Source organism: Dama dama, chromosome 22, assembly GCF_033118175.1.
Source record: "Dama dama isolate Ldn47 chromosome 22, ASM3311817v1, whole genome shotgun sequence".
Taxonomy (NCBI): domain Eukaryota; kingdom Metazoa; phylum Chordata; class Mammalia; order Artiodactyla; family Cervidae; genus Dama; species Dama dama.
In genome coordinates, this window is record NC_083702.1 from 59,373,053 (window position 1) to 59,483,075 (window position 110,023).

General features: G+C 36.8%; 5 protein-coding genes and 5 pseudogenes across 5 annotated transcripts; 5 read left to right on the forward strand and 5 right to left on the reverse strand.

The window, feature by feature from the left end:
* The window catches only part of LOC133043152 (olfactory receptor 6C1-like), a 9,123-nt pseudogene extending 5,564 nt beyond the window's left edge, over positions 1-3,559 (forward strand).
* A 6,597-nt stretch (positions 3,560-10,156) lies between these two features.
* On the reverse strand, positions 10,157-11,101 carry LOC133043153 (olfactory receptor 6C3-like). The gene has a single exon (XM_061123999.1). It carries the CDS (start codon positions 11,099-11,101, stop codon positions 10,157-10,159), a length of 945 nt encoding a protein of 314 aa, XP_060979982.1.
* Positions 11,102-14,253: 3,152 nt separating this feature from the next.
* On the reverse strand, positions 14,254-22,092 carry LOC133043155 (olfactory receptor 6C1-like; annotated as a pseudogene).
* Positions 22,093-31,314: 9,222 nt separating this feature from the next.
* LOC133043156 (olfactory receptor 6C3-like) lies at positions 31,315-32,963 on the forward strand (annotated as a pseudogene).
* Positions 32,964-44,389: 11,426 nt separating this feature from the next.
* Positions 44,390-45,328, forward strand: LOC133043383 (olfactory receptor 6C1-like). Its single transcript, XM_061124187.1, has one exon. It carries the CDS (start codon positions 44,390-44,392, stop codon positions 45,326-45,328), a length of 939 nt encoding a protein of 312 aa, XP_060980170.1.
* Positions 45,329-51,129: 5,801 nt separating this feature from the next.
* On the reverse strand, positions 51,130-52,074 carry LOC133043157 (olfactory receptor 6C3-like). Its single transcript, XM_061124000.1, has one exon. The coding sequence runs from the start codon at positions 52,072-52,074 to the stop codon at positions 51,130-51,132; it is 945 nt and encodes a 314-aa protein (XP_060979983.1).
* Positions 52,075-60,300: 8,226 nt separating this feature from the next.
* LOC133043158 (olfactory receptor 6C1-like) lies at positions 60,301-61,272 on the reverse strand (annotated as a pseudogene).
* A 10,145-nt stretch (positions 61,273-71,417) lies between these two features.
* Positions 71,418-72,380, reverse strand: LOC133043159 (olfactory receptor 6C3-like). The gene has a single exon (XM_061124002.1). It carries the CDS (start codon positions 72,378-72,380, stop codon positions 71,418-71,420), a length of 963 nt encoding a protein of 320 aa, XP_060979985.1.
* Positions 72,381-83,817: 11,437 nt separating this feature from the next.
* LOC133043384 (olfactory receptor 6C75) lies at positions 83,818-84,756 on the forward strand. The gene has a single exon (XM_061124188.1). It carries the CDS (start codon positions 83,818-83,820, stop codon positions 84,754-84,756), a length of 939 nt encoding a protein of 312 aa, XP_060980171.1.
* A 3,020-nt stretch (positions 84,757-87,776) lies between these two features.
* LOC133043160 (olfactory receptor 6C76-like) lies at positions 87,777-98,757 on the forward strand (annotated as a pseudogene).
* Positions 98,758-110,023: the final 11,266 nt, after the last annotated feature.

Genomic DNA, 110,023 nt, shown 5'->3' on the forward strand with positions numbered 1-110,023 from the left:
CTAGAGATACTATGTGAAAATAATTAGATTTATGAGTAATTTATAAAAATTACTCAACAATAGTGTATGGCTTCCCCAATGGCCCTATGGATAAAGAATCTGCCTGCAGTGCAGGAGACACAGATTCAATCCCTGGGTCAGGAATATTGCCTGGAGGAGGAAACGGCAACCCACTCTTGTATTTCTAGCCTGAAAAATCTCGTGGACAGAGGAGCCTAGCAGGCTACAGTCCAAAGGACCACAAAGAGTTGGATGCAACTGATATGAGCAATAATGAACAATGATCAACAGTGTATATATGCCAGTCCCAATCATCCCCCCTTCCTCTGGCAAGCATTAGTTTATTGGATAGGTTAATTTTCACTCTAAATGAACCACAAGCCTGATTCAACATGAGATATATAAGACATTAGAACTCTTAAGGGAGAGAAAGGAATATGAAACTTGTTATCCTAAATTTCATGGGAATAGCAGGAAAAGTGTAGATAAGTCCTAAGGAAGGATAAGTCTGAAATGAGGTCTTAAAGACTTGGGTATATTCTTCATGGCTTTACCAAAAACATCCCAGGAGTGGTTGACACTTCATATTTCGAAATGGTTTAAGGATCAGAGTCATGTATAGCTGTTATTTAGAGAAGATTGTTGTTAATTGAGAACAATGACTTTTACACTTGCATTAGTAAATATTTATCAAATACTTGAGTTGCCATGAATTTGTCTACAGACAATGTAAAGTTTGTTGTTTTTGTAAGTTTCAAGATATTGTTTTCCTCTGTTCTTTGAGGATTAGCAAAAGGATATGCTCATTTTCTCCTAAACATCACATGATTTCCCAGTAGAATTGGCCACCATTCATCTCAGTTGGAATTTTTCCTAAATTGACAGTAGCTATAGTTTTCTTATACAGTAAAGTGAATGAAAAGGCTCAGGCTTGTAGAAGAAAAAAACACTGAGAGTTTTCACAATATTATGATGCATTACATACTAAAAAAAGGCTTCCCTGGTGGCTCAATGGTAGAGCATCTGCTAGCAATGCCGGAGACCCAGTTAGATCCCTGGCCCAGGAAGATCCCCCTGGAGAAGGGAATGGCTACTTACTCCAGTATTCTTGCCTGGAGAATCTCATGAATGGAGGAGACTGATGGGTTACAGTCCATAGATTTGCAAAGAGCTGGACAGAACTGAGGAACTAAGCATGCACATACAACAAATCAATAAACCTATATTTTGAAATTAAATATTCTATTGCAGAAAGTTCTCTCCTGATCCTGAAATGTAAATTTTACCATTCAAGGAGAATTCACAGAATGAATGATCTTGAAAAGAACTCGGTCAATTTATTGACCTTTTAAAACAAATGCATTGTTATTACTGTTACTGTTAAATAGCAAGACAAAGTAAAAGTCTTTCATTGCTATTTAAGAATTATACCAATATACTGACAAAATAGAGATTTTACTAAGTGAATATCGATGTAGAAAAAAGGAAAATGTAAAAATACAACATAGAATAGAACACAGAATATACACATACATATAGAGAGAATAATAATATTTAGATGGCAGAGATTTTGAAGAAAAAAATGTTCTCTGAAAGATAATGTTTTATGTTTGATTTTAGATATTCATACAATTTTGTTCCCTTAGTCAATGACACAGATCCAGTCTATGAAAAATCCACTCTGCCTCCTCTGTACTCTGGGCTCTCTACAGAAGTTCCCCAACTTTTTGTATTACGGATCCGTTTAGTAGATGACAACTTTTCCAAGGACCTGAGTGGAGGCTAGTTACAGGATGGTTCAAGATCATTTTGTGTATCATGCACTTTATTTCTATTATTGTTACATCTTTGTCACATCAAATCATCAGGCAATAGATTCCAGAGTTCAGAAACCCTGGCTCCAATACTCGAGGTGGTCACAATAGTGAATCCATTAGAAGTGATTCAGATAAGGAGTCAGAAGTTAAGAAGGTGGATGTGAGTCAGAGTGAGAACTTCAAAGCCTTTCATACTGTTGAAGGTTTAAGTCCAATGACTTTCATTTGGGAGACGGGCCCATCTGAGTGACCTTTTCCCTGACATATTTGGATTTTCTAAACTAACTAGCAAAATAATAATATAAGAAATCAGGTAAAGGATTAAGAAATAATGCAATCTAACTGAATTTTAAGAAAAGATGAGGAATTTCTCATTGGGAAAGAAATAGTTTAGGAAAGGATTTAAAAGAATCAACAGATAGCATTTCTATTTCAGTATTTCAAACATATAGAAAAGCCTAGGTTACAATTCCTGCTCTTCACATTTACAGTATGTGATTTGGATACAAATTTTAAGCATATTTTTAACCCCATTTCAATCAGTGAAATAGTTATTTAAAAAAATATATTCTATGAAAAACACACACTGGCTTATGGCACACACACACACACACCAAAAAAAAAAAAAAAAACACCAAAAAACAAAAACAAAAAAGCCAAAAACTTTAAAGATGAGTTGTTTCAAAGATCTCCCGAGTTAAATTAGTATGGCATAGCTCTTCCAGAAATAAATTCTAGTGCTATCTGTGAATAATTTCCTTTTCTTTAAGTCTCTTTGTGTTTTACCCTGAAGGATACTCAAAAGAAGAAGAAAAGGAGAAACTACATAGAAATAAGAGAGTTTATCCTTCTGGGACTATCAGATGACCCACAACTTCACATTCTGAGCTGCGTCTTTCTACTCACCACCTACATGCTCAGCATCACTGGGAATCTGACCATTAGCACCCTAACCCTGCTGGATGCCCACCTCTAGAGCCTCATGTGTTTCTTCCTCAGAAATTTCCCCATATTAGAGGTGTCATCCACAACTGTCACTATACCCAAATTCCTTGCCACCATTATTGCAGGAGATAAAATCGTTTATTTTACTGATTGTATGGCTATTTTTTTTTTTTTTTCATTCTCTTGGGAGTCACTGAGGTTTGCCTACTGGCAGCCAAGTCCTATGACCATTACATTGTCATCTGCAAACAGCTGCATTACGTGACCATCATGAATCATAGAGTCTGCACACTACTTGCCTTGGTTTCTTGGCTGGCTTCATCCTTAATCATTTTCTCATCACTCATGCTGTTCAGACAACTTGATTATGCTATTGACCATTTCACTTGTGATTATTTCCCCTTTCACACATTTCTTGTACAAACACCAAATTGCTAGAGATGATGAGCTTTTCCACTGTTGTGTTTACCCTAATGTTCACTTTGGTATTAATAATTCTGTCCTATCCATATATCATCAGAACAATTTCAAGGATCTTTTCCACCACTCAGAGGACAAGGGCCTTTTTCCACGTGTTCTTCCCACAAATTGTCATCTCTATCTCTTATGGAAGCTACATTTTCATGTACATGAATCCATCAGCAAAAGACAGGGTGTCTTTCAGCAAGGGAGTGGCTATGCTAAACACCTCAGTAATCCCCATGCTGAACCCCTTTATTTATACCCTAAGGAATCTGAAAGTCAAGTGAGCCTTCACAGACATGGCCAGGAGGACTGTATTCTTCTCAAGGAAATGAAAAAATAAAAACCTTCTTTTATAAATTAGAGGCATAACAATGAGCAATCAAATAAAAACCAGGGTTTTCAAAGTCTATTAATTGTCACATAGTCTCCCTGGAAGTATTTTTCAGTGCTCATACTTTTATTGCCAGCATCTTACCAAATATGAGTGCAGTTGTACAGTAGTTTGAACATTCTTTGGAATTGCTCTTCTTTGGGATTGGAATGAAAACTGACATATTGAGTGCAGCATTTTAACAGCATCTTCTTTTAGGAATTGAAAGAATTCAACTGGATTTCCATCACCTCCACTAGTTTTGTTCATAGTGATGGTTCCTAAGGCTAACCTGGCTTCAGACTCCAGGATGTCTGGCTCTAGGTGAGTGATCACACCATCATGGTTATCTGGGTCATAAAGATCTTTTTTGTATAGTTCTTTTGTGTATTCTTGCCAGCTCTTCTTAATATCTTCTGCTTCTATTAGGTCCATACCATTTCTGTACTTTATTGTGCCCATCTTTGCATGAAATGTTCCCTTGGCATCTCTAATTTTTTTGAAGAGATATCTAGTTTTTCCCATTCTATCATTTTCCTCAATTTTCTTGCATTGTTCACTGAGGAAGGCTTTCTTACCTCTGCTTGCTATTCTTGGAAACTCTGCATTCAAATGGGTATATCTTTCCTTTTCTCCTTTGCCTTTCACTTCTCTACTTTTCTCAGCTATTTGTAAGACCTCCTCAGGCAACCATTTTGCCTTTTTGCCTTTCTTTTCCTTGAGGATGGTTTTGGTCACTGCCTCCTGTAGAATGTCATAGACCTCCATCCATAGTTCTTCAAGCACTCTATCAGATCTATTCCCTTGAATCTATTTGTCAGTTCCACTGCATAATCATAAAGGATTTGATTTAGGTCATACCTAAATGGCCTAGTGATTTCCCCTATTTTCTTCAATTTAAGTCTGAATTTGTCAGTAAGGAGTTCATGATCTGAGCCATAGTCAGCTCCCAGTCTTGTTTTTGCTGACTGCATAGAGCTTCCCCATCTTCAGCTGCAAAGAATATAATCAATCTGATTTCAGTATTGACCATCTGGAGATGTCCATGTGTAGAGTCTTCTCTTGTGTTGTGGGAAGAAGGTGTTTGCTATGACCAGTGTGTTCTCTTGGCAAAACTCTATTAGACTTTGCCCTGCTTCATTCGGTACTCCAAATTTGCCTGTTACTCCAGGTATTTCTTGACTTCCTACTTTTGCATTCCAGTCCCCTTGATGAAAAGGACATCTTTTTTTGCCTGTTATTTCTAGAAGGTCTTGTAGGTCTTCATAGAGACGTTCAACTTCAGCTTCTTCAGCATTACTGGTTGGGGCATAGACTTGGATTACAGTGATATTGAATGGATTGCCTTGGAAACAGAGTTCATTATGTCGTTTTTGAGATTGCACCCAAGTACTGCATTTCAGACTCCTTTGTTGACTATGAGGGATGCCTCATTTCTTCTACTACTTACCCACAGTAGTAGATATAAAAGTTCTCTGAGTTAAATTCCACCATTCCAGTCCATTTTAGTTCACTGATTCTAAAATGTTTATGTTCACTCTTGCCATCTCCTATTTGACCACTTCTGATTTACCTTTTCATGGGGTCACAAAGTGTTGGACACGACTGAGTGGCTGAACTGAACTGAACTGAACTGATTTACCTTAATTCATGGACCTAACATTCCAGGATCCTATGCAGTATTGTTCTTTACAGCATCAGACTTTACCTACATCACCAGTCACATCCAAACTGGGCATTGTTTTCACTTTGGCTCCATATCTTCATTCTTTCTTGAGTTATTTTTCAACTCTTGTCCAGTAGCATATTGAGCACCTACTGACCAGGGGAGCTCATCTTTCAGTGTCATATCTTTTTGCGTTTTCATACTGTTCCTGGGGTTCTCAAGGCAAGAGTACTGAAGTGGTTTCCATTCCCTTCTCCAGTGGACCACGTTTTGTCAGAACTCTCCACCATGAAGAATGTTCCACCTACTGCACAATTGCACTTATCTCTCACTCTAGCAAAGTAATGGTCAAATTCTCCGAGTGAGGCTTCAACAGTACATTAACCGAGAACTTCCAGATGTTAGAACTGGATTTAGAAAAGACAGAGGAACCAGAGACCAAATTGCCAACATCCGTTGGACCATAGAAAATTCAAGAAAGTTCCAGAAAAACATCTACTTATGCTTTATTGACTATGCCAAAGCCTTTGACTGTGTAGGATCACAACAAAGTGTGGAAAATTCTTAAAGAGATTGGAATACCAGATCACCTTACCTACATCCTGAGAAATCTGTATGCCGTTCCAGAAGCAGCAGTTAGAACCAGACATGGAACAATGGACTGGTACCAAATTGGGAAAGGAATACACTAAGGCTGTGTACTGTCACCCTGCTCATTTAACTTATATGCAGCGTACATCATGCGAAATGCCAGGCTGAATGAAGCACAAGATGGAATCAAGATTGCTGAGAGAAATATCAATAACCTAGATAAGCAGATGACACAATCCTTTGGGCAGAAAATCAAAAGGAACTAAAGAGTCTCTTGATGAAAGTGAAAGAAGAGAGTGAAAAAGCTGGCTTGAAACTCAGCATTCAAAAAACTAAGATCATGGCATCCGGTTCCATCACTTCATGGCAAATACATGGGGAAACAATGGAAACAGTGACAAACTTTAATTTCTTGGGCTCCAAAGTCATTGCAGATGGTAACTGCAGGCATGAAATTAAGACACTTGCAACTTGGAAGAAAAGCTATGACCAAACTAGACAGCATATTAAAAAGTAGACATTACTTTGTCAACAAAGATGCATCTAGTTAAAGCTATGGTTTTTTTCAGTAGTCATGTATGAATGTGAGAGTTGGACCATAAAGAATACTGAGTGTCAAAGAATTGATGCTCTTAAACTGTGGTGTTGGAGAAGACTCATGAGAGTCCCTTGGGCTGCAATGAGATTAAATCAGTCAATCCCAAAGAAAATCAATCCTGAATATTCATTGGAAGGGCTAATGCTGAAGCTCCAATACTTTGGCCACTTGATGCAAAGAATTGGCTAACTGGAAAAGCCCCTGATGCTGGGAAAGAGTGGAGGCAGGAGGAAAAGAGGATGACAGAGGATGAGATAATTGGATGGCATCACCGACTCAATGCACGTGAGTTTGAGCAAGCTCCAGGGGTTGGTTATAGACCAGGAAGCCTGGCATGTTGCAGTCCATGGGGTCGCAAAGAGTTGAGCAGGAATGAATGACTGAAATGAACTACCAAGTATAGTATATACATTTTTTGCCTTCAAATTCTCATCATTCTCTCATGTACTGCCCTTCCTTTGGGCTCATCATTCCACTCAACCCTGGAACTGACCTCATTTCCCTCTTTGAAATGTTTTTTAATTCCATGTTTTCACAATATTTCTTAGAAAATTAAGGACAGACAGAAAGAGGCCAAGCAGCAGCACCTGAGAGCGACTTGTGTTTTGATATTGACAGGAAACAGTCTTTCTAGAAATTCAGGAAATATTAAATGATGTTGAATACTATTTTTCAATGTCTTTTAATTGTTGGATAATTGCTTTACAATGTTGTGTTGGTTTCTGCCATATGTTAATGTGAGTCTGTCATAAGTATACACATGTCCCCTCCTTTTTGGACTTCACACCTTCTACCCCAGCACCCCTCTCCAGGTTGTCATAGAGGCCTGGGTTAAGCTCACAGTGCTGTACAGCAACTTCTCATTGGCTATCTGTCTTACATATACATATTTTAACATATGAGTTTCAATGCTAGTCTCTCAATTTGCCCCACCCTCTCCCAACCGCCACCCCGCTATGTTCACAGGTCTGTTCCCTATGTCTGTGTCTCTAATTGCTGCCCTGAAAGTAGGTTCATCTGTACCATTTTTCTAGATTTCATATATATGTGCTAATATACAATATTTGCTTTTCTCTTTCTGATTTACTTCACTCTGTATAACAGGCTCTAGGTTTATCTACCTCACTATATTTGATTCCAGTTTGTTCCTTTATGTGGATGCTTGGCTTGTTATGAACCAGTTTATAACCCAGTCTATGGTTGTGCATGTGTGCTCAGTCATGGCCAACTCTTTGTGACCCTGTGGACTACAGCCTGACAGTCTCCTCTGTCCACGTGCTTACCATAGCTTCTTTATCCATCCATCTGTCGATGGGCCTCAAGGTTGCTCCCGTGTCCTGGCTATTGTGAACAGTGCTGCAATGAACACTGGGGTACCTACGTCTTTTAGAATTGTGATTTTCTGAATATATGTCTGGTTGTGAGATTGCTGGGTCATATGGGAGTTTTATTCCTAATTTTTAAAGAAATCACCATACTATTCTTTATAGTGGCTCTATAAATTCACATTCCCACCAACTGTGCAAGAGGATTCCCATTTCTTCACATCCTTTCCAGCATTTGTTTGATGATGGTCATCTTGACTGATGTGTTTACCTCATTGTAGTATTGACAAGTGAAGTTGAGTATTTTTTTCTATTTTTTTGTGTGTTTATTAGCCATCTTTATCTCTTCTTTGGAGAAGTAGCCATCTATTTAGGTCTTCTGCCTATTGTGTCAATGACTTGTTCCTTTGTTATTGAACTACATGAGTTTCTTGTATATTTTAGAAATTAATCCTTTGTCAGTTGCTTCACTTGCAAATATTTTCTCCCATTCTGAGGGTTGTCTTGTCATCTTGTTTATGATTTCCTTTGCTGTGCAAAAGCTTTTAAGTTTAATTAGGTCCAACTTGTTTTTATTTCCAAAACATAAGGAGGTGGAGGTCTTTAATCCGTTTTGAGTTTATCTTTGTGAATGGTGTTAGGAAGTGTTCTAATTTTATTCTTTTACACATAGCTGTCCAGTTTTCCCTGCACCACTTATTGAAGAGGCTGTCTTTCCTCTGTTGGATATTCTTGCCTCCTTTGTCGAAGATAAGGTGCGCAAAAGTGCTTGGGTTTATCTCTGGGCTTTCTATTTTGTTACATTGATTCTTCCAATTCAAGAATTGGTATGTCTCTCCATCTGTTTATGTCATCATTGACTTCTTTCATCAATGTCTTATAGTTTTATTTATACAGCTCTATTGTGCATTTATTCCTAGTTTATTGTTATTGTTGCCTTGGTGAATGGAGTTGATTCTTTATTTTCTCTTTCAGATTTTTTTTTTGCTAGTGTATTGGAATTCAATGGATTTCTGTATATTGATTTTGTATCCTGCAACCTTACTAAATTAACTGATTAAACTAGTCACTTTCTGATAGTATTTTTAGGGCTTTCTTTGTACGTATCATGCTGTCTCTAATGAAAGTTTTACTTCTTCTTTTCCAATCTGGATCCCTTTTCTTTCTTGTTTTTCTCTATTGCCAATTAAAATTAACTCCAATTTTACCTTTTCATCATGGCTGTGAAATAAGAACAATCATATAAAACATTTCCAGAGGAAAAGATAAGGTAAAAATTTCTTCAAGAGAAAATTAATAACAGTTACCTCAGAAAGTTGTTTAAGAAAAGCTATGAAGAACCTAGACAGTGTATTAAAAAGCAGAAACATCACTTTGCCAGCAATGATTTGTATAGTCAAAGCTATAGGTTTTTCAGTAGTCATGTAGGGATGTGAGAGTTGGACAATAAAGAAGGCTGAGCACACAAGAATTGATGCTTTTAGACTGTGCTGCTAGAGAAGACTCTGGAGAGTCCTTCAGACTGCGAGATCACATCAGTCAATCCTACAGGAAAGCAACTCTGAATATTCGTTGGAAGGACTGATGCTGAAGCTGAAAAGACCCTGATGCTTGGAAAAATTGAGGGCAGGAAGGGAAGGGGGCAACAGATGATGAGATGGTTGGATGGCATCCCTAGATCATGGACATGAGTTTGAGCAAACTCGTTTGAACAGGGGAGCCTTGTGTGCTGCAGTCCAAGGAAGCACGAAGAGTTGGATATGAATGAGTGACTGAAAATGAAATAAACTTGTTCACAAGATTCCATGAGCCAATATGAAGAAAATAATTAGAACAGGTCTGGAATATAGTAATTGCTGAAAAAATATTATCTCTACCCTCCTCTTTCTTCTCTCTCCTCATTATTATAAAAGTATTATAATAGTATAAAGAGTTCAAATATACTTTAGTTTCTAAACTTTAAAAATATGTAAGTAGATATTTATATTTTATTTCCAGCCCTCTAGTGATTGTCATTGTTTGATTTCATGAAAATTCCAAATAGAATAAAAATTTCCTAATAAAGTCATTTCTATTACCTGGTAAAATGAAAATTTCAGAAATCCACATCAATTCTGACATTCTTTTTATCAAACTAAATGGCTTATAAAATTGTAACACCAACCTGTATTCTTTACTTCATCCAAATATATTTGAATAAAAAATTTATAGAAAATTCTGAAGCAATATTCAACTTTATCCAGTTAATTAGGTTCACTGTGGGGAATTTTTTAACATGGGGACAGATGAAAAGGACTCATACAGCTGTACTGAAAGAGTTTTGGCAGATTATGAGTAATAGAAAGCATTGACAAGAACTTTACTCTTTTAATGATATAATCACTTGCATTTACTGGAGAAAAAGATAACCTTTTGGATGGTATCCTTAAAGGCTTGCTTCACTTGCTGGTTCCTCAGTGTATATATAAATGGATTCATCATAGGAGGAACAGAAGCATTCAGAATAGATGCTCCTTTGCTCAAGGATGCCTTTTCTTTTGCTGAAGGGTTAGCATACATGAATATACAGCTTCCATAAGAGATGGAAATGACAATCATGTGAGAGGAGCATGTAGAAAATGCCTTTTTTCTCTGACTGGCAGAAGGCAGTCTCAGAATTGTCTTGATGATGAACATGTAGGATAGAATTATTAATGCCAAAGTAAAAAGCAGAATCTCTATTGCAGAGTAAAAACCAATCACTTCAAGGAGCCATGTGTCTGAGCAGGATATTTTCAAGAGGGGGAAATAGTCACAAGCAAAGTGATCAATGATGTTAGAACCGCAATAATCTAACTGGAGAAAAAGAATAACAGGTGGGAAGATGTTTAAGAACCCTGCCAGCCAAGCACAAAAGACAAGCAATACACAGACTCTGTTGTTCATGATGGTTGCGTAATGCAGGGGTTTGCAGATAGCTACATAGCGATCATAGGACATGGCAGTTAGAAGATAAAATTCAGTGATACCCAAGAAGATGAAGAAAAACAGCTGAGCTGTACAATCATTGTATGAAATTGTTTTGTCCCTGGTGATAATTGTGCCCAGAAATCTAGGAATACAGACTGTTATAAAGCAAATTTCTAACATAGAGAAGTTCCTGAGGAAAAAATACATAGGTGTCTGTAGATGGGAGTCCACCAAGGTGAGAATAATGATGGTCAAATTTCCAGTGACACTTAATATGTATGTGATGATTAAAAAGAGAAAAGTCACAATCTGAAGCTCTGGATCATCTGATAGCCCCAGAAGAATGAATTCTGTGGGTCTTGTGTGGTTTTTCATTGCTGATCCTTTGCCCCCATTCAAACAGAAAATGGATGTGTTTCCTATAAGAAATAAAAGATCAAAATACATTTGAGAATAGAATACTCTCCAATTCCCACTCAACTTTTCATTCTAGTAAGGAATATTATCTGAAGTTCAAAATCATTATTTCTTCTTCAAAAATACATTATCAAAGACTATGGATAAAATAAAACTCTTATGGTAACACTTAAATAGGGCTATTTTTTTTCTAATAATTTTTAATTGGTTCAAGGCAGTCTTTAAAATATTTAGCTTCCTTTGTAAAAAAATACAGAAATATTTTAATTGGTTCTCCTCCTTTCCTCAGTATTATAAAAACCAGTATATTTTGCAGATAATCTAAATAGAGTTTGAAAGCATACAGAGTTTTTGTATGCCTATTTCCACATTTTATATTTTGCATAACTGAGGCCCACTTTGTTTAGGTGATTTTCACTAGCTTAAATGACTAGTGAACATAATAAAACTGTGGGAAATTCTTAAAGAGATGGGAATACCAGACAGTCTAACCTACCTCCTGAGAAACCTATATGCAGGACAAGAAGCAGCAGTTAGGACTGGACACGGAACAATGGACAGTTTCAAAATTGGGAAAGGAGTACTTCCAGGCTGTATATCATCACCCTGTGTGTTTGTGTGTGTGTGTTAGTTGCTCAGTCGTGTCCGACTTTTTACGACCCCATGAACTGTAGCCACAGTCCATGTGAATCACAACAAACAAACTGTGGAAAATTATTAAAGAGAGGGAATACCAGACCACCTGACTTGCTTCCTGAGAAATCTGTATGCAGGTCAAGAAACAACAGTTAGAACTGTACATGGAACAAAATAATGGTTTTAAATCAGGAAAGGAGTACCTCAAGGCTGCATATTGTCACCCTGCTTATTCAAATTATATGCAGAGTACATCATGCAAAATGTTGGGCTGGATGAAGCACAAGCTGGAATCAAGATTGTGGGAAGAAATATCAATAACCTCAGATATGCAGATGACACCACCCTTATGGCAGAAAGAGAAGAAGAACTAAAGAGCTTTTTGACGAAAGTGAAAGAGGAGGAGAGTGAAAAAGTTGGCTGAAAACACAACATTCAGAAAACTAAGATCATGGCAACCAGTCCCATCACTCCATGGCAAATAGGTGGGGAAACAGTGGAAATAGTGACAGACTTTATTTTGGGGGGCTCTAAAATCACTACAGATGGTGACTGTAGCCATAAAATTAAAAGATGCTTGCTCCTTGGAAGAAAAGCTATGACCAACCGTGACAGCATTTTAAAAAGCAGAGACATTATTTTGCCAACAAAAGATCATCTAGTCAAAGCTTTGGTTTTTCTAGTAGTCATGTGTGGATGTGAGAGTTGGACTACAAAGAAAGTTGAACGCCGAAGAATTGATGCTTTTGAACTGTGGTGTGGGGTTCCTGAGAGCCCCTTGGGCTGCAAGAAGATCAAACCAGTCAATCCTAAATGAAATCAGTTCTGAATATTCATTGGAAGAGCTGACTCACTGGAAAAGACCCTGATGCTGGGAAACATTGAGGGCTGAGGTGAAGGGGACAAAGAAGATGAGATGCCTTCATGGCATCATAGATTTAGTGGACGTGTGTTTGAGCAAACTCCAGGAAATAGTGAGGGACAGGGAAGACTGGCATGCTGCAGTTCATGGGGTTGTTCAACCCCATGAGTCAGACACAATAACCCCCTGACCAACAACAACACAGCTCCGTAATATCTCACTTTAGAATATAGGTATTTACCCATGGGAATATTTTGGTGGCACTCTCTCCTAATTTACTTTCATAAAGGTTTGGTTGATGCAATGCCTTAATTTCTTCCTTTTCTGATGAGACAAAAAGCACAAGAAAGTGTAACTTCCGCTACCAAATTAAATAATTGCCTACACTCAGTTTAGTTCATACAATGCACACTTATTTTCTTTTGTTTTACTATTTTGCCTTAGCAAATTAATAAGTAGGTGGGCAAAACCTTTACTGGGAAGCAGATATTCCTTTAAATAAGGAATGTCATTTTTATGGTTTTATTTCTATAAACGAAAACCATTTAACTTAGGAAAAATTAATGAACAACTCAATACTTATTGCTACACTGCTTCTTTAGGACCCCATCAATAGTTTTCTTGTTAGTAAACCACTATTTACTCTTTAATATCAAAAACTTTTTAAATTTCACAAACCCATATGCAAATATTACTTTAAAACACATAAATGAGATGTAATAATATGCATTAACCTGAATAATAACAAATTTTACTTGCTTCCTGGTTTTTCTTGATGATTTAGTCTCAAATTTTATGGTCTGATCACTTCAATAATTATATAATTTCAGAGTTGTTGAGCTGAGGTAGCAATTTATTTGGTTTCAATTGTACTCTCAAAACAAATATGGTGACTTAACCGTGTCATTGCTCTCAAGGATTATATTCTCATTGTGGTTCAACTGGTAATATTTGACCCACAATATCCTTCATTCCTGATATTGCAAAATTGGTGCACATTTCATTATACTGTAACTCATAATTGATTCTTGTCTCTTATCTGAGTTCTGTGTACAATCTCAGTTGCACTTGGGGGGACTAGTCAAATATTTCTTATATTTACAACTTTCACATAATAAAGCATTACTTATTAAAACATTTTTTTAGATTAATGCACAGATTTTAAATGAAGACTTTGTAATTCTATGATTATTTATCCATGCAATTTAAGTAATATTTTCCTTAGGCTTCAGAGACTCTTATATTTTCCTATGAATGCTGCTTTGAGAAAAAGAGATTTTGAAATTTCTTCTCCATGTATGTCAAACACAGGGAATTGGATTTACCTTGTCTTTCCTGTTTTCTCAGGGTAATTTGTTAAGTAAACAGAGGGCTGATGAGGTATTATGAAAAGACACAGGTGAATCGGTTTTGAGAGTATTAATAAGAAAGTGCTTACACTTCCTTAGTAGCTCAGTGGTAGAGAATCCACTTGCCAGTGCTAGAGACGCGGCTGTGATCCCTGAAGTGGGAAGATTCCTCAAGCCATGGAGCAGCTAAGACCGTTTGCCACAAAATCTGAGCCTGTGCTCTAGAGCGCGGGGACCGCGATTACTGAGTCAGCCTGCTGCAGCTACTGAAGCCGTTCCCGCCTGCAGCCCTGCTCCACCTGAGGAGAAGCCGCCGCAGTGAGATGCTCACACATGGTGAGTAGACAGCAGCAGCCACCTGTCTCAGCTAGAGAAAGCCGGTGCAGCCAAAATAAACAAATACATACAATTATTAAGAAAAAAAAAAAAGAGTCAAAAACCACATGAAGTAACTTCATAAACATGTCACACTGAGTGTGCAAAAATTTGATTTAGATTTAGAAATTGAAAAACTTGACAAATCAGCCCCTCAACTTCACCTCTGAGAGGCCGTTGTTAAACATTTACTATTCTCTCATTTAGAACATCTGTCAGTCATGTGGTGGATACTCAATAAATATTTCTGAATGAATAAATATGTTGAAATAATTTTGGTGTATAATCAATCTCCAGTACTCAATAAAATCTTTAAAACTGATTGTTAAAGAATTTGAGAAACAAAATATGAAAAGAATCACTATTTGGATAAAAAAATGTTGGTTGCTCAGTCGTGTCCAACTCTTTGCGACCCCATTGACTGTAGCCCACCAGGCTCCTCTGTCCATGGAATTCTCCAGTCAAGAATCCTGGACTGGGTTGCCAGTCCCTTCAAATATTAAGGCAAAGTCTCTTACCGGGACAGATTTTAAGAACCTGTGCACAATTGGGTCCCATGATGTGATCCAGACAGGCTCCAGCACACCACTACTGGGAGTGAACCAGTTCATCTACAAAGTGGACAAATATCCCGGCTTTCATGGGGTGAGGGATGGGAGAGAATGTAGACAATAAGCATGAATGTAATAATAATAAGTTTTGAAGAGGAAGAAAAAACTGAAATGGCTTGGAAGTGGGGAGCTAGTATAATTTTAAATAGTGTCAATGGGGTAGATTTTATTGAGGTGATATTTGGACAGAGATCTGAAGGAGGGATGGGTGCTAACCATGTGATTATCTGGGAGAGGAAGACTTTCCAGTTTAAGAAACATTTAGTGTAAATATATTAAGGTCCTAGAAGGAAAATCATGTTAATTGCAAAGAATGATTTTTGTTTTTTAATTTTTCTCATTTCTGATATTTTTCAATTTTTGTTGAACTAGTTTCCTGGATAGAATCTCCAGCAGAGTATTGAATAAAGCAGTTATGGTGGTCCTCCACATCTTATAACTGATTTTACCAAGACTACAGCTATTATTTAAAACATTAAAAATGATATTTGCTGTAAACTTTAAATTTTGAATATTTTCAAGTATACACTAGGATAGAGAACTGGAGAAATAGTTTCAAGTGCAGGTCAAGCAGATTCAATAGATATGAAGGCTATTTTATATTGTTTTACCTGTTTTTTAAAAAACTTTTAAATATTTTGTTGTATTTTAAACTAGAACTTATACAGCAAACTTTTTCTTACCTGTATATTTTCAGTATGAACTCCTAAAATATATATTGCTTAATCCTGATGCAGTTTCCAAGTTAGCTAAATTAGCAACTTTGGTATCATTTATCACCTTGCACACACTTGCGCATGTTCATGCTCACTTGCTCAGTTGTGTCCGATTCTTTGTGACCCCATGGGCTCTAGCCCACCAGGCTCCTCTGCTTATGGGATTTTCCAGGCAAGAACACAGGAGGAGGTTGCTAGTTCCTCCTCTAGGAGATCTTCCTGACCCAGGGACTGAACCCATGTCTCCTGAGTCTTCTGCATTGGCAGGAGGATTCTTTACCACTGAGCCACTGGGAACATAATCCTAGATACCCAATTGTCTCAAAACATCACTTTTTTGTTGGCTTGTTCAAATTAGAGCCAGACAAGGAGCATGTAGCATATCCAATTGTGATGATCTAGTCAGGTTACTTATGCTATTGAAATAATGTTTTATTCTATTTTACTAAGAGACTTTAAAAAATCATGAATGGTCACTGCATTTTGTCATCACATATATGATTTTCATTTCAACTTTTGTTTTTCATTTTTAGTCTTTTGATGAGGCAAACTCCACATGTAAATCCTCTAAAGATAAATTATCTTTGGGATAGGGCCACATGTAACATGAAATACTAGTTTTGATCATTTCTTTTAGTGCTTTATCCCCTTACTTATGAGTCAAATTGCTGGTGACTTTCTCACTTAACCTTTTGATATCAAAAACAATGTAAATGTCCAAAAATGAGTTAGAAATGTTTGCCTCATCTTTTCTTCTATAAATATTTTATGGATGTCCTCATTCACCTTCTTAACAATAAATAAATGACATTTGCTGTTAAATTTGAAAATCTTACATCTTTTATTGAATTTTCAAATTTTAGTCAAATTAACTTATGTTAAATAAGAAATAATATACTAGCCAATGTTTATGGAAAAACTTGTCCATGGGTCACAGTTGGTCCACCACCTATTTGTGTTAAAAGTTTAATTGGGCACACCTGAGCCCTTTCATTCACATATGGTTTATAGCTGCATTTGTATGACAGAGGGGGAGAATTGAGTAATTTTATCAGGGATGCTATGGTCTGCAAATTCTAAATTATTAATATAGTGTCCTTTAGACACAAATTGTGTTGACTTCCAATACTGATAATTAAAATGTTTACACTGATTGAAACCTTTATAATAACCACTAAAGAGTTTGTGTAGAGTTAAAGAGCCACATTATTTGATATCAACATAAACTCCTTCATATCTTTTGTAATAAAATTTACAGTTCTTTTAATTCCTGGAACTATAACTCGCTAGTTTATGGTATATTTTTATTCAGGTATCAAGAACCCACATCATCAATCAGTTCTAAACTTCAGTATTTTCAAATATTTCCAGTTAACTGTAGAAATTATTGATTCAACAAGAAGGTAGGAGATAGTAGCTCCATGACTCTTTCCAAACTGGAAAATTCTTTAGTAATGTTTAAAGTTATTTTCTTTGTTTTTCAGCAAGTATGGATCTAAACTTTCAACTGAGTACAGTGTATGCATATCAGGAATAATTTGGCTCAATGAATTACAAATACAGTCTTTATAGAAAAAAGGTTAGAAAATGTAAGATGAGTTTGGATAACATTCAGTATTATTTAAAATTTTGGCTTCATGGAAAAGCAAAAAAAAAAAGTTTAGTGCCAGAATTGCATGATTGCATGATCTTGCATAATCATCTTCTAAATTCTAATCATTATAATGCTTAAAGCAGAGTGAACATACAAATTTTTAACAAAAGAAAATTTCAAATTTATATACAGTAAAATTTTGCCAATATCAGTGTCTTTATCCCTATTAATTAAGTTTTTCATCTAATTAATTAGTTGAATGTGTTATATGTGTATGATATCAACTCAAAATAACCACTAATAATAGAAAGTTGTAAAAACTGTCAGCTATTGATTAATTAAAAAAACAGCTCAACTTCAAGCATTAATTTAAATATAAAACTGATTATAGCAAATGTAGTCATATATGGTTTCCAATAATTTTTAATTCTTCAGGCTTTTATTAGAAATTGTTATGTGTTACTTAAAGTGTTCCCCAAAAGAGGGGCAATTTCACAGTTTTCTTGAAAGTATATATTCATAATTGTTCTCAAATTGATAAATTACATGGCAGAGAAAATTTTAAGTTGGGTAATAAAAGATTTTTGATTTCTCAAGAAACTATAATTTCATTAATTCTTTTTTTAATTTTTTAATTTTAATTTTTTAATTTTTAATTTTTTAGTTGTGCTGTTTTTCACATAATTACAAAGTAGGCCATTGTATGGAGAGAATAATATATGTAATACCCTAATAAGATGGTCAGATTATGCTCATGGTCTTGTATAGTAAATTAAAAATAGTGTTTAGCATGATTTACTGTTTCCTGAATTTCTAGAAAGAAATCTCTCTTGTGCATTCCTGTTCTGCTTCTTTCTGTTTGAATTCAATTTCCCAAAAAATACTGTGGAAGAAATGGGCTTTTAAAAGTTACAAAGAAGGAAATTGCAGTTTCATAGTTACAGTGTGGAACACACGTGCAGCTGCACAATCATGCCAGGTCTTTGTGACAGCATGGACCGTAGCCCATCAGGATCCTCTGTTCATAGCATTTTCCAGGCAAGAATACTGGAGAGTGCTGCCATTTCCTATTCCAGAGTGTCTTCCCCATCCAGGGATCAAACCTGTGTCTCTTGCATGTCCTGCATTGGCAGGCGGACTCTTTACCCCTGGCACCAATCAGGAAGCACAGAATGAAAAGCTGAGCCCAAAGGAAGGTAAGTGAATGAGAGAAAGATGGGAATTTGAATAGGAAAAAAAAAAAAATATCTACAGTATCCTAGTAAAGCTTATGTCAATGAAATTATGAGTGATGGAAAATAACTCTGGAGACAATATGAAAATTAATAGATTTTGAATAGTTCTGAGTTTTATTTAATTGCATTTCATTATGCCTCTTATTTATGAAAAACAGACTTTTATTTTTTCATTTCCTTGAGAAAAGTAAATTCTTCCTTGCCACATCCATGAAGGCTCTCTTGACTTGCTGAATCCTAGGGTATAGATGAATGGTTTTAGCATGGGGGCAACTGAAATATTTAGCACAGCTACTCCCTTGCTCAAAAGAGACCCTGTCCTTTGCTGATGGATTCATGTACATGAAAATGCAGCTGCCATAAGAGATGGAGATGGCAATCATGTGGGAAGAACATGTGGAAAGGCCTTTGTCCTCTGAGTGATAGAAGGGATCCTCAAAATTGTTCTCATGATATGTGTATCAGTTCAGTTCAGTTCAGTCACTCAGTCGTGTCCGGCTCTTTGTGACCCCATGAACCGCAGAACTCCAGGCTTCCCTGTCCATCACCAACTCCCAGAGTCCACCCAAACCCATGTCCATCAAGCCGATGATGCCATCCAGTCATCTCATCCTCTGTCGTCCCCTTCTCCTCCTGCCCTCAACCGGTCCCAGCATCAGGGTCTTTTCAAATGAGTCAGCTCTTTGCATCAGGTGGCCAAAGTATTGGAATTTCAGCTTCAACATCAGGTCTTCCAATGAACACCCAGGACTGATCTCCTTTAGGATGGACTGATTGGATCTCCTTGCAGTCCAAGGGACTCTTAAGAGTCTTCTCTAACACCACAGTTCAAAAGCATCAATTCCTTGGCACTCAGGTTTCTTTATGGTCCAACTCTCCCATCCATACATGACTATTGGAAAAACCAAAGGTCTACTACATGGACCTTTGTCGGCAAAGCAATATCTCTGCTTTTTAATATGCTGTCTAGGGTGGTCATAACTTTCCTTCCAAGGAGTAAGCGTCTTTTAATTTCATGGCTGCAATCACCATCTGCAGTGATTTTGGAGCCCCAAAAATAAAGTCAGCCACTGTTTCCACAGTCTCCCATCTTATTGCCATGAAGTGATGGAACTGGATGTCATGATCTTAGTTTTCTGAATATTGAGCTTTAAGTCAACTTTTTCGCTCCCCTCTTTCACTTTCATCAAGAGGCTCTTTAGTTCTTCTTCACTTTCTGCCATAAGGGTGGTGTTGTCTGCATATCTGAGGTTATTGATATTTCTCCTGGAAATCTTGATTCCAACTTGTGCTTTCTCAAGCCCAGCATTTCTCATGATGTACTCTGCATGCAAATTAAATAAGCAGGCTGACAGTATACAACCTTGACATACTACTTTTGCTATTTGGAACTCGTCTGTTGGTCCATGTACAGTTCTAACTGTTGCTTCCTGACCTGCATACAGATTTCTCAAGAGGCAGGTCAGGTCGTCTGGTATTCCCATCTCTTTCAGAATTTCCCACAGTTTATTGTGATGCACACCATCAAAGTCTTTGGCATTGTCAGTAAAGCAGAAATAGATGTTTTTCTGGAACTCTTTTGCTTTTTCAATGATCCAGCAGATGTTGGCAATTTGATCTCTGGTTCCTCTGCTTTTTCTAAAACCAGCTTGAACATCTGGATGTTCACGGTTCATGTATTGCTGAAGCCTGGCTTGGATAATTTTTTTTTTTCATTTATTTTTATTAGTTGGAAGCTAATTACTTTACAATATTGTAGTGGTTTTTGCCATATATTGACATGAATCAGCCATGGATTTACATGTGTTCCCCTTCCTGATCCCTCCTTTCTGCTCCCTCCCCATCCCATCCCTCTGGGTCTTCCCAGTGCACCAGCCCTGAGCTTGGGGAATTTTAAGCATTACTTTACTAATATGTGAGATGAGTTCAATTGTGCGGTAGTTTGAGCATTCTTTGGCATTGCCTTTCTTAGGGACTGGAATGAAAACTGACCGTTTCCAGTCCTGTGGCCACTGCTGAGTTTTCCAAAGTTGCTGGCATATTGAGTGCAGCACTTTCACAGTGTCATCTTTCAGGATTTGAAATAGCTCAACTGGTATTCCATCACCTCCACTAGCTTAGTTCGTAGTGATGCTTCTTAAGGCCCACTTGACTTCACATTCCAGGATGTCTGGCTCTAGTTGAGTGATCACACCATCATGATTATTTGGGTCATGAAGATCTTTTTTGTACAGTTCTTCTGTGTATTCTTGCCACCTCTTCTTAATATTTTCTGCTTCTGTTAGGTCCATACCATTTCTGTCCTTTATTGAGCCCATCTTTGCATGAAATGTTCCCTTGGTATCTCTAATTTTCTTGAAGAGATCTCTAGTCTTTCCCATTATATTGTTTTCCTCTATTTCTTTGCATTGATTGCTGAGGAAGGCTTTCTTACCTCTCCTTGCTATTTTTTTGGAACTCTGCATTCAAATGGGTATATCTTTCCTTTTCTCCTTTGCTTTTTGCTTCCCTTCTTGATATATGTATTAGTTCAGTTCAGTTGCGTCTGACTCTGTGCAACCACATGAATCACAGCACGCCTGGCCTCCCTGTCCATCACCAACTCCAGGAGTTTACTCAAATTCATGTCCATCAAGTCGATGATACCATCCAGCCATCTCATCCTCTGTCGTCCCCTTCTCCTCCTGCTCCCAATCCCTCCCAGCATCAGGGTCTTTTCCAATGAGTCAACTCTTTACATGAGGTGGCCAAAGTATTGGAGTTTCAGCTTTAGCATCAGTTCTTCCAATGAACACCCAGGACTGATCTCCTTTAGGATGGACTGGTTGGATCTCCTTGCAGTCCATGGGACTCTCAAGAGTCTTCTCCAACACCACAGTTCAAAAACATCAATTCTTTGGCACTCAGCTTTCTTCATAGTCCAACTCTCACATCCATACATGACCACTGGAAAACCATAGCCTTGCCTAGATGGACCTTTGTTGACAGAGTAATGTCTCTGCTTTTTAATATGCTATCTAGGTTAGAGGGGAGATAATCACAAGTAAAATGGTTGATAGTACTGGACTTACAGTAACTGAGCTGTATGAAGAACATGAGTAATGGGAATATAATTAGGAATGAAGCCAGCCAAGAGGCCAAGACAAGCAGTGTGAAGACTATGATTCGTGATGGCAATGTAATGCAGTGATTTGCAGATGGCAATGTAACAGTCATAGGACTCGGCAGCCAGAAGATAAAACTCAGTGACTCCGAAGAGAATGAAAAAAATAAAATAAAATAACTGAGCCATACAATAATTAAAAGAAATGGTTTTATCTCCTGTAATAAGGTCAGAAACTTAGGAATAGTGACAGTTGTGAATAACACTTCTAATATGGAGAAACTCCTGAGGAAGCAAGACACGGGGGTCTGGAGTTGGGCATCCTTCAGTGTCAAGGTGATAAAGGTCAGGTTCCCAGTGATGTTGAGCCTGTAGTTGATGAGCAGAAAGACAAAGATCACAACCTGAAGTTATGGGTCATCTGACAGTCCCAGGGATAAACTCTGTTGTTTCTGTGTAGTTTCTCATTTTTGTCCTTCTTCTTTTGTGTACATTTTGGGAGAAAAATAAAAAGAAGCCTCAAATAAAAGGGACTTATTCAAGAATAGCACTGGAATTTATTTCTTTAAGTGTTATGCCATATTTGATTTGACTTGGGAGATCTTTAAAACAACTTAATAAAAATGGATAACTTGCTTTAAAGTAATTTTTTTCACCATATGCTGGTCTGAATTTCTCATAGAATTTTTCTTTTTAAAATTCTAATTTACTGATTGAAGCCAGGCTAAAATTATTTTTAAAGAGCTAATCCAAATCATGGGCTTTCCTAGTGGGTCAGTAGTAAAGAATTTACCTGCAATGCAGGAGACTTAGGTCCATTCCTTGGTTGGGAAGGTCGGCTGGAGAAAGAAATGGCAATACACTCCAGAATTCATGCCTGGGAAATCCCACAGACAGAGAAGCCTGGCAGGCTACAGTTCATGAATTTGCACAAGAGTGGGACAGGACTTATCTGCTAAATGACAAAAATCCAAATCACGCACTGTGAATGGGAAGAGCAGGGATTTTAACATAGGCCTTTCGAAGCGTTTGAAATACCAAAATAGAAATTCTACCTATTGACTTTTTATTTATTTATTTTTTAAATTAATTAATTAATTAATTTTACTTTACAATACTGTATTGGTTTTGCCATACATTGACTTGAATCCTCCATGGGTGTACATGTGTTCCCCATCATGAAACCCCCTCCTACCTCCCTCCCTATTACATCCCTCTGGGTCATCCCAGTGCACCAGCCCTGAGCACCCTGTCTCATGTATCAAACCTGGACTGGCGATTCGTTTCACATATGATAATTTACATGTTTCAATGGATTCTCCCATATCATCCCGCCCTCACCCTCTCCCACAGAGTCCAAAACACTGTTCAATACATCTGTGTCTCTTTAGCTGTCTCGCATACAGGGTTACCATTACCATCTTTCTAAATTCCACATATATGCGTTAGTATACTGTATTGGTGTTTTTCTTTCTGGCTTACTTCACTCTGTATAATAGGCTCCAGTTTCACCCACCTCATTAGAACTGATTCAAATGTATTCTTTTTAATGGCTGAGTAATATTCCATTGTGTATATGTACCACAGCTTTATTATCCATTCGTCTGCTGATGGACATCTAGGTTGATTCCTTGTCCTGGCTATTATAAACAGTGCCACAATGAACACTGAGGTGCACGTGTCTCTTTCAATTCTGGTTTCCTCAGTGTGTATGCCTAGGAGTGGTATTGCTGGGTCATATGGCAGTTCTATTTCCAGTGTTTTAAGGAATCTCCACCCTGTTCTCCATAGTGGCTGTACTAGGTTGCATTCCCACCAACAGTGTAAGAAGGATCCCTTTTCTCCACACCCTCTCCAGCATTTATTGCTTGTAGACTTTGGATAGCAGCCATTCTGACTGGCATGAAGTGGTACCTCATTGTGGTTTTGATTTGCATTTCTCTGATAATGAGTGATGTTGACCATCTTTTCATGTGTTTGTTAGCCATCTGTATGTCTTCTTGGGAGAAATGTTTGTTTAGTTCTTTGGCCTACTTTTTGATTGGGTCTTTTATTTTTCTGGAATTGAGCTGCAGGAGTTGCTTGTATATTTTTGAGATTAATTCTTTGTCGGTTGCTTTGTTTGCTATTATTTTCTCCCTTTCTGAAGGCTGTCTTTTCAGCTTGCTTATAGTTTCTTTTGTAGTGCAAAAGCTTTTAAGTTTCATTAGGTGCCATTTGTTTATTTTTGCTTTTATTTCCAATATTCTGGGAGGTGGGTCATAGAGGATCCTGCTGTGGTTTATGTCGGAGAGTGTTTTGCCTATATTTTCTTCTAGGAGTTTAATCATTTCTGGTCTTATGTTTAGATCTTTAATCCATTTTGAGTTTATTTTTGTGTATGGTGCTAGAAAGTGTTCTAGTTTCATTCTTTTACAAGTGGTTGACCAGTTTTCCCAGCACCACTTGTTAAAGAGATTGTCTTTCCTCCATTATATATCCTTGCCTCCTTTGTGAAAGATAAGATGTCCATAGGTGTGTGGATTTATCTCTGGGCTTTCTATTCTGTTCCATTGATCTATATTTCTGTCTTTGTGCCCGTACCATACTGTCTTGATGACTGTGGCTTTGTAGTAGAGCCTGAAGTCAGGCAGGTTGATTCCTCCAGTTCCACTCTTCTTTCTCAAGATTGCCTTGGCTATTTGAGGTTTTTTGTATTTCCAAACAAATTGTGAAATTATTTGTTCTAGTTCTCTGAAAAATACCATCGGTAGCTTGATGGGGATTGCATTGAGTCTATAGATTGCTTTGGGTCGTATACTCATTTTGACAATATTGATTCCTCTGATCCATGAACATGGTATATTTCTCCATCTATTTGTGTCCTCTTTGATTTCTTTCACCAGTGTTTTATAGTTTTCTATATATAGGTCTTTTGTTTCTTTAGGTAGATATATTCCTAAGTATTTTTAAAAGCCTTTCCCACTGAGAAACTCCTCTTTTCTTCAAACCCAGTAAAATTGTATTATTTCCTAATCTTTCACCTAATTTCTTGTATTTTTATGTACTAGTTAATATAGTAAATCCAAGTATGTCAGAAAAAGATCACTCAGATGGGTCCGTCCAAGATGAAAGTCATTAGAGTAAAATCTTTCACAATGTGACAGATTTCTAAGTTTTCACTAAGAAAACTTTCACTTTCCCAACCTCCTACTCCTCATCTGAAGCCACAGGTAATGCATTCATTGTCGTGACCTCCTCAGGTATTAGAGGTGGGGTCCCTGAACTCCATGATTCAATGTCTGATGATCTGAGGTGGATCTGATGCAGTAGCAATAAAAATAAAGTTCACCATAAATGTCACACTACTTGAATAATCCTGAAACCACCTTCTATTCTGGTTCATGGAAAAAGAGTCGTCCAGGAAACTGGTCCCTGGTGCCAAAAGTGTTGGGGATATCTTTAAAGAGTCCAGAGTATAGAAGAGGCACATTGGATCTTTAGTAGACTGTGATTAATGATCTGTGTCATGGGCTAAGGAAACCAAATATTGCAGAGTTCCAAAGAATAGCCGGGAGAGATAAGAAAGCCTTCCTCAGTGATCAATGCAAAGAAATAGAGGAAAACAACAGAATGGGAAAGACTAGAGATCTCTTCAAGAAAATTAGAGATATCAAGGGAACATTTCAGGCAAAGATGGGTTCGATAAAGGACAGAAACGGTATGGACCTAACACAAGCAGAAGATATTAAGAAGAGGTGGCAGGAATACACAGAAGAACTGTACAAAAAAGATCTTCATGATCCAGATAATCACAATGGTGTGGTCACTGACCTAGAGCCAGACATCCTGGAATGTGAAGTCAAGTGGGCCTTAGAAAACATCACTATGAACAAAGCTAGTGAATGTGATGGAATTCCAGTTGAGCTATTTCAAATCCTGAAAGATGACACTGTGAAAGTGCTGCACTCAATATGCCAGCAAATTTGGAAAACTCAGCAGTGGCCACAGGACTGGAAAAGATCAGTTTTCATTCCAACCGCTAAGAAAGGCAATCCCAAAGAATGGTCAAACTACCGCACAATTGCACTCATCTCACACGCTAGTAAGGTAATGCTCAAAATTCTCCAAGCCAGGCTTCAGCAGTATGTGAACCGAGAACTTCCAGATGTTCAAGCTGGTTTTAGAAAAGGCAGAGGAACCAGAGATCAAATTGCCAACATCTGCTGGATCATCGAAAAAGCAAGAGAGTTCCAGAAAAACATCTATTTCTGCTTTATTGACTATGCCAAAGCCTTTGACTGTGTGGATCACAATAAACTGTGGAAAATTCTGAAAGAGATGGGAATACCAGACGACCTGACCTGCCTCTTGAGAAACCTGTATGCAGGTCAGGAAGCAACAGTTAGAACTGGACATGGAACAACAGACTGGTTCCAAATAGGAAAAGGAGTACGTCAAGGCTGTATATTGTCACCCTGCTTATTTAACTTTTATGAAGAATACATCATGAGAAATGCTGGGCTGGATGAAGCACAAGCTGGAATCAAGATTGCAGGGAGAAATAACAATAACCTCAGATATGCAGAGGACACCACCCTTATGGCAGAGAGTGAAGAGGAACTAAAAAAGCCTCTTGATGAAAGTGAAAGAGGAGAGTGAAAAAGTTGGCTTAAAGCTTAACATTTACAAAACTAAGATCATGGCATCTGGTCCCATTACCTCATGGGAAATAGATGGGGAGACAGTGGAAACAGTGTCAGACTTTATTTTTTTGGCCTCCAAAATCAGTGCAGATGGTGATTGCAGCCATGAAATTAAAAGACGTTTACTCCTTGGAAGGAAAGTTATGTCCAACCTAGATAGCATATTAAAAAGCAGAGACATTACTTTGCCAACAAAGGTCTGTCTGGTCAAGGCTATTGTTTTTCCAGTGATCATGTATGGATGTGAGTGTTGGACTGTGAAGAAAACTGAGTGCCGAAAAACTGATGCTTTTGAACTGTGGTGTTGGAGAAGACTCTTGAGAGTCCCTTGGACTGCAAGGAGATCCAACCAGTCCATCCTAAAGGAGATCAGTCCTGGGTGTTCATTGGAAGGACTGATGTTGAAGCTGAAACTCAATTACTTTGCCCACCTTATGTGAAGAGTTGACTCATTGGAAAAGACCGTGATGCTGGGTGGGATTGGGGGCAGGAGGAGGAGGGGACGATGAGGATGAGATGGCTGGATGGCATCACCGACTCGATGGGCATGAGTCTGAGTAAACTCTGGGAGTTGGTTGTGGACAGGGAGGCCTGGCGTGCTGCAATTCATGGGGTCACAAAGGGTCAGACACGACTGAGCGACTGAACTGAACTGAACTGAAAGTAAAACTTAAAGCATTATCTTCCAGAAAACATTTTTTTTTTCCTTCAAAATTTCTCCCATCTAAATGATATTAATGCTCTCTTTCTCTTTCCCTCTCCCTCTGTCTGTCTTTCTCTATATACATATGTATAGCTTTCTAACCTATATTATATTTTTTTATCTACATTAATATTTTGTTAATAGAAAGTCACTACTACCTTGGAATAATCCAAGAAATAGCAAAGAAGGTCTTTTATTTTGTCTTTCTAAATAACAGTTATGATAATAATAAGCATTAAATAATAATATTTAAAATAATGCATTTTAAAAAGAAGCAAAGAATTCCCTCCCTACATTAAACCAGTTCATTTTCATATCACTCATTCTGAGAATACTCATTAAATAGTGAAGTTTACATTCCAGTGTCAGAAATTTTGGCAATAGACTATTTAATATCAAGATATAGGTTTTCTGATTTGTAACATGTAAAGCATCATAATATTGTGCAAATTTTCAGTGTTTTTTTCACTTACTAGTCTGAGACTTCTTTCACTCACTTCATTGAACAGCAAAAAGTGTAGCTGCTGTTGATTTAAGGAAAATTCCTGCTGAGATGGATCATAGTCAGTGCTACAGAGAGAATATGTGACGTTCACAAGAAAATGAACTTATTTTTTCCCTAATCCTCAGGGACTAGAGGGAAAAGAAAGGTGAAGAACACTTGCAAGAAAAATAGACATTAAAATTTCATATTCTGTAGACAAATGTATAGCAATTCAATTATGTGATAGGTATTTATAAACACCAAAGCATTGTTCTCAATTAACAAACCTCTGTAATGAACAACTCTGTATTACTCTGAACTATAAACACTTTCTAAGGTGTGATCTGTCAACCATTCCTGGAATATCCTTGGTGAGGTAATGAAGAATATTTCTAAGTTTCTAAAACATAATTTCAGACTTGCCTTCCTAACAATCTATCCACATTTTCCCCTTAGTCCCATGGAGCTTAATTTAACAAGCTTCATATTCCTTTCTGTCCCTCTCTTTTTAATGAACTCTAATAATGGATACCCCACTGTCAAATCATGCTTGTAGCTCATTGAATGTGAAAATTAACCTATTATATAAATAAAGGCTTGCCATTGTGCTAAGTAAAATAACTAGAAATGACTTTCAGGACATCTCTGTCATTCTAAAGTAAATTTAAGGATGGCTTTTTTGACAAAAGAGTACTATCATTCCCCAAATTCTCCAATTTAAAGAAGCAACAATATTTAAACAACTATTAGAGACAGAGACATTGTTTTTCCTTATTTTATATAAATATGCATGTGAGAAGCTTCCTAAATTCTTCAATATAATTGAAAACATAAATTAGCCTCCTGTATTGTCTACATGTACTGAATTCGTTTTTATTATGTTCAGCCTCCTAAGAAGTCATAAGTGATGCTGCAAACATATTTATCCTTAAGGCATGTTGCACCCTCAAAATTACTGCTCAGCATTCCAATTGCTGATCTTTCCCTTTCCTTTGGCCATAATTTGTGTGTGTGTGTGTGTGTGTGTGTGTGTGTGTTTGGTGCAAAGTTAATTTGTCACAGAAGACAACAGAAGATTGGTTTAATTTTATACCTTGGGTAAATTTTTATTTTAAAACAACTTGATTTTTTTTTCTGGAATGATTTATTCCACTCCTGACTGTGTTTGCTGACTTCTAATATCATGTAAGAACTTCATCATAACTAAATGTAAACAAATCATAAGAGGAATCAATTTAGATTATTTTCAGATTATTGCTTTAAGACTGCCTTTGAATAATCTTACAATTAGTTCAAAATTCTGTTTCCCTGATTCTTTTGGGGAAAAAAAGTGATCTTACATTTTTCCTAATAAAAAAGGGGAGTTAAATTAAGTAGGTCAGTTCAAAGCACCAACCAGTAGGAATAGGAATAATGAGGAAAAACAGTAATCACCTAAAATCACTCTCAAAGTTTTTAGGTTTTCATAGAGATATTCTATTTCTCTCCTGATTGTCTCAGTTTGTTAACTAGCATCTATATTTGAAGATAATTTTAACTTTAAAAGGAAAAAAAAAAGTTTTATATTAAGGTGACATCAGGACTAATTTTAATTTATAATGTGTTTGATTATGTGGCTTTGCATTCTGAGAGAAATACATTAAAAATACAACTCTCTGAGTTTTAGGTTTGTTTGTTTTTCCACTATGAAAATGAGTATAATTTCATTAAATAATTCTGTTGTTGTGGATCAGTCCCTCGGTTGTGTCAGACTTATTGCAACCCCATGGACTGCAGTATGCCAGGCTTCTCTGTCCTTCACCATCTCCCGGAGCTTGCTCCAATTCATGTCCATCGAGTTAGTGATGCCATCAAACCATCGCATCCTCTGTTGTCTCCTCCTCCTCCTGTGTTCAATTTTTCTCAGCATCAAGGTCTTTTGTAATGATCGGCTCTTTGCATGAGGTGGCCAAAGTATTGGAGCTTCAGCTTCAGCATCAGTCCTTCCAATGAATATTCAGGATCGATTTCCTTTATGATTGACTGTTTTTTTTTTAAATTATTTTTTTTATTATTATTATTATTTTTTGGTCATACATTGATATGAATCAGCCATAGATTTACACGTATTCCCCATCCCGATCCCCCCTCCCACCTCCCTCTCCACCCAATTCCTCTGGGTCTTCCCAGTGCACCAGGTCCGAGCACTTGTCTCATGCATCCCACCTGGGCTGGTGATCTGTTTCACCATAAATAGTATACATGCTGTTCTTTTGAAATATCCCACCCTCACATTCTCCCACAGAGTTCAAAAGTCTGTTCTGTATTTCTGTGCCTCTTTTTCTGTTTTGCATATGGGGTTATCGTTACCATCTTTCTAAATTCCATATATATGTGTTAGTATGCTGTAATGTTCTTTATCTTTCTGGCTGACTTCACTCTGTATAAGGGGCTCCAGTTTCATCCATCTCATTAGGACTGGTTCAAATGAATTCTTTTTAACGGCTGAGTAATATTCCATGGTGTATATGTACCACAGTTTCCTTATCCATTCATCTGCTGATGGGCATCTAGGTTGCTTCCATGTTCTGGCTATTATAAACAGTGCTGCGATGAACATTGGGGTGCACGTGTCTCTTTCAGATCTGGTTTCCTCAGTGTGTATGCCCAGAAGTGGGATTGCTGGGTCATATGGCAGTTCTATTTCCAGTTTTTTAAGAAATCTCCACACTGTTTTCCATAGCGGCTGTACTAGTTTGCATTCCCACCAACAGTGTAAGAGGGTTCCCTTTTCTCCACACCCTCTCCAGCATTTATTGCTTGTAAACTTTTGGATAGCAGCCATCCTGACTGGTGTGTAATGGTACCTCATTGTGGTTTTGATTTGCATTTCTCTAATAATGAGAGAGGTTGAGCATCTTTTCATGTGTTTGTTAGCCATCTGTATGTCTTCTTTGGAGAAATGTCTGTTTAGTTCTTTGGCCCATTTTTTGATTGGGTCATTTATTTTTCTGGAATTGAGCTGCAGGAGTTGCTTGTTTTGATCTTGTAGTCCAAGGGACTCTCAAGAGTCTTCTTCAACATCACAGCTCAAAAGCATCAATTCTTGGGCTCTCAGCTTTCTTTGCGGTCCAACTCTCACATCCATAAAGGACTACTGGAAAAAACATAGCTTTTGACTGTACAGAATTTTGTTGGCAAAGTAATGTCTCTGCTTTTTAATACACTGCCTAAGTTTTTCATAGCTTTTCTTCCAAGGAGCAAGCGTCTTTTAATTTCATGGCTGCAGTCACCAAGTGCAGTGATTTTGAAGCCCAAGCAAATCAAGTCTGTTGCTGTTTCCATTGTTTCCCCATCTATTTGCCATGAAGTGATGGGACTGGATGCTATGATCTTTGTTTTTCAACAAAGTTTTAAGTCAACTTTTTCTCTCTCCTCTTCCACCTTCATCAAGTGATGGTTTATTTAAATTAAAAGTAAAGTATATGAAAACAAAGCTTTCATTGCCTTTTTCTTTACAACCTTATCTCTCCTTGTCATACAAATGCATCATATCAGTCAGTCAAATCATTAAAAAATATATTGGCCATCATTTCAGTTTTAGGTTAAGTGATCCAGCACTTCTAGAAGTCACCCTCACACGCTGAATACATTTGGAATTATTTTGTTTATAGATAATATTTAATACATCTCCCATTGTAGCCACGGTAGCAAAAATAATGAATGGGTGCAAGATATGGAATTACTTGGTCCTTTATGGACATGACTCTATACGGTTTTAATCAGTATGAGCCACATGTTGTTTTATCCACCACATATGCCCCAGGCTCATGGGAAATATGCCGGTGAATCCAAAGTGCCACCAAAGGCCAAGAGGAAAATACTTTAAGGGTTATAGACGTGTTATCAACACTCTTTGTGACCATGGACTGTTGCCTGCCAGGTTCCTCTGTCCATGATTTTCCAGGCAAGAATACTGGAGTGGTTTACCATTTCTTTTTCCAGAGGATCTTCTCGACCCAGATTTGAACCCACGTCTCCTGCTTGGCAGGTGGATTCTTTACCACTGAGCCATCTGGGAAACACTTTCAAGTTATGGTATCGTCTAATAAATACATCACAGAAAAATGTATTTAAATGAGTATTTCTTTTAAAAATGCAATTATTTGAATAAATTGGACAAAGCAAAAGGATTGGTTTAATTTATAGTCACTGAATAATACGACTTATTGTATGAAATTTTCCTAACATTTCCTGCTCGATTTAGAATGAGTGCTAGTAAATAAAGCAGGACTCAAACGTTTTAAGGTACAATGCAAAGAAAATAATCAAAAGAAAATAACATCAGCATGAATATAGAGAATGTTTTAGAATTGTATTCATGATAATGATATTGATCACAATGAATTAAATCTTTCATCTTTTCCCTTTAATACACTTTCCACCTAAATATATTTACAAGAAGGAAAAAGGAGAAAAAGAGACAGAGAAATGAACCAGACACGGTGATCACAGGGTTTGTCCTCCTAGGCCTTTCTGATGGTCCTGACCTTAAGATTGTGATTTTCCTCTTTTTATTTATCACACATGTATTGTTACTGGAAACCTATTATCACCCTAACCTGGGTGGACTCCCATCTCCAGACACCAATGTATTTCTTCCTCCGAAACTTCTCTTTCTTAGAAATCTCCTTTACTATGTGTGTATCCCTTGATTTCTGGGGGCAATCATCACCGGGGACAAGACTATTTCTTACAATTGTGCAGCCTAACTATTTTTCTCTATTTTCATGGGGGTGACTGAATTTCACATTCTAACCTTAATGTCCTATGACCACTACATTGCCATCTGCAAACCCCTGCATTACACAACCATTGTGAGCAGGAAATTCTGCAGCCTGCGTGTGCTCTGTGCTTGGGCTGGGCAGGTTTCTTACCATCTTCCAACGCCTTATGCTTTTCATCCAGCTGGATTACTGTGCTTTCAATTGAAGCACAGTAATCACTTTTTGATCACTTTTGGTGTGACTGTTTTCCCCTTTTACAATCGTCTTGTTCACATTGATCATCTTGTGTGTGACTGTTTCCCTCTTTTACAATTGTCTTGTTCAGATACATGACTTCCAGTGGTGATGGGATTTTTACTTTGCTTTTGTTAGTTTGCTGTTCACCTTGGCATTAGTGATTTTGTACTATATGCACATTATTAGGGCTATTTAGAGAATTCCATCTGCTAGTCAGAGAAAAAAGGCCTTCTCTACTTGTTCCACTCACATGATTGCCATTTCTATCTCCTCTGGAAGCTGTATATTCATGTATGCTAATCCGTTGACCAGAGAAATGGTGTAATTAATAAGAGGAGTAGCTATTCTTAGTACCTCTGTGGCCCCCATGTTGAACCCCTACATCTACACTCTTGAGAGACCAGCCAGTAAAAGAAGCCTTCAAAGACATGGTCTATAAAGCAATGTTTCCTGCCAATAAGTGAGATTTTGGTAAAAAATGAAGGCTACTTTAAATATAAATTAGATTAAACCCTGAAAATCCTAAATATCTGTATAGCTATGTTTGCTGTTTATAGTCTCTTAACAAGCTACATGATAGTTAATATAATAATTTCCCAATGTTTCTTTCACTTCAATGCCCAAGTTTCTCCAGTGCATTGTTATTTGTATTTAAAATTATAGCAAATGTTATTTCTCATTCAGAATTTTCTGGAAATGAAACGTATTTCTTTAAGACATAGCACGATGTGAATAGATAGTTTTAATTCTGTTAATCAGTCCCTGAAAAGATCCTATAATGCAACATCATACTTCAAATGTAGAGTTTCAAAATGAGTGTGTAATTTCCAGTGTATTTTCAGGCTGAATGTTGACAATTTCCTATAGTTTAAGAGTTTATATATTGACAATGATAAGGCACTAAAGAGATAAAAGTCCAAAGAGATAAAATGTACTTTAAATGTAGAGTTTTTTATTTTGTAAAGTTCAGTATCTATTTTCAAGGTAAACGTTTATCATATTATGTACTAGTCATAAAATTCACATATTCTCTATCACTTTTGAAAAATATTTATATTCAAATAATTCAGAGTAAATGCAATAAAACTAAATCACTGCCACTTTCCTGAACTTAGTGATCATATTTATGACAAATTTTTTTCATTCTTGGTGAAGGGTTCACAAACCTCCAATTTTTTAGGGTCTACTTTTTGAAATTTATTTTGTTTATTTGATTGGGTTATTTTCTCTTTTTTCATGTCCCTTATAAATTGGTTGCTATCTACACATTTGACAAAACAGTCACCTCTCCCTGAAGATGGATTTGTTTAGGGGAAACCATAATCATTCGGTCCATCTAGAGTTTCTGGGAGCTTCTCAGATCTTTTCTAAAGATGTGTCTCCTCAGGTTTGTGTTTGGAGATTCCTTAGTAAACTGAGTGAAGGTGGGAAACATTTCTACTTTGATTCCATTGTGTCCCTGTTTTTGTATAGTATCTAAAGATAGCGGGTCTGTAAAAAAATATTTATGGAACGAATAACAGAATGAATAACAGTGATTCAGTCAACAGATTATTTTTGTCACTTCTAATATTAGATTAAAAGGAATTTGAATTATTCCTTGTAAAGTTCCTAGATTTTATGCTTTCTTTAATTTCTGGGGCCCAGTTTACTAATTGGATAAAAAGGGACACTTGGACAATAGATCCTTCTCAACAACCTGTTCCATTATTTCTATCAAAAAATAATCTAAGAAGATTCTTGGAAAAGACTGACAATTTTAATGAACATTTTTTCAAAGTTTCTCATGTCTCTTTATGGGAATTCACTGAGCACCATCTTCTATCTCATTCTTCTTTTATTGTTCTCAATTTCATGTTTTTGAATAATTTATTTTATACTTAATAGATTTGAGAGCTACTTTATGGAGACATTTTATTATATAAGAAAGGAAACTGTAATGTTTACACATAAGATTCATTCATCTTAGTATGATGAATCCTATCCAGCTAGGAAAAAAATTGCTCTTCAGAGAAATACTGATTTAGGAAATTCAGGAAACCATTTCCATAGCTTTTGCACATTTAGATATCTTCACATAGATACTATGCAAAATATTGCATATACCTCTGGCCTATTTCTCATGTTTTTCTATCCCTATGGACATTGTCTGGCAAGTATTCTGTTTCAGTAGTGATACAAAAGTTGATAATATGTTTATAATCCTCAGTGTATTTTCCTCTTCACCCTGGTTGGTACATTTGATTCACCTGAGTATTTCCAATGAGCCTTGGGCATATGTGGTGGATAAAGCAACACTTGTCTCATGCAGGTTAAATTCCACATAGAAATAATACCCATAAAGGACCACATTAACTCCATATCTGCTTCCCTTCACTATTTTTGCTCTCATGGCTAAATGAAAAATGTATCCAAATATTTTCTATAATAACTATAGAAATAAAATAATTTCAAATGTATTGAGAAAGAATAACTTTCTAGAAGTGCTGGTTTGCTTAAACGAAAACAGAAACAGTTTCAAATATATTATTTGTAATTTCAACTGGCTGATGTGATGCACTGTAGGACAAAGAGAGGTAAGATTGCAAAGTAAAAGGCAATGAAGCTTTTCTAAGCTCTGATTTATTAGTTCTTAGCTCAGCTTTCTATCAGGTTCAGATGAATAATTGGTGTTGCCATTCCTTTCTGATGTATATCAAGGATTATGAAAAATGAACATGCTTACATTTCCTGTTTGTCATAGGAATATATTTTTTCACTAGTTTTCAGAAAATTATTCTGAGTTTGGTTTTCCTTACTGAATAAAGGTTTGCAAAGTAACACAAGCTTCTGTTTCAGACAAAAATAGTTTAGAATTCTAATTTGACCATTAACTAACTGTATGATTTTGTCCCTATTATTTAACCTCTCAGTGTCAGTTTCTCCAAACTTAACATAGTGTTATTATAATGAGTAAATGAGATAAGTACATCAACCGCAGCATTGTCCCTTAAATGAGACTCTTCATAAATAGTTACTATTGTTTTATAGTGAGACCATCTTTCTCGAATGTGATATCTGATATTATTTTTAGGAATAATGAAGAGGACAATATTTATGTGAGTAAAAGCTTTAAAAATTTATATAATTTAATTTTACTTTTAAAGTAAATGAGGCCTTACAATAACTCAATGAGGCATTGTCCTCATTTTCACAGTGGGGGAAGGGGGTAAGCACAGAATCCAAACCAAAAATTCAGAGATGGTTATATTTTTAACAAATTTCTCTCGGAATGCAAAGCCCCAATAATCCCACACATTATAAATTGACACCTGATCAGTTCATTTGTTCAATCATGTCCAATTCTTTGGGATCCCATAGACTACAGCATGCTAAGCTTCCTGTCTGTCACCAACTCATGGAGCTTGCTCAAACTCATGTCCATTGAATAGGTGATGCCATCCAACAATTTCATCCTTTGTTTTCCCCTTCTCCTCCTACCTTCAATCTTTCAAAGCATCAGGGTCTTTCCCAATGAGTCAGTTATTCATATGAGGTGGCCAAAGTACTGGAGCTTCAGCATCAGTATTGGTCCTTCCAATGAATATTCAGGACTGATTTCATTTAGGATGGACTGGCTGGATCTCCTTGCAATCCAAGACACTCAAAAGTCTTTCCCACATCATAGTTCAAAAGCATCAATTCTTTGGTGCTCAGCTTTCTTTATAGTCCAACTCTCACATCTGTACATGACTATGAAACACCATAACTTTGACTAGACTGATCTTTTTTGGGAAAGTAATGTCTCTGCTTTTTAATATGCCATCTAGGTTGGCCATAGCTTTTCTTCAAAGGAGTAAGCATCTTTTAATTTCATGGTTGCAGTCACCATATGCAGTGATTTTGGAGCCCCCCAAAATAAAGTCTGTCACTGTTTCCATTGTTTCCCTGTCTATTTCCCATGAAGTGATGGGACCAGATGCCTTGATCTTTGCTCTTTTGAGTGTTGAGTTTTAAGCCAGCTTTTCCACTCTCCTCTTTCACTTTCATCAAGAAGCTTGTTAGTTCTGCCATAAGGGTGGTGTCATCTGCATATCTGAGGTATTGATATTTCTCCTGGCAATCCTGATTCCAATTTGTGCTTCATCCAGCCCAGCATTTCGGATGATGCAATCTGCATATAAGTTAAATAAGTAGTGACAGTGTACAGCCTTGATGTACTCCTTTCCCTATTAGGGACCAGTCTGTTGTTCCATGTCTGGTTCTAACTGTTGCTACTTGACCTGTGCACATTTCTCAGGAGGCAGGTAAGGTGGTCTGGTATTCCCATCTCTCTCAGAACTTTCCACACTTTGTTGTGATCTACACAGTCACAGGCTTTGCCATAATCAATAAAGCAGAAGTAGATGTTTTTCCCATATTCTCTTGCATTTTCGATGACCCAAAGGATGTTCGCAATTTGATCTCTGGTTCCTCTGCCTTTTCTAATCCAGCTTGAACCTCTGGAAGTTCATGGTTCATGTGCTGTTGAAGCCTCGCTTGGAGGATTTTGCGTATTACTTTGCTAGCATGTGAGATAAGTGCAACTGTGTGGTAGTTTGAGCATTGTTTGGCATTGCCTTTCTTTGGAATTTAATGAAAACTGACCATTTCCAGTCCTGTGGCCACTGCTGAGTTTTCCAAAGTTGCTGACATATTGAGTGCAGCACTTTCACAGCGTCATCTTTTAGAATTTGAAAGAGCTCAACTGGAATTCCATCACCTCTACTAGCTTTGTTCATAGTGATGCTTGCTAAGGCCCACTTGACTTCACATTCCAGGATGTCTGGCTCTAGGTGAGTGATCACACCATCATGGTTATCTGGGTCATAAAGATCTTTTTTGTATAGTTCTTCTGTGTATTCTTGCCACCTCTTCTTAATATCTTCTGCTTCTGTTAGGTCCATACCACCTGTCCTTTATTGTGCCCATCTTTGCATGAAATGTTCCTTTGGTATCTCTTATTTTTTTTTGAAGAAATCTCTAATCTTTTCCATTCTATTATTTTTCTCAATTTATTGTATTTATCACTGAGGAAAGCTTTCTTATCTCTCCCTGCTATTCTTTGGAACTCTGCATTCAAATGGGTATATCTTTCCTTATCTCTTTTTCCTTTTGCTTCTCTTCTTTTCTCAGCTATTTGTATGCCTCCTCACACAACCATATTGCCTTTTTGTAGTTCTTTTTCTTGGAGATGGTCTTGATCACTGCCTCCTGTAGAATGTCGTGAACCTCCATCCATAATTTTTCAGGCATTCTGTCTATCAGATCTAATCCCTTTAATCTATCTGTCACTTCCACTGTATAATCGTAAGGAATTTGATTTAGGTCATAACTGAATGTTCTAGTGATATCCCCCACTTTCTTCAATTTAAGTCTGATTTTGGCAACAAGGAGTTCATGATCTGAGCCACATTCAGCTACTGGTTTTGCTTTTGATGACTGTGTAGCGCTTCTCCATCTTTGGCTGTAAAGAATATAATCAATCTGATTTCGGTATTAACCATCTGGTGATGTCCATGTGTAGAATATTCTCTTGTGTTGTTGGAAAAGTGTGCTTGCTATGACCATTGTGTTCTTTTGGCAAAACTCTGTTATTCTTTTCCTGCTTCATTTTGTACTCCAAGTCTAAACTCACCTGTTAGTCCAGGTATCTCTTGACTTCCTACTTTTCCATTCCAGTCCCCTATGATGAAAAGGACATCTTTTTTGGGTATTAGTTCTGGAAGGTCTTGTAGGTCTTCATAGAACTGTTCAACTTCAGCTTCTTCTGCTTTAGTGACTGGGGCATATGCTTGGATTACTGTGATGTTGAATGGCTACTTTGGAAAAGAACAGAGATCATTCTGTCATTTTTGCACCCAATACTCCATTTTGGATTCTTTTGTTGACTATAAGGGCTACTCCATTTTTCCTAAGGGATTCTTCCCACAATAGTAGATGCAATGGTCATCTGAATTAAATTTGCCCATTCCAGTACATTTTAGTTCACTGATTCCTAAAATGATATTCTCTCTTGCCATCTCCTGTTTGACAACTTCTAATTTACCTTGATTCAAGGACCTAATATTCCAGGTTCCTATGCAATATTGTTCTTTACAGCATCAGACTTTACTTCCATCACCAGTCACATCCACAACTGGGTGTTGTTTTGCTTTGGCTACATCTCTTCATTCTCTCTCTGATGTTATTTCTCCACGGCTCTCCAGTAGCATATTGCGCACCTATTGATCTGGTGAGTTCCTCTTTCAGTGGCCTATCTTTTTGCCTTTTCACTGTTCATGGGGTTCTCAAGGCAAGAGTACTGAAGTGGTTTGCTATTCCCTTCTCCAGTGGACGACAATTTGTCAGAATTCTCCATCTTGGTTGGCCCTGCTTGGCATGGTTCATATTTTCTTTGAGTTAGACAAGGCTGTGGTTGATGTGATCGCTTTGATTAATTTTCTGTGACTGTGGTTATCATTCAGTCTGCCCTCTGACAGATAAGGGTAAGGGTAATTCCTGATGCCATTTTATTATAAGTATTTATATTCCTTTTTAAGTTAAAATTTATCTTCAAGTATATAGTTTTCAAACTGAGATAATCAGGAGAGAAATAAAAACAGCTCTGAGTAATAATCTGAAAATAATCTTATTCTTCTCATGAGGTTTTTTTTTTTTTTTTTCCTTCATGCAATTGTGATGAAGGTCTTCCACAGTATTTGATGTCATGGTAAACACAGTCAGGAGAGGAATGAATCATTCCAAAAAAAAAGAGAGTTGTTATAAAACCAAACTATTTTCCAACATATCAAGTGAAGTGAAGTGAAAGTCCCTCAGTCCTGTCCGACTTTTTGAGATCCCATGGACTGTAGCCCACCAGGCTACTCTGTCCATGAAATTCTCAAAGCAAGAATATTGGAGTGGATTGCCATTTCCTTCTCCAGGGGATCTTCTAGACCCACGGATTGATCCCAGGTCTCCCGCATTGCAGGCAGATTTCTTACCATCTGAACCACCAGGGTCTGTTCTCTTCTATGACAAAATAGCCTAGTTTATAAACCTAACACCCCCCCTCCAAAAAAAAGATAAACAAGTGAGAGGGCAAGAGAGAAAATTGGAAAACTGCCAGTAAATCTGAAGCTGTAAGTTGCCTTGAGGATATATGTATTCACAGCATTACTTATGGTTTCTTAGAAATCTTAATGTTAAGAAGAGAAAATACAGTACACATAGAGAATGCTGGAAGCTAATTTATGTTTCCAATTATATTGTGGAATTTAGGGAGTGTCCCACCCTCTTCTCACAATTTGCATAAATTAAGGAAAATAATCTGTTTTTAATAGATACATCAATACTGTTTCTTCTTTTAAACTGGAGAATTTGGGGAATGCTGGTGCTCTTTTTGCAAAGAAGTCATTCTTACAATTTACTAAGGAATGACAGAGGTGTCCTGAAAACCATTTCCGTTATCTTGCTCAAAGCAATGTCAAGCTTTTTTGTTATCCTAAATCCCAAGAGAATAGCAGGAAAAATGTGGAAAAGCCCTAAGGAAGGAAAGTCTGAAATTATGTCTTATAGACTTGGATATATTCTTTATTGCTTTACCAAAAACATCCCAGGAATGGCTGACACTTTGCATTCCAGAAATGGTTCGCTGATCTGAATCATACACAGCTGTTAATTACAGACGATTGTTGTTAATTGAGAACAATGACTTTTACATTTGCCTTAGAAAGTATCTATCAAATACTTGAGTTGCCATGAATTTGTCTACAGAAAATGTAAAGCCTGTTGTTTCTGTAACTGCTCTTAACATTGTTTTCCTCTGGTCCTTGATGATTAGCAAAAGGATATGTTCATTTTCTCCTAAACATCACATGATTTCCCAGTAGAATTTTAGCCACCATTCATCTCAGTTGGAATTTTCCCTGAATATTATAGCTATAGTTTTCTTACACAGTAAAGTGAATGAAAAGAGGGCTCAGGCTTATAAGAGAGATAAACACTGAGAATTTTCACAATATTATGATGCAACCTAGACAGTGTATTAAAAAAAAAGAGACATTGCTTAGCTGACAAAGGTCAATCTAGTCAAAGTTATGGTCTTTCCAGTAGTCATGTGTGGATATAAGAGTTGGACCCTAAAGAAAGCTGAGCACTGAAGAATTAATGCTTTTGAACTGTGGTATTAGAAAAGACTCTTGAGAGTCCCTTGGACTGCAAGGAGATCAAACCAATCAATTGCAAAGGAAATCAGTCCTGAATATTAATTGGGAAGACTGATGCTGAAACGGAAGCTCCAATACTTTGGACACCTGATGCAAAGAACTGGCAAATTGGAAAAGACCCTGATGCTGGGAAAGATTGAAGGCAGGAGGAGAAGGGGACAATAAAGGATGATATGGTTGTGTTAGGTAGTTAGAATATGGAAAAGGAGTCCAGAATGGCAGTGGCTAAAAGACCTGGAAGGGAAAAGCCCGTGAAAATAGAACAAAGAAAGGTTCGAGGACCGGAGTGAGGACCTCAGGTAAAACAAACAGCACTCCTGGCTGGCCCAATTTACATAGGACAGGCCCAGGGAGAGAGAAACATTTAAAAAGAGGAGTCAAAGCTAGCTCTTTCTCTGAATCTTAACAAATTTACCTCTTACCTATCGCTTTGTCTCTCACTGAATTTTTGCAGTGAGACATCACAGCCTAAGCTTCATTAGGTCCTGAAGCCAGGCATCCTGGGTTTTGGTCGGGCTCAAGTCCTGGGAGAGAGAGCTGAAGGACAGGAAGAAAAACCAGTGGGAAAAATGTGACAAGTGATCCCCTTCATAGCCTGCTGGAAAATCTGTTAAATTTGTGACCTGTGCTCACAGTTTTCATTGGTCTGATTCTTGGCACAGAGAAGAGTAAGGACAGAAGAACCCCCATCAGCTTGTGTAACAGCTACTGGGGCTCAGCAGATACCGCCTTTGGGACATGAGGAGTAGTCTCTCCAGACTCCCTCAATTGTGCCCACTGCCACTCGCCTGTTTGTGGGGGTTCGAGGAAACAAGAAATGAGAGATTGTAAAGGAGTTAAGATTTCGTTAGGCATATGTCCCTCCAGCCATAGCAGCGAGGATCTCCTAGCTTCACTGGAGGTCTGCTGGAATCCGAGACTGAGCTGCGTGGGCTTTCTGCTGAGTTCGTTTTTCACTGTCCCGATTTCCAGCAGGGTGGGCCTCTTGTCACTTCCCTCGCGCTGGGTTTTCTTTGCATTCTGCTTCTACCACGGGAGCTTCGCTGAGTTGGGCTCCTGTTGTGCTTGACCTCCTCCTCGTGGGACCATGCCAAGGTTGTTACAGCCAGGTTAAACCAGGGTCATGGCACCATAGATGTCAGGCGAGTGTATGCTCCTTGGCTCTTGTCTCGCCACACCAAAGATTTGGAGTGACGGACATTAAAGCCCCCTTGGTGTGTCACAGCTCTCTGGTCTTGCACAGACCATGTTATAGCTCTCAGGTCTCAAATGGACCATGTTATAGCTCTTAGACAAATCAGTGCTACAGCTCAATTTTATTTAGAAGATAGCAGGAAAATCCACCTCCAAGGCCTGAGGGCACGTAGATCCAAAGACGTGAAGAGAAGAGCGCCCCAGCGCGGGAGAGAGAGAGCGCGCTAGCTTTGGCTCCTCTTTTTATATGTTTCTCTCTCCCTGGGCCTGTCCTATGTAAATTGGGCCAGCCTAGAGTGCTGTTTGTTTTACCTGAGGTCCTCATTCCGGTCCTTGGACCTTCCTTTATTCTATTTTCACAGGCTTTTCCCTTCCAGGTCTTTTAGCCACCGCCATTCTGGACTCCTTGTCCCTATTCTAACTACCTAACAGTTGGATGGCATCACCGACTCGATGGACATGGGTTTGGGTGGACTCTGGGAGTTGGTGATGGACAGGAAAGCCTGGAGTGCTGCAGTCCATGGGGTTGCAAAGAGTCAGACAAGACTGAGAGATGGAACTGAGTAATGATGCCATACATACTAAAAAGGGCTTCTCTGGTGGTTCAAATGATAAAGAATCTGCCAGCAATGCAGGAGACCCTAGTTGGATCCCTTAGTCAGGAAAATCCCCTGGAGAAGGGAATGGCTACCCACTCCAGTATTCTTGTCTGGAGAATCCTATGAATATAAGAGCCTGACCTATGGGATATGGTCCATAGGTTTGCAAAGAGCTAGACAACTGAGCCACTAAGCATGCACATACAACAAATCAATAAAATATCTTGAAATTAAATATTCTATTGCAGAAAGATTTCTCCTGACACTGGAATGAACTTTACCATTCAATTTGAATTCACAGCATGAGTGATATTGACATGAACTGGATCAATTTATTGAGGGAATTCTTAGTATTTTTTTTAAGTGAATGGATTGTTATTATTATTGCTAAACAGGAAGACAAAATAGAAGGCTTTCATTGCTATTTAATGAATTATACCAATATACTGACAGAATAGAGCTTTAACTAAGTGAACATGATTGTATAAAAAAGGAAAATATAAAAATACAAGGTAGAATAGAAAGTAGAATACACACACACATACAGAGTATAATAATGACATTTAGATGGGAGAAATTTTGAAGAAAAAATGTTCTCTGAAAGATATTGCTTTATGTTTGGTATTAAATATTCATATAATTTAGTCTCTTTAGCCCATGACACAGATCCAGCCTATGAAAAACACACTCTGCCTCCTCTGTACTCTAGACTCTACAGAATTTCCCTAACTTTTTGGAACCAGGGATCAATTTAGTAGATGATAATTTTTCCATGGACCTGGGTGGGGCGTAGTTACAGTATGGCTCAAGCTTACTATGTGTATTTTGCACTTTATTTCTATTATTATTGCATCCTTGTCATATCAGATCATCAGACATTAGATTGAAGAGTTCAGAAGCCCCTGCTCCAATACTTGAGGTCACAACAATGAGTCCATTACATGTGATTCAGATAAGGAGTTGGAAGTTAGGAAGGTGAATGTGAGTCAGAGTGAGAACTTAGAAGTCTTTCATATTGTTGAAGATTTAACTCCAGTGATGTTCATTTGGGAGACAGTCCCATTCGAGTGATCTTTTTCCTGACATTTTTGGATTTTCTATATTAACTAATAAATACTAATACAAGTAATCAGGTAAAAGATTAGGAAATAACACAATTTTACTGAGTTTGAAGAAAAGAAGAGGAGCTTCCCAATGGGAAAGAAATTATTTAGGGAAAGATGTGATAAAGTCAACAAGTAGCATTTCTATTCCAGTATTTCAAATACTCAGAAAAGCCTAGGTTAAAATTCCTACTCCTCTTATTTAGAGTATGTGATTTGGATAAAATTAAAAATATATATTTTTAACCTCATACCAATCAATAAAATAAGGATTTCAAAAGAAATATTCTATGATAAATACACACACTGCTGCTGCTGCTGCTGCTGCTAAGTCGCTTCAGTCGTGTCCAACTCTGTGCGACCCCATAGACAGCAGCCCACCAGGCTCCCCCGTCCTGGGGATTCTCCAGGCAAGAACACTGGAGTAGGTTGCCATTTCCTTCTCCAATGCATAAAAGTGAAAGTGAAGTCGCTCAGTCGTGTCCAACTCTTTGTGACCCCATGGACTGTAGCCTACCAGGCTCCTCCACCCATGGGATTTTCCAGGCAAGAGTACTGGAGTAGGTTGCCATTTCCTTCTCCCAAATACACACTAGCATATGGTAAAAAAAAAAAAAAAAAAAAAGTCTTAAAGATAAGTTCTCCCAAGTTAAATTAATATGGCATAGCCCTTCCAGAAATAAATTCCAGTTCTATCCATGGATATTTCCCTTTTCTTTGAGCTTCTTTGTGTTTTTCTCTGAAGGTTATTGAAAAGAACAAGATAATGAGAAACTACACAGAAATAAGAAAGTTTATCCTCCTGGGACTGTCAGATGACCCACAAGTTCAGGTTGTGATCTTTGTCTTTCTGCTCATCACCTACATGCTCAGCATCACTGGGAACCTGACCATTATCACCCTGACCCTGCTGGATGCCCACCTCCAGACCCCCATGTATTTCTTCCTCAGGAGTTTCTCCATATTAGAGGTGTCATTCACGACTGTCACTATACCAAAGTTCCTGGCCACCATCATTACAGGAGATAAAGCCATCTCTTTTAATGATTGTATGGCTCAGTTATTTTTTTTCATTCTCTTGGGAGTCACTGAGTTTTACCTTCTGGCTGCCATGTCCTATGATCGTTACATTGCCATCTGCAAACCGCTGCATTACATGACCATCATGAATCATAGAGTCTGCGCCCTGCTGGTCTTGGCTTCTTGGCTGGCTTCATTCTTAATTATATTTCCATTACTCATGCTGTTCATACAGCTTGATTACTGTAAGTCCAATGCTATCAATCATTTTACTTGTGATTATTTCCCCTTATTACAACTTTCATGTTCAAATACCAAATTACTAGAGGTGGTGGGCTTTTCCTCTGCTGTGTTTACCTTAATGTTCACTTTGACATTAATCATTCTTTCCTACACATATATAATCAGAACAATTTTGAGGATCCCTTCCACCACTCAGAGGACAAAGGCCTTTTCCACGTGTTCTTCCCACATGATTGTCATCTCCATCTCTTATGGCAGCTGCATTTTCATGTATATGAATCCATCAGCAAAGGACAGAGTGTCTTTGAGCAAGGGGGTGGCTGTGCTAAACACCTCCATAGCTCCCATGCTGAACCCCTTTATTTATACCCTAAGGAATCTACAAGTCAAGCGAGCCTTCATGGACATGACCAGGAAGACTCTACTTTTCTCAAGGAAATGAAAAAATAAAAGTCCTGCTTTATAAATTAGAGGCATAACAAAGAGCAATCAAATAAAAATCAGGGCTTTTCAAAATCCACTCCTTTTCACATAATTTCCCTGGAAGTGTTTTTCACTGCTCATACTTTTAGTGCCAGCATCTTACCAGAGATAGTGTATACACTATTCCCGTTCTAATTCCCATCATTCGCTCATGAATTTCCCTCCCTTTGGGCTCTGCATTCCGCTCTTTAACCTTGGACTGACTTAATTTCCCTTTTTGAAAGGTTTTTTAATTCCATGTTTTCACAATATTTCTTAGAAAATTAAGGGCAGACAGAAAGAGGCAGAGCAGCAGACATAAGAGAGACCTGTGTTTTCATTTCACCAGGAAACATTCTTTCTTGAAATTTAGGAAATATTAAATTACTTTAAACACTGTTTTTTCATTTTTTTTTAATTGGAGGATAATTGTTTAACAATGTTGTCTTGGTTTCTGCCATACATTAACATGACTCAGTCATAAGTATCCATATGCCTCCTCCTTCTTGACTTCACTCCCACCTCCGGCCCCAGCCCACCCCTCTACATTGTCACAGAGCCCTGTGTTATACCCCAACCTCTCATTGGCTACCTACTTTACATATGCAATGTATAAGTTTCAATGCTATTTTCTCAATTCATCCCACCTTCTCCCAACCCACACTGCCACCATGCTCACAAGTCTGTTCTCTATGTCTGTGTCTCTATAGCTGCCCTGGAAATATGTTCATCAGTACCATTTTTCTAGCTTCTATATTGAACATCGACATTTTAGCATCAGCAAACTAAAATGGATGGGAATGGGTGAATTTAACTCAGATGACCATTGTATCTACTACTGTGGACAAGAATCCCTTAAAAGAAATGAAGTAGCCCTCATAGTCAACAAAAGGGTCCAAAATGCAGTACTTGGATGCAATCTCAAAAATGACAGAATGATCTCTGTTCATTTCCAAGGCAAGCCATTCAATATTAGAGTAACTAAAGTCTATGCCGCAACCAGTAATGCTGAAAAAGCTGAAGTTGAACAGTTCTGTAACCTCTAGAACTAACATCCAAAAAAGATGTCCTTTTCATCATAGGGGACTGGAATGGAAAAGTAGGAAGTTACAAAATACCTGGGGTAATAGGAAAACTTGGCCTTAAAGTACAGAATGGTGCAGAGCAAAGGCTAATAGGGTTTTGCCAAGAGAACACACTGGTCATAGCAAACACCCTATTCCAACAACACAAGAGAAGACTCTACACATGGACATAAGCAGATGGTCAATACCGAAATCAGATTGATTATATTCTATGCAGCCAAAAATGGAGAAGTTCTATACAGTCAGCAAAAACAAGACCAGGAGCTGACTGTGGCTCAGATCATGAACTCTTTATTGCCAAATTCAGACTTAAATTTAAGAAAGTAGGGAAATCGCTAGACCATTCAGATATGACCTAAATCAAATCCCTTGCAATTATACATTGGAAGTGACAAATAGATTCAAGAAATTACATATGATAGACAGAGTACCTGAAGAACTATGGACAGAGATTCATGACATTCTACAGGCAGTGGTGATCAAGACCATCTTCAAGAAAAAGAAATGCAAAAAGTCAAAATGGTTGTCTGAGGAGGCCTTACAAATAGCTGAGAAAAGTAGAGACGCAAACTCAAAGGAAAAAAGGAAAGACATACCGATATGAATGCAGAGTTCAAAAGAATAGTAAAGAGCAATAAGAAAGCCTCTCGCAGTGATCAATGCAAAGAAGTACAGGAAAACACTAGAATGGGAAAGACTCAAAATCTCTTTAAGAAAATTAGAGATACCAAGGGAACATTTCTTGCAAAGATGGGGACAATAAAGTACATAAATGGTATGAATCTATCAGAAGCAGAATATATTAAGAAGAGGTGGCAAGAATACACAAAAGAACTCTACAAAAAAGATCTTCATGACCCAGATAATCACAATGGTGTGATCACTCACCTAGAACCAGACATCCTGGAATGTGAAGTCAAGTGGGCCTTAGAAAGCATCACTATGAACAAAGCTAATGGAGGTGATGGAATACCAGTTGAGCTCTTTCAAATCCTAAAAGATAATGCTGTGAAAGTGCTGCACTCAATATGCCAGCAAATCTGGAAAACTCAGCAGTGGCCACAGGACTGGAAAAGGTCAGTTTTCATTCCAATATCAAAGAAAAGCAATGCCAAAGAATGCTCAAACTACCAAACAGTTGCACTCATGTGACACGCTAGCAAAGTAATGCTCAAAATCCTCCTAGCCAAGCTTCAACAGTACATGAACCATGAATTTCCAGATGTTCAAGGTAGATTTAGAGAAGGCAGAGGAACCAGAGATCAAATTGCCAACATCTGTAGGATCATCGAAAAAGCAAGAGAGTCCCAGAAAAACATCTACTTCTGCTTTATTGACTATGGCAAAGCCTTTGACTGTGTAGATCACAACAAACTATGGAAAATTCTTAAAGAAATGGGAATACCAGACCACATGATCTGCCTCTTGAGAAATTTGTATGAAGGTCAGAAAGCAACAGTTAGAACCAGACATGAAACAGCAGACTGGCTCCAAATAGGGAAAGGAGTACGTCAAGGATGTATATTGTCACTCTGCTTATTTAACTTATATACAGAGTACATCATGAGAAACACTGGGCTGGATGAAGCACAAGCTGGAATCAAAATTGCCAGGATATATATCAATAACCTTAGATACGCAGATGACACCACCCTCATGGCAGAAAGCAAAGAGGAACTGAAGAGCCTCTTGATGAAAGCGAAAGAGGAGAGTGAAAAAGTTGGCTTAAAACTCAACATTCAGAAAACTAAGATCATCGTATCTGGTCTCATCACTTCATGGCAAATAGATGGGGAAACAATGGAAACAGTGATGGATTTTATTTTGGGGGGCTCCAAAATCACTGTAGATGGTGACCGAAACCATGAAATTAAAAGAAGCTTACTCCTTGGAAGAAAAGTTATGACCAAACTTCCCAGCATATTAAAAAGCAGAGATATTACTTTGCCAACAAATGTTCATTTAGTCAAAGCTACGGTTTTTCCAGTAGTCATGTATGGATGTGAAAGTTGGAGTATAAAGAAAGCTGAGTGCTAAAAAATTGATGCCTTTGAACTGTGGTGTTGGAGAAGACTCTTGAGAGTCTCTTGGATTACAAGGAGATCCAAGTAGTCCATCCTAAAGGAAATCAATCCTGAATATTCATTGGAAGGACTGATGCTGAAGCTGAAACTCCAATACTCTGGCCATCGGATACGAAGAACTGACTCATAGGAAAAGACCCTGATGCTGGGAAAGATTGAAGGCAGGAGGAGAAGCAGATGACTGAGAATGGGATGTTTGGATGGCATCACTGACTCAATGTCCATTGAGTTGGTGATGGGCAGAGAGGCCTGGCATGGTGCAGACCATGGGGTCCCAAAGTGTTAGACATGACTGAGTATTCGAACTGAACTGATGTGTATGCATTAATATACAACATTTGTTCTCTTTCTGGGAGAAGGCAATGGCACCCCGCTCCAGTACTCTTGCCTGGAATATCCCATGGACAGAGGAGCCTGGTAGGCTGCAGTCCATGAGGTCGCTAAGAGTCGGATACGACTGAGCGACTTCACTTTCACTTTTCACTTTCATGCGCTGGAGAAGGACATGGCAACCCACTCCAGTATTCTTGCCTGGAGAATCCCGGGGACGGGGCAGCCTGGTGGGCTGCCATCTACAGGGTCACACAGAGTCGGACATGGCTGAAGTGACTTAGCAGCAACAGCAATTCTCTTTCTGACTTACTTCACTCTGTATAGCAGGCTCTAGATTCATGCACCTCACTACAACTGACTCAAATTTGTTCCTTTATGTGGATACTTGGTTTATGAACCAGTTTATAACCCAGCATATGGTTGTGCATGTGTGCTCAGTAGGGGCCAACTCTTTGTGACCCTATGACAACCTTCTCTGTGCATGTGCTTAATACAACTTCTTTATCCATTCATCTGTCAGTGGACATCAAGGTTGCTTCCATGTCCTGGCTATTGTGAATTTTGCTGCAATGAACAGTAGGGTACATGTGTCTTTTAGAACTGTGATTTTGATACATTGATTCTTCCAGTCCAAGAATTGGTATATCTCTCCATGTGTTTATGTCATCTTTGATTTCTTTCATCAGTGTCTTATTGTTTCCTGTATTGTTTCCTCTTTTGTGCATTTATTCCTGGATATTTTGTTCTTTTGTTGCCTTGGTTAATGTGGTTGATTCCTTAATTTCTCTTTTGGATTTTTGCTGCTAGTGTATAGGAATTCAAGGGATTTCTGTGTATTGATTTTGTATCCTGCAACCTTACTAAACTCACTGATTAACTCTAGTCATTTTCTGATAGTATTTTTAGGGTTTTTTTTTTTTTTTTTGTATAGTATCATGCTGTCTCCAATGAAAGTTTTACTTCTTCTTTTCCAATCTGGATTCCTTTTCTTTCTTATCCTTCTCTATTGCCAATTGAATGTAATTCCAGTTTTTACCTTTTCATCATGGCTGTGAAATAAGAACAGTCATATGAAACATTTCCAAATGAAAAACAAGGTAAAAATTTCTTCAAGAGAAAAACAATTACAGTTACCTCAGAAAGTTGTTTAAGAAAAGCTGTGATGAACCTAGATAGTGTATTAAAAAGCAGAGACATCACTTTGCAAATAAAGATCCATATAGTGAAAGCTGTTTTTTTCCAGTGGTTATGTATGAGTGTGAGAGTTGGACCATAAAGAAAGTTGAGCACCCAAGAATTGATGCTTTTAGACTGTGCTGCTTGAGAAGACTCAAGTGTCCTTTGGACTACAAGATCGAACCAGTCGATCCTACAGGAAATCAACCCTGAATATTCATTGGAAGGACTGATACTGAAGTTGAAGCTCCAAAATTTTAGCCACCTGATTCAGAGAGCCAACTGACTGGAAAAGACCATCATGCTGGGAAAAATTGAGGGCAGGAGGATAAGGGGGGAACAGAGGATGAGATGGTTGGATGGCATCACCAGATCATGGACATGAGTTTGAGCAAACTCAGGAAGATAGTGAAGGACAGGGAAGCCTGGTGTGCTGCAGTCCATGGGAACACAGAATCAGACATGAATGAGTGACTGAACAATGACATAAAGTTGTTGGAAAGATTCAATCAGCCTCAGAGAATAATTAGAATAGGTCTGGAATATAGTAATTGCTGACAAAAATTAATCTCAACCCTCCCTTTCGGTTTCTCCTCATTATCATAATAGTATTATTAATAGTAAAAAGAGTTCAATGTACTTGAATTTCTAATCTTTTAAAAATATTTGAATAGATATTTATATTGTATTTCCAGCACTCTAGTGATTGCCATTGTTTGATTTCCTGAAAATTCCAAATAGAATAAAATTTCCTAATAATGCCATTTCTATTACCTGCTAAAATGAAAATTTCAGAAATCCACATCAACCCTCACACACTTTTCATCAAACTAAATGGTCTGTGCATCTTCAAAAATAACGTTTCTACTCAAAATTGTAACATTTACCTGTATTTTTTACTTCATTCAAGTATATTTGAATAAAAAAATTACAGAATATTCTGAAATAATAGTCAGCTTTAACCAGTTTATTGGGTTGAGTGTGGGTAAAATTTGAATATGGAAATAAATGAAAAGGAATCATACAACTGTACTGAAAGAGTTTTTGACAGATTATGAGTAATAGAAAGTATTAACAAGAACTTTATTCTTCTAATGATATAATCACTTGCATTTACTGGAGAAAAAGATGACCTTTTGGATAGTCTCCTTGAAAGCTTGCTTCACTTGCTGGTTCCTCAGTGAATATATAAATGGATTCATCATAGGAGGAACAGAAGTATTCATAATAGCAACTCCTTTGTTCAAGGATGCCTTTTCTTTTGCTGAAGGGTTAGCATACATGAATATACAGCTTCCATAAGAGATGGAAATGACAATCATGTGAGAGGAGCATGTAGAAAATGCCTTTTTTCTCTGACTGGCAGAAGGCAGTCTCAGAATAGTCTTGATGATGAACATGTAGGATAGAATTATTAATGCCAAAGTAAAAAGCAGAATCACTATTGCAGAGTAAAAACCAATCACTTCAAGGAGCCATGTGTCTGAGCAGGATAGTTGCAAGAGGGGGAAATAGTCACAAGCAAAGTGATCAATGATATTAGAACCACAGTAATCTAACTGGAGAAAAAGAATAACAGGTGGGAAGATGTTTAAGAACCCTGCCAGCCAAGCACAAAAGACAAGCAATACACAGACTCTGTTGTTCATGATGGTTGCGTAATGCAGGGGTTTGCAGATAGCAACATAGCGATCATAGGACATGGCAGTTAGAAGATAAAATTCAGTGATACCCAAGAAGATGAAGAAAAACAGCTGAGCTGTACAATCATTGTATGAAATCGTTTTGTCCCTGGTGATAATTGTGCCCAGAAATCTAGGAATACAGACCGTTGTAAAAGAAATTTCTAACATAGAGAAGTTCCTGAGGAAAAAATACATAGGTGTCTGTAGATGGGAGTCCACCAAGGTGAGAATGATGATGGTCAAATTTCCAGTGACACTTAATATATATGTGATGATTAAAAAGAGAAAAGTCACAATCTGAAGCTCTGGATCATCTGATAGCCCCAGAAGAATGAATTCTGTGGGTCTTGTGTGGTTTTTCATTGCTGATCCTTTGCCCCCATTCAAACAGAAAATGGATGTGTTTCCTATAAGAAATAAAAGATCAAAATACATTTGACCATAGAATACAAAGCTTTTAAAGTATCCTTCATGATGATAATGAATGAAATTTAAAAACATGTTCATCTACTGAACTCTCTCCAACTTCCACTCAACTTTTCATTCTAGTAAGGAATATTATCTGAAGTTCAATATTATTTATTCTTCAAAAATACATTGTCATAGACTATGGATAAAATAAAACTCATATGATAACACTTTTATAAGGCTTTTTTCTCTAATAATTTTTAGTTGTTTCAAGTTATTCTTTAAAATATTTAGCTTCCTTTGTAAGACACACAGATAGATTTTAATGATTCTTCTGCTTTCCTCAGTATTATAAAAACCAGTATAGTTTGCATTTTAATCTAAATAGAGAGTTTGAAAGCATACACAGTTTATGTATGCCTACGTCCACATTTTATATTCTGCATAACTGAGGCCCACTTTGTTTAGCTGACTTTCACTAGTTTAAATGGCTAGTCAACATACTAAAACTGTGGAAAATTCTTAAAGAGATGGGAATACCAGACAATCTAACCTGCCTCCTGAGAATCGTATATGCAGGACAAGAAGCAAAGTAAAGACTGCACATGGAACAATGGACTGTTTCAAAACTGGGAAAGGAGTACTTCAGGGCTGTATATCATCACCCTGCTGGTTAATGTGTGTGTGGTTTAGTCGCTCAGTCGTGTCTGACTCTTTGCGACCACATAGATTGTAACCCACAAGGTGCCTCTGTCCACAGGATTCTCCAGGTAAGAATACTGGAGTGGGTTGCCATTTTCTTCTCCAGAGGATCTTCCTAACCCAGGATCGAACCTGCGTCTCCGGCATTGCAGACAGACTTTACCATCTGAGCCAGCAGGGAAGATTATCACCTTGCTTATTTAACTTATATGCAGAATGCATCATGTGAAATGCCAGGCTGGATGAATCACAGGCTGGAATAAAGATTGCTGGGAGAAATATCAATTGCCTCAGTTATGCAGATAATACCACATTAATGGCAGAAAGTGAAGAGGAGTAAATAGTCTCTTGATGAAGGTCAAAGAGGGCAGTGAAAAACCTGGCTTAAAACTCAGCATTCAAAAAACTAAGATCCCGGCATCTGGTCCCATCACTTCATGGCAAGTGGAAGGGGGAAAAATGGAAACAGTGGCAGATTTTCTTTTCTTGGGTTCTAAAATCATTGCAGATGGTAGCTGCAGCCATGAGATTAAAAGGTGCTTGCTCCTTAGAAGAAAAGCTGTTATGAACCTAGACAGTGTGTTAAAAAGCAGAAACATCACTTTGCCAGCAAAGGTCCAAGCAGTCAAAGCTGTGGTTTTCCAGTAGTCATGTACGGATGTGAGAGCTGGACCATAAAGAAGGCTTAGAGCCAAAGAATCGATGTCTTTGAACTGTGGTGCTAGAGAAGACTCATGAGTCCCTTGGACAGCAAGGAGATGAAACCAGTCAATCCCAAAGGAAATCAACCCTGAATATTCACTAGAAAGACTCATGCTGAAACTGAAGCTCCAATCATTTGGCCACCTGATGGGAAGAGCTGACTCACTTTAAAAGACCCTGATGCAGGGAAAGATTGAGGGCTGAGGAGAAGGCGAAAACAGAAGATGAGCTACCTTCATGGCATCATCGACTCAGTGGACATGAGTTTGAGCAAACTCTGGGAGACAGTAAGGAACAGCGAACACTGGCATGCTGCAGTTCATGGGTCACAAAGAGTCAGACACGACTAACCACCCGAGCAACAACCACACAACATAGTAATATCTCACTTCAGAATATGGGTGTTTACCCATGGGGATATTTTGTTGGCACTCTGTTCCAAATTACCTTTTTAAGGCTTTGGTTGATGCAATCCATTCTTCCTTTCCTTATAATAGACTAAACACACTGGAAGGGTAACTTCTGCTAACAAAAGAAATAATTGCCTGGACACAGTTTAGTTCATACAATGCACACTTGTTTTCTTTTGCTTTACAATTTTACTTTATCAAACGAATAAGTAGATAGTCAAAACCTTTACTGGGAAGCAGATATTCCTTTAAGTAGGGAATGCCATTTTTATATTTTTATTCCTATAAAAGAAAACATTTCAACTTAAGAAAAATTAATGAACAACTCAAAACTTATTGCTATGCTGCTTCTTTAGGACTCCATGAATAGTTTTCTTGTTAGTAAACCACCATTTACTCTTTAATAACAAAACTTTCCTAAATTCACAAACCCATATGCAAATAATACTTTAAAACACATAATTGAAATATAATAATATTCATTAACTTGAATAATAACAAATTTTACTTACTTCCTGGTTTTTCTTGATGATTCAGTCTCAAATTTTATGGTCTGATCACTTCAATGATTATATCATTTCAGAGTTGATGAAGGGAGTTAGCAATTTATTTGGTTTCTATAGTACTCTGAAAACAAATATGGTGAGTTAACTCTGCAATGGCTCTCAAGGATTATATTCTCATTGTGGTTCAACTGGTAATATTTGACCACAACAGTCTTCATTCCTGATACTGCAAGATTTGGGGCACATTTCACTATACTGCGACTCATAACTGCTATTTGTCTCTTACACAAGCTCTGTATAAAAGGCGGGAGGGGGATTCAGGATGGGGAACGCATGTAAATCCATGGCTGATTCATATCAATGTATGGCAAAAACCACTACAATATTGTAAAGTAATTAGCCTCCAACTAATATAAGTAAATTAAAATAAAAAAGTAAAAAGAAAAAAATCAGAATAGATTGAACAGTCAATAAAGGACTTTCTTGCAAAAAAAAAAAAAAAAAACTCAGTTGCACTGGGTAGGTTAGTAAAACACTTCTTATATTTGCCTCTTTTCATATAATTAAAACACTTCTTATTAAAAATTTCTTTGTATTAATGCACAGATTTTAAATGATTATTTTCTAATTCTGTGACTCTATATCCATGCAATTTGAGTAATATTTTTCTTAGATTTCAGAGACTATTATATTTTCCTACAAATGCTGCTTTGAGAAAAAGAGATTTAGAAATTTCTTCTCCATTTAAGTTATACACACAGAATTGGATTTATCTTGTCTTCCCTGTTTTCTCAGGGGATTGTGTTAAGTAAACAGAGGGCTGATGAGGCATTATTTAAAGACACAGGTGAATTGGTTTTGTAAGTATGAATAAGACAATGTTTGGGTTTCCCTGGTGGCTCAGTGGTAAAGAATCCACTTGCCAATGCTGGAGGCACAGGTTCGATCCCTGAGTGGGAAGGTCCCACGGAGCAACGAAGGCAGTGTGCCACAAGTATTGAGCCTGTGCCCTAGAGCCTGGAAACCACAATTTCTGAGCCCACAGGCTGCAACTACTGAAGCCCCTACCACCTGCAGCCCTGCTCCACGTGAAGAGATGCCACCGCAGTGAGAATCTCACACAACATAAGTAGAGAGTAGCCCCCACCTGTCTCAACTAGAGAAAGCTGGTGCAGCCAAAAATAAATGAATAAGTAAAATTATTTTAAAAAAGAAAGTGTCAAAAACCAAAATGACTGAGGTAAATGAGGCAACTTCATAAACAACACATGATATTGAGTCACCAAATTTTGACTTAGATTTGACTCTTTATTATTGTATTTAAAGAGTCCACACTTTTCCCCCAGAAATTCTGGACTTTTTCCTCAGGATAGTTACTGTGATTATTTCCCTTGAATTTTGACTTTGCATCATGGAAATTGGCAAACATGACGAAACAGTGCCTCATCTTCACCCCTGAGAGATAGTTGTTAAACATTTACTATTCTCTTATTTAGAAGATGTCGGTCATGTGGTGGATACTCAATACATAATTCTGAGTGAATAAATACATTCAAATTATTTTGGTGTATAATCAATCTCCAGTACTCAATAACATCTTTAAAACTGTTAAAGAATTTGAGAAACAAAATATGAAAAGAATCACTATTTGAATACAAAAATGTTAGTCACTCAGTCGTGTCCGACTCTTTGCGACACCACAAACTGTAGCCCATCAGGCTCCTCTGTCCATGGAATTCTCCAGGCAAGAATCCTGGAGTGGGTTACCCGTCCCTTCAAATATAAAGGCAAATCTCTCATCATGGCAGATTTCAAGCTACCAGGGCACTGGTGGGTCCTGTGATGTGGTCCAGACAGGCTCCAGCACACCACTTTTGGGAGTGAACCAGTTCATCTACAAAGTGAACAAAGACCCCTGCTTTCATGGGGTGAGGGATGTGAGAGAATGTAGACAGTAAGCATGAATGTAATTAACTAGTAAACTATATCGTATTTCATATGCTAATAATTATTTTGAAAAGGAAGAGAAAACTGAAATGCCTTGGAAGTGGGGAGCTAGTATAATTTTAAATAGTGTCAGTGGGGTAGATTTTATTGAGGTGATATTTGGACAGAGATCTGAAGGAGGGATGGGTGCTAACCATGTGATTATCTGGGAGAGGAAACTTTCCATTTTAAGAAGCATTTAGTGTAAATACAGTAAGGACCTAGAAGGAAAATCACATTACTTGAATGATTTTGGTTGTTTATTTTGTTTTCTCCTTTCTGATATTTTTCAATTTTTGTTGAACTAGTTTCCTCAATAGAATCTCTAGGAGAGTATTGAATAAAAACAGTTATGGTGGTCCTTCACATCTTGCAACTGATTTTACCAAGACTACAGCTACTATTTAAAACATTAAAAATGATGTTTGCTGTAAACTTTAAATTTTGAATATTTTCAAGTATACACTAGGATAGAGAACTGGAGAAATAGTTTCAAGTACAGATCAAGTAGATTCAATAAATATGAAAGCTATTTTATATCTCTTTACTTGTTTTTTGAAAAACTTTTAAATATTTTGTTGTATTTTAAACCAGAACTTATATAGGATACTTTTTCTTACCTGTATATTTTCAGGATGAATTCCTAAAATATATACATATATATATTTTGCTTAACCCTGATGCAATTTCCAAACTAGCTAAATTAGCAAAATGTCATTGGTATCATTTATCACCTTGCACACACTTGTGCAAGTTCATGCTCACTTGCTCAGTTGTGCTCAACTCTTTGAGACCCCATGGACGCTAGCCCACCAGGCTCCTCTGCTTATGGGATTTCCCAGGGAAGGACAGTGGAGAAGGTTGCTCTTTCCTCTTTGAGGGGATCTTCCTAACCCAGAGACTGAACCCATGTCTCCTGAGTCTTCTGCATTGGCAGGAGGATTCTTTACCACTGAGCCACTGGAAACATACTCCTCGATACCCAGTTGTCTCAAAACATCATTTTTTGTTCACTTGTTCAAATTGGAGCCAGACAAGGAGCATGTAGCATGTCTAGTTGTGATGATCTAGTCAGGTTACTTATGGTACTGAAATAATGTTTTATTCTCTTTTACTAAGAGACTTTGAAAAATCATAAATGGTCACTGCATTTTATCAGAGGATATGTGATTTTCTTTTTCAATATTTGTTTTCATTTTTAGTCTTTTAATGAGGCAAATTTCACAAATAAATTTTCTAGAGATAAAGTTTCTTTGAGATAAGATCACATGTAACATGAAATACTAATCTGATAATTTATTTTAGTGCATTATTTCCTTATTTGTGAGTCAAATTGCTGATGACTTTATTTCTCACTTAATCTTTTGATATCATGAACATTATAAATGTCCAAAAATGAATTTGAAATGCTTGCCTCATCTTTTTTCTGAAAATACTTGATAAGATTGTGCTCATTTACCTTCTTAATAATAAATAAAAAAATAAATAATTTTGCTGTTAATTTTTTTGAATTTTCAAATTTTAGTCAAATTACCTTATATTAAATAAGTAATAATATACTAGCCAATATTTATGGAAAAGTCTGAAACAGAGGTGTGCCAACTGTGGTCCATGAGCAACAGTTTGTCCACCCCCTCTTTGTGTTAAAAGTTTGATTGGACACACCTGAGCACTTTCATTCACCCATTGTTTATAGCTTCACTTGTATTACAGAGGGGGAAAGAGTTGAGTAATTTCATCAGGGACGCTATGGTCTGCAAATTCCAAATTATTAGTATAGTGTCTTTTAGACGCAAATTCTGTTGACTTCTGATACTGATAATTAAAATGCTTATACTGATTGAAATCTTGTGTAGAATTATATAAACAGTCACCTTATCTGATATCAGCATAAACTCCCTCATATCTCTTGTAATAATTTTACAGTCCTTTTAATTCCTGGAAATACAACTAGCTAATTTATGGTATATTTTTATTCAGGTAACAAGAACCCACATCATCAATCAATTCTAAGCTTCAGTTTTTCAAATAGTTCCAATTAACTGTAGAAATTGTTGATTCAACAAGAAGGTAGGAAATAGTAGCTCCATGACTCTTTCCAAACTAGAAAACTCTTTAGTACTGTTTGAAGTTGTTTTCTTTGATTTTCAGCAAAGTATGGCTCTAAATCTCTCAGCTGAGTACAGTGTATGCATATCAGGAAGAATTTGGCTCAATGAATTACAATTATAGCCTTTCTAGTAAAATGTTTAGAAAATGTAAGATGAGTTTGTGTAACATGCATATTATTTGAAATTTTGGCTTCATGGAAAAGCAAAAAAAAAGAAAAAAAAATTAGTGCCAGAGAGCAAGATCTTGGATAATCATCTTCTAAATTCTAATCAACACATTTTCAAATGCAATGCTACATTATAATGCTTAAAACAGAGTAAACATACACATTTTTAACAAAAGAAAAGCTAAAATTTATATATAGTAAAATTTTGCCTATGTTAATTGTCATTTAATTAGGTAATTGAATGAATTATATGTGTATTGTATTAACTCAAAAAACCATTAATATGAGAAAGTTGTAAAAAGTGTCAGCTATTGATTATTAAAAAAGCACCTTGACATCAAGCATTAATTTAAATACACAACTGACTATAGCAAATGTAGTCATATATAGTTTCCAATAGTATCTAATTCTTCACAGTTTATTAGAAATTGTTATATGTGTTAATTAAAGAGTTCCCCAAAAGAGGGACAATTTCACAGTTTTCTTGAAAGTATATATTCATAATTGTTCTCAGATTGATAAATTATATGGCAGAGAAGATTTTAAGATGGATTATGAGAAAAGTTTTTTGATTTCTCAAGAAATTATAATTCCATTACTTTTTTAGTTGCGCTGTTTTTTACACAATTACTAAGTAGGCCATAGTATGGAGAAAATAATATATGTAATACTCTAATAAGATGGTCAGATTATGTTCATGGTCTTGTATAGTAAATTAAAAATAGTGTTTAGCATGATTTGTTATTTCCTGAATTTCTAAAAAGAAAGAAATCATAAAACACAGGTCTCTCTCGCGCATTCTTACTCTGCTTCTTTCTGTCTGAATTTAATTTCCCAAGAAATATTGTGGAAGAAATGGGATTTTAAAAGTTTCAAAGAAGGAAATGGCAGTTTCATAGTTACAGAGAGGAACACACACGTGCAGCTGCACAATCATGCCCAGTCTTTGCAACAGCATGATCTATAGCCCATCAGGGTCCTCTGTCCATAGAATTTTCCAGGCAAGAATACTGAAGTGTGCTGCCACTTCCTACTCCAGAGGATCTTCCCCACCCAAGAACTGAACCTGTGACTCTTGTGTCTCCTGCATTGGCAGGTGGATTCTTTACCCTGCTGCCAACTGGGAAGCACAGAATGAAAAGCTGAGCCCAAAAGTAGGGAAGTGCATGAGAGAAGGATGGGAATATGAATAGAAAAAAAAAGAAAATGTACACAGTATGCTTGCAAAGCTGCTGTCAATGAAAGTATGAGTAATGAAAAACAACTCCATGGAGACAATATGAATATTAATAGATTGTTGAAAAGCTCTGAGTTTTATTTAATTGCATTTCATTATGCTTCTAGGGCTTTCCTGGTGGCTCAGATGATAAAGCGTCTGCCTGTAGTGCCAGAGACCCGGGTTCGATCCCTGGGTCGGGAAGATCCCCTGGAGAAGGAGATGGCAACCCACTCCAGTACTCTTGCCTGGAAAATTCCACGGACTGAGGAGCCTGGTCGGCTACAGTCCATGGGGTCGCAAAGAGTCAGACATGACTGAATGACTTCACAGGTCACATGCCTCTAATTTATGCCTCTAATAAATAGGACTTTTACATTTTCATTTCCTTGAGAAAATTACATTCTCCCTTGCCATATCCATGAAAGCTTTCTTGACTTGTTAATTCCTTAAGGTATAGATAAATGGGTTTAGCACGGGGGCTACAGAGGTATTTAGCACAGCTACTCCCTTGCTCAAAGAGACCCTGTCCTTTGCTGATGGATTCATGTACATGAAAATGCAGCTGCCATAAAAGATGGAAATGACAATCATGTGGGAGGAACACGTGGAAAAGGCCTTTGTCCTCTGAGTGGTGGAAGGGATCCTCAAAATTGTTCTGGTGATATATGTGTAGGACAACATTATTAATGCCACAGTGAATATCAGAGTAAACACAGCACAAGAAAACACCATTATCTCCAGGAATTTGGTGTCTGAACAAGAAAATTGTAAAATGGGGGAAAAATTACAAGTATAATGTTCAATAACATTGGACTTGCAATAATCAAGCTGTAGGGAGAACATGAGTAATGGAAATGTGATAAAGAATGAAGCCAGCGAAGAAGCCAAGACAAGCGGTGTGCAGACTCTGTCATTCATGATGGTCATGTAATGCAGCGATTTGCAGATGGCAATGTAGTGGTCATAGGACATGGTATCCAGAAGGTAAAACTCAGTGACTGCCAAGAGAATGAAAAAAGAAAAATAACTGAAAAAAATAAAATACAATTAAATTGTATTTAATAATACAATCATTAAAAGAAATGGTTTTATCTTCTATAATAATGGTGGCCAGAATCCTGGGTATAGTAACAGTTATGAATGATACTTCTAAGATGGAGAAATTCTGAGGAAGAAATACATGGGGATTTGGAGGTAGACATCCAGCAGGGTCAGGGTGACAAAGGTCAGGTTCCCAGTGATGCTGAGCATGTAGGTGATGAGCAGAAAGACAAAGATCACAACCTGAACTTGTGGGTCATCTGACTGTCCCAGAAGGATAAACTTTCTTATTTCCATGTAGTTTCTCATTTTTTTCTTCTTCTGAGTAACATTCAGGAGAAAACAGAAACAGAAGAGCTGAAAGAAAAGAGAATTATTCATGGACCTCACTGGAATTCATTTCTGAGAGTGTTATGCCATACTGATCTAGCTTGGGAGATCTTTGAAACAACAATAAAATAGATAACTTTCTTTAAAAGAATTTCTTACTATATGCCACTGTGTGTGTTTTCCATAGAATGCTTCTTTTAAAATCTCCATTTTACTTATTGGAGCCAGGCTAAAAATACTTTAAAATTTTTTATCCAAATCACATCCCCTAAATGAGAAGAACAGGAATTTTAATCTAGGCTTTTCTAAGTTTTTGAAACTGGAATAGAAGTGCTGCCTGTTGACTTTTTTAAAATCCTTCCCTAAAAGGTTTCTTTCCCATTGAGAATCTTGTCTTTTCTTCAAACCTGGTAAAAGTATATTATTTCTTAATCATTCACCTAATTTTGTATTGTATTTGCTTTTTAATATATAGAAAATTCAAAAATTCCAGGAAGAAGATCACTCAGCTGAATCTGTCTCTCAAATGAAAGTCATCGGACTTAAATCTTCAACAATGTAAATGATTTCTATGATCTCACTCTGACTCACATTTACCTTCCCAAGCTCCTGTTCCTCATCTGAAGCCACATCTAATGGACTCATTGTCATGACCTCCTCAGATATTAAAGCAGTGGTCCCCAATCTCTGAGCGCTAATGTCTGGTGATCTGAGGTAGAGTTGATGTAATAATAATAGAGATGAAGTACACAATAAATGTCATGCACTTGAATCATCCTGAAACCACACCCTTACCCTCGGTCAATGGAATAATTTTCTCCCACGTAAACTGCCCTTAATGCCAAAATGTTTGAGGACCACTGTAGAGAGTCCAGAGTACAGAGGAGGCAGAGTGCATGTTTAAAGACTGGATCTGTGTCATGGGCTAAGAAGACCAAATAGTATAAAAAAACTAAAATAAAACATAAAACATCATCTTCCAAAGAACGCTTTTTTCTTCAAAATGTCTCCCATCTAAATGATGCTATTGTTCTCTCTCTCTCTCCACTTCCTTTTCTCTCTCTGTCTGCCACGTTACGTGTGTGTGTGTGTGTGTGTCTGTGTGTTTGTAGCTTTCTACTCCATGTTATACTTTTAGGTTTTTCCTTTTATCTACATTGATATTCCTTAATAGAAAGTCTATTTTGCTAGTACTTTGGAGTAATGCAAGAAGTAGCAAGGAAACACCCTTATTTTTGTCTTCCTATATAACAGTAATGATAACATGCCTTCATTTTAAAAGGAAACTAAGAGTTCTCTCAGTAAAGAGAGTTTTCCCCCAGACCCATGGAATTTAGGATAACAAGCTTCATATTCCTTTCAATCCTTTTGCTGTTTTTTTAAATGAATGTTAATGTCTTGGATATCTCATTGTCAAATCAGTCTTGTAGCTCACTGAACGTGAAAATCAATTTCTATAAACATATATCCTCAAGGCAATTTGCACCCTCAGCATTGCTAAAGAGTGTTCCAATTCTATATCTTGCCCTCTTTCTTGACTATCATTTTCTGTGGTAGGTTTATATGCTAGGTTATTTTGTCATAGAAGAGAAGAGAATATTGGTGGTAATTTGATATCTTGGGTAAATTTTGAGCTTAAAACAGCCTGAACTTTTTCTGGAATAATCCACTTCACTCTTGACTGTGTTTGCTGACATTTAGTATCATGTAGGAACTTCATCATGACTTCAGTAAAAACAAAAAACCCATAAGAAGAACTAATTTAGATTATTTTAAGATCATTGCTTTAAAACTGCCTTCAAATAGTCCTACAATTAGTTCAGAATTCTGTTTCTCTGAGTCCTCTAGAAAAAAAGAAAATGACCTTATTTTTTTCTTAATGGAAAAAGGGAGTCAGGTCAAGTCAATAAGATCAAAGCACCAATCAGTACAAATAGGAATAATGAAGGAAAATTGTAATCTTCTAAATTACTTTTAAAATCTATAGGTTTTCATAGAGATACATGCTCTAATTCTTCCCTGATTGACTCATTTTGTTAACTAGTATCTATATTTGAAGATAATATTAACTTAAAAAATAAAAGAAGTTATATATAACATATGAGATTATTTGGGGTTTGCATTCCAAGAGAAATACATGAAAAATACAACTCTCTCTGAGTTTTAGATTTCTTTGTTTGTTTCTCCACTGGGAAGATGGGGATAATATTTCAGGGGATAATTGTGAGGGCTAATTTATGTTATAAGTAAAATTCAACTATACAAAGCTTTTAACGCATGTACTCCACATAGAAAACATCGCTTTTTATTATTTCCTAAAAGTAAAATTGATTATCATATTTGAGGAAGAGGGTACCACTAGGAGACAATAATATTCATTTCAAGGAAACTTATTTGAGAGACAATGCTAAGACTTTATGCATATATCTCATTGACTCGTTACAATTATGTTACTTTTGAAGAAGCTGACCATGAAACTTTAAGTAACATAATGAAGATAATGCTACTAGTTAATGCACAAATTGGAACTCTAAGCTCTTTTTGCTGAAACTGAAGCATGTGCTACTTATCAAACCTATACTCAATGAGGAGGACCAAACTCAGAAAGTAGTTTTCTGAAAACTAATAAAGAACTAAATTAGTAAAACAAACAGGGAATGTAAACATGTTCATTTTTCATAATCCTTGACATACACTGGAAGAAATGCAACCCCAAAATATTCCACTCAACTGGGTGATAGGTTAAGCCAAGAATGACAAAATCAACACTAAGAAAAAGAATGCTTTATATGCTTTTAACTTTGCAAACTATCCTCTTCTTGTCATACAAATGCATCATATGAGCCAGTTTCAATTATTAAAAATTTACTAGCAGCCATTTGTTTTAGGTTAAGCAATCCAGTACTTCTAAGAGTCATTCTCTCTCAACACATTCAGAGTTATCTTATTTCTATAGATAGTATTTTTGAAACATCTTCCATTGTAGCCATGGGAGCAAAAAGATTGAAGAGAATCAAGATATGGAGTTACTGTGGTCCTTTCTGGACAGGATTTTTATGTGGATTTTAACCTGCATGAGCCACATTGTTTAATCCACCACACATGGGCAAGGCTTGTGGGAAATACTCCAGTGAATCAAATGTGCCAACAAGGGCCAAGAAGAAAATGCTCCAAGGATTATAAATATGTTATCGACATTTGTACCACTATTGAAACAGAAATCTTAGAAGACAATGTCCAAAGTGCTAGAAGAGCATGAGAAATAGGCCAGAAGTAAATGGAAATTTGTGCATACTTTCTATGTGAAAATATCTACACATGCAAAATTTTGGAAAAGATTTCCTGAATTTTCTAAGTCAGGATTTCTCTGAAGAATAGGCTTTTTCACTTCTTGTTTGCTGAAATACTGAGAACGTATCTCATGTAAAAATGTTACACTTTTTTTTTTCTCATGTAATAAAAGGTCTCCATAAAATGACTTTGAAAAAGGGCAATTCTCCAAGAAGACCTAAAAATTCCTAATGACTATTTCTAATTCCTAGCAACAGATAAACTATGTCATGCATAAATTAATAGAATGATGCACATCCATCCCTATTGATGGACATCAATACCCATCCATCAGAAAGAAACATATCCAGCAGGTAGAACATCAATAAGGACAAGAAGGAACTCAGCAAGGTCATCAACCATCTGGTTAAAACTAACACCTATAAAGTACTCTTTGAAACCCCATGGATTGTAGCCCACCAGGCTCCTCTATCCATGGGATTCTCCAGGTGAGAATACTGATACTTCATCCAATAACTGAAAAATCTACGTTCTTCTCAAGCTTCATACAGCATCAAGACATTTTGGACCATCAAACACACTAAACAAATTTAAAAATTAGAAATAATATAATGTCTACCCTAAGGCCATAATTGAATTAAACTACAAATAAATTACAAAAAGATAACTAGAAAGCCCCCAAATCTCCATTTAATGGAGATTAAATGACATGCTTCTAATAACATACAGAGCAAAGAAGAAATGTCAGAATAAATTTTAAAATATTTTGAGATAAGTAAATAAACAGACTACATCAACATTTGTAGTATACAAAAAACAATGTTTAAAGAGAAATTAATGGCATTGAGAAAAATATTAGAAAAGAAGAAAGATCTAAAATTAAAAATCTAAGTTGTGCCTCAGGAAACTAGAAAAAGAAGAAATTAAATGCAAGGTAAGCCACTCACACAAACTGGAATCAAGATTTCCAGGAGAAATATCATAAAACTTAGATATGCAGATGACACCACTCTTATGGAAGATAACAAAGGGGAACTAAAGAACCCCTTGATGAAAGTGAAAGAGGAGAGTGAAAAAGCTGGCTTAAAAGTCAAAAGATGAAGATCTTGGCATCCAGTCCCATCACTTCATGGTAAATAGACAGGGAAACAATGGAAACAGTGAGAGACTTTATTTTCTTGGGTTCCAAAATCACTGCAGATGGTGACTGCAGCCATGAAATTAAAAGACATTTGCTCCTTGAAAGAAAAGCTATGACCAAACTAGACAGCATATTAAAAAGCAGAGACATTACTTTGCCAACAAAGGTCCATCTAGTCAAGGCTATGGTTTTTCCAGTAGTCATGTATGGATGTGAGAGCTGGACCATAAAGAAAGCTGAGTGCCGAAGAATTGGTGCTTTCGAACTGTGGTGTTGGAGAAGATTCTTGAGAGTCCCTTAGGCCACAAGGAGATCAAATCAGTCAATCCTAAAGGAAATCAGTCCTGAATATTCATTGGAAGGACTGATGATGAAGCTGAAGCTCCAATACTTTGGCCACCTGATGTGAAGAACTGAATAATTAGAAAAGACCCTGATGCTGAGAGAGATTGAAGGCAGGAGGAGAAGGGGATGGTAGAGGATGAGATGACTGGATGGCATCACTGACTCAATGGACGTGAATTTGAACAAGCTCTGGGAGTTGGTGATGGACAGGGAAGCCCAGGGTCCTGCAGTCCATAAGGTAGCAAAGAGTCAGACACGACAGAGCAATTGAACTGAAGTTAACTGAAACTAAGCCACTCACACAAGATAAACCTACATGACTTTGGAAATATTGGTGACATAGAAACAACAAAGGCATAATCCATGAAATAAATAATTGATAAGATGAACTTCATTAAAATTTAAAACTCAGGTTGTTTGAAAGACAATGCTAAGAATAGTACAAGGCAAACCACGGACTGAGAGAAATATTTGTGAAAGAAATCTGATAAACAACTGCTATCCAAAATATGCAAAGAATTTTTAAAATTAAACAATAAGAAAACAAATAACCTAACTAACAATTAGATACTAGACCTTGACAGACCTTACCCCAAAGAAGATACACAGATGACAAATAAGCATATGAAAAGTTCTTCATATCATGTCATCAGGGAAAGGTAAAATGAAACAATGAGACCTACTGCACATCTACTGGGATGGCCCAGCCTGGAATACTAACAGCATCAAATGCTGATGGGAGCGTGGAGCAACAGGAAACCCCATTCATTAATGATGGAGCAGTAAAATGGAACAGCCACTTTGGAAGGCAATTTGGCAGTTTCTTCCAAAGTTGGCCATACTCTCTCTATAATCTAGCAATCATTCCCCTTGGCATTTTCTAAAGGGAGTTAAAAACAGGTTTCCAAAAAAAGTGAAACTCTTCTTTCTACCATTGTTAATGTTTCTTTCCTCATTTCCATGGTCCGCCAAAGGGCTATATATTCTGTCCTGGATTCTGGAGCTCTCCAGAAGGCATTTTCTCCTATGGATGTTTATTCAATTGGAGATTCTGTTGGGATAAGAGATTCGGAGCCTCCTATCCTGCCATCTTGTTGATCTCACTCTTCCCTACATTGTTTTCAATACACAGGTAATATTTACCAAAATAACGATATGCTGGGCTTCCCAAGTGTCTTAATGGTAAAAGAATCTGCCTGCCAATGCAGGAGGCACAGGAGCCTCCTATTTGATCCCTAGGTCTGGAAGATCTCCTGGAGGAGAAAGTGGCAATCCATCCCTGGAATTCTTGTTTGGACAATCCCGTGGACAGGGGACACTGGAGGAGAGCATGACAACACACTCCAGTATTCTTGCCTGGAGAATCCCCGTGGTGGGCTACAGTCCATGGAGTCAAAAAGAGTAGGACACGACTGAAGTGACCAAGCACATGGACAGAGGAGCCTGTCAGGCTGTAGTCCACAGGGTCACAAAGAGTCAGCCACAACTGAGCACACATGCACAACCGTATGCTGGGTTATAAACCAGTTCATAACAAACAAAACACTCATAAAAAGGAACAAGATTCATTCAGTTGTTGTGAGGTGGATGAATCTAGAGTCTATAATACAGAGTGAAGTAAGTCAGAGAAAACCAAACGTCCTATATTAATGCATACATATGAAATCTAGAAAAACAGTACTGATTAATCTATTTACAGAGAAGAAATGGAGATGAAGACATAGAGAATGGAGTTGTGGACACAGCAAGGGAAGTAGAGGCTAGGAGAAATTGAGAAAGTAGCATATATATATATATATATATATATATATATATATATATATATGTAAAATAGATAACTAGCAGGAAGTTGCTATATAACACAGGGAGCCCAGCCTGGCTCTGTGACAACCTAAAGGGGTGGAATAGAGCAGGGAAAAGAGGCTCAAAAGAAGGAGATATATGCATATATATATATAATTCTGACTGATTGACATTGCTGTATGACAGAAACCACCGCAACATTGTAAAGCAATTATCCTTCAGTAAAAAAAAAGTCAAAGAATTGAAAACATTCTGACCACAGAAGTGTTTAGTTAAAAACCAGTATCAATCCCAAGTAATAAGGCTTTCAAATAAAATATTCCAAATGACTACAGGCAGTATGATTAGAGTTTCTGGGTGTCGGATAAGAATCAATTTTCACTGTTCCTGTTGGTTACATGTGTGCACAATTTTTTTTTTCATGATTAGGTGTGTTACACATGCATTTTATGTGTACCTTTCTTGATGGCCCACAAATTCAATAAAAACTGAAAGACAATACTGCTGAGGCAATCCTATAAAGAAGACGAGGAAACCAGAATAATTATTCTACCAGATAAAGCCACCATAACTAAGACTGTATCAGTTGTACATGGATAGGCAAATAGTCAGTAGGACTGAAACATCTCAATATATCATGTTAAGAGATATTTGATGTCAGCTTTATATTATCAATGACGTTAGTATTTCTTACTGGTTAGCTAGTTTCTCTACTATGAAGTTCTCCACTGTAAAGGTACTTTCCCCTCTGTAATTAACAATGACTAGGCAGTGATATTTTGTGCAATGCAGGAATATTTTGAGATTGTATAAATATCATATTCCTTAACAAACTCTTATCTATTATAATAATTCAGTATTATTTGTTCTCTAATCTAGATAGTGGAAACATATAATAAAGTATCGTTAATATTAACACAACCTTTATTTTTCTAAATCTATCAGTTCTTTTACATTTATTAGTTGTGATTTTACCATAAAGAACAACACTCTTCATTAATTTATTTTGAAGTGTTTTCTACTTAATGCGTTATTATCTATTTATATAATTATTTATTTCAGTGCTCAAATGTCCCGATATAGAGTACTTCTTCTAAGTGTGTCCTTTGTTGACATGTTGCTACACTTTCTGGAACAATAAGATACTCTAGGCTCATCGTATCCTTCAGATATTTAGTCCTATAATCAACCATTTCTCCAGTTCTCAGAAACTATTTTTAGTGAGAAATGATGCTTTGAACCATGCATCTAAATGCTTTGTGTGGTTTTGCTATTGAGCTATCATTACTCCTTGGAACTTTCACAATATGGAGAAAGGAAATGCATAAAAAATAATAGCATCACATTGACAATTTTATTCTAATCCAATAACAGAATTTTTCAACTTCTCTTATACAGCATTGTATCTTTCTCTGCCATGAGAAACCAGGCTCCAGTGTAAATCTGTTAGCCTATCAGTTATTCAGTTTAAAACACACATAAACTAGTTTCTGAATTGTTACACAATTATAAAAACTAATGTACTAAATAAAGTTCAATTTTTCTCTGCAGTTCCCATCCTACTGATGGTCAGTTGTCAAAATAATTGAAAAACTTATCTTTGAATTTGAAAAATAAAATTGAAAAATTACTTTTATCAGTTTTTTGCTCTTCTCCCTACATGGTTAGCAATGTGTTTTAACATTATGCTCAGTGGTGTGTGTTTAATTTTATTGTTTTCCCTGCTTAATTTTATCTTTGGATTATGTGAACAGTAAGAATATTTCAAAAGTTTATGCAATTAGGTATACTCAGAAATGTGTCAGTCACTTTTTTTCTCCATTTATCTCTATTTTCTTACCTGAGAACATGTTTTTGTTATAGAAGCCTGATGTTATATTTTAATATTTGTATGGTTAGTCCTCTCCTATCACTCTTATTTCTCAAGATTTCCTAATTATCATGTTTGCTTTTCCATATGAAATTTAGCATTATGCCCTTCTGCATGGGCCAAATGACCAAGAAATTCCAATGTTACTTGAACAGTCAGTGACAAATGGAATCTTTTAAGGCTTCATCTCAAATAAACATTCATAACACAAACTGTGATTGTGAAACAACCTTTCACAGATAAACATGTTCCTTTGGGACAATACTCCGTGGTTTTCTATAGGTGTATGAGAAATGTTTACAAAACTCTGATCATATACTAGGCTATAAATTGTGATTCAAATAATTTAGAAGGATATAACTTAATTAATACATGTTTTATGACAATATAAGAGGATTCTTTGGAAAATTTTATGTCCAGAAGACCCACCTGTAACAGACTGAGGCCAGTGCATCTCAGTGACTCTCCCCCAAAGGGAAAAAGAATAGTGTGGAGCAGTATCCGGCATCTGGACTTTTTGAGGACTGGGAAAGCACTAGTGTCTGTGTAGTTTTTCTTGGGGCCTCTTTGGGACCTGACATACTATAAATGCCTAAGGGCCACTGAAGTCAAAAAAGGGCTGGGTGATGTGCTCTTACTTCAAGGAGCTGAGTTACAGCAAACAGAAATAGAGGGAGCAAGAGACTATGGGCTCCATGCAAAAAAACAAAAACAAAAACAAAAAAAAACAAAAAAGATAAAATCTTCTAGTTAGGAATCTTCATACACAAATCTGAAAAGACACAGCCTCAGAAAAGATTTAAAAGACCACTCAGAATCTCTAGGTGGACTGAATGGTGATGGATTCCCCTGTAAAGGTGGTTGTTTTGTCAAATGTGTAGATAGCAACACAGAGTTAAAAGGAACATTAAAAAAAAAAAACAAAACAAAACAGAAAAGTGACACAATCAAACAGACAAAATAAATCTCAACACATAAGCCCTAAAAAATTGGAGGTAAGTAAATATCTGACAAAAATTTAGAATAACTGTCATAAGTGCAATCAATGAGTTCAAGAAAGTGGAAGTGTTTTAGTTTTACTTGATTTATTTTGAATTTTTAAATATCAGCATTTTTTCAAATGATACAGAACAAGGAAGTTCCATAATTAATACATAATTTCTTGATAAATATGCACTTAATTTCACAAAGTATAAAGAACTATATTTAAAGTGCAATGCACTACTACATACAATATTTTTGGAATGAATTTACTGTATTATAATATATAAGAGGAAGATTCTTTAATGTTAAGAAATTATAAGTGTTCACCTTGAAAATACATCAGATATTACACACTAATTTTGAAACTTTGCATTTAAAGTACAATGTGATATCATATGATCATTTTAGGGACTGATATTTACAGGATTAAAACTATTTTTAACTTCATGCTATAAAGTATGTCTTAAAAAAATAAAGTGTGTCTTAAAGAAATACAATTCTATTCTAGAATATGCTGTAGGATAATAAACTTTTACTATACTTTAAATGTCTATAAACAATGACTGGAGAAATGGAAGAAATAGACTGAGAAAGTATATATTAGCAGTCATGTGGCCTGGTAAGAGGACATAAACAGCAAGGAGAATTATAGAGATATTTAGGAATTTCAGAATTTAACCTAATTGTTCTTTAAAGTGTTTTTGACCCCTCAAAAAATAATTTATTAGCAGAAAATGTTGCTTTATAGACCATGTCTTTGAAGGCTTGTTTCGCTTGCTGGTTTCTCAAGGTGTAGATGAAAGGATTCAGCATGGGGGCCACAGAGGCATTGAGAATAGCTACTCCTTTTGTCAATGACGCCTTTTCTTTGGCCGAGGGATTAGCATACATGAATATGCAGCTTCCATAGGAGATGGAGATGACAATCGTGTGAGAGGAACAAGTGGAGAAGGCCTTTTCCCTCTGACTGGCAGATGGGATTCTCAGAATACTCCTGATAATGTACATATAAGACAAAATCACTAGGGCCAAAGTGAATAGCAAGGTAACCAAAGCAAAGTAAAAACCCATTACTTCTAGAAACTGTGTATCTGAACAAGACAATTGTAAAAGGGGGAAATAGTCACACAAAAAGTGATCAATGACATTGGAAGCACAGTAATCCAGCTGGAGGAGAAGCATAAGGGGCGGGAAAATGGTCAGAAACCCACTGAGCCAAGCGCAGACCACAAGCAGGCTGCAGAGTCTCCTGCTCATGATGGTTGTGTAATGCAGGGGCCTGCAGATGGCAACATAGCGGTCATAGGACACGGCGGTTAGGATGTAAAATTCAGTCACCCCCATGAAAATAGAGAAAAATAGTTGGGCTGCACAATTGTTGTAAGAAATAGTCTTGTCCCTGGTGATAATTGCCCCCAGAAACCTAGGGATGCACACGGTAGTAAAGGAAATTTCTAAAAAAGAGAAGTTTCGGAGGAAGAAATACATGGGCGTCTGGAGATGGGAGTCCACCCAGGTTAGGGTGATGATAGTCAGGTTTCCAGCGACACTTAATACATATGTGATAAATAAAAAGAGGAAAATCACGATCTGAAGGTCAGGATCATCAGAAAGGCCTAGGAGGACAAACTCTGTGATCACGGTGTGGTTCATTTCTCTCCCTCTTCGTCTTTTAAATATATTTAGGTGAAAAGTGAATTAAAAGGGAAGAGATGAAAGATACAATTTATTATGATCAAAGTCATTATCATTAACACAATTCTAAAACATTCTAATTCATGCTGATGTCATTTTCTTTTAACTTATTTTCATTATATATTAAAACATATATGTAATTCGTGCTTTATATAATACTTCTCTTATTCTAATTAGAAAATCTTCATACAATAAATGATGCTACTGAGATGATAAATGAAATTTATACTCTTTATTTTGTCCATTTAATGGAATCCCTTGCAATTTTGTTGGAATAATCCTATAAAGTATTCATTTTTCTTTTTTTCTATCATGTATTTATTAGAAGACACCGCCACTTAAAAAACAGAAAGATGATCTTACTTCCTTCAAAAGATCAAAAATGAAATTTAAAGGACTAAAGTAGCAACCCATTTTTCTTTGTGCACAACTCATTACTTTTTATTATATAAATCAATTAAAGATTTTCTTAGCAAATAAACTTTAAAATGCTTAATGATTAAATTATTAATTTTATTTTAATATTAATATTTATGAAGTAATTAGCATGAGACTACTCTATACTTATATATATATATTCATAATAAAATAAAATAAATAGCTGAATTATTTAGTAGGAATATATTCACTTAAAGATTTGTCTATAATTCCATTGAAATCATTAACGTTTGGCATCTTCTGTGATTTGCTAAGAATATACATATAGAAACATTACTAGTTTTGAGTTTAAAAGGATATGCAGCGTTTATCTACTTTTCTTTTTGTATTGAATCACAAACTGAAAAGTAACTACTTGCCTCAGATCATAGCAGCTGTGTCACCCAGATTGTAGCCCAGTGCATTTTCCATTTGAACATCCTTATTTCTCAGCTATTAAGCTTTATAAAAAATGTTTTATTCCCTTGAAGTTCTGCCCCACATTTATCTTTTGCATGAGGCAACTGACCCAAAAGGATATTCCAGAAATGTGTAGGTAAACCTCTCCTATGCATGCAAACATATTCACTTAATTCCCATCTCTGCTAGATATATCATTCTGTCTGTCTGTTTGGCTAAAATCATGACAGATCCCTTCTCCTCATTTCTGATATTCACATTTCTGCTGTGAGTAATAAAATGCAAAAACATTGTTTCCCTGCCAGACACTAGCAAATGTCATATTAATCAGATTTCACTAAATTTTCTCTACTTTATGGTGACTCAAGGGAGATAGTTCAGGAAATAAAAACAATGTCAGAAACCTTAAGAAGATGTGGAAATATACTATCCTCCTTTTCAATAAAGTTGGTCTAGAAGTTTAAGGAAGCAATATTTAAAGAGAGAACTGCAAAGAATATGACAATATTGGGTATAACGAGCATAGACACTTAAACTAGGATCTGGTATCCCTCTGGCTGCACTAATAGCTCAAATTTTTCACATCCAGTTGCTTTGACCTATGAAGAAAGTCATACATTGATCTCCTGGGAATGAAGCAAAGTCGAGGCCAAAGCTCTGCTAAGATATAGACCATGAGGGATTTCTGGAACCAATCCTTGGCATTCTCAGTAGCCTCCTAATTCTCCTCTATGGTGAATCTCTCTTGAGAATGACTATGTTCATCTTTGTATCCCATAGAAGACCTCAATGTTGACTTTTATAAAATAACCACTTCCATTAACCACAACTATTTAATAATTCATGAGTAATAGAAATAAATAGGAAATATTACAAAAATAGAACGTTTAATCTAACATGCCCTTGATAAATAGACAGTGTATACAAATAACAGATTCTCAAAGCAATAAGGATCTAACCAATTAGTTAATGTGTTTGTTCTGAAGTTCATAATGACTTCATTAGACAATGAAACCTTGATACTCTACATGATACACTAGCAAGGCAGAAGTCACTTAGAATTCAGTTCAGTTCAGTTCAGTCGCTCAGTCGTGTCCGACTCTTTGCGACCCCATGAACCGCAGCAAGCTAGGTCTCCCTGTCCATCACAAATTCCCAGAGTTTACTCAAACTCATGTGCATCGAGTTGGTAATGCCATCCAGCCATCTCATCCTCTGTTGTCCCCTTCTCCTCCTGCCCCCAATCCCTCCCAACATCAGGGTCTTTTCCAATAAGTCAACTCTTCACATGAGGTGGCCAAAGTATTGGAGCTTCAGCTTCAGCATCAGTCCTTCCAATGAACACCCAGGACTGATCTCCTTTAGGATGGACTGGTTGGATCTCTTGCAGTCCAAGGGACTCTCAAGAGTCTTCTCCATCACCACAGTTCAAAAGCATCAATTTTTCGGCGCCCAGCTTTCTTTATAGACCAACTCTCACATCCATGCATGACCACTAGAAAAACCATAGCCTTGACCAGACAGATCTTTGTTGGCAAAGTAATGTCTCTGCTTTTTAATATGCTATCTAGGTTGGTCATAACTTTCCTTCCAAGGAGTAAAGTGCCTTTTAATTTCATGGCTGCAATCACCATCTGCAGTGATTTTGGAGCCCAAAAAAATAAAGTCAGCCACTGTTTCCACTGTTTCCCCATCTATTTGCCATGAAGTGATGGGACCAGATGCCATGATCTTAGTTTTCTGAATGTTAAGCTTTAAGCCAACATTTTCACTCTCCTCTTGCACTTTCATCAAGAGGCTTTTTAGTTCCTCCTCACTTTCTGCCTTAAGGGTGGTGTCCTCTGCATATCTGAGGTTACTGATATTTCTCCTGGCAACCTTGATTCCAGCTTGTGCTTTCTCCAGTCCAGCATTTCTCATGATGTCCTCTGCATATAAGTTAAATAAGCAGGGTGACAATATAAAGCCTTGACACACTCCTTTTCCTATTTGGAACCAGACTGTTGGTCCATGTCCAGTTCTAACTGTTGCTGCCTGACCTGCATATAGGTTTCTCAGGAGGCAGGTCAGGAGGTCTGTTATTCCCATCTCTTTCAGAATTTTCCACAGTTTATTGTGATCCACACAGTCGGAGTCTTTGGTATAGTCAATAAAGCAGAAATAGATGTTTTCCTGGAAGTCTCTTGCTTTTTTGATGATCCAGAGGATGTTGGCAATTTGATCTCTGGTTCCTCTGCCTTTTCTAAATCCAGCTTGAACATCTGGAAGTTCACGGTTCATGTATTGCTGAAGCCTGGCTTGGAGAATTTTGAGCATACTTTACCAGCGTGTGAGATGAGTGCAATTGTGTGGTAGTTTGAGCATTCTTTGGAATTGCCTTTCTTTGGGACTGGAATGAAAACTGCCCTTTTCCAGTCCTGTGGCCACTGCTGAGTTTTCCAAATTTGCTGGCATATTCAGTGCAGCACTTTCACAGCATCATCTTTCAGGATTTGGAATAGCTCAACTGGAATTCCATCACCTCCACTGGCTTTGTCCATAATGATGCTTTCTAAGGCCCACTTGACTTCACATTCCAGGATGTCTGGCTCTAGGTGAGTGATCACACCATCGTGATTATCTGGGTGGTGAAGATCTTTTTTGTACAGTTCTTCTAAGTGCATACTAAAACAGGATTGGAGAAGTCTACATAGTGAATAGGAGGCCTGTGCACTGTGCTAGCATCTTCCAAATGCATCTGAGAGCTAAAAGAAAAAAATATAAATAACTTTAGTATTTCAATCATCTCATAACCAAGGAGATGACATTAGCAATAATAAATCCTTGTCCTACAGTCTCTTTAATTATATAAATGATTTAATTCAATTCTTTTCCTCCTGTCTCATGTGAATATTAGTGTGTTGATTGGGAAATGTTGGGGACTGAGAATTAGTATGAAGCTTCTATAGATTCAGATGACTCAAAAGCTGAATTTGGAAACATCACATAGGTTCCCTTGCCAAGAGAAGGATCCATCTCCCTCGGTTTCATGAAGCTAGCCATGCATTGTTTAGGGACCTTGTCATTACCTCACATGAAGGAGCTTTTTGCCTCGTGTGAGCATTTGTCATTCCTAAATCATTTTTAAGCTTATAGCACATATACATGTCTGGAATTATCCAGGAGATGGTAAACATGAAAAAACTAAAAATAGCTTTATATATAAAAATTTTCACAATTTTTTTTGCATTTTTGCAAACTTTAAAAATTTTTTATTGAAGTTTAATTGCTTCACAGAATTTTGTTATTTTCTGTCAAACCTCAACATGAATCAGCCATAGGTACACATATATCCCCTCCCTTTTGAACCTCCCTCCCATCTCCCTCCCCATCCCACTCCTCTAGGTTGATACAGAGCCCCTGTTTGAGTTTCCTGAGCCATACAGCAAATTCCTGTTGGCTATCCATTTTATATAGGGTAATATAAGTTTCCATGTTACTCTTTCCATACATCTCACCCTCTCCTCACCTCCCTCCATGTCCATAAGTCTATTCTCTATGTCTGTTTCTCCATTGCTGCCCTGTAAATAAGTTCTTCAGTACCATTCTTCCAGATTCCATGTATATGTGTTAAAATATGATATTTCTCTTTCTCTTTCTGACTCATATCACTCTGTATAATAGGTTCTAGATTCACCCATCTCATTAGAACTGACTCAAATGTTTTTCTTTCAGTGCCTGATAATATTCCATTGTGTACGTGTACCACAACTTTATCCATTCATCTGTTAATAGACATCTAGGTTGCTTCCATGTTCTAGCTATTGTAAATAGTGCTGCAATGAACTATGGGACACATGTGTTTTTTTCAATTTTGGTTTCCTCAGGGTATATGCCTAGGAGTTGGATTGCTGGATCATATGGTGGTTCTATTCCTAGTTTTCTTTTTTTAAGGAATCTCCATACCATATTCCATGGCTGTATCAATTTACATTACCACTAACAGTACAAGAGTGTTCCCTCTTCTCCACACCCTCCCCAGCATTTATTGTTTGCAGACTTTTTGATGATGGCCATTCTGACCAGTGTGAGGTGATATCTCACTGCAATTTTGATTTGCATTTTTCTAATAATGAGTGATGTTGAGCATCTTTTCAAGTGTTTGTTATCCATCTGTATGTCTTCTTTGGAGAAATGTCTGTTTAGGTCTTTTCCCCACTTTTTGATTGGGTTGTTTGTTTTTCTGGCATTGAGATGTATGAGCTGCTTGTATATTTTGGAAATTAATCTTTTGCCAGTTGTTTCATTTGCTATTATGTTCTCCCATTCTGAGGGTTGTCTTTTCACCTTTCTTATAGTTTCCTATAAGAAAATGATGTGAGGAGCTGACTCATTTGAAAAGACCCTGATGTTGGGAAATATTGAAGGCAGGAGGAGAAGGGGATGACAGAGGATGAGATGGTTAGATGGCATCACCTACTCAATGGACATGAGTTTGCGTAAACTTGGGGAGTTGGTGATGGACAGGGAGGCCTGGCGTGCTGCAGTTCATGGGATAACAAAGAGTCAGACACGAGTGAGCGACTGAACTGAACTGAACTGATAGTTGCCTTTGCTGTGCAAAAGCTTTTAAGTTTAATCAGGTCCCACTTATTTACATTTGTTTTTACTTCTGTTACTCTAGGAGGTGAGTCATAGAGGATCTTGCTTTAATTTATGTCACTGAGTGTCTGCCCATGTTTCCCTCTGAGTTTAATAGCTTCTGGTCTTACATTTATATCTTTAATCCTTTTTGAGTTTATCTTTGTATGTGGTGTTAGGAAGTGTTCTAGTTTCATTCTTTTACATGTAGCTGTCCAGTCTTCCCAGTACCATTTATTGAAGAGGCTTTGCCCCATTGTATAGTCTTTGCCCCATTGTATAGTCTTGCCTCCTTTGTCAAAAATAAGGTACCCATAGGTGCACGGATTTATTTCTGGGCTTTCTATCTTGTTCCCTTTGTCTATATTTCTGTTTTTGTGCCAGTACCATACTGTCTTGATGACTGCAGCTTTATAGTATAATCTGAAGTCAGGAACATTGATTCTTTCAGCTCCATTCTTCATTCTCAAGACTGGCTATTCTGATTCTTTTGTACTTCCATATGAATTGTGAATTTTTTGTTCTAGTTCTGTGAAAAATGCCATTGGTAATTTGTTAGGGATCATATTGAATCTGTAGATTGCATTTGGCAGTATAGTCATTTTCACAATATTGTTTCTTCCTACCCAGAAACATGAAATATCTCTCCATCTGTTTATGTTGTCTTTGATTTCTTTCATCAGTGTCTTATAAGTTTCTGTGTACAGTTTTTTTGTCTCCTTAGGTACGTTTATTCCTAGATAGTTAATTCTTTTTGTTGCAGTGGTGAATGGGACTGATTCCTTAATTTCTATTTATGAATTTTCATTCTTAGTATGTAGAAATGCAAGTGATTTCTGTGTGTTAATTTTGTATCCTGCAACTTTGCTAAATTCGCTGATTAGCTTTAGCAATTTTCTGATATTATCTTTAGAGCTTTCTATGTACAGTATCATGTCATCTGCAAACAGTGAGAATTTTACTACTTCTTTTCTGATCTGGATTCCTTTTATTTCCTTTTCTTCTCTGATTGCTGTAAACAGGACTTTCCAAACTATGTTGAATAATAGTGGTGAAAGCGGACACTCTTGTCTTGTTCCTGATCCTTTATTGATGACAATGAAACCAAACCAGACAAAATGCAGTAACAGCATAGGAATGTAAATTATCTTTGGCCTCTGAAATGCTGGGATTCAAAACTCTTCTCACTTATAAACAAGCCCAGCTCCAGAGGATCACTGGCTGGGCTCACCAGACAAGTGGGGAACAAGTGCATTGGGTTTGAGGAGTTTTCAAAGAGCAGGTGCAAAGTGTTACAAGGCCTGTTTCTCCCTGGCAGGGCAAAGATGAAGTCACAGGAAGGAACACATTGGAAACAGGAATATGGCAGAGATCTTGTTCTTCAATTCTCCTCCCAGAGGCACCAGAAAGGAGAGACAGCATTGAGGCCTGCTCTTGTGACTGCAGGAGGTCAGTGGTTCACACGCACAGGACTCAGGACAATTCCGGCAAAGCTGGGAACCAGCAGAGGAGGTCTGTGAGCTCCAGGGAGACACTGTGGATTTAAATTATAATCCAACCATCAGATAATAGAGTGGCTGTCTTTTCAAGGCCATAAAAATGTTGATGGAGAGAGTCCCATCAATTTTATGCTTTCTTTCCTTTTTAAAATTATTTTTATTGAAATAGAATTGACATATAACATTGCATTAGTTTCAGGTGTACAACATAATGATAAGATATTTATATAAATCACAAAATAATCACCAAAATAGGTCTAGTTAACATCCCACCACCACAGATAGTTACAATCATTGTTTGTGGTGAAAACTTTTAAGATCTATTCTCTTAGCAACTTTCAAATACATAACACAGAATTATTAGCTATAGTCACCATGCTTTACATGATGCTAGATTATTTTAACTTATTGCTGATTTATTTTACTATAACTGTGGGAACGAATTCTCATGGCATCGAGAAAAAAAATATAATTTTATATCATGCTGAATTTACTGAAATGAGTGCACTTATCAAAAATTCTGGATTTTCCATGTCACCTGGGGTAGATGGGCAAAATACCATTGGATTCTCAGGTGATTAATACACTTCAATTTCAAATTAACTTATTACAAAAGAAGTTGAAATAGCATAAGTTCCTTTATAAAAAGTAGAGTTTTAAACATATAGATTAAAGAGGCAGATAGATTGGAATTTATTCAGCATATTCAAAGCTATTGATTGGGGAAGGAGAGGGTGACATGATATGAGAGAATGACATGGGGAACTCAAAGACAGTGCTCTGTGACAACCTAGCAAGGTGGAATGGGGGATGGAGGTGGGTGGGAGGTTCAAGAAGGAGGGGACATATGTATACCTAATGCTGATTCATGTTGATGTATGGCAAAAGATATCACAATATTATAAAATAATTATTCTCTAATTAAAAAAAGTAAAGCTGTTCATTAACAGAACAAACTTTATTCTCTAAGATGTCCAGAGTTGACACAAGTGTGTCTTTCCAGTGTCTTTTTTAACAGAGGAAAAAAGGACATGGGGTTGACCATTAAAGTGGGAAATGCTGCTATTGAAACATATGTTAAACATTTCTCCTAATGTTTTCCTTTAAGTCTTGGTTTCAAGAATCCTTTACACACATTTCCAGCTGAGGTTAAACAAGGCAATGGTCTCCTTTCTTTTTTCAGCTCTTATATCTTAAACACATTCCCTTTTCATGGTCTATCTCATGCCATAATTTTTACATTTTTGTATTTTTATTGGTGATTTTACTGCTTAAACTGGTCCTCAAAGCCCAGTCTTAAGGTATTATTTCTTAAGAGCTTGTACATTCATATAATCCATTATTGAAAACACTGGTAAAAAGCAGATTATATGAGAAACTTTGAAAGCACATGAATGGCTATGCTCAGTGGAGATATAAGTTATTGGTTAACATTGTCTTAAGAAGTATTTGTTCTCAGTACTGTACTGGTTTGCTCAGTGCTCTTCAAAAAATTCATGTCCATCTGGAGTCTGAAGACTTGACCTTATTTAGAAATAGGATCTTTGCATATGTAAGGAAGCTAAGATGAGGACTTATACATTAATTTTCCATGTAACTTTAGTGACAGGTTGTCCATTATGTGTAATTTTAAATGTCACTGTGATTTACAGATAAACATCAGATAAAAGCTATTGTGACATTTATAATAAAGCATGAGTCTGTTTATGTCACATTAGTCAAGTTCTCTTTAATAGTCTCTTTTTTCAGTATGTTCTGTGTATTACTTAAGCATATACTATGAATAACTTCATTTGTCTCCCAAAGAAACAGCAAAAACAATTTAAAATTATTTGTTCAAGAATTTCTATTAAGATCATTAAATGATCCCAGGTTTTATTTAATTTAAGCTATATATTTTATGGAACTCCTGGATTAAGTAGCAACATAATATAAATCTCAAAAACTTAATGTGAATGGAATATTATAGACATCTTTTCAGATCAAAGCAGTGAGCAAAAAAATTCTGGGAAAGAATATTGCTTATATTGGACAAGAGAAAGGGAATCTGAGATTTCAAAAACAATGTAGAATTCTCATACATTTTAGTAAGAAGTGAAAATTAGGTAGAAAGCTATCTTTGTCACCTCTATCTTCTCAGAAAAAGTGTCAAAAATAATTATTGAATGAATCAGTGGTATGTCAACACTCAATGGAAATATATAAAAGCATTAAGATAAGCCTGACATCTCTTATAGTGTAGAATAATTGATACCTTATAGTGTAGAATAATGGATGTCCTAAACATCACAATGAATTTTTCATGTTTTCTTTATGATTTGAGAAAAACCCACTTTTTCATGGGGCTTCCCTGGTGGCTCAGTCGGTAAAGAAGCCACCTGCAATGCAGGAGACCTGGGTTCTATCCCTGGGTGGGGAAGATCCACTAGAGAAGGGAATGGCAGCCCACTTCAGTATTCTTGCCTACAGAATTCCATGGACAGAGGAGCCTGCTGAGCTGCAGTCCATGGGGTTGCAGAGAGTCAGGCACAGCTGAGCAGCTAACACTTTCACTTGTTCACAACCTAGTCTGTTGCCACTTAAGACCTGCTTATCTCTACTGCTTGGTTACTGTTTCTACTCCTAATGAGTTATGGATTACTATAAAAATGTACATCTTTCTATATATTTTCCTGCTCCAGTTTCAGGCCACTCTGACCTAAATATTTTATTTGAAACTGTTTACTAATTTGGACCACTGTTTAGTGGTTGGTGTCTTGAGACAAATCTCCATTGTGCCTTTTGTTTTTTCATCAATTAATCCCCCTGAGTCCATTGTAATAGAGCAGATAAAAGTATGGCTAACTTGAATATTACTTCTGCATAAAAATTTGTATCATCTTGCTCACCAAGCTTGAAGACACTACATCAGCTTTCATTTAAATTATATGAAGTACTAAGATAATACTTCTTTAAGAGACAATAGTTAGGAAATAATCCTGGGAACTGAGATCTTTGGAGAAGCTTGCTTTACTATTTAGAAGTGTCTTGATACATACCCTTTTTGTAAACATTGTAGAGGGGAGTCTTACAGTTATTCTTCATTATTGATATTTTGGTTATTTGGTTACAAATATACAATGACAGAAGGGAAACAGATTGCAAAAGCTTTTGAAAAATCCCAAAGTACTTAGTTGAAGGAAATTAAAGCTATTAGAAGTGATATTGACTAACCAGCCATTATTTACCATAAAAGTAAGTACTTCTTTAATAGCTTTTTAGAAAAGTTGGCCTTAATAGTATATAATTATGCTTATACAAGTAATCTCAATTATATACTATGTATAAATAAAATTAAACCACACAGTTTATATGCAATATATAAAGAAAATTTTGAAGCTACTATTTAATAATTTTATGCAACATTTTTATTCATTATAGCATAAATATTTTGTGATTAACAGGACTTCCATGATTTTTTGTGTTCCTGTCTACATATCTTTCTATAATCATTTTTAATATAATAAATATCAAGACACCATGTAATCATTTTTGTACATTATTCAAAATAATACACTTGATGTGTTTTAGCAATTACAGATATTCTTTAAATATGAGCTTTGCACATTTTATATATAGGGAAAGTTAGCATTCATCATATAAAGGCAAAAGACAAAAAAAAATGCTTATTTTATGACCAGAAGGAGACGACTGAAAGTGGGAATATATCCCTCCCAGAAATTTTATAGGTAAAAAATCTAAGTAAGTTTATTAACATATTGAATTAACTGGCTGACACTGAGAAAATAGTATTTTTTGAAATCTCTGAAACCTCTGAAGACTATAGAAAACACATGAAGGCATTGCAGACTTAGGTAGTCTTTCTAGACATAAACTATTAAAAAGAATTAGATGACAGCACATCTAAAGTTTTAGTGGAAAATAATATTAAATAAGGATCAAATAACTAAACAAACTGTATAGTATCAAGAGTTATTATACAAACAAAAATAAGAGGAAAGAAGCAAAATAGAAAAATTAAAAATTTGCATGAAACAGAAAGCAATAAAAGTATATCTTCAATAATATTGGAGTATACTGGAAGTAAGCTCTCAGTTTTATTTGAAGTTTTGAAGTCAGAGATTTGAGCCTCCTTTTCTCTTTTTTTCAGGAATATATTGAAGCATTCAGAAGATTTTTTTTTTTTTACTGATCTGTGTGAGAGAACAATGAAGGAAGTACAGGATAGTGAATTAATACATGACTAATAAATTGGAAAACTTTAAAAGTCTGTTGTTGCTATATACTACTAAAACACTTTCCCCTAAAAGTACAAGGAAGCAATATTGTGTGTGTACGTGTGTGTGTGTGTTTCTTTGCTGGTGCCATATTTTTTTTTTTTAATTTCTTCATATGTTTTACAGCTAACACAAAGAATAGCATCATAATAAAGGTAAATAATGAGAAATTACACAGAAGTAACCGAGTTTATCCTTCTTGGATTGACAAATGATCCACAGTGGCAGGGTGCACTGTTCCTATTTCTTCTTGCTACCTACATGCTAAGCGTGACTGGGAACCTGGTCATCATCACCCTCACCCTTTCAGATCCCCATCTGCAGACTCCAATGTATTTCTTCCTTCGAAACTTCTCATTTCTAGAAATATCATTCACATCTGTCTGCATTCCCAGATTCCTTGTCGCGATCATGACCGGAGACAGAACCATTTCTTATAACGGTTGTGTGGCTCAGCTGTTTTTCTTCATCTTCTTAGGGGTGACAGAATTTTACCTCCTGGCTGCCATGTCCTATGACCGCTATGTGGCCATCTGCAAACCTCTACATTACACCAGGATCATGAGCAGTGGAGTCTGTATACTTCTTGTCTTTAGCTCCTGGCTTGCAGGATTCCTGATCATCTTTCCACCAATAATCCTGCTGCTGCGATTGGATTTCTGTGCCTCCAATATAATTGATCATTTCATCTGTGATGCCTCTCCCATCCTGCAGCTTTCTTGCACGAGCACTCGCTTTCTAGAACTCATGGCATTAATTTTAGCTGTGGTAACACTCATGGTCACTCTAACATTGGTTATTCTCTCCTATGCATATATTATCCAGACAATTCTGAGAATTCCTTCCACGAGTCAGAGGAACAAAGCCTTTTCCACGTGTTCCTCCCACATGATAGTTGTGTCTCTGTCTTATGGCAGCTGCATCTTCATGTACATTAAGCCTTCGGCAAGGGAAAGGGTGACTCTAAGCAAAGGAGTGGCTGTGCTCAATACCTCAGTGGCTCCTCTTCTGAATCCTTTTATATACACCCTACGAAATCAGCAAGTGCAGCAAGCCTTCAAGAGCGTGGTCCAGAGAATGGCCTTTTCTTCAAATAAGTGAGTGCGATCACGTTAAAAAAATTACCTCTAAAAAGAAAGCTGAATGAAAACCTCTCTGCCTCTCTCTACATAAATTCTTTCAACACCTCATTGTATTCCTACAGTTAGACAGATGTATACATCATCAATGCCCGTTTTTCTTATTAGCTTAAAAACAAGGTCCTAACTCTTTTAACTTACATGAAAAAGATCAGTTTTCACCCATGTAACAGAATTTTAGATGTCAGTAATCTCCATTGTTTCTCATATCAAAGAAAGGTAGATTTGGCAGCCTTACAAAAACAGAGATTGTTTTAAGAAGTTTACTAGAAACCACATATAGAAATAAAATCTATTTTATGAGAAATAAAAATATGTATTTTAATTAAAATGTCATATGTCACCAAGAAAACATGTTATAATATTTAGAAGCATGATTAAAATATCTCCTTGAATTTATTAATAAAATAATTAAAGCATGTTGGAAAATAAAATAGAAATTTAATATAGAATATGCTGTCAGTATCATTAAATTTACTATTTGAAATGAGGCTATATTTATTTTTCATTATTTTCCCCAGAAAATAAAAGCAATTTCTTTGCAGTAGAAGGGATAAACTTTATCTTATTTTTCCTTTGATAATATCTCCTGAAAATTAGATCCTTTAACTGAAGATTAGCTTTTTTTGCCAACCATATTTGAAAAGGAAAACTATGTTCTCTGAAGGCAAATTAAGCTATCCTGATAAAATTCATATTTATATTCAGACTCTTTCAATTCATGCAGGAATGTTCTCTTCTACAGACATGAAGAACATGGTAAACTCAGAATCTAGAATGGTGTGAGACACTGACACTTTGGATGGTATCTTGGAAATGGCAATATATTAATTTTTTTTTACCTTAGTTTTCCTTTATTAGCAAATCTACAATATTTGTTTCTCTTCCCATTGTCTTTTTCACAGAAGTTTCTATCTCCCTCATTCATAGCCAAGAAAATGATCCTGGGAGTTAGGATTTGATAACTGCAAAAATGTGTCAAAGCTTGTTTCCTGTAGTTAATGAGCCTCTCAACTTCAATGTTTCAATAAGAAAATTGGTTGCCTTGCGATAGTAGTTATGTTTAACTAGATGCAGGATAAGGGGATTTGACTTTGGTGTCTTGATTTCCAGCTTGGCCTGATTAAAGTACTACTCTTGGTTAATGTAAAGAAGCTCCAATACTTTGGCCACCTGATTTGAACAGGTGACTCATTGGAAAAGACCCCAATGCTGGGGAAGATTGAAGGCAGAAGGAGAAGCGGGCAACAGAGGATGAGATGGTTGTGTGGCATCACCAATTCAATAGACATGAACTTAGGCAAACTCTGGGAGATGGTGAGGGACAGAGAATTCTGGCACGCTGCAGTGCAAGTGGTCGCAAAGAGTCAGACGTGACTTGGCAACTGAACAACAACAAAGAGCTCTATGTATTTCCTAAGTCCATGATAAAAATATCTTTTCTAATTGGTGATAGAGAAATGTGATTACCATTAAGCTCTCTCCTATTCTTAAGTTATATTCTTATGGAATGGATTACTTTTTTTCAAACAGAATTAATATAATATTACCACAAAATGAAAACTAAATGATAATTTTCTTTGATTATGAGTTATTGGGGCAATGTGTAAAGAAATAATACAAGTTTGCCTTTAGAAAACTATGACAAGTAAGCAGAAGTGCAAAAGTGAAAATTAAGAGTATGGACCTGGACCTGGAAAGTATTATATTAAGTAAAATAAGACAGAGACAGTTACTGCACGATAACTGTGAAAATCTAAAAAATATGTGAAATAAAAAAATTTAAAAAAATGAGTGAAGCAAACCAGAGGAAAAAGATTCACAGGTGTAAAAAATAAATTAGTGGTTAATAAGTTAGTGAGGAAATGAATGTTCAGAGGGGCAAAATAGGGAAAGTGGTTAAAGAGATGCAAATTACTTGCATAATTTGTATAAGTATAAAATAAATAAGCTACAGGAATACATAGTATAATACAAGGAATGTAGCCAATCTTTTATAATTACTATAAATGGAATATAGCACTAAAAAATTGTGAATCAGCATGTTGCACACATGAAATTTACATAATATTTCAAATCAACTGTGGCTCCATTTTTAAAAATGCATTTTTAAATGTGAAAAGGCTAATTATCTCTAAATAAATAAACATTTTAAATGAAAAGAAGTTAAAAAAAACCTAAGTTAAATCCCTGCTAAAAATGAAATCATTAATCTAGTTCAATTTATGAAAGAGGGATAAAAATGGGTGAAAAGACAAAGGAAGAAATGCCTAACAGCACAGGAAGACTGTTAATTTTTACTGTCAATAAGGATGTAGGCGAATAACCAAATGAAGTTAATTATCATTTGAAATAACATTCAGAGATATTTGAAGCAGTCTGTTTTACCCCTTTAAGTGGCTTAAAAGACTAATAGACAACTCTCTTAATGGAAAAAAAAAAAAAGGAAAAGTCATTTGTATTACTGAACTCCTAGTCAAGTTAAGCAAGATGTTAGGGGAGAAAATACAGATTAATACAATCAAAAGTGAAAAAGAAGTGATTGCTACTGATCTCATGCATATTAAATATTAAAAAGCTTTATAATGATGCAAAGGAATTGACCAAAACCATCACCAAGGAATAGAAATGCAAAAAGTCAAAGCCGTTGTCTGAGGAGGCCTTATAAATAGCTGAGAAAAGAAGAGAAGTGAAAAGCAGAAGAAAAAGGGAAAGATATACCCAACTGAATGCAGAGTTCCAGAGAATAGTAAGGAGATATAAGAAAACATTCATAAGTGAACAATGCAAATAAATAGAGGAAAATAATAGAATGGGAATACTAGAGATTTCTTCAAGAAAATTAGAGATACCAAGAAATGCTTCATGCAAAACTGGGCACAGTAAAGGACAGAAATAGCAAGGATATAGCAAAAGCAAAAGAGATCAAGCAAGAATACCCAGAAGAAATGTACAAAAAAGTTCTTAATTACCTGGATAGCCATGACGGTGTGGCTAGACACCTAGAGGCAGACATCCTGGAGTGCGAAGTCAAGTGGGCTTTAGGAAGCATTATCATAAACAAAGCTAATGGGGGTGATGGAATTCCAGCTGAACTATTTCAAATCCTTAAAGATGCTGCTGCTAAAGAACTGCACTAAATATGCCAGCAAATGTGGAACTCTGCAGTGACCACAGGACAGGAAATGGCCAATTTTCATGCCAATCCTAAAGAAAGGCAATGCCAAAGAATATTCAAACTACCAGACAATTGCACTCATTTCACATGCTTTTAAAAGGAGTGCATGTAAGAACCAGTAGAATATGTTTAAGATCTGTAATGAATAATGTTCTGTTGTGTCAGTTTCCTGGTTTGGGTAACTGTGCTATCGTTATGTTAGATGGTATTGGGAAGCCACGTGAAGCATATGAAAATACTGTGCCATTTCTGTAACTGCTATGTATACCTGAAAGTCATTTCAAAGAAAAAATTTAATTTTATACCAACACCTGGTGATTGGGGGCCATGGAACATAACTTGAATGAACTCTAAATAAATAAAGAAGGCAGCAGTTTGAGGTAGAAATACTTGGTGAGCCAGGAGAACAGGTTATCGTTCTGAATCTGTTACTAACACCATGGAGTTGGACTTCAGGAGTATGAGAAATAAGAACTTCCAGGTGTACAACTGGATTTTGAAAAGGCAAAGGAACCAGAAATCAAATTACAGTATCCACTGGATCATAGAAAAGGCAAGAGAATTCCAGAAAATTATCTACTTCTGCTTCACTGAGGACAATAAAGCCTTTGACTGTGTGGATCACAAGAAACTGTGTAAAATTCTTAAAGAGAAAGAACTACCAGACAACCTTACCTGTCTCCTGAGAAGACTGTATGCAGGACAAGAAGCAATAGTTAGAACCATACATGGAACAACAGACTGGTTCCAAGCTGGGAAAGGAGTACATCAAGACTGTGTATTGTCAGCCTGCATATTTAACTTCTATGCAGAGTACATCATGTGAAAAACTGGGCTAGATGACTCACAGGCTGGAATCAAGATTGCCAGGGGAAATATCACCATCCTCAGATATGTAGATGATAGCACTTTAACGGGACAGAGAGAAGAGGAATTAAAGATCCTCTTGATGAAAGTGAAAGAAAAGAGTGAAAAAGCTGGCTTAAAACTTGACGTTCAAAAAACTAAGATCATGGCATCTGGTCCCATCCCTTCATGGCAAATAGATAGGGATACAATGGAAACAGTGACAGATTTTATTTTCTTGGGCTCCAAAATCGCTGCAGATGCTGACTGCAGCCATGAAATTAAAAGGCACTTGCTCTTTGGAAGGAAAGCTATGACAAACCTAGACAGCATATTAAAAAAGCAGACATTACTTTGCCAACAAATGTCCATATAATCAAAGCTATGGTTTTTCCAGTAGTCATGTACAGATGTGAGAGGTGGACAATAAAAAAAAAATGGCTGAGCACCAAAGAATTGATGCCTTTGAACTATGGCATTGGAGAAGACTCTTGAGAGTCCCTTGGACTGCAAGGAGATAAAATCAGTCAATCCTAAAGACATCAACCCTGAATATTCACTGGAAGAACTGATGCTGAAGCTGAAGCTTCAGTACTTTGGCCACCTGACGTGAAGAGCTGACTCATTGGAAAAGAGTCTGATGTTGGGAAATGTTGAGGGCAGGAGGAGAAGGGGTCAAGAGAAAGAGATTGTTGAATGGTATCACTGATTTGACGGACATCAATTTGAGCAAACTCTGGGTGATGATGAAGGACACGGAAGCCTGGCTTGCTGCAGTCCATGGGGGTCCCAAAGAGTCACAAACAAGTGAGTAACTGAACAATAGCAGCCTTATATCTGGTCCAACCCTCAAATCCATACATGACTACAGGAAAAATCATAGGTTTGACAATAGAGACCTTTGCCTGCAAAGTTATGTCTTTGATTTTTAATACACTGTTTAGGTGTGTCATAGCTTTTCTTCCAAGGAGTGAGTGTCTTTCAAACTCATGGCAGCAGTAACCATCTGCAGTGATTTTGCTGCCCAAGAAAATAATATCTGACAATGCTTCCTTTTTTTTTTTTTTAATCCCTTCTATATTTATCATGAAGATTTTGGGACCAAATGCCATGATATTATTTTCTTCAATGTTGAGTGTTTTTACTTTTTTCTTTTAATTAGTTTATTTTTTATTGAAGGATAATTGCTTTACAGAATTTTGCTGTTCTCTGTCAAACCTCAACATGAATCAGCCATAGGTACACATATATCCCCTCCCTTTTGAACCTCCCTCCCGTCTCCCTCCCCATCCCACCCCTCTTGGTTGATACAGAATCCCTGTTTGAGTTTCCTCAGCCATACAGCAAATTCAGTTGACTATCTATTTTACATATGGTAATGTAAGTTTCCATGTTACTCTTTCCATACATCTCACCCTCTCCTCACCTCCCCCATGTCCATAAGTCTATTCTCTATGTCTGTTTCTCCATTGTTGCCCTGTAAGTAAATTCTGCAGTACTATTTTTCTAGATTCCGTATATATGTGTTAGAATACGATATTTATTTTTCTCTTTCTGACTCACTTCACTCTGTATAATAGGTTCTAGGTTCATCCACCTCATTAGAACTGACTCAAAATGTGTTCCTTTTTATGGCTGAGTATTATTCCATTGAGTATACATACCACCACTTCTTTATCCATTCATCTATCGATGGGCATCTAGGTTGTTTCCATGTTCTAGCTATTGTAAATAGTGCTGCAATGAGCAATATGATACATGTGTGTCTTTCAATTTTGGTTTTCTTAGGTTATATGCCTAGGAGTGGGATTGCTGGATCATATGGTGGTTTTATTCCTAGCTTTTTAAGGTATTGCCATACCATCTTCCATATTGGCTGTATCAAGTTTTAAGCTAGCTTTTTCACTCGCCTGTTTCACCCTCAACAGGAGGCTCTTTAGTTCGCTTCCTGCCACGAGAGTGAAATCATCTGCATATCTGAGGTTGTTGATATTTCTCCAAGAAATCTTGATTCCAGGTTGTGATTCATCCAGCCCTACATTTCACATGATGTACTGTTCATGGAAGTTAAAAAACAACAACAACAACAACAACAACAAAAACAGGACAACAATACAACCTTATTATACCATGTCCAATTCTAATAGTTGCTTCTTGACCACATATAGATTTCTCAGGAGATAAGTAATGTAGTCTGGTATTCCCATCTCTTTAAGAATTTTCCCCAGTATGTTGTAATCCACAGAGTCAAAGGTTTTAGCATGGTCAATAGAGCAGAAGTACATATATTTCTGGAATTCCCTTGCTGTTTCTAACATCCAAGAGACATTGGCAATTTGATCTGCTTCCTCTGTCTTTTCTAAACTCAGACTGTACATATGAAAGTTCTCATTTCTCATACTGCTGAGGTCTAGCTTGAAGTTTTTTGCTATCATGTGTAATGAGTGAAATTATATGGCAGCTTGACATTCTTTGTCATTGCTTGTCTTTGGAACTGGAATGAAAACAGACCTTTTCCAGTCCTATGGCCAGTACTGAGTTTTCCAAATTTTCTAACATATTGAGTGTAGCCCTTTAACAGTGCCATCATATAAGATTTGTAATAGCTCATCTGGAATTCCATCACTTCCACTAGTTTACTTCATAGTAATAATTCCTAAAGCCCATTTGACTTCATACTCCAGGATGTCTGGCTCTAGGTGAGTGACAACACCTTCATGGTTATTTTAAGACATTGTTAAGGCATTTTTTGTATAGTTCTTTTGTGTATTCTTGCCACCTCTTCCTAATCTTTCCTGCTTTGGTTAGGTCCTTACCATTTCTGTCCTTTATCATGTCCGTCTTTGATTGAAATATTCCCTTGATCTCTCCAATTTTCTTGAAGATATCTCTAGTCATCCCCTTTCTTTTATTTTCCTCTACTTCTCTGCATTGTTCACTTAAGGAGGTCTTCTTTCTTTGCTTTTCTCTGAAACTCTGCATTCAGTTGGGTATATCTTTTCTTTTCTCCCTTGCTTTTTCTTTTTCTTTTTTTCTCAACTATTTGTAAAGCCTCCTCATACAACCACTCCCCTTCTGCATTTTTTTTTTTCCTTTGAGATGGTTTTGGTCACTGACTTCTATACTATGTTAGGAACCTTTGTCCAAGTTCTTCAGGCACTCTGTCTATCAGATCTAATTCCTTGAATCTAAGGGATTAGAATGAAAAGATGTTAGGCATCACTGTCCTTAGAAAATTGCAAATTATATCAATAATGAGCTATCTGTATGCACATTTTATGACCTATCTTTAAAGCATTAACAACACCAATTGCTAGAGAGAATGCAGGTAACACGAAGTCTGATATTTTCACTCACTGTGAATGGTAACACAAAATGATGTAGTCACTTTAGGAGACATTTCTCAGCTTTGTAAAAAACTATACCTATGCCTGACTCATGTATGGTAGAAACCAACACAATATTTTAAAGCAATTATTTCCAATAAAAAATTAAAAATTAAAAGATATGGGGAGTTTCTAAGTTATCTTGTGGCCCAGTGGTTAAGATTCTGGGCTTTCACTGCCATGGCCCAGGTTCAGTCCCCATGGGGGAACAGATATCCCAAAAGCCAAGTGTCAAAAAGAATAGAAGAATCTAAGTATGGTCTTCCACATAATCCTGCAATGCAGTTCCAGATACTTACCCAATTGATTTGAAAGCTCAAGTCTACACAAAAACTGAATTCAAATAGTTCCTAGAAGCTTTATTTATAATCACCAAAAACTAGAAGTATTCAAGATGCTTCTACATAGGGAAATGGATGGAAAAAAAGTGGTTCATCTATATATTCAATGAAAGAAAGTAATGAGTTATCAAAGTGTGAAAAGATATGGATGAACCACAAATCAACATTTCTAATTGAATGAAACCAGTTTGAAAAGGCAACATACCGTATGATTTCAGTTGTATGATATTCTAGAAAAACTAAATACATGATGTAAAAAGATCAATGGCTGTCAGGGATTGTTGAGAAATAGAGAGGATTACATAGGTGACATGAGTGGGGACTTTAAGGCAAACAAACTATTTTGTTTAATATTGTCATGATGAAGTCGTGGTCCTATGCATTTGTCAAAATTCATAGAAAATTAATTCCAAAGAGTAAAGCTTGGGCTTCCCTGGTGGTCCAGCAGTTAACCATCCAACTGCCAATGTAGAGAACACCTATTTGATGCTGGTCTAAAAGGATCCGCATGCCACAGAGCAACTAAGCCCGTGCATCACAACTACTGAGCCCGTGGCCTAGAGCCTGTGCTCCACAAAAGAAGCCACTGCAGTGAGGAGCCTGTGCACACAACTAAGAGAGTGATTTTCTCTCATCACAACTAGAGAAAGCCCTCCTGCAGAAAGGAAGACACGGTGTAGCCAAAAAGGGTTTTTTAGGAAGGGGGGGTGTTGGGAGCCGCCGGGACGAGAAAGGAACCTGCAAGGCAGCTCTTCCCCACGAGGTTGTCCCGGGGGCCCAGTATGTCCCTTTCTTCCTTCTGTCTTACTGTTGTTGGGCTTTCTATTAATTTTTGGAAATGATAATTTATAGTAATAAGGCCTCGCTGGAAAAGTCCAAGACTTTTTGGAAATACTTAAGATTGCTCTGGCTCAGGACACAACCATAAACATCAAGTCATAAAAGAAAAGGCCACAGGTATAGTTTGGCTACTTGCTTAAAAGATTATAATGTTCTAGAATAGAAAAGAGTAGAGGTATTTAGATTTAGAAGTAGATATACTGCTTTAGTTTACTTGCTCCTTGGTTGAAAGGGTTTTCAGTATTGCTATTTCCTTGCTGCTATTTGTTCATTATTTCCCTTTCTTTAAACAACATGGGATATTATGGGTATTTTTGTAAAATGAGAAAATGGGGTATGTAGGATTTTAATAGAAGATTTATATTAACCAGCTTTATTGCCATTATTTTACTATTAATAGAGGTGTTTTGCTGCTTTAAAGGTGTTTTTGCTGTTTAATAGTTAATCCTTGTAAATTGAGATTTTGTGGTTTCAGGTAAAGAAAAATATCAGGTTTTTATCATGGTAATATTTTCAGAAATGTCAGACATGTTACTGTAACCCTTCCCATGTATTGTTTTATTGTCCAAAGAATTTACACTATGCCTGAGATTTATGAAACATTGTTTTTGTTAGAGTGAGAATGTTAGGCCACTGAAGCAAGTAGATTATGTACAGGATATTTAAGTATAAACTCTGTAATCGGAAACATTCTAGATGAATGATTAGGGGAAAAACATGGGGAAAAAATTAGTGATGGAAGCACAAACCAATATCTGATGTAATATGTGGTGGCTTAAGGGGGAGGTAACATTCATTCTATAAAAACTGAGCTATCCTAAAAATAAAATAAGAGCTACCTCTTCTATGCAACGTCTGTGTGTGTGTGTCTGTCTGTCTTCTCTCGCCAACGCCATTCATCCTGAGTGTTCCCCTGGATCCTGCTGGGGCTGGACCCCGGCGGGGGGTGAGGAGTAAACCTTAATTACACACATGTTTAAAAAAATCACTTAAGAGGTTGGGGGATCACAGACTGGAATGTAGAATATGACTCCTAAAACAATTGTATCTTAAATATCTGCAATAATCACACTGAAGGGAGTAGGGTTGAAAGTTGCTGACCTAAGTAGCTTCAAAATGATTGAAATTTGTAAGACTAAAAACAAAGAAAAGGTACATAAGTTCTACAATCTAGTTAATAAAGGGTTTTCCCTTTGACCATCATTGTATATGTCAATAATTTTAATAATGTTATATAAGTAGACAGGTATTGAAGATTTAAGTAAATGGATAGTGGCTGCCAGGAATCTTACTTTTGCAGTGTAAGCTTACAGAGAAGAAGACCTGAAGTTATTATAATGTATCTGGTAATGAAGATAACAGTATAGATTCATTTTTAGTTTAGTATAAATCCAGAAGGTAGCATAAAGATGATACATATGTATTGATACACAGATTTGCAGTCTCATATGCTTTTCCTGGTTCTGTCCTGTTAGAGGACCTAGAATCAATGGTACATGACAGCGATGAAAACACCCAGAGCTGAGATCCTGGTTTCTATGGCAACTCACTCCAGTATTCTTGCCTGGAGAATTCCATGGACAGAGGAACCTGGTGGGCTACAGTCATGGGGTCACAGAGAGTCAGACAGGACTAAGTGACTAACACTTTAATGCTAAAGAATCCAGGCATCATTGAAGAAATAACTGAGGGCTGCAGCAAGGAATATACAAGATGATCCTGAAGCATCTTATAATTCCAAAAAATAAAGAAGGGCCTTTCTTTCTTTCTTTTTAAAGCACTATGATAGCAGTAGGTCAAAAGAAGCAGCAACCCATTGAAAAGGCTCCCAATGGCCAAAGCTGGGGGAAAATTTAGCAACAAGATAAATTAGCAATGGTTATAATTCAAAGTATAAAATAAATATCCATGAACTCACAATGATCTAAAAAAAAAAAATGAAAAAAATTAATACATGAGACCAATGCATTAATTACCCATGTAAAGGAATCTTGAATAACTTTATAACAAAACATTTGAATTGAGTCTCCTGGTAGCCCTTTCCTCTTGCTATTTTCTGCTTCTTCACAAGTTTACATTAGTTGAAATATACTACCTCAGCAGACATTTATATAAAGCAAAAATAACACTGACAATACAAAGTCCAAAATTTCAAAGATTGCTACTTCCTGGCTGTTGCTTTTTGCAGTTGTCCTCTGACATTTAATGTTTTTTAAAAATTATTTCCCAAGGACACCTAATTAAAATTATTCAACTAAATTTAGGTTGAACTAATAAGCACCATCTCTCTCCAGAGGCATTTGAATTCTGTTTCACTGCAACAATGCTCTGTGGCTATTTTGAAGGGGGGAAAAAAAAACAGGTAAAAACCAGTCTGTTTGCTTTGGAAATAGTAGTTAGACAATCTAGTCTCCACTCCTGGAAGGTAAACAAGTGAAAACAAAAATTATAAACCATCCTTCTTTCACAAAGGTTACTGAGAGCTAAGTAAGATATTATATTGCTAGATTTTCCTTGCATCTAAGGTTAGGCCACCGCTAGTTTTATGAAAATTTTGGGAAATGAGGTACTAAATGCCTGGCCTTGGATGGGGAAACGTGGAATAGTTCCAAGTGCATTTTTCTCACAAGTTTCTGCTGATACGCCACGCATTGCATCTCTTTTCTAGAGTTTCTATTTCTTGATCCTCACTCAGAAATTTGAGCTCTCTCCTTACGAACTAAGAGCTTCACTTTATTAACCAGCACAGTACATAACTTTATTGCCTTTATTTGCCTGTTTCATGACAATAGCTACTGCTCTAATCACACTTTCTTCTTTTCCTTTCCCTTTTTCTGTTATCTCTTTAGTTCTTTGAATCTGACCCACATTCCAGGAAAGCTTGGTCTCTGGTTGGTTCTACTGTGCAACCATTTAAACACTTAGAACAGAGTTTCATTTAGCTGCTACTCTCTCCCATTTCCAGCACTTCTAGCTGTCCTCCTGGACCACAAGCTAGTATCAGAGACACTGTTACTCAATAAAATTTCTCACAATACTACCGATTCTCAGCCTTTCAGACCCAACATGAATTGACTACGTGGGACTGCCACAGAACCTCTGCCACTGTGTCACCAACCCTTTCCTGAGGGACCTCTTGAACTCTTTGCTTGTCTTCTGGGTGTAACATTTTATCAGCACCTGGGACTATGCCACTTTTCTGTTAGGATCTTGTCAATTTTGGGAATAAACTTTGTACTGGATTTATCCTTCAATATTTCACCTCACTCTACGCAGCCGGGATCAAACTGCCAAATTCCACCTACACACCATGTAAGTATGTTATTGCATAGGAAAATCAGAAAAGGTAGAAACAAGCTTTGAAGTCTATGAAACACTCCAAAAATAAAGATTCCACACCAACACTCAAATGAAAGCAACAGATTACTTGGGTTTGAACAGTCAAATTGTTGTCACATGGGATTATATAATTGTATTTTTCTTATCTCACCTCATTTATTTTTCTCATTTTCTAATAAATTTATACTTTGATCAATTAACTTTGCTTATAAGAATCTCTTCTAAAAAGTAATAGATTATTATTTAACTCATAAAAGAAAAAGTTTAACTTCTGAGTTTATCTAGGAGTATATGCATATTAATTTTTTATGGCTCTGATCCTTTTGGCAAGTTATTAATTATCTATGTAGGCAGGAATGACATTAAAATTTAAACATATGGAAAATAACTCTCTAAAAAGACTATGTGGTGATTGAGGATTAGAACATTTTATAATGTTCTACCTAATTTTTTCACAAATTATCAAACTCTGAAACACTTTATAGGTATATTTTTCTTATACAAATGTGATTATTATTCCTATCAAGTGACTCACTATTAAAAGGCTGGTGATCTACAAGATGTAAGTTTTCTTCTCGTGGCTTAGCTATATTTTCAAAATTCAGTAATATTTGGTGTCTAATTTACTTCTCCATTTTATATATACAAATATATAGCTCAGCTGGTAAAGATCCACCTACAATGCAGGAGACCCCGGTTCAATTTCTGGGTCAGGAAGTGCCCCTGGAGAGGGATAGGCTACCCACTCCAGGATTCTCAGGCTTCCTGGTGATTCAGACAGTAAAGAATCCTCCCACAATGCAGGAGACCTGGGTTCAATCCCTGGGTTGGGAAGATCCCATGGAGAAGGGAATGGCAACCCACTCCAGTATTCTTGCCAGGATAATCTCCATGGACAGAGGTACCTGGTGGGCTATAGTCCATGGGGTCCCAAAGAGTGGGACATGACTGAGTGACTAAGCGCGCACACACACACATGCACATTTCTTAAACCAGCAGAAGTGATTTTTAAAAAGCAAGGCTGGCTGGACCCACTAAATCTTGCTTCTTTTTGCATTTACAGACTTGGAATAAGTCAGTAATAAGAAATGAAAAATCACACCTTGTGAAAGAGTTCATTCTTTTGGGATTAACAGATGATCCAAAGCTAAATGTTTTGATTTTTCTATTTCTATTTTGCACATACATACTGAGTAAAAGTGGAAACTTGACAATAATCACCTTTACTCTGGTGGACTCATAGCTCAAAACACCCATTTATTTCTTCCTTAGGGATTTCTCTTTCACAACAGTTTGTATTCCTATATTTCTGGTCAGCATTGTAACAGGGGATATAATCATTTCCTATAGTTCTTGCATGACTCAGGTGTTTTTCTTCATACTCCTTGATTCAATAGAATTTTTCCTTTTGACTGTAATGTCCTATGATCATTATGCTGCTATCTGTAAGCCACTGAATTACACAACAATAATGAATAGTAGAATCTGCAACCAGCTTGTCATTAAGTTCTTGGCTGGCTGGGTTTCTCATTATCTTCCCAGCTGTGATCATGGGACTTTAATTGGATTTCTGTGATTCCAACATCATTGACCACTTCACCTGTGACTCTTCCCCCATGCTACTGGTCTCCAGCACAGACACAGCCTTCCTAGAGCTCATGGCATTTTTCCTGGCAGCATTCACACTCATGGTAACCCTAACATTAGTGATTCTTTCCTATGTATTCATCCTTAAAACAATTCTTTGGATCCCCTCTGCTGAGCAAGGGAAAAAGGCATTTTCCACTTGTTCCTCACAAATGATTGTTGTCTCCATTTTTTATGGAAGTTGCATTTTCATGTATGTCAAAGCTTCAGTAAAAGAAGGAGTGGCTTCGACTAAGGGTATAGCAGAGCTTCATACCTCTGTTGCCCCCAGGCTAAATTCTTTAATTTCCTCCTTAAGGAACCAGCAGATAAAGTAGTCCTTTAAGAACTTGGTCAAAAAATGCTTCTCAAATAAAATTTTAATTGTAAAGAAATGCATGATCTGAACTTTAAATGAAACCTTATAACACAATTATTAATATTCTTGTATTTCTCCATCGACTACTATATTCAACTTTTGTTTCCTTCAGGTTTTATTCTCCATCTATTCCATTTGATCTCACTTGATTCAGCTATCTTATTAATATTTGCATATCCTGAATTTTTTCTTTTAATGAGTGATCTGATGTCATATATACTGGAATGGCAGTGAATAAAAATTCCAAAATTTAGATTTAACAATCACTGAAGAGCTTTCTCTTTGAGCACCAATCAAGAGCTAACTACAAGTTATCATCAAGCAATTCTAAAAAATGATTTCTCCCAATACAGCAGCACAGAGGATTAAAACAATGCTTCTGTGACGTAAAGTCTCCTACTTTTAGTGTGCTTCTATTTATCCTTGTATCTCCTACATTTTTTACATTATTTATGCTGATCTATTCTATTTGGGGCATAGACATTATAACTTCATTGTGAAGTCCATACTTTAATATTTAATATGCTTTTTGGACTAAATTTCAAAGTTACTACAAATATGGAGTTGATATTTCTGTAAGACCCCAATACCTAAACATGAATCATCTTTAACTAACAACATGGGTGATTGATCCATAGCCCATTATTTTCTTTTAATTTGTTAATGGTCAGTTTAGAGCTTATCAAATACTCCAATGGAAATATCCTGGCATGCCTTTTTCTGCCTAAGATCTGATAGCATCTCTTTGACTTTTTAGACAATTAAAACATGCTTTTTTCACCCAGATCGCAAAATTTCTGATATATTAATGATATCTTGAAATGTTTTTCAGTGTTTTTATCATTACGCTTATATATATATATATATATATATATATATATATATATATGTATGTATGTATAAATTATTTCAGAATTTTGTGGACTTTGGAGTTTGTGGATTTAAGCACATTTGCACTATTGAAACCTTTGACATAAATATTCTCCATAAGTTCTACACTAGTAAGAATAAAATTTCATTTAATATTCATCTACTCATTTATTTGCTATCTTCTTGTACAAGGAATTTATAAGCAAATGTAATAATTTCCATCAGAGCACTTTTCCATAATATTCATTTGAACTCTCAATACTTGAGTTTATTTTCTCACAGTTAAAAAATGAGTTATTCTAAGAAGTGTATATAGAAACAGCATTGCACATAATGAAAAATATGCAAAAAATTAACAATTTCTGAGAGTATGAATGTTTAAAACATCCATATGATCTTTACATTTTCTTGTCTCAATAAAAACATTTACCACATCTGCTTGTAAAAAGTGTTTTACTCAACTTGACAATAGCTTCAGGTAGAATTGGGATGTATACTGGGCTCTTAGGTATTATTTTGCTGTTGTTCAGTCTCTAAGATGTGTCCAGCTCTTTGTGACCACATGGACTGCAGCACGCCAGGCCTTCCTGTCCAACACTTGTGCGTCATAGGTGTGAATTTTCCAGTTATTTCAGAATTACAGCTTTGCTTGTCTCTTTGCTTTATGAGACTTTTAATTTTTTCAGTTGTTTCTTGCGAGATTCTTTGTAGATGTAAATACTTGCTTTGCATTTGTTGATGTAGATGTGACTCAAGGAATTTAGTGCTCAATAAAGCCTAGACCCTTCAATACTAGTGTTCAGAGAAATGGTGAGCTTATGTTTAACAAGCAGTTATCAGAAAAAAATACACAGTTATAGTATAAATTTTACTAATCTAATTTACAAATAATAAAACATGAAACAAACTTCATTGTAAGTTCTATATACCTAGTTGTATATATCTATTGATTTTCACAGAATGATTTCACTGACTTTTACCAAACTACATAATCAACCTTTGGTTGCCAATTCAACACAATTTGGCAAATGGATTTGAACCTGACACCAGCTCTCAAATGTGCAGTTGCAGTCAGAAGTTTCAGTTCACTCAATAACTGACAGAAAAAGTTAATTTTTTCTCAACTGGAAATATGTAGAAGACTTGAATAACCTTATCAATCAAATTGACCAAATTGATATTTTTAAAGCATTCACTCACATCAAAGAATACTTATTCTTTTCAAAGTAACACAGAACATTATCACACTAGATCCTATTCTTGGTGACAGACAAGTCTCAAGAAATTCATAAGATTCAAGTCAAACATTGTATGTTTACTGAAAACTATGTAATTAACTTAGAAATCAATATGGAAAGATATCTGGAAAATCAACTATTTGTAAACTAAATAATATATTACTATGTAACCCACAGGTCAAAGAAAATTATTAAAGTGTAGTTTAAACACAATAACATGGAATTATAGCATACCAAAACTGACAAATCACTGGAGACTGAGCACTTACTGGTGTGACAGTGAGAATTATCTAAGGATTATCATTGAAAGGGGGTCCTCACTCTTCTGTAGGTGTTGCCACTACTAATCCCAACAGGTGTTCAAGCTGAGAAGTTAAGAAATATATCCTCCTGATTCAGGCAAGAAACAGGAAGAGGAACCATTCTGAAATAATCCCCACCTATTCTTCATACAATGACCTATATTCCAAGGGAAAAGACTTTACCAAAAGCATTTATGAAGGCCCTTCTAGGCTCACTAAAACACTGAGATCTAATCATAAGATCATAGAATGATAACCTCTGCTACAACTTAAAACCACGACAACAAACATCAATGTATTGCCCCCAAAATAATTTCAGGGAGAAATCTTTATGATGCAAAGGCCTAAACAATAGCAACTAACTACACTTAACAAAGTTAACAACAGTGATAAGAAATCTACGTATCATATTCTCCCTGAAGTACTGAAAAGGACATAATGCCTCTGTGGTATTCTCCACAGAAACTTGTTGCTGTTGTTGTTCATCTGCTCAGTTGTGTACAACTCTGTGATACTCCATGGATTGCAGGACACCAGACTTTATTGTCCTTCACCATCTCCTGGAGCTTGCTCAAACTCATGTCCATTGAGTCAGTGATGCCATCCAGCCATCTCATCCTGTGTTGCCCACTTCACCTCCTGCCCTCAATTTTCCCCAGTATCAGGGTCTTTTCCAATGAGTCAACTGTTCACATCAGGTGGCCAAAGTATTGGAGCTTCAGCTTCAGCATCAGTCCTTCCAATGAACACCCAGGATTGATTTCCTTCAGGATTGACTGGCTGGATCTCCTTGCAGTCCAAGGGACTCTCAAGAGTCTTCTCCAACACCACAGTTCAAAAGCATCACTCCTGCAGTGCTCAGCCTTCTTTATTACAAAATGTGGTCCACAGCAACTATACAACCTCAAAACAATTGGGAGAAAGCACAGGAAAAATGGGGAGGAATTCTAAAAAATACCTGCTCAGTACTCTTCAAATATATTAAGATCATGAAAAACAAGGAAAGACAGGATTTTTTCACAAATTGGAGAAAGCAAAGGAACATGATCTCTAATTCAATGAAGGATTTAAGATTTGATCCTCAACAGGTAAAGTGTATTGATAGAAAAATTGATCAAATCCAAATAAAGTATGTAATTTAATAATCATTGTTGTAACAAAATTACTGGGCTCTCCACTTGGCTCTTCATAAAGAATCTGCCTGCTTATGCAGGAAATGTAAGAGATGTGGGTTTGATCCATGGGTTGGGAAGATCCTCTGGAGGAGAGCATGGCAATCCACTCCACTATTCTTGCCTGTAGAATCCCATGGACAGAGGAGCCTGGCGGGCTACTGTTCATGAGGTCACAAAAAAGAAAACAGAACTGAAGTGATTTAGCACACATGCACAACAAAATTATTTAGTTTTAATAATGTTTTATGAAATTAAAAAATGCTTACTCCTTGGGAGAAGAGTTATGACCAACCTAGGTAGCATATTAAAAAGCAGAGACATTACTTTGCCAACAAAGGTCCGTCTAGTCAAGGCTATGGTTTTTCCAGTGGTCATGTATGGATGTGACATTCGGACTGTGAAGAAAGTGAGCGCCAAAGAATTGATGCTTTTGAACTGTGGTGTTGGAGAAGACTCTTGAGAGCCCCTTGGACTGCAAGGAGATCCAAACTATCCATCCTAAAGCAGATCAATCCTGGGTGTTCATTGGAAGTACTGATGCTAAAGCTGAAACTTCAGTACTTTGGCCACCTCATGCGAAAAGCTGACTTATTGGAAAAGACCCTGATGTTGGGAGGGACTGGGGGCAGGAGGAGAAGGGGGCAACAGAGGGTGAGATGGCTGGATGGCATCACCGACTCGCTGGACATGAGTTTGAGTAAACTTCGGGAGATGGTGATGGACAGGGAGGCCTGGCATGCTGTGGTTCATTGGGTTGCAAAGAGTCGACTGAGCGACTGAACTGAACTGAACTATGCTTATAGATAAGAAGTTGCATTTAGAGGAAGTGGAACAAAATATTAATATATATGGTTGCTCTGGTACTGTTCGTTAGTCTTTTAAATCTGAACTTTTTGCAAAATAAAATCGTTGCCTAATCCCATTTTCCAAAATTCAAGAAACCATCCTCCTAGCCATGATTAGCCTCATTAAACTGTATATGCTGTTACTTCCTCTTATTCAAAGAAATGTCTGAGAGGGTGTTGATTCTTCATCCATTCACTGATCAGCGGATACTTAGTTGTTGCTATGCTTGCTAAATATAATTCATGTTGTAATAAACATGGAGTACAGACATATTTTCAAGTTACAGTTTTTACCTCCTTCAGAAAAATACCCAGAAATGGAATTGTTGGATCATATCTTAGTTCTATTTTTAATTTTTGAAACCCTCCATACAGTTTTCCATAATGATTGCACCAGTTTACATTCTCATCAACAGGACCAAGAGTTCCCATTTCTGCACATCTTCTCCAATTTCTAGTCTGGTTGATAATAGCCAAACAAATATGAGGCAATATCTCACTGTGGCTTTGATTTGCATTCCCTATTGATTATTCATAATGAGCTCCTTCTCATTTGCTTGGTGGCTATCTGTATGTCTTCTATGGAAAAATATCTATTTAGATTCTCTGTCCATGTTTTGATAAAAGATGATTTACTCAAAACTTTACAAAAAAACAAAACAAAACAAAAAACTTTTAGAATTCAACAATAAGAAAATGAACTCAATTAAAAAATGAGTTAAAGATCTCACAGACACCTCCTCAAAGGTGAGCTACAGAAGGAAAATATTGTTGTTCAGTCACTAAGTTGTGTCTAATTCTTTGCAGCTCTGTGAAATGTAGCATGCAAGGCTTTCCTATTCTTCACTATCTCCTGGGGTTTGCTCAAACTCTTGTCCAATGAGTCAGTGATGCCATCCAATCATCTCATCCTCTGTTGCCCCCTTCTTCTCCTGCTTTCAATCTTTCCCAGCATCAGGATCTTTTCCAACAAGTCGACTCTTCACACCAGGTGGCCAATATTGGAGCTTCTGCTTCAGTATTAGTCCTTCCAATGAATATTCAGGGTTGATTTCTTTAAGAGTGACTGGCTTGATCTCCTTGCAGTCCAAAGGACTCTCAAGTGTCTTCTCCAGCACCACAATTCAAAAGCATCAATACTTTGACACTTAGTCTTCTTTATGGTCCAACTCTCACATCCATATATGATTACTGGAATATCATAGCTTTGACAACATAGACCTTTTCTGACAAAGTTATCTCTTTACTTTTTAATATGCCATCTAGGTATTATCATGACTTTTCTTCCAAGGAGTAAGCATCTTTTAATTTCACGGCAGCAGTTACTGTTTGCAGTAATTTTGGAGCCCAAGATAATAAAATCTGATGGTGCTTCCACTTTTCCCCTTCTATATTTGCCATGAACTTATAGAACCAGATGCCATGATCTTAGTTCCTTAAATGTTGAGTTTTAAGCTGGCTTTTTCACTCCCCTCTTTCACTTTCAACAAGAGGTTCTTTAGTTCACTTCCTGCCATTATAGTGGTCCCATCTGCATATCCGAGGTTGTTAATATTTCTCTCAGTAATCTTGATTCCAGGTTGTGATTCATTCAGTCCAACATTTCCCATGATGTTCTCTGCATAGAAGTTAAAAAAACCACAGTGACAATATACAGCCGTGTTGTATTCCTTTCTCAATTATGAACCAGTCACTTGTTTCAGATCTGATTCTAACTGTTGCTTCTTGAGCTGCATACAGGTTTCTCAGGAGACAAGTAAGGTAGTCTGTTCTTCTCATGTCTTTAAGAATTTTCCACAGTTTGTTGTAATCCATACATTCAAAGGTTTTATTATAGTCAATGAAGCAGTAGTACGTGAATTTCTGGCATTCTCTTACTTTTCCAATGATCCAACGAATGTTGGCAATTTGAGTACTTGTTCTACTGCCTTTTCTAAACTCAGCTTGCACATGTGAAATTTCTCAGGTCATGTACTGCTGAAGGCTAGCTTGAAGGATTTTGAGCATAACTGTGCTAGCATGTGAAATGATTGAAATAGTATGGCAGCTTTAACATCTTTGGCATTGCTCTTCCTTGGGACTGGAATGAAAAATGATCTTTTCCAGTCCTATGGTCACTGCTGAGTTTTCTAATATTTCTGCCATATTGAGTTCAGCCCATTAATAGCACCATGTTTTAGGATTTGTAATAGCTCAACTGTAATTTCATTACCTCCATTAGTTTTGCTCATAGTAATACTTCCTAAGACTCACTTGACTTCACACTCCAGGATGTCTGGCTCTAGGTGAGTGACCACATCATCATAGTTATCCCAGTCATTAAAACTTTTTTGTGTGTATTTTTTATGTGTATTCTTGCCACCTTTTCTTAATTTCTTCTGCTTTTCTTAGATCATTGCCATTTCTGTCCTTTATCGTGTCTATCTTTGCATGAAATATTTCCTTGACCTCTTCAATTTTCTTGAAGAGACCTCTAGTCTTTCCCATTCTTTTGTTTTTCTTTACCTTTCTGCATTGTTCATTTAAGAAGGACTTTTTTTTTTTTTTTTCCTCTCTCTTTGCTATTCTCTGGAACACTGCATTCAGTTGGGTATATCTTTCCCTTTTTCCCATGCTTTTCACTTCTTTTCTCAGCTGTTTGTAAAACATCCTCAGACAACCACTTCTCCTTCTTGCTACTTTTTCTCTGAGATGGTTTTGGTCACCTTCGATTCAATGTTAGGAACTTCTGTTCATAATTCTTCAGGCACTGTGTCTACCAGATCTAACTCCTTGAATCAGAGAGATTAGAATGAAAAGATGTTAGGGATCACTGTCTTTAGACAACTGCAAATTATATCAATAATGAGCTACCACTATGCACATATTATGACTAAACTGTAAAACATTAACAACACCAATTGCTAAAGATAATGCAGAGTAACAGGAAGTCTGATATTCTCATTCATTGCTAGTGGTAACACAAAATGATGCAGTCACTTTGGAAGGAATTTCTCAGTTTCTTAAAAAGCTATGCTTATGGCTGATTCATGTAGGCAGTAACCGATACAATATTGTAAAGCAATTGTTGTCCAATTAAAATTAAATAAATTTTAAAATACTATGGGAATTTCCTGAGTTCCCTGGTGACACAGTGATTAAGAATCTAGGCTTCACTACCATGACCCACATTCAGTCCCTGGTGGGGAACTAAGATCCCACAAGCCAAGGGGCAAAAAGGAAAAAAAAAAATCTGAATATAAATTTCCACATTATCCAGCAATTGCCCTTGCAGATACTTACCCTATTGATTTGAAAACTCATGTCCACACAAAAACTGCATGCAAATGTTTGATATAAACTTTATTTATAATTACAAAACATTAGAAGTATTCAAGATGCTGCTGAAAAAGTAAATGAATAAATACAGTGAAAGAAAGAAATGAGCTATCAAACTGTGAAGACATGGATGATCTATAAATCAATGTTTTTAACTGAATGAAACCTGTTTGAAAAGGCAACATACTATATCATCTCAATTATGTGATATCCTAGAAAAAGGAAAACAATACATAATGTAAAAAGATCAATGCCTGCCAGGGATTATCGAGAAAAAGAGATTATATAGGTGACATGAATGGGGACTTTAAGGCAAAGAAGTTATTTTGTATAATATTGTAATGATGAATTCATGGTCCTATGCATTTGTCTAAATTCATAGAAAATTACATTCCAAAGAGTAAGCTTTGGGCTTCCCTGGTGGCCCAGTGGTTAAAAATCCAACTGCCAATGTAGAGAACCCCTATTTGATCCCTGGTAAAAAATATCTCACATGCCGCAAAGCAGCTAAGCCCGTGCATCACAACTACTGAACCCATGCCCTAGAGCCTGCACTACATAAAAGAATCCACCTCAATTAGATGTCTGGGCACACAACTAAGAGAGCAGTTCTCACTCATCACAACTAGAGAAAGCCCTCCTGCAGAAATGAAGACAGAGCACAGGCAAAAATTGTTTTTTAAGAAAAGGGGGTAAGCCTTAATTAACACAAATGTTTAAAAAATCATTTAAGAGATTGGGGGATCACAGAATGGAATGCAGAATATGACTCCCAAAATAACTGTATTTTAAATGTCTGCAATAATCTCACTGAAGGGAGTAGGGTTCAAAGTTGCTCACCTAAGTAACTTCAAAAATGATTGAAGTTTGTAAGACTGAAAACAAAGAAAAGGTACATAAGTTCTGCACTCTAGCTTATAAAGTATTTTACTATCATTGTATAGGTCAATAATTTTGATAATGTTATATAAGTACACAGGAATTGAAGAATTAAGTAAATGGATGGTGGGTGTCAGGAATCTTACTTTTGCAGTGGGAGCTTACAGAGGAGCTAGAGGAAGAAGTTATTACAGTGTACCTGGTAACAAAGATACAGTATAGAGTCATTTTTAGCTTAGTATAAATCCAGAAGATAAGATAGAGTAATATTATACATATGCATTTATACACAGGTTCATGGGCTCGTACGTTTTCCCTGGTTCTGTCTTTTAGTGTGTGACTGTGTTTGTCACTCAGTCGTGTCTGACTCTTTGTGACCCTATGGACTGTAGCCCGCCAGGCTTTTCTGTCCATGGAATTCTCCAGGCAAAAATAGTGGAGTGGATTGCCATTTCCTTCTCCAGAGGAACTTCGCAACCCAGGGATCAAACCCTGGTCTCCTGCCTCTCAGGCAGATTCTTTATCATTTGAGCTACAAGGCACCTGGAATCAATGGCACTGGGACAGCAGTGAACACACCCAGAGCTGGGATCCTGGTTTCTATGACAACCCACCCCAGTACTCTTGCCTGGGGAATTCCATGGACAGAGGGGCCTGGTGGGCTACAGTCCATGGGGTCACAGAGGGTTGGACACAACTGAGTGACTAACACTTTCTAATGCCATTCTCCAATAAACGTATTCAGGCATCACTGAAGAAATACCTAACTCAAGGGCTATGGTAAGGAATATACAAGATGATCCAGTAGCTAATGATGGAAAATAAAGAAGTGACTTTTTAAAGCACTAAGAGAACAGTAGGTCAAAGGAAGCAGTAGCCAATTGAGAGCACTCCCAATGGCCAAAGCTGTAAAAAATCTAACAACAAAATAAATTAGCATTGGATATAATTCGAACTATTAAATAAATATTCATGAATTCATAGTGATTTAAATAAATAATTGAACACATTAATACAGGAGAAGGAATACACAAATTACCTACAGAAAAGAATCTGAATAATTTTATAGAAAGTAAAACATTTGAATAGCACATGAAAGCTACTGGTAGCACTTTCCTCTTGCTATTTTCTGCTTCTTCACAAGTTTACAGTCATTGAAATATATCGCCTCAGCTAACATTTATTTCAAGAAAAGTAAAATAACATGGGTAATATGAAATCCAAAATTTCAAAGGTTGCTAATTCCTTGCTGTTGTCTTTTCTTTTTTAAAAAAATTTTTAATTACTTTAATTATTTTTTATTTTTATTTATTATTTTTTAATTATTCCCCATGAACACCTAATTTAAATTATTCAGCTAAAATTAGGGTGAACTAATCACACCATCTGCTGGATCATTGAAAAAGCAAGAGAGTTCCAGAAAAACATATATTTCTGCTTTATTGACTATGCCAAAGCCTTTGACTGTGTGGATCACAATAAACTGTGGAAAATTCTGAAAGAGATGGAAATACGAGACCACCTGATCTGCCTCTTGAGAAACCTATATGCAAGTCAGGAAGTAACAGTTGGAACTGGACATGGAACAACAGACTGGTTCCAAATAGGAAAAGGAGTACATCAAGGCTGTATATTGTCACCCTGCTTATTTAACTTATATGCCGAGTACATCATGAGAAACACTGGGCTGGAAGAAGCACAAGCTGGAATCAAGATGGCTGGGAGAAATATCAATAACCTCAGACATGCAGATGATAGCACCCTTATGGCAGAAAGTGAAGAACTGAAGAGCCTCTTGATAAAATTTCAAGAGGAGAGTGAAAAAGTTGGCTTAAAGCTCAACATTCAGAAAACTAAGATCATGGCATCTGGTCCTCTCACTTCATGAGAAATAAATGGGGAATAGTGGAGACAGTGTCAGACTTTATTTTTGGGGGCTTCAAAATCACTGCAGATGGTGACTGCAGCCATGAAATTAAAAGAGGCTTACTCCTTGGAAGGAAAGTTATGACCAACCTAGATAGCATATTAAAAAGCAGAGACATTACTTTGCCAACAAAGGTCTGTCTAGTCAAGGCTATGGTTTTCCCTGTGGTCATGTATGGATGTGAGAGTTGAACTGTGAAGAAAGTTGAGTGCCGAAGAATTGACGCTTTTGAACTGTGGTGTTGGAGAAGACTCTTGAGAGTCCCTTGGACTGCAAGGAGATCCAACCAGTCCATCCTAAAGGAGATCAGTCCTGGGTGTTCATTGCAAGGACTGAGGCTGAAGCTGAAACTCCAGTACTTTGGCCACTTCATGCGAAGAGCTGACTCACTGGAAAAGACCCTGATGCTGGGAGGGATTGGGGGCAGGAGGAGAAGGGGATGACAGAGGATGAGATGGCTGGATGGCATCACTGACTCAATGGACATGAGTCTGAGTAAACTCCGGGAGTTTGTGATGGACAGGGAGGCCTGGTGTGCTGCGATTCATGGGGTCACAAAGAGTCAGATATGACTGAGCAACTGAACTGAACTGAATTACACCATCACTCTCCAGAGACATTTGAATTCTATTTCACTGCAACAATCCCCTGTGACTATTTTGAGGAAAAAAAAAACAATCTTTTTGTTTTGGAAGCACTAGTTAGTCAATCTAGTCTTCTCCCTGGAAGGTAAGCAAAAT

Excerpts from the sequence above, each read along its gene's own strand:
- LOC133043153 (XM_061123999.1), bottom strand. The coding sequence starts at position 11,101 with ATGAAAAACCACACAAGACCCACAGAATTCATTCTTCTGGGGCTATCA.
- LOC133043383 (XM_061124187.1), top strand. The coding sequence starts at position 44,390 with ATGAGAAACTACACAGAAATAAGAAAGTTTATCCTCCTGGGACTGTCA.
- LOC133043157 (XM_061124000.1), bottom strand. The coding sequence starts at position 52,074 with ATGAAAAACCACACAAGACCCACAGAATTCATTCTTCTGGGGCTATCA.
- LOC133043159 (XM_061124002.1), bottom strand. The coding sequence starts at position 72,380 with ATGAACCACACCGTGATCACAGAGTTTGTCCTCCTAGGCCTTTCTGAT.
- LOC133043384 (XM_061124188.1), top strand. The coding sequence starts at position 83,818 with ATGAGAAATTACACAGAAGTAACCGAGTTTATCCTTCTTGGATTGACA.